This window comes from Platalea leucorodia (genome assembly GCF_965183815.1).
Source record: "Platalea leucorodia genome assembly, chromosome: 2".
Classification (NCBI taxonomy): domain Eukaryota; kingdom Metazoa; phylum Chordata; class Aves; order Pelecaniformes; family Threskiornithidae; genus Platalea; species Platalea leucorodia.
The window spans coordinates 93,044,076-93,188,254 of record NC_138824.1 but is presented as its reverse complement, the minus strand read 5'-3'; the positions used below and the strand labels follow the sequence as shown (position 1 = coordinate 93,188,254).

The window sequence follows — 144,179 nt, the reverse complement described above, 5'->3', positions numbered from 1 at the left end:
GGGGGGGGGGAAGGCACAAGACCCCCTCTCTTGCACATGCAGGCATTTCTGTGTCTAGTAAGGCAGCTCTGGAAACAACTTAGAAGAACAAAAGAATTCCAGATGTTAAAAATATCATTTAATTAAAGAAACATAAATCATACCAAAAAGTTTAAGTCGCTCTTAGTTAATACGTTTGCATTTATTTTAGAATATACTCTACATCTGAGTAAAAAAAGTTTTAAATAAACTCCAGTACATGTACAACCGTGGGAGCCGCCCTCCGTCCCGCGACGGAGGGATGCTCCTCAGCCCGCTGGGCTCCCTCCCGGGTAACACAACCAGTTTTAGGCCAGTTTCGTTACTCTGTTCATCGGCTTGCGGGGAGCCTCCGATCCGCCAGCCGCCCCAGCCACCTCGTACCCGCTGCGGTTCGGCCTCCCCGCCCGGGGAGGCACGGCGACCGCTCGCCCCAGGCCGTACGATAAAAAAAAAAAAAAAAAAAAAAAAAAAAAAAAAAAAGGAGGGGGGGGAAATAATTAATAAACTAGTATTGATTAATTTACATCTCTCTCTCGCTTGTGCGTTGGTAGAAATCCGGCTGCAGTCCTGGGAGCGCGCAGGGGAGGCGCAGCCCCCCGCCGCGGCGGGGGCAGGGCCGGGCCGCGCCGCTGCCGCCACCGGTGCCGCCGCCGGCGGCCGCCCCCTTCCCCCGCTCCCCGCCCCCGGCGCTCACTGCCCCCAGCTGCTGAAGCCGATCTCCTGCTTGTATCTGTTGGTGAGGACGTTGGCCTTGCGGGTGAGCTTGGAGAGGACCGAGTGGAGTCCGCTGAGGTGGTAGTGGAACTGCTTCTCCAGGTCCTCCTCCCCCTCGCCCTCCTCGGCGGGACCCCCCCCGCCGCCGCCGCCGCCGCCGCCGCCCAGCTTGTCCTTCTTGCGGGCCGCCGCCTCCTCGCCCGCCGCCGGCTGCACCACGCCCCACTCGATGTCGTTGCGGATGGACTTGAGCAGCATGTAGTGGCTGTACATGTCCCTGCGGGAGAAGTAGGCGCCGGGGTCGCCGGGCGGCACGGCGGTGTCCCGCTGCGGGCAGACGGCGCCGGCCGCGTCCAGCTCCTCCAGCAGCAGCGGCACGTCCCGCAGCAGGCTGGGCACCATCACCGTCTGGTCCATGTTGTTGACGGCGCCGATGAAGCGGTTCATGGCGTTGAAGAGGGAGTACTTCTGGCTGTACGAGTCGCAGATCTGCATCGTGGCGGGCGGGCGAGCTCAGCGGGGCGGCTCGGACCGCGGGGCTCCTCCGGCGGCGACCTCCTCCTCCTCCTCGCTAGCGGCACCGGCCGCCCTCCGCCGCCGCTGGGCTGAGTCCTGCTGGGAGGCGATGGCGGCAGGCGCCGGGTTAGGGGCTGCTCGCCCGCCCTCTCTCCCCGCCCGCCCTCCAGCCCGCCCTCCCGCCGCCGCCTTTATCCGCGGCCCCATCTCCTTTTTTAGGCTTCCCCTCCCCGTCCCTTCTCTTCGCCCTTCCGCCCCCCCCCCCACGCCGGCCCTCCCGGGGCAGCCGCCGGGGCTGGCTGCTGCCGCTCCCCTCCCTGCAAAAAGAGCCAAAACACAAAAAAAGCTCCCTCCGCCCCCCCCGCCCCCTCCCGGCCGCGGCGCTGGGGGGCGGGCGAGGGGCGGGCGAGCAGCCCCGCACCGCACCGCGCCGGTAAATTAAAATTCAAGCGTCCCCCGGCCGAGGCGACCGGGCGGCCGCGGGGCAGGCACCCACCGTCCTCCGGGGCCACTGACCGCCGCGCCTTCAGCCCGCCGCCGCCCGTGGCCGGGCTCCCATCCCCGCCGCCGTATTTATAGCGCCTATCTCAAACCGCGGTGCTCCCCAGTGCCACCCCCCCGCGCCGCCACGCCTGATAAAGGCGGCGGGCGGCGGCCGCGCCGCGCCGGCTCCGCCTCTCGCCCCGCACCGGGGGAGGGCACCGCGGCGGGGAGGGCGCCGGGACCGGCCGGGCCGGCGGCACAGCCCGCCCCGAGCGGGACCCGGCGGCGCGGGCTGGGCGCCGCCGGTGCAGACTGCGGGGCCCCGGGGCAGCCGGGCCCCCACCCGCCCGTCCCGCCCGGCGGCGGCACAGCCCCGCGCCCCCACCCGAGAGAGGGGACGGGCGGCTGCAGGGACACACACACACGGCCCCCCTCAGCCCTCCCGGGCGCCGCTAACGTCCTCCCGCCGCCCCGGGCAGGGACGGCGCCGTGATGGAGAACGGCTTCGACACCCGCTCCCCCCCGCAGCGCCGGGGCGAGCGGCCCCGAGGCGGCCGGCGCGGGCAGCCCCCGCCGCGGGGTGGGGGGGGGGAAGGCGGGGCTACGGCAGGCCGGGGCGGGGGACAGTGATTGACAGGGCAGCCGGCGGGGACACGCGGGCTCCGCGTGCGGGCCGCGTTCCCCCAGGCCGCTGATTGGCTGCCGGGCGCGCGGCGAGCGTGACGGCCGGCACCGCCCGCTCCGCGTGCCCCAGCGGCAATTAAGAGCGATCCCCCGGCGGGGAGGGCGCCGGGGCCGCCGAGCCCGCCGGCACTCGGCCAGGCCGGCGTCGCCGCCTCCCCGCTGCCCTCCCTCGCCTCGCCGTGCCAGCCCGAGGGCGCGGGGCGGGGGAATAAGCGGGCGCCTTTGTCTGGCGGCCGGGGCCGCGCGGGGCCGCCTGGCAGCGGCCGCGGGGCTGCCGGCATCACCCCACCGCCTCACTTCCGGGCCCAGCCAATCGGCGGGCCCTCCGGCGGGCCCCGCCTCCGCCGCCCCCTGCCAATCAGCGGGCCTCGGCAAGCAGCCAATGGGAAGCAGCCAGCCCCTCCCACGCAGCCCCGCCCGCCGGCTCGCGCGGCCCTGGTAACAGGCGCACTGGCTAGAGGAGCCGCCGTGGGTCACGTGGGGCGGAACGGCCGGGGGAGGGGGGGAGTGTTGAGCGCGCTGCTGTGGCAACGGATCAACCAATGGCAAGCGGCGGGGGCCCCGCCCGCGCTCCCCCAGCGCCCGCCCGCGGCGGCGGCCCCGCGGCCCGGCCTCCGCTCCCGGCCGTCCCCGGGCTCGGGGCCGCTGCCGCCCCGGGCCCCGGCTGCCCCGGGCTCCCAGCCGGGCCCCCGCCCGAGGGGAGGAGGCCGGTTCCCTGGGTGCCGGGTGGCAGAGCGACCGACTGCAAGGTGAGGTCGCAGCCGGGTAGCTTTGGCGAGCAGCACAGGCGCTGCGAGTACTTGTGGTTAAGCAGTAGCAGGAGATACGGGCTGGTGTAAAATTATGATCTGTTCGCGGATAATTCGCTACGGGGCGGGGGAAAAAAATAATCTCACCGGGCCAGAAAATTGGCCGCAACGTATACTTGCATCTTTGTATAGACACCGTGTGTCATTAATGCACCATTAGCAGTTTTGCTGCCTTTGATTGAAATACAGCGTGCGCTGAGCACTCAGTAAATTGCAAAAAGACATAAATCTCTAGGAACAAGAGAAAGTGGTTTATTGTCCAGCTTTCCTGTCCAAATCGAGAACATTAAACGTCTGAACAAATTAAAACTGAAGACTTTGCCCGTGTCTGGGGAGGAGAAAAAGTTGACAGAAATCACCCAGCTTGAAGCTGCGAACAGGGGACGTATGTGGTCGTAGCAAAAGCACCAGCTGAGGAACCGCCGCCTCTTCTGGCCGATGATACTGTACAAACGATGACCTGAGCAAAAAGTCATCTTCACCCCCGCCTGCCCTCTTTGTTTCCCAAAATGTATAGCCGCACGGTCTGCTTCCACCTTTGACTGTAAGCGTTACCTCAGTTCAGCGTAGTGTTAATACAGCGCTGCAGCCTGTGCAGGCATGTGTCTACCCCATTAGGCTGAGACAGATCATACTCAAGTCAAACTTCACAGCATAAGGCAATCGGCTTTTTTTTTTTTTTAACTTCCTTATGTTCTGATCGATTTTGATATGCAGTGTAAATGTCTCTGGTACGTATAATGTATATCATTAACACAAGCCTGAGTAGGTTTGATTGCTCTTGGGTTAGAACGAAATAAAGGAGCACGTATTTCTAGCTCCAGTGGTATGTAATTGCGATGGCTGTGTACACGAGAGAAAAAGAAATGGCACTTTTCCTTTTCCCCTCCCGTTAAGAAAAAATGATCCTGCTTGTGGCACAAACTTTTATATGCAAGCAGCATTTTTTTTTAAGTATTTCCTCTTTAGAATGATCTGATTATCATGGCCATGCAGCGTCTGGAAGGGAAATCGTCTAGAAACCCCTTATCTCGTGTCCTGAGCAATGAGGAAGCTTGCACATTCGCTGTCTGGCAGTCCAAGAAGGTGTAAACGCTTACCTTCGCCCAGCACAGGGTCCTGGATAAGGAAACCAAAGCAACAGCACACAAAGGTAGTCTTTATCAAGCACCTCAACTGGATGGAGCACCCCTGACGTACGAGCCCAGCAGCGCAGGGGTGAAAACGCCTTTCCGCTTGAATACATTTGGTACTGCTATTCAGGAAAGAAGGAGTCACATATAAGTTACTATATTAGCTAAAAACTTTTAACTTTCCCTGAAGTGAATGAGAGCTGGTGGTGTTCAGCCCTTTCTGGATGAGGGCCTTCTTTCTGTGGCTGGGTCCTGAAGAAGAACTATTGCTAACTATTTAGCTACTGTTACTGAGCTATTATTAGTATTAACTAGTTAACTTAGCTGTACATCAGCATTTAGCCACAGTAGCACTAAAGTTAGTGCTACAAAGGCTAGCTATAGGAACAATGCTGCTGATGGCCTGTCTCCGCCGGCGACATTAGCAGCTGCGCAGTATTTTTCAAGAAAAGACAGATGATTCCATCAACTTGCGTGGGTTTTTGTAACATTTGCAAGGCCTATCTCAATTCTCTCTTCAGTGGCAACAGGATAACAAACCGTCTTTGTTAACAGTTTTCCCAGGACGCATGCTGGCACGAAATAGGTGCCACTGGCACGTTGCAGACCAGAGATGGCTACACTTTGGTGGTTAGGAAGTTGTTCTGCTGCACAGTGTTTGCAAAATAAGATGAGAACTTGTGTGGGCGAAAAGTGATAAATATGTGCAAATATTTAGTGTTGCATTCTGCAGCCTGGGAACACCATTTGGGCTGGCCTTGTAAGAGCAACATCTCTTGGGAATTTCACGTACTCTCATAATTTGTTGTCGATGTGACATGGCAGATTATAGTTCAGCCTCGGAAACTGCGAGTCGTTTCCTTCTATTTCTATTTGACATACATTTTTGCTCAAACTTGTGAACTGCTCCCATCATTTTGGGTGGCAGTACAGATGCACGCATTTAACACTTCTCTCTCCTCCTTTCTCTTTCCGAAACTGAGTCCAGTTGTAACAAACTCTGAACCGAGGAAACCAGTCATTTCTCATCCAGAAGGAATGTATGTAAATTTATCGTCTTAACTGATGCCTCTCCATGAGTTTCATATAATCAGCCCTTGTAGCTTAACGGGCTAATGAACAGGGTAAGTAGAAATCTAATACGTTAAAGAAACGCAGACCAATTTGTCTGAGTCCTGCTGAGATCTGCGGTATAACTTTTGCAAAGATTTACTCAGCTTTCTTCTACCTTTCACTTAGCTGCCTTTTACTCCTGTTTCTGTTGGTCCTCCGCGAGCGGAGTCATGCTCCAGAGCAGACAGAAACCTCTGAGAAGGCGTGCTGAGGGGTCAGGAAGAGGACGATGGGAGAAGGGAGCAGCGATCGTAAATCCCCTTTCCCTCTGGCACACATGCAAATCTGAGCGAGACGGCATGCTGACGGAAGCGGCACAACAAGGGCTCCGCGGCGTCGCGGCTCGTCAGAGAGGAGCGGTGTTTCGTGTGCATGGTGGAATGCATGGGAGTCCGGCGGGAGCTCTGCTGGCAGCGGGGAGCAGTGCTGGGCAGGGAGGTGGCCGTCTCAGGCGGCTCCCGTGAAGCCCCTCCGAGTCGCCTGGCTCTGCAGGTTGCACCCGGGTCTTTCCAGGCCCACCGAGTCCTCGCTTCCTCAGAAGCATTCCTGGAAATCATCGCAAATTCAGCTTCAATTGGTTTGCCAGTCACTGTGTATTTTCAGGGCCTGGGATCCCTCCCAAGTGGTGCTCAGCTAGCACCAGGAGACAGCCTGAAACCCCCCATAAAGGATCCGACGGAATAAATGCTGCCACGGTGTTGTTCGCGCGGCCCGTGCGTAGCATCCTTCTCCCCTGCCTTTTGCCAGCCTCATCTGTTTCCCCTGGAAGCTGGTCAGAGCAGGCACGGTGGTGTGCAATGCCCAGGACAACGGCGGCCCTTTTCAAATGGCTCCTTAGCGCTGCCATAATAAGCCTGATAAATAAAACATGGCTTGCAGACACGGATTTACTGGAGAGGGCTAAGGGGGCTGTAGCTCCCTCATTAGTATCTCCCCAGTGCGGCATGTGTGCTCCTCATTATGTGGCACAGTGGCGGTTGTCTAGTCACCCACGATGAGGCTGCAGCCACTCCAAGGTTGTGCCAGGGATCCCAGGGTTTGTTTTTTTTTTTTTTTTTCTTCTGTGTTAATAATAGGAATTTATAAGAAAAAAAAAAGATCTTGAATATGAAGAGGATGAAGGGGGAAAGACTGCAGCACTGAGTCTGATTTTCTCTCCCTTGTGTATCTGTAAGTCAGCAGCAAACACAGAGAAATCCATATAGCTGCTCTAATATGGAATTGGCGTGAGTGGGATCAAGACCTCTGGACTGCACAAACTCTTATTTTGGGCAGCTTTGTTTCCTTTCAGTCTGAAATGCTGCTTGTAAACTCGGCCAAAGTACAAACTTCATCTTCTCCCTCCCATTTTTCTTCTTCTGTTTAAGGGAAAAGAATCAAATTGGCTGATTTCAAGTCCCTCAAAGCTGGGGACTCGGGAACTGGGGTTGATCTGAACAGGGATGGTGGAGGTTTGATCCAGCTTTTCTTTCCAGCCGTCATTTAAATCCCTCCCGACCTCCTGCATGCAAGCTGCAACTGCATCATCGTAGTAACCCTGTGACCGAGAGGCACGAGAGTCTCCTCTGAGACTGTAATCTCACTCTAAACAGCTCTCTAGTGGGTGCTCCTGAGTGGCGATACATCATGCAATTTTCTCCTTTAGAGGCTTGCGGTGTCATCTCCACCGTGATCCCTGCCCTGCCTGGCCAGTGCAGGTACGCCAGAGCCCGGGGCCGGCCTGGGAGCGGGTTCCCGGCGCAGCACCCCACGGCGGGGGCACGTGTGGGGTCACGGGCGGCATTAGCAAAATCTGTCCCTTCCTCTTTGCGACCCTGCCCATGCTCTGGCAGAAAAGACACCTGTTTAGGATGGCAGGAGACTTCACTGGCATTAGCAAAATAATCCTCAATAAACTCGTGACTTTCTGTAACGGTATTTAATATGCAGATAGCCAAACGAATGCCACCGTGATATATTTTTATGGACAAATATTATATATTAAGCCCTGATTTATACATTTGAGCGTAATACCTGGGGCTCTGAGGAGAGCCTTTAATCTCTGTCAGCAAGGCAGCACGCGTGCTAAAATGCTGAGTAAATCTGCACGGGAGCGGTGAACCGAGCGCAGCATATATCAGAGTTCTTCCGCCCGATAAAATTAAATACACAAGACCACCTTTCTGTGACATTAACGGTTTGATACGCAGGGGCTGACATCGGGAAATACCGATCCGCGCTTCCCGCTCCGACCGTACCCTGCAGCGTTCCTGCTGCTTCTGCTGTCCCCGTCCCCCGAGGCGGGCAGGGTGCCACCTCCGGCTCCCAGGAGAGGTTCCTGGGTGAAGGAAGGTCTCTGCCCGTGACTTGCCCCCGCTCCTCCCGTCGCCCTGCCCAACCTTGCCTTCCCTGTGACCGCCTGGGTGCAGCCCGGGGGGGTGCCAGCACCCTATTTCCCCTTCGTCAGCGCGTGTAGTAAGGTGAGCGTGGTCTCAGCAGGGGGTTCTGCATTTAATAATCTCACCAGCTCAACTGTTTTTATCTGAATCTCCCTTCTGAACTGATAAATCTAAATTGCACATTTTCTAAACCGCTTAGCTTAGGGGTAAATCTTGCAGGTATCCTCAAATGACTAGCTGGTGTCTTCTGCACCTGTCTAGCACCATCTACTGTAGCTTTTTTATACTGTTTTCCTTTCTCTTCCCATCTGCAGGCTTACGATTCCTGCAGGAGCTGCCTTCATCCCGAGGAGCTCGTGGAAGAACGGGAGCTCTACTTTTGTTTGAAAGGCCTGGGGCTGGCATGATGGTGAAACAAATACAATACACGTTCATTCTATAGATGAAATTTCCTCATTTTAAACCAGTGGCCTGATTTTCAGCGCCTAGGTTGCTGTTGATAAATTTTACACTCTTCTCAGTGCTCAGGAAGAGAAGAAGATGGAGCAGAACAAAGGTGGCCGACTTTCACCGAAGCTTTTCTTGCTAGCTGGTGGGGCAAGAATTAGGGACGTGGCAGGATGAGGGGCTGGAGCAGAGCTTTGTGTGGGGAGGAGAGGGCCTGCCTGGGAACAAATCTTCTGGTTGCTGCCAGAAGATGCCAAGGGGGACACATCAGCTTGGATTTCTACCATCTGATGGGGAGTTAGAGGGTAGGACTAGAAGCAGCTGGATTTTCCTGTGAAAGTCCTATCTCTTTTTGTTACATCCACTACTAAAAGGGAAGCGGCTCTGAAGGAATATCCTACTTTTCCCAGCTCTGCAGTTCAGATCTGACATGGAGGCGTTATGTGTCCTTATTTTATGCGCTTCTATTACAATGTGGTTTTGGCTGGAGGATGTTGTATGGTTAAAGATGACTATTACAACCAAAAATAGAACCAGAGCTTTCCAACTGTTATGACTGTTATGGATTTGTATGATTAATAGTTATTTGCTTTACAAAAAGCACCAAAAGCTGGAAGTCAAAATCAGAACAAAGTTGTTCTAAGGATTGCATATGGCTTTTTTTTTTTTTAATAAATCTGTTCATAATGAATATTTCTATAGGTGATAGATGAACATAAAAATACTGCCAGTCTGTTCCAGGGTTGTAAAACACAAAACAAGGTACATCATACATTTTTTTTTTGTTATTGAAACCCACATTATCTGTTTGAAACTAACTCGTTTCAATGGCCAGTAACGTATTTTTCCACAGTCCTTGTGAAAACTGGAAATGAGGCAGATTTGGCAGCTTAGCCTATGAAGTTCTGTGGCAAATCTGCAAACCAAAAGAGCACAGGGTTTTGTCCTGGCTTTGTTTCTTGATGAAGTCCTGAAAAGAGCTAAATTAAATCCATGCTCTAGCCATATGTGTAATTTTGTTCTACTGGAATAGCTTATAGCTGTCAGTGAATTTCTCCATGCTCCCAGCATTGTGTAAGGGATGATACAAGAGCCTTAAGATTACTCTCTCCAGTAGTACCATGCTTTTGCGAGCTTAAAATTATTACAACAGCATTTTTTCATTTACGTGGCTGGAGAGAATCTGTTTTTGCAGTAAATTTGTATTTCAAAGCAGATTTCTGTGTCCGTCATTATTGGTGGTTTACAAGATTTCTCTTCTGCCCCCCCCGCCCCCCCCATTTGGGGATGTGGGAGCAAATGAAATAAACCCATCATAAAAAATAATTTTGTCCAGGTGGAACATAAATCAGCCAAAAAAATATTATTCTACATGGCAAATAAAAAGCATATGCTGTATTATTTAAAGCACAGCCTCCATATTCACATACAAAATTAATGCTACAGTGGGAGGTAAAACTGATGGAGGCAGACAATGAAAATATTAGGAGTAAAACATGATGCCAGGAACAATTCAAGCAGAGCCACTTGCAGGGTCATGGTCATATTCCATTTCGAATGGGCATGGAAATACACTGTGGGTTATTCTTCTCCAGAGATGCACAGATAATAAGCACCTGCTCCCCGTGTCTACTCTTCCCTTTTAACTGTTGATTTATTGGATGTTTCTGAAAGCTGTGGTCAGGCTCGTGAGGGATATATAACGTGGTGCCTGCAGGAAGAAATGGGAGCGGGCAGACAAGCCGCAAGAATCCCCACCGCTACCGCGGAGTGAAGGGCTGAGCGGGGTGCAGAACAAAAGCCGGCTCCTCTGCAGCTTCCAAGCGAAAGGACGCTACTGAAAGGTAAATCAGCCGTCTCCCTGTACTCATTGTGCCCGGGTCGACACCTGGGAGAGTCAGTAAAAAATCCTAAACCACGTTCCTCGCCTCAAACTAGAGGAAATGGCGGGTTCAGAGGAGACACATACAGCGTTCAGCAGTCTAAGGCACCAAAAGGGATCTTTGCCATCACTAAGTATTTGACTTTCATGGCATCAAGGGAACTACTGGAATATGTATCTATATATCTATAAAACATATTATTGCATGTGTTTTAAGGTCATTTTCAGAACAGCATTAGGAATCCAACACATCCAACACCTTCTTACACATGTCAGAAGGTACGTACCACATACTACTACTCCATACTACACTGGAGACAGTACCACCAGCAAATTTTTTATACTTATCCTAGTTCTCCCACTGTCGGGGGGAGTTCACTCCATTCCTCCCCTAAACTGACAAACAGCCTCACTAAATGAGGGATGAACATAATCTTCAGATAATGTTGAAGCTGGGTCACCGCGAAGAGACTTGGAATTGATAAGATGTTTTTCTATGTAATTTAATAACAAAAATAATTGCACAGAGAGCTTGCCTGGTGTAAGTTACGCTCTTTCACCGTTCTCTGATATTTTCTTCTCTGCAGCAAGAGTGAAGCTTTGCAGCTACGAGGTCTTGAGATGTTCCAGTCATGGAGGTCCATGAGATTTAAACAACACTGCATGCCCATTTAGAAACAAAAGAAAGAAAATGCTGTTTAATTAAAAACGGGAATCTGGAAATGTAGGGCTATTGAGAATTATTCTGAACTGTACATTTTAAATACATGGCTAAGAAAAAGGTCCACTGTAGCAACTGGAGTCATGCATAGTTCAGTTCCCCTATGATGGTAAGCAGTTTATTAACCTAGAACTACAAAATCATTCAAAATAATATTTGGCAACGCTGAACTTCTGATACAAATCCCCCGATGTAAGGAAACCGAGAGGGCAGCCACACAGCCTTCCACTGAGCCCTGCTGTGTCTTTAAATACCAGCAGGAGAGGTGCACCAGGAGCCGGGATTGGAAAGATAAAAGAGCAGTGTGGGACCAAGAAACTCTTGCATTTTAGCCCTGGCTCTGACTCCCACTATGGTCCTGAACTGGTCACCTTGGGCGAGAGATTTGGGTGTTAAGCAGTCACAGCGAAGGCCAGGCTTTAGCAGAGCTCCCTGTGCTCGTTCCTGAGGCCCTTGGCGCTGACTGACGCACCCAAAAGAGCACCGAGGTGTTTGAAAATCAAGTCGTGATGGTGCACACTGGGGTCTTTTGAAATAGGATCCTTAAAGTCTGATCTTGCACATTCACCATGGAGTTGTGAGCATGCCCCGCTTACAGCTGTACTCGTGCCACCTCTCAGGCAAGGCTAGGACTGACTCCTTATTTATTCTCGACTGCAAGGGAACGCAACCTTGGCCACTGCATTTGCTTCAAGGACCTGTTGGGGCCTTCTTGCAGGGGCAGGACTTGCAGGACCCTTGGTTGGACTCAGCATGTCTATGTAATGGGGAGCAGGATGGCTGCATCGGTGCAGAGCTTCGCCCTTGACGTGATGGTGGGAGCCGCTGTGCTAGCAGGGCTTGACTGCTTTTGGGATGCGAGCTCATGTCTCCCCGTCGCGCTGCACTACATTGCGGAGGGGGGCCAGCTTGCCTGGGACTACATCGAGGACCTCTGCACCATGTTCCATCCCACGCTGTCGATGTGCCCTCTCTCCATTTGATATGTCATAGTTTTTCAAAATGAAGTTATGAAGAGTTTCAGGGAGTACACCTAACTGTGGGGCCTCTCGGTAGATTTTACAGCCCAACAGTTGTATTTCATTTTGCATAAAGCTCTATCTTCTCTCTTTCTCAGTGCCTCATGCAATCTATCCTTGACCATCATGAACCAAAGACCAGGTTTTTCACTTTTGCATGTACCAGACCTTAACCAAAGGTGTAGTCTGAATGACACAAAATTACTCACATGCACAGCGGGGCAGAAAAAATCATCTGTTCCCTCACAGGCTTCCTGACCTGGGTCCAGATTCATCAGCACTCGCACTGTAAATCTCCCAGAGATGAACCTGCCCCGTGTAACGTGATGGGAGGGCAACGCTGTCGTTCTCTGCTACCAGTGCTCGCAGCAGGTTGCTGCAGGCCTGGTAGCCAAAGCTCCTCGGGGGATTTCCAGGTGGGCTGCTGGGCCGATGGGTGCACAGGCAGAAAGAAAAATCAGGCAGACTGTATCGCTTGCCTGGTCATCAGAGCATTTTTGACTCCATGTGAATCTTTTTCTTTGACAGACCAGTCTCAAGGAAAACATGTTTCCCAGCCTGACCTGCACGCGTGCATCATGTCTGCTCTACCCTGTAACTGAAAAGGAGATTTGGGGCACAGGTCTGGCAGAAAGCACTGCCAAAGGTACAAAATTAACACACCTTCCCAAATGGGGGGAGGTAAATTTACTCTCTGATGTCTTTCAGCCCTAGTAATCTCAACCGTTCCAGTAATTTCAATTGGTATAAATAACACTGCAAATGTTCTCCAGCAGAAGTGTTATCTTTTAGCTGACGGCATCCCTTTAAGTGTTAAGATACTGTTGTGCTGAGTTTTTTGCTGTAGCCAAACGGGACTGGATTGAAATCAATAGCCCCATTTCACCCGTCACTTACTTAAGCTTGATTTGAACCCATGTTTGCAAAGCTGAAAGGCTTTTCTAGTCCATCGTTATTGTGCCTCCCATGGCCAGCCCACCTGTGAGAATTTCACATTCCTACATTTTAAAAAGAAATATGATGGACAATGAAAATAAATGTTTGTTTTGTTTTAATGTGTTTAACTCAACACTTCTTCTGGTATTAAGGCTGGGCTAAAATGAGACTGCTTGGAAAGGAGACACATCTGCTCAGAGCAGAGGCTTTCATAACTCATTCAGAGTTATTGGTCTTACCCACAATATTAGTGATAAAAATTGATTATCCATTCCCACTTGCTTCACGATCCATAGCTATTTTTTTCATTCATATTATAAGTTGTTTTATACAGAGTGAGACAGTGTTATTTAAATAGCCAAGGATGAGCATAATACATCTTACTTGCTAAAAGCCCACACCAGCAGAAAGCAGGATTTTTTTCATGTTAGTCCTGTCCCGTCCTGAAGGCAGAAATAATCTGGACTTGGCAGCTGTCACAGCTTCTTTCAGCTTTGAAGAGAAAATACCCTTTGGTTAGCATACGCGCACTGCCCGCTCAGGCTTACTGCTGCCTTTTTATCCCCAAGTGCCAAGTTTGGGGCTTGATAGGGCCCCATCGCTTGATGAACAGTTATGCTGAGCTTCCTAGGGGAAGGTCATTTTGGACTGTCACCAGCACCTCACAGAAGGCAGGGGAGAGGGGGAAGGACTGAATATTGCAAGGATGGAGAGGAAAATTAAAGGGAGGGACACAGCTCAAAGCTTCTGCAAAACTTTCTGAGTGAAGCTCTGTTTTGGAAGTCACGCTTCAGCAACACGGGTTCACCTGCTCCCAAGGAAGGGGACCGCACATAAGACATCTCCAAAGGGGTCACATCGTGATCATTAGCATCCAGAGCTTTATAGACTCTCTTGCAGCTGCAGAGAGGAGTAGCATTCCTGCTGTCAGCTCTCTGCGTTCCCAAGCGTTACAAGGGCAGAGCAGTTCGGATATCACCTTCAGATGAAACTGTAAGAGTTGCAATCTCCAACTTAAATTGATTCTTTGAGTCCAACAGTTAGATATGGTGTGGGAACAGAGGTTATCCCTAAAATGGGGTAAGCTATAGTGTTGCAGTTGTGAGGAGGAGTTTATTGACATGACCATAACCGTAACTCCCTTACGAAAAACAGAAAGGTAACATACTGGCCTGCCCAGAGATCAGTGGTTTTGACTTAGACCTAAAAGGTTTGGGTTATTTGAGCCCAAACAGGATACTGGACATTCCACCTTTCCCTCTGTAACTCCTTTTGTCATAAAGAGGTATTATCTGCACACAAGGAAAAGGGAGAACAGACTTGTAATAAAAATACCTCGCAGCTTAACTGCATAGGTGGTAGCTTCCCTCACAGAGTAAAACAGCCAATGCATAGACTGACATAAAATTGAAAGGAGAGGTGTTTCCCCTTGGGACTATTAAATGTAAATCTCTTTTTGTTCAATAAGGCAATGAGACAAGTTTTTCCACCCGGTTGCTGGGTAATCTCTTTTGGAGCGAGGACTGCTTGTCTTGCACAGGATCTAGAGCTCCTGAGGGCAACTGCAACGCAAACAACTAATGCCGGCAACAGCAATAAGAAAAATAGCCACCTATTCATCCATACTGGCCTTTAGAGTCTCCTCACCTATGGTGTTTTAAGAGCCGCATCCGATCTTTAAGGCGCGACCCCTGCGGTCGCAGGGTACCCCTGTGGTCTGAAGGCGGGAGGGAGGGCAGCCGAAAGGGCAGGGGGTGCCCAGCCCACCCTCCGCGGGATGCCCACGGGTGGGCTGCACCCACGGCCACCTCCTTTTGGGGGGTCGGGGGGGGCCGGGAGCAGCAGCCCGGGCTGCGCTGCCAAAACTGACGCTGTTTTGCCATCTAGTGCCGCGGGTCCAGATTGCAAGAGCCCATCGCCAGGCTCTCAAAGAAACCCAGTTTTATGGCTCCGCTAGAATTACAGGAACTTCGGCTTTTTTCTTTTTTTACATTAATTTGCATCAATATTTTATGTGCCGTAATGGCTGGATAACCCCAGCTCAAAGAAGCAGTATTTCGTGCTGTCGATAGCAATGGGAAGGAGATAAATCACTGGTGGCCACACGAGCTATCTGTGGCTTGCTGGGAAACCCTTCCCTCGCCGATCAGCTATTGCCTAAAAGTAGATATTTAGTGTCATTTGGATCTCCTGATTTAGGGCTGAAACTGTGAGGGAGCCGAAGCCATTAGCCGAGCGCCGCTGCCGCCGCTCGACTTGTTTGGCAAATGAGGTGCCTTCGGGTTGTGAGGGACGGGATTTACATGGGGAGGCTCGGGAGCGGAGCCAGGTAAATCGCTTTCAGTGGCAGTGAGTAATGGATCTGATCAATTTTGCAGGCCCTCCCTCTCCTCTGGTAATCGTCCATGAGTAGGTCACGATTTTCTCACGTTTATTCATTCTTCTGAATTATTTGGTGAATAATTTCAGTGAACGTAGGGCATCCTTAAAGAATGTGCAAGCAGTTTATTGGGGGAGCCCTGGAGTCAAAGGGATTTTAGGTGGTTGACTGGAAGCATGGAAACACTGTACGAAGCCTTTTGGTCAAGACACACAGGGGTTACTCACGTGTGTGAATTTGTGATTTACTTTCTGAAATCATTCTCCCCTGTTCATTTAGAGTGTGCTGTGTCTACAAACTTCGGGGCTGTGACATTTTTAAGACTATAACTAAATATGAAAAAATGCCTGCAATGCAGTCCAACCTCATTTCCTATAAAATACAAATTAATATTTGCTGAACCTTTTAGTTTTAGTTTTAATTTCGGCAAATTCTAGTCACCTCCAAAATGGAGAGTGCAGAGATAAGTGAGTTTGGCTGCCCCACAATCAGTTCCCAGCACGCAGAGCTAAAAAGCCTCATGCTTCATGAACTGAAGTTAACAGGGAGGTGGGGGGAAAGGGACAGATTTGGACTTTGAATACCACTCCCTGAGAAAAAAAATCTCTTTGTTGGTAACTGTTTTCCAGAGGAGCTTTAGAAATAATTTCTGGTTTTGTTATGTAAAACTTCTTTCTGCAGTTGGATCCACACATGCGTCTTCACAGGCACAAGAGTTTGTCATAGGGGGGAGTCAGCTCTGCTTGGGTAAAGAAGAAGAACATAAACCACGTGCCAAGCATGTTAAAAAGTAGATGATGACGGGGCAAAGCAAAAAGAAACTGAGTTGAGCTGGGGACTGAGAGGTAGTCAGAAGGAGTGAAGACAACGATAATAAACTAACGAGCTGTACTCAGAACGCCTCTGCTGCTGCTCCGGAAAACAGGGCAACAGCCGTACCACCATGAGGAAAACTTGGCGGCTTTCAAGTAAAGCCATACCACAGCCTGTAGGCTGGGTGAGCTATGAATAATACCAGGGTTTAATTTTACATGCTAGCACAGGCTATATTGTCATCTGCAATTCAAATCTTTACTTAGGAGGTTATTGGGTTTGCTGTCAAGAGAGAATAACAAAGAAGTGTTTGAAGACAAGATCCAGTGAGACCTCGTTTTCTACAGATTCATGGCTTAAGGCTGAGCACCTAAGAGGACTTTGTACTGCGTAATAGCAGTTATGCTCACACTGTACCCTTTCCCTCAGCTGGGAACATTAATAGGGTCTTTTCCATCCACCTTCCTGCTTTCATGCAACCGACAGGAAATTTCTGTCTTGGATATCTTTGGCCCTCTGTCACATTTCGTTAAACTGGCCAGTGAATTTAAAAACTGTTGAGCTTACCTGGACTAAAAATCAACCAATGGATTGAATTAGTCTTGCTTCCTTAGCAAACTCAAAGCTAATCATCACAGAGTTGGAGGGATGAAGACTTCAGCCTTCAAAATGGGACTGAATCCCAGCAGAAAGGATGACCTTTTTGAAGCCAGGCAAGCATTTTCATCATTATCAACAATAATGACTAATAAACTAGTAACAATAACAGCCGACCTTTTACGTAATAGCTTGCATCTCAAAGCGATTTTCAAGCTGCTTTTTTCCACTTCTAGAGTAATTTTCTCAAAATGCATTACATTTTTGCAGCGTTGCTGAAGTCCAGTCCCTCCTTGGATGGGACAAAGGCAATCACATGGACTGCAACACACTGCACACCAGTGGAGGGAGAGGAAATTTTAGACAAAAAGTCTTTCAGATAGATTCCTGCTCCAGCATAAAATGTCAGCGTTTCTTTCATATTAAAGCAAGGAAACCAGGACTTAAACGTTAGACGTCTTATTTAGTCTTTGCTTGGCTAGACTAGGCAAACTGTGAGCATTATTGTAGATAAGACACCCCAAAGCCAATCTCCCATCAATACAAGGAGCTGAGTTTGGATTGGAGTTGTGCTGTGAATGCATAAGCACAGCAGAGCTGATTTTACGAGATGTGCAGTGACGTGCGATTGCACAGATCCTAAAAGACACAGAGCACGCACCAGATAACGCCTCAGACCCAAACTTGTAAATGCCCCTCTTCCAAGGACTTGGGTACCAAAGATGTGTTCAAAGGCAAAGAAGCGGCCATCAAAAAGCCTTTTAAAGTATTGCTGCTGAGCTGCAATTCACTTTAACTTTTGGGGCAGGATGGATTATATTTGTTTGCATTCTTACGGAAACATTAGCTATGGAATTTCTGCATGTATGAGGATATATATACAAAGAGACAGAGAGAAAAAAATACTGAATGCTTTATATTTTACTCCTGGCAGATTCTAAAGTTGGTGGTATTTATATGTTGAGAGGAGGCTGAGCTCTCATTACGCACCTGCCATCAGCACACAGACATGAGTGCTTCCTCTGCAGTTCAGCGAACACACAGAAAGGGTACGGTAACACTTACTAATTGGTTTCCCTTTACAGTATTTCATTAAGGTATTATTATTGTTGTTGTTGCTATTGTTACTATTTTTCTCCCAGTGAGTGTGCACAGAGAATGACTAAATAATTTGGACAGACACAGCATGATTGGGAAAGAAAAGTGTTTCTAAGCACTTCATTTTCCCCCATCCCGTGCCCTCCAGCAAGAAGAATAAAATCCCCTGGTTTTCATGCAGAACCTTGTGCAGAAGACAGGCAGCAAATAATTAAGCCTTCCTTTCCAACAGCCCAGCTTAGGCCTTGTCTGCAAACATGCAGATAATGCCACTGCAGAAACCAGGCGTTAGCGGCTGCGTTAGCTTACCGGTACGCCAGCAAGTGTAGAAGAGGCCTGCACGCAGTCAGCGCTTGCTCACTGACCTGATCTGTGTCAGAGGGTCGATGCCAAGCACGGCTGAGGCCTGATGGATGGGCATAAACAGCAAAGTGTAGCGGGCTTGTATAGGGGTCAACGCCTGGATGAACTCTACAAGCATTAGAGGGAGAAAGGAGTGGCACGACTTTAGCTTTCCTTTGGTTGCTATGAAAGCAAGTTAATGACATAACCCATGTCCATCTCCCTGAGTTAGACACAAGGACAGCTAGGAGATGCTGGAGCAACCTCAGGTGCAGTAAGCCTACACCAGCTGCTGGCGTTACGCCAGCTGTGATGTGCTGAGCACGAAGCTGATGGAGCAATGTGCATGGGATGCTGACTAGCCAGCTCTCCATCCAAATATTCCCCTCTCATAAAGGAAACTTGGATGGCGTCTTTAAAGCTCCTTAGAGCTGCAGAAGCTCAGTTATTTTTTGGAAGGGCATCGGATAAAATAATGAATGTGGCTGGAGGTGGAGTTGAGATGATAGAAGGATATGCTAGACCCAAGTTTCCTTCTGTACTTTGTTGGTGCAAGCACCCCAGACAGCTAAACTGAGGTGTAGGACTTCAGAGAGACAAAGACAGATAAGGAAAGGGCTGAAGCACTTTTCAGAAGGGCTGAAACACTTTTCCATGTCAGTAACGCTGTGTCAGGAATGCTTTTCCAATTTTTTTTCCCCAAAATAACAACAATATGTGAAGTTGTATGAAGAATGTTTGACAGGAAATAATAATTGTGTGTAAAGCTACTTCTGGAAGTTCTATAAATGAGCTTTTCAAGCAACTTACAGGGGTGAGAGGTCAATTTTCATTGAATTTCAATGGGATTTGTGCATCTGTTGTTTCACAGTCTTGAACTAAATTCTAAAACTGTTGGTTTTCACAGCAGCAATATTTAACTGCATTCTTCATACTGTAGTACAAAACATCAAAGTCCTTTAACTACAAATCAATATAATGGACAAAAATTACCATTTGAAAATTGTAGGCTACTATATTCATTTAAAGAAACCATTCTTAATCTTGCTAATGCCTATTCAAATAAATCCAGCAACTACTTTAAGAGACATATAACGATCTAATGTACTCAGCCAGCTCTGTGTCTCCTTGAATAACTCAAGGGGAGAAAACAAAACAAAACTCCAGCCAATTGCCAGATGGGGATATGGCACAACTTAGTAAATTAAAGCAAGATGGGAGACAGATGGAGGTCCCTTCAGAAGTCAGATTTTGGTAGTTAGGAAGGACGGTGATAGTCAGGCTGTGATAAAATCCCAGCTACCAAATACCCAGAGCAGACTGGACCTAAAAAAGCCATGGGTATCCAGGAGTCACAGACTTATGTTAAAAGTCTATGAATAGTTTAGATTAGATAAATCCACAGCTCTCCTATGCCTGAGATGTGAGTTATTTACTTGGGAGGATTACTAGGGTACTTGGGCATGAGCATCGCTGGAGTACTCGGGATGCCATGAGGAGCAGCAGGGATTTAACAGCGCTGGTCTGAGCCCCTCAGTCGGCTGCCTCGGGGTGAAGAGCCCCCACTTGACTGCCTTTCAGGGCAGACACAGAGGCCCTTCTCACCGCCCATCCCGGGACTTCAGGCTGTTTTCTCTCCATTTCAACATCAGTGAGTGGAGTCATTGCAAAGCGCTTTCCCACACTCCCCCTTCCACGCTTTCCTTTTCAGCATCGTGGGAAATACTGTGTCCGCACTTTTCATGAATACTCCCTAAATGACTGAAAGTTCATGTTGGGAATATGTAGGGGGATTGATTACGCCATCCTTTACTTTGAGGGATTGTTGCTGATTGCAGTATTTCCTCTTTGGCTGTGTTTCTTTCCCTGCTCTCCCCTTTTGCTGGAGATACAGCAGATTAGGCTTTATCGTGTTCACATGGGAGGCTTCTGCTTTCTTCAAATTAATTGTTTCTCATCAAGCTGAACACACTGACAATTGGTGGCATGCTGGTTGCTATTTTGAATTGACATTATTCTTCTCCCAAACTTTCAACCTACTTCCAAAGGCACTCACAGTTACCTGCCAGGGTGCTACTCCCTGCCTTTTCCTTTTCTGTGGCAATACAGTAGTTTAGGAGCAATTTCTACTAGGATGCCTCAGAGCGAGGGGATGCACAGAGACCTAGGTGGCCTGGCACATCTTTCCAAACTGGTTCTCTGTCCTCGTGCCTCCTACGAAGCTCACTACAGGGTACAGCTACTCAAGCCTGTATTTCTGGGGTGGCACACCACCTCTCCTTTCTTTAGCTCTCCCTGTGGACATCTTGCTCTCTTTCAATGACTTTTTTTTCAGTTTAGCAGCTCTCCAAAAGCAGAGACACTTGATCATCATCTCAGCTTCACCAAGCATGTTAAGTCTGTGCTGCACATCAACAAATGTCACACTGTTTGATGGATTACAGTTTAAGAATAAAAATATGGCCATCCTAATGAAATAGACCCTTGTGAAGGTGGGAACCAGAGACCATGGAACATTTTACAGTCATTGCCATAGCTTGGCAAAGTCCTATTATTTATTTACAGCTGCATTTTGGCCTGTAGCATGAGCCTGATTGTAGTGGTTGAAGGGAAAGGAGGAGGAAATACTGAACAGCGATGCTGGTAAATGCTTCAGATCATTGCTCTCACCCTTTCTCTATGTCCAGTGCTCTAGCTGTCATTCTGTATCTGAGCAATGTAGTTTCTTTAGCAAGTGGTTTGAGTTGCGTCGCTGGGTGTGAACACACTGACCTGTTTCAACCTCCTTTGCAATTTCTAAATGTCCCTGTTTACCCCTTTTATTCTCAGCTTGTTCACTGTTGCTTATGATCAGCAGGCTTTACTGCCTTTGTGGTTGGTTTCTCCAGACATAATTAAATTGTCTGGGATTGACATCTGGCTCTGCTGAGGTTTGGGTTGTATCTTCTTGGCTGCCTCAATGTCTTCCTTGATTTGGGATTCTGATCACTGCCTGCCCCCGCATGGCACATCATCAATGGGTGCTTTCATTCCTGCAAGGCTCTCTTGCGCCTACAATAACGCTGTGAAGTGTTTCTGGCTCTCAAAGCCCTCCGGAAGGTTATTTCAAGACTCAGTCTCAGCTGTGGTGCCTGTTGCGCATGCTGGACCCTCCAGCAGGACTGCATCAAGTTACAATAATTTATAGGGTCCCCATCCCTTCGCAGGAGGGCCGTGAGCTTTCCAGGGCTGATGTCTTCCACCTTCACACCCAGCTGGAGCTCTGGTTTGGAGTGTCCCTTGGTCCTTTGGTGGCTGATAAAATCCTGCCAAAACAGCTGATTTGTGGAAGAATTGGGTCTCTTCCTGCTGTCTGTGGTCTTGCCTAAGGGTGAAAGCAAGACCTGGTAGCTCTCCTGCCCTCCTTCGTCTCCTCCACTGTTACAAAGTCTTCTCTGGTTTTGTGTGCTACAAGCTATGCTATCTGCGCTCTTCTTCTGCAATGCTTCTTTTAATCCCTTAATTTCAGGTTTGTGAAACATTGCAGGTGGTAACAAGAACAGGGCTTGTCTTTTCCATGACATACCTGTTTGTCCCTGGGTGACAGCCCTGTGTCTTTCATAAGGATACAGTTAGGCCCCTTGCTCCTGGGAAGGCTTTTTGCTAGTTATTGTTGTAGCTTTTGGTGACGTGCACCCTCTTGGTCTCGGGCCTAACAGCTCATGTACATGCAATCTCATGACCTGCTGCTTTTCTTTATCAAGTTCATTGACCTTAGTGGATTTAGTGACAGGTACCCAGTATAGAGATGTGACTTTCTGGAAAGTTTGACATTGCAAGCTTTAACCTTCATATTAAATTTCCTCAGTTTTCTGGTCCCATGCTTGCTTGTGTGGCTGTGGTTAGCTATGACCATCGCTATACGTTTTCAATAGTGAGAGCCTTAAAAGTTGGCAGATTGTCTTCTCGCTGCACTTGAACTCACTCTTATCTTTCCCATAAAGACCCTTCACCTCTCAGCTTTTCCCACTCTGAACTTTTTGTGATTGTTTCTGGTTGGAAGCTCTTCAAAGTATGCATCCAATCTGTCTTGTTATCACTCCTTGTAGAAAAGTTTTCCCCTTTCCCTTGGATTTTTTGTGCGCTTTTCCTCTGTCTGCTTTCCTCTGGCATTTCCAGCCACATACTCTTTGACACTTTCTGGACATCACGTTGCAGTTTTGTTTGTTCATTTCTGTTGTGGGCTCATTGCTTTGCCCAATGTGATCTTTGCACCCATGCAGAGGCTGCCATGTATCTTTGCTTTCTATAGCCTAATAAAGAGACATTCTGCACGCTTGTAGGGTGCTAAATGAAGATGTGTTGAGAGCTGATCAGTTTTGAGTTACAGAGTTTCTTTAATATGCCAGGTTAACATGGCTAATTACTTCTTTTAAGGCTGTTTTCAATATGTAGGATTTTTTTTCTTTCTGAGTTCTTATGCAGAACATCAATCTTTGGTAGATCATTTATGTAAATGTGTCATCTCTGAAGTCACATTCTTCCCTTCATACCATCACTCTCAGCCTTGCAGCTCCAACCACCACTAAAACCAATAAAGTGTCACTGTGTTCTTTCCCATTTTCCCACCTAGCTCAGTCCAAAAGGCAAGCCTTCACCTGAATTTTTTCCACAGTACCCTTCCATGTTCCCTATATTTAATCTTTTAAGCCTGGCAGCTGATCTGTAGTAAGATTCCTAAAGTAAACAAAGTAAACTTGTACAGCAAGCAGCCCTCCAAGGCCACCGTGCTCTAGTCTGGCTGTATTCTGGAGCCGCTTCCCAGCTCCGTGTTCAAGGCACTGCGAAAGTCAGGTGGAAACTTGGTGCCGTACAATAACCCGCTAGGAAATACGGTTGCTTCAGATTTGCTGCTGGGCTTAATGCTTCACTGGAGATTACCTCCGTGTGCACTGACTGAGCCTTGCACTACGCAGGCTCTTCCAACCTGCACTAAATGAGATGTCCTTTATCTGTGACAAAGTGGGAAATTGTATTATTAGCAAGATTAGTTGCTCTGATCTCAAGCAGGAGGGCAACCTATTAATTATACCCTTCCTTGATTCGGCAGTCTTCTCCCAAGGACCTGGGTTGTGTGAAAGTTCAGGTCCTGCAGCGAGAGCCCTTAAGGAGCCCTGGCTGCTCGGCACGACAGGCAGAGCTCTTCCTGGGAGAGGCTGGAGCTGCTCTGGGCTTCAGACTCTGGCAAACAATCTTGTTTAACAGGAGGAATATGTAAAACCCTGGTCTTGTGCCTGTGGTCATGACTATATAATGAGAAATCTTTTTTTTAAGCCTGTGGTTTTGGTGCTGAATTCTCCGGGTTGAGTCCCCCACGATGATCAGAGCGTCTAACTGTGTGTTTCAGCAGTACCTCGTTTACACCTGGGCTCATTAGTAAGAGTGAGATTTACAGAAACAACCACAGCCGGAGGGAGGGGACTCCTCTCTTCCTGCATTTACTTCCCTGGCTCCTAACTAAAAGGGCTCCTGGGATGAAGGGAGTGGACCCACAAATATTTGGCATCCAGCATAACTTGTTTTCCCCCAGTGGAGGTGGCAGATCAATCAGCAGAAACCAAATTGAGACCAGTTTCAGGTGACTGCCCTTTGTTTCCCATCGATTTCAGAGCTGCCTCCGTGACAGGCTAATGAGGGCTGCCGGGCGCTGCCGGGGACTGCCACCGCGCATCCTTCCCCGTGATTGAACTGCCACCGTATCACAAAGCAGCGAGAACCACTTTGATACGCTCAGGAGGTGAAATGGCAAGTACAACCGTGAAGCTTGAAAGGGAAGCGCCAGAAAGCAGAGTACAAGCTACTGCTTGTCATTTAGCAGAGACAAACGTAAGTGCAACCAAAACAACAGCGTTATCCGATTAGCAAGCACCTGCAACCCAACAGGAGCGGATCTGCAAAGGCAGGGGATCTGTCAGCTGTCGTTGCAACACCACTGCGAGTGCCACAATACATTAAGTGGGAATAAAGAACGGTGGTGTAATGGGTGTAATTCCAATAGTGCTGAAAGGGACACTGCCAGCGCTTGCAGACCTGAAATTAGATCTCCCAATCTCATGCGTGGGTGTGCGGGAGACACAATGTTATATTGCACTGAGGCTCTGCCTGATGGCTCCGCTGTGGCATCCAAGGATGCAACAGTCCTGCGCTCAGGCACAAAATTTGTGAAACTCAGCATCCCCTTTGCTCATGGTCCAGAACAAGCAGAGGACTGCTGCAACTGGGAATACCTCAAAGAAAGTGCCTGGTACGCCCATGCTTGGGACCACTCTGCTGACCTACCAAATACATCTCTGCTGCCCTGGAAAGCTACCTCTCAGAAACACGTATCAGCTTTAAAAGCACTCAGTCACTTTTAACTTGTCCTTCCCTTGCCACATACTCTCCCTTCCCATAAGGCAAAAATGTATTCAATTTCAGTCAGAGTACAAGATATACAGGTATATTATACGATGATGATGATGGTGGTGATGACGGTGATACATGGCATAATAGCTGTCTTGTACACACATACACAGATGTGAGTGCCGCCACACGCTTACTTTATACTTTACAGAAAATAGTATATGAAATGTCACCTAAGCATGGTTTATCTGATCATATTTCTTCCCTGAAGGATAAGTGGTAAAAATAAAGAACATATTGATAAATTGGAAAGTCCATATAGGGTTTTTCATGGCTAGGGATTCTTCTGCTCATTAACCCGCACAAAACAGAGAAGATATGGTTCACATGAAGGGCTGGTGTATCATGCCCATCTTCCACTTTAAAGATTTTACAGGCCACTTCATTAGGCTGCTACTAATATACTCAGTTTAGTCAATCAGCCCTTGGTTGTTGGGCTGTCTTGGGACCATGCCTTAGATGCAGAGATGTGCACCCTCACTAGTACCTTCACCAGGTGGCACAGACGTGCATCTTTCTCAAGGAATCAAAATGTTGAGAATGTTAATTGGGGGAGAAAAATGAAAAAGCTTGGTCTTTGAATGCAGTGTTGAAAATTGCACCATCAATACCAACATGGGGCTGGAACGGACTGCGAGGACTGAGAAACACAGCTCTTCTAGACCCCTGAAGCTGGGCCTGTGGGTTGTGTCCTCCACGGCACGGCTCAGGTTTAGTCAGCTAGACCAGACTAACTCCAGCATGGCAGAAAAGCCAGGCCCTTTGCTATTTGCCCCCATGACATTTTGGCAGACTCGCCGCAGAAGGGCTGAATTTCCAAACGTCTTTTGCATGCTGGGACCCCATAAAGCAGCCAGGTGAAGCTCTGCTCTCCACCAGCCTGTGTTTGCCGGGGACTCCCGGGGAGGACATGAGCCCTCCCTGGCCATTTATTGGCAGCTCCCTGGTGTGTCAGTGCCAGGGTGAGCTGCACAGCCTGGGGTGAGGTGGGAATATTGCACCCTGTGCCATGCACAGTGGCCCTTCAGCACAGCCGAGTAATGCGGCCTTGTCAGAAGATGAATGAGAACCTATAGATGGAAAGGCCTCTTTATTCACCTGCTATATCCATCATTCCCTTCCTCAGGCAGCGGGAAGGCACCTCATATAGTGTCTTTTTGCAATCCATGTCTTAAAAGCAACTTATTTTTTCCCCAGAGAGATGACAGTTTGCTGTGAATTTTTGGACACCTGTGCACACAGCATGCCTTCTTCAACCACAAGCAGAGGACCAGCGTGGCCTTGGAAGACTTATCCTACTTATAAAGAAAAGGGGCTCCAATTATTCTCAAATACAAGACACTGTTTGGCAAGAGAGATTTAGGGAGGCTGAGGAACAGTAACAGCCATAGCTTGTCCAGTCTGGGAATAAGCCAATGGCAAACGCAACAGCTCATTTGTGCCCAGCTAAAAATTGCCTCCTGACTATTGTAACTGTGCAGGGTGTCCAGTGTTTGAAACCCTCCCGGGATAGGCAGCTATGTGCAACCGCCTTCAACGCTACAGGCAAGTTGATTGCAGGCAGCAATGCAGCAAGAACATGGGCGATGATTTGGCCACTGGTTGGACAGGTTGAGCTTCAACTTTATGATGGCCTGTCACATTGCTGTGCCACTTCAGGCCAAGAGAAATAGTTCATGGCATTTCCAGCATTCATTTTTAACATAGCCGTTCTTTGAGCGTCCAGCCATAGGCTGTTTGTGGGGAAAGCAAGAGTTTGGCCATCAGGGACTGGCGACTGGAGCCCATGGCTTGGCCAGCAGCACTGCTGCTGCAGCCACTGCCGTGATCTGAACTGGTCGTTTGGTGCTTGTTTGGGCTGGAATTTCGGTGCCTTTGCAGAAACACAGTCTGACTCCAGAAAAGAGCTATTATTAATGATCTCCGTCATCCAAAGAGAGCTGCATTTGCCATTATTTTAACAAGCATCAGTTGATCCACTCGGAAATAATAAAAACAGCAGAGGAACAGTTCAGGTTCAGAAGTTACTATAATTTTGGTTTTCTGTTGATTTTTGCTTTTTTTTGAGGGAGGCTGCAATGCTGTAGCTGGAAGGAGCTGAGCTCCTTACTCTGGTGGCCCAGGGGCAGCCTGCATTTCTATGCATTTCCCACCCTACTGTCACTATGTCCCTTTCTAATAGGGACACTTAGGCACATCACATTCACCTCAAGACTCAAAGGAAGCTATTAAAAGACTCAGGATAAAATTTGAAAAAAGAGCAAAGCTGTCCATCTCCTTACTCTGTTAGCCTTTGCTCTTGAATCACTGCCGTGCACAGCCGTCCTTAGGAAGCCTGGCAAAGCTGTCCAGGTGGGGAGGCAGAGGGAAGAGGAGATGCTGGATGTGCTACCCTGTGGCGGTGGCAGCACCCTGGGAAGGACGGTGACTACCCCGCAGGCTGCCAGGGGCTGCCAGACCTGGCCCAGGGGCTGGTGCGGGGCAGCTCGCCGTCCAGGCTTTATGTTTGCTGTGCCTACCTGGGATAGGTTCCTTAAGTGCTATATTAATGGGAGTTTTGCAGGGCAGGTAATTTATAGGGAGGGTTTATGACCATCTCCCATTTCAGTAAGTGCATGTGTGTACTGGGCCACAGCTCCTACTGAACCAAAACATACTCACCTCGTAACTCCACCTGTTTTTGAGCTTGCAGCTGCCTTTATGTCTTAGAGTCTGACCTGTCCTAGCTGCAGATACTAGCAGCTAGTGTTTCTTGGCACTGTGGCTGTGATGGCATTAAAGGATACTTTCCTTTCCAAGTTTCAACCATTCCTTTCCTGGTATTGCAAGAAAATGAATGATGGAAAATACAGACTCCAGCATACCGTATGAATCCATAGGAGACCTAGCCCCAATCTTCCTCGGTTCTGTAGTAAGATCACACCAAGTCTTTATCCATTTCATTTGTTGAAAAAAGCAAGAATCAGCCAAAAAAAGGGCAACTCTCTAAATAGTGAAAACTGCAAATACAAATACATTAATTTAAAATACCCTTATATTACCAAAAAATGTAATCCTTTAGCCCAGATACTTTAAATGTGGCAGTTAAGGGATTACTAATTCATGTTTCAGAGCTAGTTACAGCCAGTTGAACTTCTGAAAACTTCTAAATTGGAAAAAAAATATTTTTTCCCCTTGTAAAACTTTCCCCAGATGTCTGCCAACCCTTCCAGCAAAAAAGGGGGAAAAAATATTAAACTGAGGGACCTGTTCTTTCCCTTTATACTAAAATCATGACACAGCATGGGGATCAGTCTCCCCAGGGGGACGGGTGCTCTACATGAGCATCCCCTTAATCCCCACTCTCCGCAGCCCCGGCAGCTTTGCCTGCAGGCCAGCAGCTGAGCAGTCCCGCTCCACCATCTCACGAAGAGCTGGTGCAAGAAGCAGCAAGGGGGCCGACCTAGGGATTGCAGCTCTGCTAAGGGTACCTCAGAGGATGGTTATGTGTCCACATGAAAAAAATATTTTCCCCCCATGTACTTTTTTTTTTGAAGTAAAGTAATTACATCAAAACAAATGTGTGCTCAAAGAAGCTTACAGCCGTGAAATTAGACATCCATAATCTATGAAATGCCAAAATCGAGATTGCCTAAAGCAACTGTAATGCAGCCCTGTGCTCATTGCACTGATCCCAATAGCCTCCACACTGCCTAATTCTGTTCTCCTTATTTTCTGCCCCAGTTTGTTCTTATCCTTATACCCACAGCCTTAGCTCCATGGCATGACTGTATTTCCTTGACATATGCAGTGAGATGGTGCTCTGATACTGCACTATTGCCTCCAGGCAGTACCACAATGCGAGTTAAGCAATCATTACATTTGCAACTCATCTGAGTGTTTTATCTGGCTGCACACAGCTTGGAGCAGCAGCGGAGACATGGCGACCACAGAAGCATTTGGTAGAGCTGGCTATGAAAGTCTGTGCTGGCTCCAGAGCCAGCTGCCATGCTTGCCTCCAGTGCTCACATGTTGCCCCTGGGCCTCTAGCACCATCTCCCAGCAGTCCTCGTCCTCGTCATGGGGTGGAAGGTCCCTGCTCCCCAGGAGAGCGCAGGGAGGGCTGGGAAGGAGGAGAGGCTGGAGGCATCTTTTTGCCTTGGAGTGGGAACGGGATCCCTAGCAAATAAGTGTGACATGGCAGGGGGAGAAGTGGGCAAGGAAGAACTTATCTGCAGCATGTAAATTTGCTGCTGGCCTCCTTAATTAGACCTCCCATTACCTACTGTCTTTCCACAGGGAAAGCCCTGGGGGCCAAGTTCCCCAGTGTCATCCTGGACCACTTCTTCCTAATTTGGCAGCCCAGCTTGGAGGGGAGGATTCAGCTCTTCACTTGAATCCTTGGGTTTGTAGATGTAATGGGGAAGCTTTTAAAGCCTGGCTGCAGGAAGCTGTGCCAGCAGCCCCCTGGTCAGCGGCAGCAGCCTGGCTTCCCACCAGACCCAGGCTGAGCAACGGCCATGTGGGATGCGCAAGTCGAAGGGGAGCATTGCCCCAGGGAGTGGCAAGGATCCTTCCAGAGCAGGGGAAGGGAAATTGTCGTTCATCTGTTCACTCTTTGAGTGCTTTCTTCTGATGGGGAGCACCTGCCTGTGCCATGCCTTACCGCCCTGAAGAGAACCAGGTGGCCGTGATGGCCATGGATGGGCTGTCAGAGCAGGACAGCCACTGAACTGAGAAGTCAATGCGATTTTTGCATCTGCATCAATGTATGTCTTGCTGAAAATGCCAACAATCAAATAGGAGCAATGGGGAAGGGATGCTGTCGCCTGGTGCTCATTCCCTGTGGTGCCAGCGGGTTAAGCAGTGAAGAGGAGACAGCAGGGACACACAACCCTCTGCCACTGAGCTGCTAAACACCTCTCAGACAGTAAAATCACCACGTCCAGACAACCACTCAGCCAAGTCATGTTCCACCCCATCAAGCTCTACGGACACATTCAGCAAAAGGTAGTAGCCAGCACTAGTGTGTCTCCATTGGCTTCATAAGCTTTGCACCCAGGGACAAATGAAGCACTGGTCTTTTTGTATGCTTTGCTTCCTCTGCTTAATGAGTAAGAAGTCAAGTCTATTTCACTAATCCAAACAAATTATTAATGGCCTTTCATTTTGAAGCAACCAGCTCCAATGTTCACCAGAGTAGGATTGCCTCCTGTTTGTGACTGTCCTGCCGTCTGCGTTGTCAAACAACGTCGTGTTAGAACAACATTCATCTGAGTGGATTATTATTGGGTTGACTACCCCTTGGGGTGTAATGAAAAGCATTCATTAATTCTCAGGGCAGGAGGGCTAATTACTTTTTTATAAAAAAAAGTGCTAATTGCCAATAACATTTTTATTGAATGGGTCTCATAGAGATTATTTTGATTGGCTTTTTGATTTCCCTTTCACATTGTAGCACTTAAAATGCATAGTCCAAACAAGGAGGGAGCATCTAGGTTATCCAGATAAGCATCGGGAGGAAACCCCACCATTGCAAAGACCAGTGGACTATGCCAGTCTATGCTCAGTTCAGTGCTTGAACTTGCTATGGTGCCAGCCAGCGTTTTCTGAGTCTCATACCTTCACGCTGCCTCATGCTTCCACGCAGCACGTGGAGACCTGTTTTCCGTGCTCTCCCAAGGCACAGCATTGATTTTGGCAGGCTGCCAGCGCTGGTGTGGCAGAGGGAGCGCACAGGGCTCAGGCTGGTTCCCCACAGGGCTGAATTTCACCTCGCCTGCAAGTACCAGGATTGCATGAAGGTAAACAGAGTAGCACACAGCAATAACCCACGGGCTCGATGTACCAGTTCCTATACCTGGGAGAAGGACTCATTCACTGACATTTAGGTCACAATGAAATCCAGGATGAAGAAAATTCTGGGCAATTTTTTGTTTGCTTTTAATTACAAATAACTACAGGGCTGAAGACACCAAATAGTCAACATATGCACTAACCAGTTCTTTTAAGCAAGCAATAAGTTACAAACGTAACATTAAAGGTAAATCCCACAGCAGCATAGTAAGCCCGTGGGAGCCAGAGTAGGAAACCACCAGTGTCAGACCGCTCCTGCAAAGCCTCAGGTAGCACTGTAGATTGATGTTGGCCATGAATTTCATTGCATGGGCACCGCAGTAGTTTCTAGCAGTCTGACACCTGCAGACTCCCACAAAAGGCTGCTCTTACCATCAGGAGGACATAAGAGGCGTCCTGGCAGGCAACAGTCCCCTCCGAACCGTACCACAGACCCCCCTGCTGCAGGCCTGAGCTACTGAGCCTGCTCAGCTTGGAGGTAGAGATTGCTGCACTGCCATGTTGGACATGCAATCAGGTTGACATACATCCCATTTCAAACCCTTTTGACTGAAAAAAGAGAAGTTCATATATTTTTTTCTTTTTTTTCTCCCCCTAGCCCACCCCAGCAGTTCTTCCACTGGGCATCAGCCTTCTCTCACAACATGTTTTCTGATTCTCTACTCAAGAAGATAAAGCACACAAACCATGGCTTCCACGCAATCCAGAAAGCTGTCCTTGCTTCCCCTCTGGAAATAACTGCAATTTAAAAAATATTAATATTTTTCACTTGGATGAATAATCTCAATTTTAAGAACAGATAGGGCTTTCAGAAATTACTTTTCACTTCTGAGTGCCCTGAGATGTTTTGAAAGGGCTGGATTCCCAACAAGTAGGTTGCTTGGCACTTTCTGAAACCTCCAGAGGGTTGCCCAAAATCTACTGCTTCTGAAAGTCTTGGCCAAGACACTGTGTTATATGACTATGGTGAATAAAAAATAGCATTCTGGTGACTTAGTAGTTGCATTGGGAATGTACATCACATTCGGAATCACACTGTTGTATAGCGCACCAGGGATGTTGTCTATGTGTGTGTGTATACACACCCCAGTTATCGATTACACGGAAGGACCGCAATCTAAAATAAGTACTTGGTGTCACCTATAGATAGCTTCAGAAGAGACCAAAAATAGCCACACTGCGGTTACCACAGAGCAGAACAGACTCCAGAGCTTGAAGAGCTGCTGCCTCAGCACGGCTTGCTTTTAATGAGCTCACATGTACCAAATATCTCTGGTCACGCCGGAAAAAATGAAACGTCCTTTGAATAAAATGTTTCCTGGCTGCAACAAGAACAGGTGCAATGACAAGCAAAAGGCAAAAGCAACAGCTTTTTTCTTCAAAATGAGGCCAAGCTGGTAAAAACAGCTTGCAGAAAGTTGACCAGATTTTACACATTTGGGGGGCAAAACACTTTTACTTACAAAAAAGCAGAAGTGTCAGTTGTATGTTGAATGATGAAGATTTCTATTTTTATTATACAGGTTCATACTAAAGCATCCCTAATTCAACCCTGGTAGAAGTCTAACATCCCAATCAACCCTGCCCCTCCAGTGGGATGCCAGGTATTTTATGCATGGGGCTTGGCTGGCAGCAAATTAATTTGCTAATCTTAAAATAATCTTAAACAGCAATGAGCCATTAAAGTCAAGGGGAAGATCCACAGAAGACAAAATCATTTTAGCTCCTGCATTGGGTCCTCCGAGCAGCAACACAGGCTGAAATCCCATAAGCAGTCCTGCAAAGCCAGTCTCCTCCACAGTGATGCTCGCCCAAGGATGGTGGCAGCCAGAAAGGCTCTCCAGCACAGCCGCCTGCTCCCAGAGCTGCAGTTTGAGGCTACTGTGAAAAATCACCTTCACAGCAACATATTATCCTTGAGGCAGTGCTTGGGGCTGTCCTCCTCAGCAGAAGCAAGCTCTGGGAGGCAGCTCAGGATGGGATGCATGTGCCCACTGAGGCCGCTGGTCCACCTTGCAGCCAAACCAAGCTAGCAGCTCACCAGGACCAAAATGAGGTGGTCTCAATGCCCCTTCTTCCTCCTCCCACAGTCCCGCTCCATCTCCCACTCTCCTCATCCCCCAGCCATGTCCCATTCTTCCCACGCCTCCTGGGACTCATCCAGTTGCCCCATCACCTGCTTTGACTCCCAAACCTGCCCACCCTTCTTTCGCCCAGCTTGGGTCTGGTGATGGCAGTGAATGCAATTTGTTCGGGGAGGGATCAGGCAGCCAGAGCCAGCCCAGCGCAGCAGGAGCCAGCCCCCTCTGCCGCTGATTCAGTTCATGCCAGAGGGTGGACCTCAGCCCCTGAGGCAAAGCCCCCCTGGTACCCCCTGGCAGCTTCACCTCCAGAGGGAAAATCCCGCACATCTGTGCCTGGCTGACATTAACCCATACTCAGCAGATCCAGCTTTTTTTCCTTTCCACCGCCTTGCTTCTCCCTCCAGGAGGGAGGAACAGAAGCGTGTGAATGCTGCGCCCAGGGCAGGGGATGCCACGGTGCCAGCTAGCGCAACCCTCCTCGCCGGAGCTGCTGCGTGGCCCTGGGCCCAGCCGGGGGGATTTCTCTGGGGAAGCCCTTGGCGGGTCCTTCACCAGCCTGATCCTCTCCACGGAAGCTGTCAAGAGCCCAATTAACACACCTACCCCGTACAGCAGGAGTGCAGCTGGGCTGAGGGAAACAATTGAGCATGCACTGGAGGGCTTTGCTGAATGGACTGAATTCACCGCTTATGCCTTAAAGCTGAGCACATGCTTTACTGAATGGGGATGGGCAAGCTGGAGCAGTTTGGGGGCCTGCTGACCTGTCACCCAACATCAGCATCTTCAAAAGAATCAGCTTTTGGCACAAACAACTCTTTCTTTCAGGGAAAAAAAGAGGAAAAAAAAAAAAGGAAAGAAAACTGAGAAGAGGCTGGTGCTTTTCCACTCCGGAAGGTCGCTGGTGGCTCCTGAGGGAGGAGGTGTCAGCCTTGCCCCCCTCCCTCCCCTCCATGGGGCAGGGGAGACCTGCCCGGGGATGAATAGGGGAGGGAAACTGGGGCAGCTTGTGGGCCAGTTCTTTCTGGTGTGGAAAAACATCCCCCCGCAAACTTCCTGGCCAGCGGGAGAAGGGCATGGCTCCAGCATTGTGTAGCCCCAGCAACGGAGCAAGTGGCTGCGACTGTTTTTAAGCCCTTGGAAGGGACTGCAAATGTGAGTGCTGCGACCCGTGCCGAGTGGCTTTGGCCCCAGCAAAGCACGTGCAAACTGCCCAGCATTTATGCAGGACCTGTATTGGCATTCTCCACATTTAAAGATGTCCCACTCCCTCGTGGTAGATGCTTTATTGAGGGCAGATTTAAATTTGTGGACCAGCTTCCTCTTCTCATATTTACAAATCTCTGTTTCAAATTAGTTTTGAGCCCCAAGGACAGGCTATGGTGGGGAAGAAGGGGGAAGGGGAGAGAGACAGATGACTGGCCTTTGTGAGTGCTTTAATTGCTCCAAAGTAAAGTCATTTGCTTGGTAGGGAAAAAAATCAGTAAAATGACTTCCACACTTCCATAGGACAAGTGCTACAAACTTCACTATGTGCTATTCATTTAGAGTGGCAGGAGAACATATCAGATGATACAGAAGACCTTGGGAAAACAGGTCTTTAGCTGGAAGTCAATGCGTCCCCAGCCATAACAGCATCCTGCCACAAAATACACTTCAGACTCCCCAACACCTTAATGCCCCTCTTGCACAAATATACTAAGCCTTTTTGTCCCCATTACCAACAACGTTTAACAGGGAAAATGTAAGTGATGAAGAAAATACGAGTTGCTCATGTTTTTCATGGAACAAAGCAAGCTTGTGGAAGTGCGTTATAGCATGCCCAGCTCTCAGCACAGCCAGAGCTTTGGCTCCTGGGCACCACAGGCACACAACCTGCCGAAGACCGCATACCGTGGGGTTGTGCATTTTAGAGCCGAGCTGAAAAATGCAAATTGTGACAGAAGCCAAATGTGAAGCTCTGAGCTGTAATCAAATACAGAAGCAGAGACTGAGCAGCAAATCACAGCTTTTCATTTTGGCAGTGGATCAAATCTATAAAAACCATTACCTGTGTTTCAAGAGCAACACGGAATACTGATTTCCCATCCCCCTGGCAAAGCAACGAGGGTCCCACCCCTCCCTGCTCTGGAAGTGCTCTCTGAATAAAGCCAAAGATGCCACTGGGTGTTTTAAGACATGCTGCCTCAGCATACACCAACAGGTTTTTTGCCCGCGCGGCTGCAAGCCCTTTTAGTGGTGGGTGAGAGCGCACCGACCGCGCCAGCACCGCTCAGGGGCTCATCGGGAGCCGCTGCTGGAGGCACCACGCCGGCAGCGCTCCCCAGGCAGAGGGTCGCAGTAACAGGGTGGCTGGCACTGATGGATGGACAGACAGAGGGAGGATGGGCTGAGACTCCAGCAGCTGTATGGGCTGTGCAGACACAGGTGCTGCGCAGCTCCTCCACAGCCGGAAGGCTACAGGGCTTCCCTCCTCAAGTCGTCTTCGCCGTCTGCATTGCCAATGTAAGGGCTTCGTTCAAAACTTCCAGGTTTAAACTTTCATGGACTTTCCATCAGATCTTCAACACCTCACATATTCAACTGAGAAAGAGATAAGTGCCTACCTTTCCACGAACGCAGCAAAGACGGCCATTACCTACCCGCCTCAACCCCAAATCCTTCTTCTCCCCGCCCTCACCAAACTCAGAACTGCTTCGTGCCAAAAGCATGCGCAGTGCTGAGGACGGGATAATTAAATGCTGCAGATTGGATCAGTCACAAGAAGAAAAATTGCAAAGCAGAGGGTATGCATTTGTCACATGGTGAAACCAGCTGTGGAAGGTTTTTCTAGGAATTTTGAAACAATTCCAGCTCATTCTCTTTTTTCCAGGGTAGTAACATTTTTTCTGTCACAAGCAAGTTAGTTGTTAAAATATGCATAAAGACATGTCACTCCAAGCTGTGCTCTTGTGTTTCATGTTCACTTCCCCCCTCAAAAGAGTTTTGTTATGACTAAAGAATGAAAAGGAAGCAGCTAGAAATCTGTAATGGTTCCATTTATTAATACGTATATCACAAATACTCACAATATCAATGCATTCTCGTTGGCATGCTAGACAGAGGCATTATTAAAAAAGTCCTATTTTTTTTTAAAAAGGTTTTAAACTTTTGCTTTCCCCCAAAAATATTTCATATGCCTGGATTTTTTTTTTGTGATTTTTTTTTTTTGTGTGTGTGTGTGTTTTTATTTCGATTTGATTCAACAGTGTATTTGGTGGCTGCAACCTCAATGCAAAAAGAAAGAAAAAGAAAGAACAGGAAAAAAGTATGAAGGCCGCAGTACAGCACAGTTCAATTAGTTCGTAACTACCTAATAAAAACAAAGGAAGCAAAATTCCTGCCTTCACAGTAAGCAACAACACAGCTTAATAACAGTATTACACAGGATCAGGTTCAGAGGCAAAATGCACTAGACAAAGCCTACCGGGATACGCACTAGGCATACAACACTGAGTAAGAATCAAAGATGTAGAAGAACATCAGGAATAACGGTTCCCTTCAAGCACAACATTTTAACATCATTTTCAAGTATCTTTATGTTATGTTACTGATTCCTTTGTTTTTGGGGAAGGGGGGCAGGTGCAGGGAAGGGGGAAAGGATGAAAACCTTAGTAAAGCAATAAACAAAACAAGAAATTAAGATAAACCCAAAAGAATATATATTTCATATACCGGTTTATATGAACGTGTGCAACACTTATTAACCATGGTGAAAGGCTAATTATGCCCTCCAGTCACTACATGCACAGCCCGATCAATGCTGTTAATGAATTACCTTTGTTAACTTACGATGCAACTACTGTGTATCCAAGAACATACATACGGTGCCGTCCTACGCCGAGCCGCGGGGACGGGGTCGGGGTCCGGAGGCCGAGGGGACCCGGCTGCTGCCGGTGGCACCGCGGTACTTCACAGAATGGTACACTACGCATGGGACAGAGTTCGGGAGGTGGGGTGCGAGTGCGCGCGCGCACGTGCTTGCTTGTGGGGGGATGGGTGTGCGTGCGTGCGTGCGTGCGAGAGACAGTGTGTGCTATAACATTCGTTTCAGTCTTTCTCCAATTCTGCAGCTCCTGATCTTGAGACAGGCTCTGGACTTCGCCCTCCTGAAAGACTGGGTTGGGGAGGATAAAAGAAAAGAAGTGGGTTGCTTTGGTAGCTAACAGAGTTCTTGATGGATATTTTGCCCTCCCTTTTCAAGAAGAAAGCCAAATGACAAAACATTCAATAGTATGTTTTCCCTTTTTTTTTTTCTCAACCAGACAGAACATTGGGATGAAAATCCCAAAGCAAAAAATCCCATGGGAAGACTTAATTCTCGATGAACATGCTGAGCATCTAAAACTTGCCTGCTATCTTCAGCAGAAGCAGCACAGCGTGACAATATACTGGAGCGTATATAGCCTACCGCATAGAAAGCGGGGAAAGCTCACCTTGTTACACCATCTCATACTGGTTAGCAGTAATAAACCGGGACAGACAGCACGCCAGCAGCATCCCGATCAACTGTTCCGGACAAGAACAGAAGTAGAATAGAAGGTAAGTTAAATTAAACGAATGCAGAGAAAAGGAGAGGCCATGGTACGCAAAGATTTCATGTTCTGGAGTTATTATGCACAACATATTTATGCCCTGTTTTAAGGACCACTCTAATCAGAAAAACAGCATTAAAATCTCCCATCTTTCTTCATTGGATCTTCCTCTTGATTGTTATTGGAGCGTATTTATTTGATAGCACACCTTTTTACTACTGTTAAAACCCGCTGTCATTGCCTGGCCACGTCAGACATGGATGGGTAAACTGGCGGGGGTATCAGTACACCACCGGCTGCGGTTCACTCGCAAGCTCCGCCTGGGTCCCTCGCCACCCCCCGCCACCACCCAGGGCTGGCGGCCCCCTTAACTCCGTTAACAGCGTGCTGGGGAAAAGCTTCCTAATGCCCCAGAGTGGTTATGCTTTCCTTACAAATGATGCAGCACCAGAGGAATGAGCGTTATAAATCTGGAAATAAATAACAAAAAAGTCTTTCACTATTCCCTTGGCTGTCACTCAGATTATTGAAAACAGATCCCTGGCTTCCACTCATCAATAAGCACTCAGTCATTTCAGCGTTTTGCCTATTGCAGTTCGTTAGCGTTTCCTGCATATGCCAACAGCGTTAATATACTATAAATAATTCAGCCTCGCTTTTCTCATTTGGATTGGTCAATTAATTAATTCATGAGCATATCCAGATTGTTACAGCTCATCCCTGGCTATGGGGGTGAGGCAAGAGGGCTGTCTCTGCAGACGGACCAGCCTTCCCTGGACCTGGCTCCACGCAAGGGCTGTTGCAGGTGCTCCAGTTGGCTTACCCGTGCCTGTGGGCCACCTCCTCTGCCCGTCTCCTGCTGCTGCGGGCAGAGCGCATCCCAAGGGAGAGATGCTCAAGGAGGGGGATCACAACCTTTTGGCAGCAGCGGAGCTCCCTCAGACCCCGCAGAGCGTGCGTAGATAACGCCTGGCTGGCTGCTCGTCCAAACTGGCTCCTTCTATTTCACGCTTGGGATTGCGCATCCTTTCCCCTAGACCATCAGTGCTCTCTGTTAATGCAATCACTATCAAAAGATACATCTTGTCTACCAGCCAATTGCTTGATTTGCACTGGCATCAGCCCAGAGCAAGACCAAGCCAAGGTACCTCAAATCCAGATAAATTGTTTTCTGCCCCTAAGATGTCACGTTTCTGGTCAGGACACACTTAATTTGCCAGAAATTTGCCGCTACCACTCCCTCTCCTGTTTCAGTGTCCACCAGGACTGCTCTGGGCATCTCAAAAGGGCTTGAAGTCATCTTTAAAAGCAGTGGGAGTCCCTGCTGTCCCCCACATGCGACCCCTGATTTTGGCACCAAATACCAAGGATGACACTGCCTTGGTTATAACTAGATGTGGGACACAGATAACACCTCCTGACCAACCTCCAATAAAAACCTAAGCTACTAGGTTTTGGGGGCTGCATTTTCACAGTTGCCAAAAGAGATGTGGGTGCTGAAAACCCTCCTCAGGTTTTGAAAACCTCACTTGATAGCAAAAAGACATTTTAGCCATCTGGTTGCCTTTTCTACTAAACTTCTCTAGACTGTTGTTCCAGCAGGAAACTTATTTGGCAGCTGGAGTGCTCACGCACTCGCCCAGGAGTTCACGGACCGGCGACTATGAGGATGCCATCATAGTCTGTCTGGGCTTTGCATTTCCATGCTTAAATATTCCAGTCACCAAGAGGATGATTTTATCAATTTGGCCATTTGGGAAGTGTTGCTGAAAACCCACCACATTCTGCGGCTTTACTAGAGAGTCTTTAACACTCCCACTGCATACTCGTGTGATGTTTCTTTAGCTCAGTTCAGTTTTGGAGAATGGAGAGTTTCTCATAGCACGTCCCTGGTATGTATTTCTCTGTGCTCTGACAGGCAGAACAGAGTAAGTGCCTCTGGGTGGCCCTGTCCCACCTGCTTCGCTATCCCTTTTCCATGTTTGTGGTACCTATCAGCCTTCTCTCACCTTCCTCAGTTGGTCTCAGAGGTTACTTCTCTGCCTTACTGCATTTTTCATTAAGACGAACTTCACAGCATATTTCATCTTATTTATTTTCACTGAGCAAATTCCATCCCAGACCCCAATCAGTTCCTCCCTCAGCCTACAGTGACCAACAACGTACATACATTCACGTTTACTCTTTTTTTTTTTTTGAAATGCCTGTGCCACGAGGTACCTATTATTTCCCATCACGAGCACCTATTATGGCCATCATTGTTCCGGGCCACAATCTGCTGCTTGTATCAGGTTTACGCTGGGAAAGATGCTGCAGCCTGTACAAATGGGAAGCCATGGGCTTTTCCTTCCCCCTTCAGCAGTAGCAGACCTCCCCAGCTACCTTTAATTAGGGATTCTTCTGTTTTACGCAAGCTGTAACTCTAATAATCAGCGTGTCTAAGCTTTGTAGCATTTGCAGGCATGTGACAATGTTTTGATTTTCTCAAGTCACTCATAAGATGAACATCAGGTTACACACGAATGTATCTTTCTGATCTTTGGCCCACTTACTAATTCTTGGCTCTGACTATATGTTGGTTTATGCATTTAACTGGTTACAGTACCATAATATTAAACTTCTGTATTTAAAAAATAATATCATGCATATTGAGCCATTGCATACACATTTTATACAGCATTTCTAGCTATTACCAGGACATAGCAGAGCTATAATAAATATCTTAGAAGTACTTTGAACACATATAAAACCACGTATTTTCCAAGGTGTGTAGACTTCCACGTTTAACCACAAGAGTACTGTCTCTCCTGTAGCCAAGAACAGGCGATAGGCGATACCGTATAAAGTTGCTGAATTTTCCTCATGGTGCTCTTTCATTACAGTCATAACTACAGTCCTCTGCATTTAAATCAGGTTAGAGGCTCCCAGTCTGTGAACCACAAATGAGCGCTCTCCACGCCCCCCCTTGCTCCCTGCATTTGCTTGATCACTGAGCAACCTCTGCTCTTCCGACGGGAGGAAGCCCCTTATCCTATTGTGCAGCAGGTCCCCGCAGCTCCTTTGAAAAACCAGAGGAATCGGCATAAAAGGATCCCTGCAAAGAAACTAGCTGCTAGAAGTTGCATTCATTTCCCTTCTCTCCCATTGTCTCTCAAGTGCCCCATCTCAACTTTTATCCACTTATTAATTTATTTTTTTTAATAGTCCCAGTTTTTTGAGACTTGGTTCTGCATTTGTATTCTCTCTCACTTTTCCCCTTTCTTCTCTTTTTTTCTAAGATTATCTTGGTCCTCTGAACTATTACACAGAAAAGTGAGAGTTTGTCTTGGTACCTCTGGTCTTGCTGCAGCAAACTTGAAAATGCTGACAAATTATTTGACTTAGAACACTGGAAAACCCATATCCCTCGGGTGTGTGTCTTCTTTACTACCATCCTGTTGGCCAAAGCTCATTCCAGAGAGCAGAATGCAGTGCATATGTTATTCATCTCTCCATGGTTTCTAGCAGCCATCTCGTGCGTATCTCAGATCTGACCACTGAAATCCATCCACAGCAACTTCCTAGCAATCTTATCTCCCATCACAAACATGATAACTGGCTTTTTAATATAGCTATTTTGCAGGAGTTAACCTTGACTGGAAGCTGTCCTGTGTGACATATTTATTACATCTTATTATACTGAAGAGTAACTGAAGTGCAATTTGAATTTCCATTTTACTTTAGGTCTTGGTATCTTCACCATTTCTCATTCTTTGAGAGAATTTCTGTAAATAGAAATGTGTTGAACTAACTGGGAATTCATTAGTGGATCAGGTAAGTTAAAACCGGATTTTTTTATTCATCAGGAATAATTGTTTAGTTGAATGATTTACTTTGCCATATTCTCAACATGCAGATCTTCAAGCGTCCAGATTCCCTGCCTCTGTTTTAGAAGACAGCAAATTTTCCATGTCACAAATCACTTACCTAAGTCAGCCTCCTGTGCCGTGGTTTGCCTCTGGCACAGGTCCTATCTCCATGCTGAATCCACAGTGATTAGTATTTAGAAGCAACAAAATCAGTCTTATACTAGATTTCAAATCACATATTGGATCCCAATACGGATCCCACTCCCTAACCCTGGTAAAAGGGGTGACTGAAGTGTAATCCTGTGCTAGGGCTAAGTCTCAGCCTCCCTGTACTCAGACAGGAGCTGCAGCAGACAAGGTGGATGATGTCTGCACCAGAACTGCATCCACAGTCAGGCAGAGCTACTCACATTAACCTTAACAGTGAAGAGGACAGGTGGATGCTGCACTGTAGAGAGGGACTGTAGCCGCATGAGAACATATCTTCAAATGATGGGAACCGTGCATGCTCGGGAACTGTTTTTGAGCACATGGAGAGCACCTGGCTTCCAGTCCTTCAGTACAAAAGGAATAATTTGGCCTTAATGCTGCACTGAGACTCCCCTACTCAGGGACTCTACTGCAACCACAATCTATAAGCCCTCGCCAAACCCTGCCTCTTGTGCCCCTTAAGCCAATGCCTGTGCTCTAGTTTTATCTAGGCAAAACTCTTCATCATCTATGCTGCTTGCATAATTTTATTCTCTGTTGGGCACAACACAGCAAGCATTTTTCTGCTCTGAAGAGCACCTGCTAAACTGAAATTATTCCAGCTGGAAGTCAGCATTGGCATCTGATTCCAAAAACAATCAAATTTTATTTTATTATTATTATTTCAAACCCAAGGAGCAGTGCAGACAATGTCAGCAACACAGCAGTTTTTTTAAAACTCTGACTCTGATTGGGAGGTCTGTGCCAGGCCTGTAAGATGTGCAATGCCGTTACATCAACTTTCCCTATTTCTGGGAATCAGCACATTCCCCATGCTAGTCAACACCTACCAAATCATGTGAAGGAAAGGCCCTTGAGCATGCTTTACTGTAGAAGAGCAACATGATCTAATTTGTCTTTTATTTAGATTAAACTTATTCTCAGTAGGAACAGCGAAACCTCGCCTACAGCTGGAGCACTGCCTGGCATTACTGCCAGCCACGGTTAACCTGAAATCAATTTGTAAACACAGTCCCTAATTGGGTCCGGCAAAACAGATTAGGCAGTAAATGATAACTGGCCGCCTTCTATTCTTCACACCCCAGGAGAGATGCATTTTTCTCCCCTGCATCCCCTCTCTTCTCCTTTTTACACATTCGCAAACACCCGGAGCAGCTGAGTATCCACTCGGAGCGCCAGAGCCTTGTGCTCACGCAGGGGAGCGACATCCCCAGCTGGCAGCAGGGCGCACGCTGCCACCAGGCAGCGCGAGCTGCCAACGCCACATCAAAACATACTTTGGTTTTCACTTGGAGCCGCAGCGGCAAAGTGCCTTCCCCCCCCGTGCTGCCTGCAGCCTCTCACGCTAGTCTCGCCTCGCGCCAAAGGGCTCCCCTTGCAGGGACCACGCTGCCCGCGCTGCTCGCCCGCCTTCCTGTGTCGAGCTCACGAACAACTGATGACCTAGAGTAAACATCCCGGCATGCGCCAAAATACTAACAGTTCCAGCTGCACTCTTCCTACAGTCTCCCTCCCAGCTGTAAACAACTTTCGGGCAAGATATGATGATGCTTTGCCTATCATACATACGATACACCGATTAAAGGCTTTCAGGTAGCATTGGTCCTGACTGAGGCATTTGCCCCAGCATATGAACTGTAAAATTCTACTCATCCCATTTTTCTTTTGGATAGTTTTATATGAAGCATTTTAAGAGATGCTTTATAGCCTTCTGGCTGTCTAGAAACCAAACTGAAATAAGAGCTCAGAGTCCTATAGCAGTAATCAAGTCATAATCAAGGTTGGAGAAGAGTATCAAGACAACCGTGACCATTCAACAAGAACTAGAATAGCCTATTAAGAAAAAAACCGAAAACCTCCTCCTGCTCCATGCACGAAGAGCTTCAGACTGGTGGTTTCACCGCTTCTGGATCCTGAAGACCTGACACCCACGCACACGCTCTGGGCGGCTGGTGGTATGATGAACCAACAATTACGCCCACATGAAACAGGCTGACAGGCCAAATCATGGGCTTCTCACATCTAACACCTAGGCTAGAAGGCACCAGGTTTCAAGATATGCCCAAGGCAGGGCAGTCAGCTGCTCTGGGCCCAAACAGTTTTACGGCTCCCTCGGGTTGTGCGCACATTGACCGAGAGGAGGCGGTGGCCGTTTTCCACACGGCTTGGGGGCAGTTACTCTGAAGAACCTGGAGGCCATTGTAACTGCTGAGCAAATTAAGCCCAGAGAGATGTGACTAAAACACCGTGCAGCCGAGAACGAGCTGACCACATGGGGCAGCAGGGGCAAGAGGGCAGCCACAGCCCTCCCATTAATTCACTTGCCCATCACTGGCAACAGCACTGGCAAATCACTTGTTTCCGGTGCAGCACAGCGTAAACCTACAGCTGGCTAACTGAATTCATGAGTTTTAAGAAGTCATCAAATAATTTTTCCTATCACCTCATTTTTTCTAACTACTAGATAAACATAAGTCATTCAACAGATAGATATATTCATATTTTCAGTGTCACCTCAGGACCCAGATTTTTAATATTTTGTGAATGAAGCAAATGAAAGTTGCATGATCATTTTAGAATATGACATTTGCAGTTGTACTATTGTACACTCCGCAGAGAGAAGGCAGAGTGCCTCTCAGGTGGAAGTGGTTCAGGCATCATACATGTTGCTGTGCGTTTTTGCTGAACCATTCTGCAAGCACTTTTGCATTGCCCGTGTCTCCCTCTCTCTCATTTTTGCATGTTTCCAGGAAAGTCCCTGCCATCACACATGAAGTGACTAGTATAAAGAAGCATCTTGTTGAAAGATGCGGGTGTTTTCCTGCCCCTTCTTCATCAGAAGATTCTGACCAGACCTTTAGTTTCCCCAACTCCTGTCTAGGTAAAGGCAGTTTGAATACCAAGGAGCAGCAAACACCTTCTTAGCTCTCCTCTTGTCCCTCCCATGCCAAATCCCTTATGGTGCAGGCAAGGAGTTGGTTTAATAATCTGATTTTGGCAGATCTCTATTCAGTGCTAAAAGGAAAAAAAAAAATTTGGTCACCAAAACCAGGTGCCCCCTCCAGGTCCAGGATGGGGAGGCCTGAAGGTACACTCTTATTTGAATTCGAGACTCCTTTAAGAAAAAGTAAGAGTGCTTAGAACATAGAAGCCTATCCAAACAATGGATAAGCTATTTGTCTTCTTAGCTGTTTATGCTCCATTTAAGCCAATGTTTTATTGGGTTAACCTCTATTTGACCCAGTGGAGGGACAAGTTGTTTTCCTTGAGCTAGTCATTAGCTCAACCATAACTGATATTCCCAAGGAGAAACTTCATTTAAGTTGAAAAAAAGAAAATCAATGAACAGATGACCTCAGGACTAATGAGCATGCTGAGTTCAGTCCCTTTCCATAATCCTTCCTTCCTTGAAGTCTGGGTAGAGAAAAAGAGAGAGGGGAAAAAAAGGAGGGGAAAGGAAGTGTTTATGCACTTACCTGTGAGAATGCAATCCCAAAAGCCACTCCAGCTATGATCCCCATATTTGTCTCCATAAAACTGGTCACCAAGTCATAACAGCCCTGGAAAACAAACATCATAATTCCTTGTATCAACCTTCCCTGCCACAAATGCATACACACAAATTTCTCATTTAAAATGGACTTGGGCTAGACAATATTTTTGCTGTCATTTCCAACAATGTCACCTTTTTATTTAACCGCAATTCTGAGTGAATGATGGGAAGTGGTGGCAAAACCAGTTCTTTTTAGAAACAAATGTATTTCAGTACTTTTAAAAGCTAAATGTGATGTTGCACTCATTTTTATAGGTCTTATTAAAGAAAGACAGTTCGCAATGTTTTAAAAAACATTAATATAGCTTTGACCTGAAACCAAACCAGTAACAATATAAGGTAATGTTATAATACAATACACGTGTCAAAAATGAATAAATGATGCTGATCTCCTAATACTCCAGATATTTAATACAAGCATGCTTCAGGTGTCCAGTGAGGCATTTCTGCTTGCCTTCGCCTGTCAAAGGACACCAGGCAAGGTACTGAGTAGTATATAACTCTAAACCATATAACAAAGTTATCAAGGGTTTTGTATGAAGTTTCTTGGTTCATTTGCTCTCGGACATAAAATTTCCTGTCCTGCTCCCCAAACCCCATTTTCTCTCTCTAGCTCAGACCCTGACTCCATCAGCTGACTCGCTTCCTCGTGCCTCAATTCACAGCCCACCCCCGGGCCAGAAGATTCATACACATTTCTGCCCTTCTCTTGGATAGGCTTTTTTGAGATGTCCCCCTCAGTATGATAATTTTTGCCAAGTTTCTCCCCTCACCTACTCTACCCCTCAAAAAAGCATTTGAAATTAGCTTTCCTAGTTTGTGGTGTCTAAATGCATCTAAACAAGTGACGTAAAACTTGAAGAAAAAAAGGATAACGTCTATTTTCTTTCATTACTAACCTATCTGCCCACACAATCGAAAGCCACCCCTTGGCCCCTTCTGCCATACTTCCTCAAATGACCAACACCACTCTCAGTCTAAAGCCAGTCCCAAGGCATTTTATTTAATGTTATAACTTTATCCACTTTATCAAAAGTTGGAAAAAACAGAAGTAACACCGAGTTCCCTTTTCCAGTTTGGACTCCTGTCCCTTAAGAGAGAATTATCTCTGCGTTCAACCTCCATCCACACCCCCCTCACTTCTGCAAACACTTTAGGAACTCTTTACATGACTTCAGAGCATTAGATGCTTGTAAAAAACAACAGCTAGAAGGAAAGGATGATGTCCTCTATTAGAGACAGGCCGTTCATGAACTAAATTGTATCATTTCTTTAACCTCTTTTATAATATCAGAAGACATTTTATTTAATCCTGAGAGTAATGAAGTGGTAAACCTAATAGTAGCTGAGGACCAGCATAGCTGTAATTCAGTTCTGAAATGTTTGAGTGTACATATTAATCCCTAATTATGTCTTACAACAGTGTACAATATGTCAGATTCAAGCTTGCTTATTTAACACATCAAGTAACTATAGTTGTGTGTGTCTTACATGTTATGAAATGAGATTAGATTTCTCAAGCAGTGCTTTTATTCCATCTGACATGGCTTAATGTTCTCCCAGCTCTTCTGAAATCTGCTCTGTTCAACAGCCTTCAAGAGATGCAACATCTAACAGCAATGGTAATTTGAGGGAGACAGAAGATCTCGTTAAAAAACATGAAAGGGAGATAGTTTTGATCACTCTCCTCATTTGAAGACTGTGTTTTCCCAAATCACAATCATCTGTTTCCTGAAGTGCATTGCATAAATACGGCTTAATTGCTCAGTCCTTACTGTGCACAGAGCGAGAGTGCAAGAAGCACCCAAGAGTTGCATGTACAGTACAGAAGTATGGGAAGCACTGTGTGTGCACATCTGGGTGCTCATTCAGAAGACAGAAGTGACAATTTAGCAAGTATCCGATCATTCTTCAGTCCATGCATCTGTTCCTTTATTAAGATTTTAGAGAGAAATAGTTCTTGAGATTCGTTGGTAATGAGCGCTGAAGATTAAAAGCACTATGTGAACATTAATTAGCTAATCTTAATGACAGCTTTTAAAGTTAGGTATTAGTTCCATCTGAGATGAAGAAACAGAGAGAGAAGCTAAATGATTTACCCAAGGTCACTAAGCAAGTTAGTGGCAGAATTGGCAAGAAAATCCAGGAATGTTGTCTTTTAGTCCTGCAATTATATAATTAGTTTAATTCTCTTTGGATAATTCATCATCAGTCCTCACAAACTGCTAGTAATTTGATTAGCTCATCAAGAACTTGTCTTACTGATAGTTTTGCAAGACCCACCAAAAAGGTGTAGTCCAAATATACTTATCTATAGGAACGGTAGCAAGGGTCTTCCACAACACAGACAATACGTTTTTTCCTTTTTCTCCAACACACAGAGAGCAAAGTGTCTATTTCCAAGGTAAGCAAGGGGCTGGGGTCAGAGGCAATGACGTTTGCTTCCTATCTGAAGTGAAAGCATAGGGACACACAATATTTCCTCCTGCTTGCTTTTTGTTCTCACTCCCCTTTCAGAAACATTCCACCTTGCTCAAACATTTGGGACAACTCGGAGATCTCACAACTGCTAAACAGAAATTTTTACATCCTTTGATTACAAACGGCTATCTCAGAAAATGGGACACAATTTTTCAGATGTCACAGGACATTCGAACTTCCCCTAGGTAATCAAATCAAGTAACTAAAAGTCAATTGCTTCCTGAAGAATTCCTCTTTTGTCAGGCAAGTTGTGCATTTGCAGGAGAGACACTTAGGAGCAAGCATGGCTGGAAGTGAGTTACTAGCCCTGGACTAGCACAAGCTCATTCATCCCTCAGCTGCTTCCTACAATTTTGCAGGCATCCCTTGCTAAGAGGAACTCGCAAATGGACAGGGATTTCTCTGTGTAGGCAGAGCAAGCCCAGCACTTTGGGGAAACATCAGACTGGTGCTGGGAATGCAAATGGCACCCACTCAGTTATACAGCCAGGAAAGGTTCAGAGTTTATGGTCATCCCAAACTGGAAAGGTGGGACTTGCTGGTGGAGTACCAGTCACACCAGAAAGCTTTCCTGCTGGGAACGTGGGCAGAAGCAGGGTCTCAGGATGGACTGCCCAGGAGGCACTCTGCTTGCCGGGAATGCTGGCCATACTGCAAATCCCCTAGATCCACCCCATCCTGCCTCTCACCTTCTTTCCACTTCTACAAAAATGGAAAGTTACTACAAGTTCACAAAGTGCAACTGAATGGAGCGGCTCATCCTTCATACTCATGCAACCCAGCAAGATTGCTTTGCTGGTGGCCACTGTGAGTTTCATAACAGATGGATGTCACTGATGTCCCACATATGCCTGCAACAAGTGGCTCTCATTAAACTATTACAGAAAAGAAAGGCTTAGTGGAAAATCACCCTCTAGTATCCTTTTTTTTAATACATGCTAGAAAATGTTGTCCACTTGACTGGTTTTCAAAGATGTTTCAGGCCATGCTCAGCCACCACTCCAACCTTCTTATTCACAGGTGACTGAGGTGAAAAAGACAGAAACAGAAGACAGAAAGGTATTTCCATATTTCCCCTGTTATCTACTCAGGACTTCTATTTATTTTTTTAAATTCAACTCTGAAAACAAAAACAGAAAAGAAAATAATCCTTAAGTCTGACTAAGCTATGCTGCAACTTACAATTTGGCCACAATATCCCTTTTACCGACAGTCTGTTGCCTCTCTTGCAAATCTCAAGTGAGAAAGAAAGAATTGATGATGCACTAGCATTTAAAGCAATAACTTGGGTTGTATTTCTGCAGTGCAGTGTCTGCTACATATGCTGCATTCTTTTCTCTTCATTCCTCCCTTCCTTTGTGTTTTCTGTATTTTTATTCTCCAATTATTCCTTTTCTTCCTGTTTTCCCAACCTGCTTTCCCAACCCTGTTCTGTTTTCCCAACCTGCTCCTTTAGGTGAGCCCAGGGGAGGGGTCACTTTGGCCACACTACGCTTGCAGCAGCACATGTTCAAAGATCTTCTTAAGAGTCACTGTAAATGTACCAGCCAACCACAACACTTGTCCATCACCCATGTTTTCTCTGTTTGCGATGACAGTTAGGCTCCGGCACTGAAATTACTCTTTGAACATAAGCAAGAGTAAAACCTGTCCTTCCCTCCACCTAGCTACGTCTTTGTCCTCAACAAAACCCCACCCCATTCAGCAGGACCAAGAAGAGAAGTAGAGAAGACCGACCTAACCCTCAAGTGGAGTCGAGCGCACATGCCACTTGCAGTCCTGTGCCCAGCCAGCACTGCCTCTGCGTGCAGTGCCGTACCTCAACCTCTGCTGCGAGGAAGGGGAACAAAATCCCTCCTCCTCGGAAACGTCACTGCACCTGGTCATTTGAGAAAGGCCAGCTTAAAGAATTTGAAAGCAAGCAGGGGGCAAAGCCCATCCTTACCATCACTCCAGCCCAATACACACATTATCAACCAACCATTTGAAACAAAATGCGATTGTAAGCAGCCATACGCTTCACTGGTGTACTGGATAGTTTTGTAACAACTGCCTCCGGCACAACGTTACTGGTACCTTCTGGTTTACTTTAGTGGCAGCCACGGTCATGTTGCGCAGATCCTGAGTATTACAGTCACTGGAGTTCATGCAACAGCTTGTAGGGATGCCGTGTTTGAAGAAGTAAGGGCTGGTGCTCCAGTTGGTGTAGCTCTGAATGCCACAGCAGCTCAGCTACGAGGAATACGAGGCAGATTTAAAACAAACAAACAAACCAGAATTAAAAATAGTACAGAATCATCACTGCCCACTTAATAAGCTTATAATCAACATAGAGACAGGTTGTCTCCAGTTTTGAAAAGTAGATTCCACCCCCCGCCCCATCTATCACAAAAGTATCAGGAATGTCATTTACAGAAGATGGGAGCAGACAACCTACTAAAAAAAGGTACTTTATGAGCAGAGCTATTATTTGTAACATTTGACAAAGGTCCAGCCATAAAGCCATCTTTTTTAGTTGAAGGTCTGTTGGGGTTTTTTTTATTTGTTTGTTTCCTTTGCTTATTTATTTATTTGATTAAAGATGATCATGGAAATTCAAGACAGAGCCTCACAATGTGGTCAAAAAAAATGGCCTTAAAAACCCCAAAGCATTACATACAATTGCATATAACACATACAGGGTCAAACTAGTACAAATTGCTAAGGTGAGGCAAGCCTCGCCAACTCACCAAAATAATTTCTAGGAAAATTCACTGAGCCATGAATAGAAGGAGACCATATGTTCATGAAATGAAATGAACATTTTGCTCTGACAGAAACACTGAATAATTACTCAAAACTATTTAGTTTAGCCAACTCCAAGGAATCAGAAGTTCAAAATACAGGTTAACATTAGGCAAACAAACAATTTGATGGCAGAATATACACAGTTTAGAGCAGTACAGTAATCTGCCAACCCGGAGAAGCCAAGTTAAAGGCACAGTTTCAAACACGCTGAGGGGTCCAACTTTATAGCTGTAATTTCTAAAGAAGATATAGAAGTCATCGATACAATTACACTAAAATTTCAGCTCTTCAGGAAGTTACAATCATCTGAAAAGCAAATTGGCTCATAGAATGTATTGTGAGCTGAAGGGATAGCTTCTTGCTATGGTACAGTTTCCAGTAGGAATTTAAATGTGAATTTTATCGCTCTGTGTTGTAGTTGGTGGACTTGGTCCCTTATGGTTGGCATCTCCAACTAGTTTGGCCATGCTGTGGCATTTGGTCATGCCCTGTGCCCTGCTGGAAGGCAAGGAAACCTCCCATTGCCTTGCTACTGCACCCTGTGGGTGAGAATGGCTCTTCTAGTGAGCACCTAATCCATTTCTCCAGCATGGCCAGGGAACAGCTTTCACTGACAACCTCAGCAGCACATTTGTCCACCTCCTTTTCCTCTGGAGAAAATACACCCTGTTTCTTCCCTTAACTCACTAGGTCTCCTTTGCCAGCCTCTCATTGTATTTGTGAAGAGAACTGCTGCAGTTTATGAGTGATACAGGACACTAGATTATAAAATCCTGTGTCCTCCAGCTCAAATTTCATAATCCTATTGACAGATTCCCTTAAGAACACCTCGTTCTCAAGGGATAAAACTGGCTCCTAAACGTAATTCAAGATTTGGGACCAACAACAAGCAAATGGGACAGGCCCTGTCTTTATTACATAGCTTGTTCATTAAAACTTAGGCATCTTGGACATCTGATCTTTAGGTCATCTTTGCCAGCCTCTAATTTTGCTTGCAATATAGAGCTTGCAGTTTGAGCCATCCACACTTTATGTTCTGTGATCAAATCTGAATGTATGCTTTGTCTCTCTTTATTTATTAATCTTTAATATCCAATTTTAGACTTACACTTTCCTGTACGTTATCCACTGCATGGCTCCGCTCATCGTTCTTGTTGTAATTCTGGATTGCTTCAGTATATGTCCTAAGGAAAGTATCCTTGATCTATGAGGGCGAGGAAAAAAACAGCCCACATAAGCAACGAAAAGTGTAACATCTGAAGAAGTTTTCGCGGGAAGCAAATGCATTTCCAAACCTAACAAGGCACTCAAACTAGCCCTTCCCACTCGTTTTTAAGTGTTTTTTCAGAGCTGGCAGATCTCCTTCTTAACTGTCAGGAGTCACTCATGCCATTTTTCAAGTGGGGTCTATTGGACATAGAAAGAAAACTACCCCATCAAACTGCTACATTTAAAAAAACAGAAAATGACTTAACCTATAAGAAAGATACTCTTTGATGCTTTTTCCCCAAACACTTTGTTCCAGCACTAAGTCTGAAGGTTGCGTGCTTCTCTCTGCTCATGGATGCCTAGTGGGAGCCAAAGCTTGGGCAAACTCCTTGGTGACAGAAACCAGTGACATGAAAAGAAGACACGAATCCCCTGACCAGGTGGCAGCCCTCGTCCCCAGCACCAAAGGTGTTTGGGTAAGGAAGAAGAGGTCTCTCAGCTGGAGAAGGTCAGGCACATCACCGGGAAAGGCACTTTGACTGGGTGGTAAAGGGGCTGGGTAGCAGATGATTTGGGCAACCCACATGGCCTTCACAAGAGACTGCTGCTCCCAAAAGTGAGCAGCAACCTGCCGCTGAGGCTGCCACAGGTTAGGCAAGATGAAATGGCAATCCTCAGCAGATGGACAGGTATTTCAGGATCAAATTAAAAACTAGCCACCACTTGCAAGGGTAGACACCAGAAAAGCCTATAGCAAGGGAAATCTCATATCAAAAGAGGAGACTAGAAAGCCAGTTAATACAAAGAGAAGAGACAAGGAGGGTCTCTAGAGTTGTTCTGGTTCAGCACTAATGGCACGTAGGTCCATGGACTTAAAGCCAGAGATAGACCTGATTACAGTGGATAAAGCAGAAGTGCTACTACAAATCTAGACCATCATGATTTTTTAAAGCTTCTTCCTGTCCCAGTTTCCTACCTCACTCTATTTCTAATCTCTCTTTATTCTCAGGATAGAAACAAAATCCCATCCCACTCCCTTCCCCCCCCCCAAAAGAAAAAGATTTACAAAACATCGAGTTTGGTCTGATGCAGAAGTGCTCTTTGCCTTATATAAACAAGCACTTGCCTGGCTGAAGAAGCTATGTTTAAGAAAACCATTTAATCTATTTTGCAGCCCTCAGCATATGTAAAAGAGTAAAGAAGATCTTACATGATGGACACACAAAACCCGATAACTCCAGTGTAAATTATCAGGCAGCTGAGGCCAAGAGCTTTGGCTAAATCCCTTCATTTGGAATCGCATCAGTTTTTAAGAGCTGTACATGTTATTGTTGCACATCAGCCGCATCCCTGGAGATGCACATGGAGCCGCCGAGCTCAGCGACCGACATATTCTCCACGCTCCAGAGAACTTCTCAGCAGCTCCTGCCCCGGGAGGCGCTGCCATATGCGAACTCAGCACATTTCCACCTACCTCGTGGCGAAACACAAACCCTGAAATGCCAGCCACTAGCTCAGCCAGGAACACCAGGGACAAGAACATGGCATACTGAAAAGGAAGGAGGCAAAAGAAGTCAGAACGTGACAGGCTTTTGTCTCAGCACAGATTCTGCCTAGTTACCACATAAAATTTAACTTTCCGCTCTAGACACCCTTTAAAGACATTAATAAACCAAAGGTTTTTTGGAGGCGATACATAGGTTATTGCCTGAATATGTGTCTATACAACTCACAAATGATATGTATTGTCTAATTACTGGCTTTTCCAACATTTCTCTTCCCACATTTCTTACTGTTCTCATATAAATTAAAACACACTCACACACTCACATGCTAGAGATGGATCCAGGTCACTCAGGTTTTGATCTTGCAATAAGGAATACAAACAGACCCTTTTTGTTTGCATGGCACTCTGCTAAAGTAAATAGGCTTCTCCGGGTGTTTTGGTTCCTGTTTATCCATCTCACTGCTAGACTGGGATTTGCTGCCTGATTCCTGAAGTTTCTCCAATGAATGAACTGAACCACTGACTTCGATGGACATATTCTCACAGTAATACTAGACGGATGCTTCAAACACTTTGCTAGGCCAAGGCCCATGTTTGGCTTTAGCAGCAGCATTTGGATCTGGAGCAAAATAAACCTTGAAACCAGTGCTTTCAGTGTAGACATTCACAAACTATTAAAAATACATCTAAGCAGAAATAAAGAAGGTAAAGAAAAAAATGCAAAGTGGGATGGTAAAATTTGAAATTGGGGCTTAATCTTCTGGAGGGAAAATTACCTTTTTTCTCCATGTGCTAAATCACAGTTAATTAAAAAAGGAAACATTTTAAATTAAATTCAGTTCTAGCAGGTTTTAGTGGAAAGAGGGAAATTTATTTTTAATGGAAGATTGTTGGGGAACGGAGGACAACAGTGAAGGGAGAAGTAGAAAAATCATTCTCTACAGTCAATGCAGCTGCCAAATCACTGCCTGTATTCTGTTCAGGAGACAAAGAAAGTTTTGAAATATTTCTTAGGTGTACAATGAAAATAAAACCATGTGCTTGGAACAGCGCATGCCACTGTAAGTGGCATACATTTAGAAAAGTTACATGACTTATGGAGCAACTAGCAGAGTCTGAATTCCTGTGGATTTAGATCTTCTTTCACCTTTATCCCTCTCCCATCTGGACTACAGTAACTCCGACAAGTCTCTACACGCGCCCTGACAGCACATCACCAGCAAGAGACAGCAGCGGTGTGCCTATGACAGTGTTAGGTACATGCCAACTGGCCACCAGCATATACTTGCTGACCGATCTGCAGCTGCCACCTCTCCCCTACTGTGCCATCAATTGAGGAAATTAACTCTCTTTAAGATGTCCTTTTTTTAAATCCAGTTCAAACTGGAGAAGAATCGTCCCATCTCCTTAGAAAATCCGCCCCAAAATATTGTAGCAGGAGATGCATTGCACTGCCAAGCCCTTTTCCACTGTCTCAGTGCATCACAAGTGCTATTTCCACCCTTCAAATCATTACACATGTAGGATTTTGCTCCTCAATATTCTTAAAAACACAGTTTATCATATAGGCTTTGCATTTTAAGGCGGGCTGGAAAACTCAGAACAGAGAAACTTATAGGGAAAGAGGCTAAACTGGACTGAGAGACAGCTGCTGTACCTCTGCTTAGTGTACCTCGAGTCCATGCTGCTTTTGAGATGAGGACAAACATACCATACAGAGCTTTGTTTTCTGGGGTTGACTTCTTTTATTCTAGTGAATGTTAGGAGAAAAAGAAAGGCTGGTATGCTTTTAGAAGGTACCAACTATTTTTTCCATAGATTTCACATCAGAGTATTAAAATGACCCCTTTAAAATATATGTCAAATGAATTTCACATTTATGATGCTTTGGACATTTTTAAGATTGTAAATACACCTATCTATCTGGCTCACAGAAAAACAGAACAATTGTAGAATTACTCACAGAATAATTAATCAGCAGCATTTCACCCTGCTCCCAACCACACATGGGCCTGTACACTGTGCGGTAGCAAAATTCATTCATACTCAATCAACAACTGGTTTTGGCAAAGATTTTTTTCCCCTTCTTTGTCCAAAAGACACACGTGTTGAACATTAAGATCAAGAAAATCTAGCTTATGCGCCTAAAAAACCACGTTAACATCTGGTGAAGCTTGGCAGGGGGTGGGAGGGAATCCCAATACATCAACAAAACCTCTTCCCTTCTTGCTTAAGGCACTTTGGCATGCTTACCAGTTTCAGCATCCATGGGCTGCCACGACAAGTGGCAAAGCAGCCAAAAAGCCCAAAGACAATGATTGTGGTACCCGTCCCGATGAGCACATAGGGGGCATTGGTGGAGTTCTCAGCAATGAGAGAGATGTACGTGCCAAGGGTGAGCTTGCCCCAGACGCCAACTGCGAGAAGGATAACACCTGTGATCTGCAAAGCAAGAGGAAAAAGCCATCAGGAGCTACCAGGGAAGGCATCCAAATTCAATACACAGTGATCCTGAAGAGATTCATTGGTGCTGTTGCCTTGGCAGAAGGAAGCCTCAAGACTTTTACTAACTCCAGAGGGATGGACAGAGAAAATTAATTTCCAGCATCTGGAGATGTTACATTAAGACTGCCACTGGAGGACAAACATCTAGGACTAATCACCACAAAGCTGATGATTGCCAAGGGAGGATGGAGTGTACCGCCTGCAGGAACAGGCTCTCTGCTCCTACAGCAGGCTGAGAGGTGGCCAACTCCATCACTCTTACCAAAAGCCAACAACAACTGCCGCCACCTCACACCTTGTGAGTTTTGCCACAAAAACTGCCTGAACCACAAAAACTGCCTGCACCACAAAAACCTGCTGCTTGACGTCCTGCCCTTCTTAATGCCAAAGTTTCAGGAAAACAAGCACCCCTTGCAGTGCATTACTCTGGCAAGTGAGCCTTCTCCCACTCCCCAGGCTATACAGCAAGCGAGCCCCTGGCTGCATGGAAGCTTCCCGCCCTGACACGGGGTGGGAGGACACCAGTGGGCCCTGGGAGCACCCAGCCTCTTGCCTGAGATGTGCAAGCAGAGGCCACCATGCCGCAGGGCAGCTGGGGCACGCAGGCTCCCAGCACCAGCAGGGATGTAGGGGAAGCCCATGGTGTGCCGCACACCAACATCGAGCAGGGGCCACAACAGTGATGAAGCCTGCACCATCTGCTGATCATCACCTGATGCTGACATGCCTGCTTCAAGACCGTACACAGGTATCTCATTCCTGCAGCGCAGCCAAAGGCGGGACACCAAGGGCCAGTCCTGAGTGCCAGCTCTGCAAACGCTTCCTGAATTCCCCCAAAACTTCTTACTAGTTCCTCCAGGCCACTGCTAAGGGGCAGGAGCAGAAGAAATGTCCTGACAGTATTCTTTTGTTCGCTTTCCAAGTTTTCTCTTGTGAACATCTTTATACTGCTGTGAAATCTTGAAATTCAACACTATTACACCAGGGTTGCCCTGGTGGGGAGGGGATGCTTGTTCACAGTTATGTTGCCCCTAAAAAATCCCAGCTGAGCTACACTGTAATATCTTTCAGGTACTTTTCATACAGGCTGATGTGAATTAATTCAGGAAAAGCTTTCCTGAAGGAGAAAAGGAAAGCAGCTTTTTGGCTTTTTTACTTAGGCTGGCTCATAAAGGACCATGCAGGGTGCACCCCTGTCACTGCCTTCCCACTGTACCCTTTCCATCGTCCTCCTGCTCAGCACTAGCAGGCAAAGGAGCCCGTCCTCTGCCCGACCTGTCTGCGGCAGTGGCAGCAAGCGCTGTTCTGGTGCAGCATTTCTCCCTCTCCAGAGACGGAACTGTGTTCAGCAGAGCTGCTGAATAATCAGAGCCACCTAAGGAAAACACCAGGAGGAGGGAGGGTACAAAATAGATGCTCTGAAGAAAGACACAGGGGGAGGGATGCAGGGGAAGAAAAGAAACCACAAAGAGAGAGAAAAAACAGAGGAGACCAGACAGACAAAAGCAAATTAACATGTCCTCAGAGACACGTTATATACCTGTCTATACCAGAGAGAAAATAATCTCACCTGGCAATTCTGACACTTCCTAGCTCATCCCCTTCCTTCCCTGACACCTCCCAGAGCTGTAGGGAAGACATGTCCCCATCTCGCTCCCACTCAGAGCACACCAGAGTGCAGCACTGCCAGGGAAACCCATCCCATCCCTCTGTCTCCCTAAGCCTTCCCTGCTCCCCCTGACCAGCTGTGGCACGTGTCAGCATTTCTGTCGCACCTTCGGGACAGGATTAGCAGAGATTTCTGCTCTCCTGCCCAGGGTGGCGATAGGAATAAATCCAGGTCCTGTTCATCTTTCAGTGCAACTGTGTGAAAAGTGCTGATTCCTTGCTCTTGTACCCCATCAACTAACAGCAGAATGTCCAAAAAAATCACCAAGTACCTTACCCACCTACAGGCATCAAACACCTCTGCTGAGTCTGGTCCCATCCACACACAACACTGTCTTCACCTCTCTCCCTCTTCTCCCTAACAAAAGCTTTTCCAGAGGGTGCAGATTAATCAGCAAAGTCCGAAAGAGACTTTGTGAGGGACTCGGAAATCTGCAGAACAACTTTTGGTTTCTCGCTTCTGGTTCGACAAAGGGCTGGTTTCTGTGTCTGAGCTGCTGAAAGTTTTACCACTGTCCCCAGGGAGACGTAAAAGCAGCCTTCGCTGCCAAAACAAACAAGCAGCTTCACATTTGAAAGGGAACTCAAGCCTTGTAATAAAAAGCATTTTTAGTCAGCTATTTGAAACAATTACTAACCCTTTACTATGCATTTTAAGAGCTTGGTTTCCCCCTGTCTCAGGGGGACCTATCCAATTTATGGTACACACAGACTTTGGGAAGAAAGGAGCAAAGCATCTCGGTGGCTCATTCCCCTTCTGTTTCTTAATAGAGGTCTGATTTACACGGGTCTAAGGAAATCCTGCAGTTTGTGGGGAGGTCTAAACCCCCAGCAAGCCTGGCACTGTGCAGAGGGGATGGGACGTCTCCACAAAGACACGCTGCAGATGCGCCCTGGGTTGCAGCAGTGCCGGCTGGAATTTTGCTCGTGAAGAGGAAAAACCAGAAGACTTCTCTGCAAACCTTTTCATGACCTTTATTTAACAGAGCACGAGCACTGGTATGACTAATGCCCACCTCTACACAAAGGCAAACCTTGTTTTCTTATTTTCCAGATACATTTTTTATCCCTATCTCTCTGCTCCATCACACAATCAAAGGAACAATCAATGTACTGGCCTCTTGTTTGGTTTGGGTTTTAGGTTTGTTTTCTTTAAAAGCAAGAGGGACAAGGGCAGACAGAAGACCAGGATAGCACTGGCCTGAAAACAAGGCAGCAGGAATACACACTGCTCCTGTCACTCACCATCACTACACACATCTTCTCCTACTCTACCTCTCACCCCAACAGGCCCTGTATGGTTATACCTGATTAACAAAGCTACTCCTTCATTTGACTTGCAACCACCACACCAGCCTAATTCTGTGTCCAGCGTGACCTGTGAGTCAGGCCCAATAGGTGGTGCGGGTCCATTCGCATCTGAAAGGTCTAAAAGGAAACTCAGAGTACCTCCCGCAATGCACAGTCTCTCCCGAGTCTTCCCCACTCCCTTCCCACTGTAACGTTTGCCTTCAGACCATGATCATGTAGGTCAGTGGCAGAATGGAAAATGATTAGGAAATCATGAAGACAAACAGTGGCAGATAGATACATGGATATGATCAATACATCTTTTCCTGGAGATGTACAAAATATTTCAGATATCCTGGCAGGCAGAAGAGAGCAACCACAAGCCTTTCGAGTTTTAGAGCTCCCCTGAGCCAAGATTCACCAGCCAGAGCAGCTTTATTTATAAACACCTGCAACAGCTGGCACACACGGAGCAAGAGAGCAGCAGTCCTGCTCCACCAGTGGACTTCTACAGCAAAACCTGGCCTTCGCAGGGCCCCTCCAAGAATTAAGATTTGTCCTGGCAATGGCATGACAACTACAGCTTGTGCTAAAAGGGGGGCATGATCCCACCCCAGCTCCTCAGCAGATGCAGAAGAAACAAACTGGCATCTGCAGAGCCTACGATGCCCCAAATGAGACATCTGGAGTGGTACAGAGAAACAAGCATTAGCAAAGGCAAAAAAAAATAAGGTATGCTTCTAAAAAGCGACTACAGGACAGATCCTGCCCAAACGTAAGGAGCTGTGGGAGAACCATTGGTAGCTGCTCTTTGGAGGGCTGGGACCCCATTCCCCCCACAGCCCCTGAGGGGCAGAAGGGTCAGAGCAGCCTCTCTGAGCCTCAGCCCCATTTTACACACCACCAGCTGTGACAAGCACCATGCGATGAAGGCAGCCCTGCCTTTTGCCACCTCCCTCAAGCACCTCTGGCTTCATGGATTGTTGGTGGGGTTTTTTTATGGTTTCTAGCTCAGAGTCTGACTATGCACAGAGACAGCTGATCGGAGGAAGGATGCACAGGGAAGGGCTGCCTAAATAGCTCAGCCATTTTCAATATTTACCAGCCATTGAGGGGGGTCCTATGGGCACACTGCTGCCCTTGGGGCAGGATTAATGAAGCCCATGGAACAACTTCCAGGGCTGGGCTGGCACTGCCTGGGCTTGCAGCTGCGTTGGGGAGCTTCACTCACTTGCTGTCATTGCTGGGACCCCGATGTGGAGACTCTGCCCTCCTAAAGCAGATCTCCGACCACCCACTTCATCACAGCGCTGGGTCCCACAGATGACAGGGAGCCCGAGGCAGAGCCACCTGCACTGCATACAACCAGAGCCAGGCAGGTGAAATGCACTCTCAGTGCTTATGGATGTAAAACTCACAGTGTGGACGGAAAAACAGAAGCTGTGATTATTACGTGATGAGGTTATCCAGCTTTTTGTTCTGTCCTGTCCTCTGGTGTGGTTAAAGGAAAGCAAAAAAGAAAAAAACCCCAAAATATCAGGTTTCAAGGACTGTCACAAACATACCCAATGCTTTGATTCAGAAAAGAGCTCTGAAGTTTTCCTTGAACTTTATACATGGTTTATATATGGTTTATATATGGTTTAAGCAGTAATAGCCCACACCTGGATAAAACAGTCAAAGCATGCATCCATCCCCAAACAGACAACATCATTAGAGAGAGAGATTCGTGCCAGCAGCCAGGGCAGGCCTAGCTTATTCGTGCTCAGGGCCACTTCCTACTGCCATAACAAGCCCCAGAAACTCGGAGAGGTTTCATATCCACGTTGCTGCACTGACCTTTCAAGACCAGCAACCTTGAATCACTATTTCTTTTTGGGACCAGAAAAGGAAAAAAAACCCTCACACTGCAACTTCTGGTTCTTTTCTGTTCTCCACCCTTCAACATTATTAGAAAGCTATTTCATCCTGGATTTCATCAAAGGTAGATCAAGTCTTCCTTACAAAAATTCACTGCAGTGGAAGCCCTTAGACTCATGTTTCTTCAGCCAGGAAACCCGAGATGTAGCATTCAATAAAACACTATTAGGCCTGTCCTTCATTTAGGTCAAACATTTTAAAGGTTAAAAAAATACAACGTAGGAGATATCCAAGAAGGGCAAGGATTGTAAAGACTACACACAACGAGAAATCCCATTGTTGAGTGCTAGCAGGTCTCACATTTCATTGCGTCTGAACTCAGGCTCAGCAAACACACCCCAGAAACCCTCGACCGACGAGATGGCAGGAAATGAAGCAGGTAGGCCAGCTGGTCATTTTCTAAGAAAACTCCACTGAAATCAAGATGTTCCTGTGGAGTGTTTTAGTCTAGATGAATTGGCATGTTCTGGCTTAAAAAAAAAAAAAAATCTGGGAAAAAAAAAACCAACCAGCTCTACCCCTTGCTCTGGCCACATGCATCATGCTCAAACCTCACTGGCCTCCCAAGAACCGTTATGCTCCCCTGCTCCTTCCCAGCTAATATCTCTGTGTATCTCACATTTACTCTGTGTATCACACATTTACTCTCGCATCTGAATGATGGGGATTGTCAGCAGGACAGCAAGACTGCACATGGATCACCAAAGCATCTCTCCTTGCCTTGTCCTGCCTCTTCCCAAGCACGGTATCACAGACACATCCCACCAGTCACTGATTTCAGTCAAAGGCAGGGTTTCTAGCTCTTTTGCCTTCCTTCAGCATTAGTACAGATGTTTCCAATGTTATCTGCGGTATTGCCCCCAGTTCTGGAGCTGATTGGTTGTGGTGAAAAAGTTAACAGGCTACAGGCAGGCAGAAATACGACTGAACTGAATGTTCGGTCTAACTTCACTTGTCCAATAAACCATCTGCTTTTAAGAGACACACAGACAAAGATACGGCCAACAGCATTAATACAAGGGTATGTGGTGCAGCTTTATAGGAGGCAGGGAGAGTGATATTCTGATAACGCCAGGCGTTGCGGAAATCAGAACTAATGCTAAACACACACAGTTTCTCAATAAAGGGCAACAGAAAAATGTCTAAGAATTACTTCTTTTAATAGTGACGGGACAAAGATTAAACTACCAACCCCCTCCTTCTGGGTAACAGCAACGAACTATGTAAATAAGAGGAGAGGATTCAGAGAATAACTTTTGAAAGTGCGCTATCTTTAATTCTGTCAGAATTAGGCAGGAAAACACTACATACTCCTTAAACTGAATGCATGCTACATCCTAATTGAGTCTGTTGTCTTCATACCCCAGATCTCACAGAGCATTGGCACCATGGTATAAAGGAAGCTGCTGCCTTAAATTGAGATAGGAGACATGAAAGCTACTACATCTTGCATCCACAGAGATTCAAGAGGCCCAAACGCAGAGGAACTAATTTATATGCAGGGCTTCCATATGGAATATTTAAAGTTTATCATTTACAGAGGTGAAGATAAATGTGCAGCAGTAATTGCTAGTTTATTTGTCTACATAATTCATGTCCTCCTGTTCATTACAGATGTCAGCTACTTTGATTCCTAAGCTCTGGCAAAATGAAACTTGCAACCCAATCCTGATTGATACGGAGCACACAGCAATCCCTACTGTTTCCAAAAGCAGCAGGAAGAGCTCAGCATTTCCCTGGACCAGTTCTTTATCCACAGAACTGAGATGCAGGAAGGCAGCTTCATTAATCAGGATCTCATTGTAGGTATCATTTTTCTATTTCATTTCATATTTGCAACCTTGATAAATTAATGTAAAATGTGTGCAACTGGAAAAAAGATCCAAAGCGGCAGCAAAGAGTCAGATGCAAGGAAAATACCCATGTTGCTGATATTTTCAGCTCCTCGATTCCAATACTTCCTTTTCCAAACACCAGCCTCCCTGAATTTTGGTAGAGGTATGCTGTCTCTGCACAGCTCTACTGCAATCTTCTCCTCAAGCAGGCTAGAGAAAGTCTGTACATAAAATAATAGATGAAGCCAGGGGAAGGCAGACAAGAACTAAGGCAATCCATCTTGGCTGAAGCTGAAACGTCTAGCAATAGGTTTAGCAGGCTGTGAGGAAATGAGAGAGGACTAAGGCACACAGCTAATTAGATCTACCAGACATTTCCCCAAAGGAGGGAAACTTTTTCACGAAGAAAACGGTCGACCTTGACAGCATCCAGAACAAATCCTGCATTAAAAGCATGTCCAGAGAGGCTTAAAAATAACTGGCCTACCTCTGAAAATTTTATAACTTTCCCAAAATAGGCAAGGGATCACATTCAAAATGTTCTTGCTTTACAGCCTGCCAAGCAATGGGAGTGGTTGGCTTTGAATCTTCTCCTGCCTCAGCCTCTGGGCTCTCATCAGGCAGGCAGGTGACTAAACCAAACATAAATCTTCCTCTGAGCTTCAGTGGCAGCTCTTCACAGGCAGGAGCAAAGCAATAAGAAAAGATAGGATGCACCATGGAGATGCATGTAAGCCAGCAACACAGATGAATTCTCTGTTCTCACATCTGGTGATCTTGACCACACCTACAAAACCAACTTGTGTTACCTTTTGCACAGGATCGACCTCTGCTGGAGCTAATAAGAAATGAAGATGCCATGAGCTGTATCTTTGGAAGAAGTCAACTCTTTCATGTCCTTACCTCCCCTTTGGAAAAAATAAAAAATTATGCCCATTGACAGAGAAAAGTTAAACACAATACCATCACCAAAGGTGTAGTCACCAATGATGCTGCCTAGTATTTCCACTAAAAATGAAGGTGCTTAAAAAAAAAAAAAAAGGAAATTCTGATGATAGACAGAAACAAATGTTTCTGGTAAAACTTCCTTGTCTGTTTTTAAAATCTGCTATAATTATACTCTACTCAATGAAGACTCTACTCAAGAAAAAGTTGCAAGCCAATTAATAACCATTTCCGGACCATTTGCAAACTGAGAGACAGTCTGTAAAGGTCACTGTGTTAGAAGAAAACACCTTCAAGGGCCATTCAGGTACATAACTGCTCTGGTGCCTTCCAGTCCCTGACTTCACCATTTCTTAATACATCCCCCAGTACCTGATGTGACAATTTCTGTCTCCCTGCTTTTCTAACTCAGGCTTGTCCCTCCTCTTCCTCTCCTTTCCCGCCAGTTTCCCATCTAAATAATCCCTTCCTAAGAAAATCAAGGCAAAAGGATTTAAAGAAAAAATGCCATTAGATTAATTTGTTGGATTATTACATTCCTCTCTGAGATCCATTGCCTGTCTCACCTGGGTAGGGCTTCCACTCTTTGGGCTCAGGCTTGTCTCTTCCTATTGCACATGCAGGATGTTCAGCACAACGGGTCTTGCTTCGTGCCTTCGCCCCAGCAACCCATTTGAGTTATGATACCTGCTGCTCAGCATCCATCTAGTACTAGCTGTTGTCACAAAATTGATTATTCACCACAGCTCTTGCTGTTTCAATCCAAAAATGCGATTCCTATGTATTAAAACTACTGGCCCACGCCCTCCCTGCAGAAACCGTCATCAGGGATACCAGCACGTGCAAACTACAGCAACGGGGATGCTGCCTCTGCTCTCATGTTGCCAGCAGGCCAGAGCTGAGTATCTAGTGCACCCAGGTCAGGGGCAGCCACCAGATTTGCCCTGAAATACAGCGGAGGAGATTTTGATTACGGACACTGATGTCAAGCTTAACAATCTGTTCTCGCACAGCTACTTTGTGTATGTGGACTACTATCTATTTCCTTTTCAAAAATATTTTTAAGGTTCAGTGCTTTTCCTTGCTGGGACACTATTATAAGTACATGAATAGTCATCCTGAGTGAGCTGCCAGCAGATTAATGTCCTCAGAGGTCAAATTGTAGTGCTGGTAAAAAAAATTATGAAAAGAAAGTAAAATACTGACTCTCAGATAGATGCTGAAGTGAATACTAAGTTATCATGGAGTTGACCTGGCTACTCACCACCGACTCCGCAGACAACAGAGTGTGTACTTATCCCTAACTTTAACAGTGCCTCTATCAGCTACAAGGAAGTAGAGTTAAATGACCTCTGATAGGAAATGCAAATTGTATGTACAACCCAGCTGTTTCCCAACTCCCCCCCCCATCCATACACTAACCATACACCAAGGTTTAACAACACTTTCCATGCAGGCTAGGGCAGAAATGACAACCAGGGCCACCTCACTTATTCTGTAGGGAAAACAGGTTAAAAATCACAGAGGGGTGATTGCAACCTTCTCCTTGCAACCAGGAGAAGCAGCCAATGCTCGTTTAATGAACAGCAGGGAAGAAAACATCAGAGTAATTTTGTTTGCTGCAGGATGAAGAATTGGATATGGCCCAAGAAGTCCTAAAAGCACTAACAAAGAGTGCAGGGGTAGGGGACACACAACACAAGAGCTTGAAAACACTCTTGCAGCATGGCTCAAAACTAATCATTTCTTGCTACTACAGTAGCAAACACGTATTCTTATAGAATTTTCGTATAAGGAAATAACTAATTACGTTCCACTTGTTGGAAGATTCAGGAAGAATAATGAGATTTGGGACCTCATCTGCATACTAAGACCATACACATAACGAATGGTTACAATAAACAGTCATATTCTTATGGTGAAAACTCAGCTTTATTACACCTTGCACTTAGAGAAAAATACTTGGAAATATTAGTAAAATTAAGTTCTTAATCATGAGGCTTATGCTTATTTTTATGTAAGACACTTCATTAAATGAAAGAAAATATTCTGTTTTACAGTTTAGTCACCAGTGGCTCTATTAACTGATGTATCTTTTAAGTTGGCTGCAGACAAAAATGTGGTCATCTCTGGATAAAAATAAAATGCAAAAATACATTTCTGCTGGGAATTTTCAGACCTAATTTCTTGAAATGTAGCTTTAAATATGCATGACTGAACGTCTAAGGAAAAAGAACTTATAGTTTGGAAACATCAAAAGCGGCATTCCACTCTGCAAGCTAAAGCGCGTAATTAGAGAAAGGAGGTGCCTTCAGCACCCATCGTTAGCTGGTGGAGCACGGCTTAGAGCCCTGCGGCCATTCGCGCTTCCCGAATACTGATTCATCGCGTGTGCCATGGCTCCTATGCATGTCAATCGCGGTCACTCGTGAAAAAGTGGCACAGTGGTCTGTGGCCACCAGAACAAAAACCAGGCTGGTGGGGGGCAAGCCTGCTTTGGACTGAGCTTGTTGGGGCACAGGCTGTTTCTGGAGAGCAGCTGGATGGCTTCAGCTTCGACATGCTCTGCACCAGAGCCTCTGCAGAGCTGCAGCCTGCATCAGGCAGGGCCACGCACCTCAGGTGGGTGGCTAGCCACAGGTCACCTGTTTGTCCAAGCTGTGATGGAAGCAGGACCGGGCCTCACGTCCCCTCACCTTCACCTCCTCTGTTGAGCTATGGTTAGAGACGGCAAGCAGCCATAGCCTCCCTTGTCACAAATCGGGCTCACAGAGCTCAGTTTTCAAGGACCAGCAGCTGAGCAAAGGCTAAGGCACAAAGCCAGGACTGAGAACGCTGCTCAAGCTTGACATTGCACCGATGGGTGTTTCACATTCCCTGTCTCCATCCCCTTCCACGAGGTACACGATGACAGCAGAGGCCAGCCACGGAGACCTGATGCAGCAGTGAGGCAGCATCTTTGCAGCATGCATCTGGTCAACACACCTCCAGGACGCTCTGCAAATGCTGCACTTGCACTGCTGAAACCTCATCTGCAGCTAAGCTGCTCTTTCCTCCATTTTTCTTCTGAATATCCTTCCTCTGTCGTGTATTTGCTCTGAAGTGGGTCTAGTCTGTCTGGTATTTGGCTAGAGATCTACTCTTGCTACCAAAGTCTGGATATGAGTTATCGGTGAATGTCATCCAAACTCACAGCATTCAAGGAGTGTTCACCACACTGCAACTGAATTTCCGCACAGCAAAAAGCTAACGGACAGGAAAGCAGAGGTGGTGTTCCTGTACATGACAAAAGGAAAAGCAAACCTTCTGGCACTCAGATTAAACCTAATTAAAACCAGTCTTAATGGTCCAGGCAGCCTTTGGGATGGGAGGAGTTGATGAGAGGCAATTAAGTCACTGTCTAGATTTGACAGCGGGCAGAGCGCACACAGAGCAATCGCGCCCTGGCATCCTAGGTATGGATGAAAACAGAAAGGAGAGCATCCCACCTCACCAATCACCCCAAGTTAGTGTCTGTTTTACCAGAGAAGACTTTTGTTTACATCTGCTGCTCTCAAAGATGACAGTGCCCACCTCTCTTTCTACTCCTCTTGGGCAAGGCAGCAACTGGTGGACGAGAACATTGCCATGGAGCTTGAGAGTCACTGTCAGGACTGACGTCCAGCAAACTACCATTCTAGACTACAGGACGACTCTCTTCCACAGGAGCCACATGACGGGAGAGTTGTGTCCCTCTTCAAGCTCTGTCTTTCTGCTATTTATTGATGGACTTCAAGAGATGGAGCAATTGCCTGTGGTGGCATCTCAGTCTCAGCACTGGATTTCCATGCTCTCTCTTCTGATCCCAGGTGAAGAACAGGAACCCACCCCTTTGAAGATTTCAGTAGTCAAACAAAGCAGCCCTGTAACAGCTTGTCCTTTGAGTCAATTGTTTCGTCCACCGATGACCTCAGAGTCGCTAGCACAGCTCTCGTCCAACACCAGCCTGGAGAGCGGAGCCCAGCATCAGCTGCAGCCTGGCACTGCCCTGCTGAACTGCTGTTCTCGACACCGGGGCCATGCTCTGCCTAGGAGCTGATGGGGCTGCACAGGCAGCGCTGCCCTGCCCTGCCCATGAGCACAAGGGATGGCACTGGTGGTGCAGCACCGCAAGTCAACAACTTGTCAAGGTGGCTGCAGACCAACCCATACCCTTTCATATGATTTAAACCTCCACATTTGCTTGGCTAAACAAACCGGCAGGTCCTCCTCAAAGTTATGAGTCTTCTTTCACATCTGAAACTTGTGGCCCCCATGTGGCCTTTTTTTTCTGTTTACTTGCTTGTTTAACAAATATTTAGGACGTGCTAGGCTTACTTTCTTCCAGATGTCCATCCCTTTTAGAGATATCCTTCCCTCCTTGCCGAACTTCCGTGCTTTTGAAAATGTCAAAATCTATTTTTGAGTGATTAACATGGTATTGAAAATTGCCAAGTCTTCAACAAGTACAACTTTAAACACGTGTATACCCAGTTCAGTATCAATGAGAAAGCACACTTCTAACCAAAGAAACAGAGGTTGTTTTGAATGTCTAGTACTATATATAGCAGAATAGAAGGAACTAACTGATCATCAGCAAACTGATATAGCCAGAGAATATTTACCTGTGGGACCTGAAAGTTTTTGCAAGCTTAAGTGCAGCAGCTGTCCCTCACATTCACACTTTCAAATCCCTGCAGTAGCAATACACAAAGATGACAGAAATGTGGTTTACACAGCATAATATAGTTTGACCTCAAACTTTAAAACAGTTCTCCAATTTTACTGAGATATAAGACTTCAAAAGATAAAAATGCAAGATAATCAAGACTAGATGTTTTGAAACAGGAATATCCCCTATTTAAATCCTTTATTGTTTCTTCAATGCTATTGTTGATTGCTTGCCTTCTAATAAATCCATGCAAAATCTAAACTTCTATAATCCCTATGTGCAGAAAGTAAAGGAAGAAAATGAAACACCCTGAAAAACAGCCTCTAGTGCTATCCATGGCCATCAGACTAGCACTATGTTCAAAGCCCATGCTGGCACAAGAATGACCTAGACTTCAGTGGAAAGACTCTCTTGTACCTCAGGACTGACATGGGTAGGGAAGACTTTGGGAGACTCTCTGACGAAGGAGTTTTGGTAGTTTCAGTGGATCAGTCAGCACAGGAATTCCTCCCTGCACCTGTAACAGTCTTCAGACATGTAGCAACAAACTACAGTGTCATACCACACCATCTTAAACCCAAGCGAATCATCAAAACTTCTTCATCTCTCAACAGGAATAAAACAAAAACCAGAACATGCAGTGAGCATACAGTGACCATGTGGTGCAGTTCATCCAGCTCTGGAGAGGAAGAAGATATAATGTGCGCATCCTGAGTCAAACGTACAGAAAAAAAACGTACCCTTTTGCACTAGCACACGCATTGGATGACAGCAGACACCATAAAAGTTGTCAGAATAGATAGAGTCAGCAAAGACTCTGCAAAACAGCTCTGAAGGGGAGTTGCTGCAATGCAGTTTAGGAGAGGAAGCTCCTCCAGGGAATTATTGCACCTATCTAACACATGCAGCATGTGGAAAAAGAATTCTCCATTGTGCCATCACCAGCATTGTGCCCAGAGGGCAAAGGTAGCAACCAGGCCTGTTGGGCGCACAAAAACTCTTGGGCAGATGCAGAACAGTACCAGTCTAATTCCATCCTTAACTAGGCACTAGTCTGTCACTGTCCATATGGCTATTATATTTCTGTAATTATGACTTCGCTGATCTTACACAGCTTCCTTCTGAATATAATGAGAGGCAGTAATGACATCCACAGCAGCACAAGATCCAGAGTGATTTCTCACTTTGCTGGCTGTGGGAACCGAAGGAAAAGCAGAGCTATCTGTTTATCTGCTGATCTTACGAAGTGAAGATTTAGCAGTAAGAAAACTTGAAAAGAATTTAAAAGTGATTTACAAGCTTATTAGTCACTGCACACAACAGCAATGGTGTGAAACTCTCTCAGAACCACTTCGTCTTCAAGCATCTACGCTCCTATTAACCTTCCGAAATAGCAGAATATGGCATTGAAATGTGCGATAATAGATAGGCGATGAAATTCAATAGTACCAAATTCAAGGTCGTGCTGCTGGGACCAATGCCAGAAGTCTGAAGCTCCTAAATTTTCCAATAACAGTGGAGGAAAAGGATTTCTGAACGCCAGCTGACCACGGTGTTTATGAGGAACGAGTCATGGCACACACATAGAGAAAAAGGCACGTCCAACCCAATGCTGCATTTCCAAAGGCAAGGTATTTCCAGAAGAGGCTGTGCATGGGCTGCCACTGCACAAGGCACCGCTGAGCCCCATCTGCAATGCCATGACGCAATCTGCAATGGGCGTAAGTCTGGTTATCCCCATTCAAGAAAGGTGAGGTGATGCTGCAACAGGTACAAAGAAAGACTCCCAGGATGACGAGGCAATGGTGAGTCTCTCTAGCAGGAGGTGAGACACGTGGCTTTCAAAGCCTCGCATGAAGTGGGATAAAGAGGGGTAAGGGGATATGAACCTGCCTGTAAGGGGATTACATACCAAGGACAAGAGAGAGCTATTTAAGCCAAAGGACAGCTACGCCGGGAACAAAGCAAGCACATGCTGGCCACGAATGCATTTAGGGTGGAAATGAGAGTAATGAGGTTAGGAGCAGCCTCCTCCTCTCGGAAGAGCGAGGTGGGAGGGAAGGAGGCGAAGCCAGCACACGACCGCTGCCTGTGAAAGATGACAGCTGGGCAGCTTTCATCCCTTCACCCGTGGGAGGGGGGCTGCTGGGCAGCGGCACAAGTGGAGAGCAGGAGGGCCCCACTAAAATCCCTAATGGGCTGGAGCCTGTGAAGAGGAAGCGGGGGGCCAGGAGCCCTCCTAGCCTCCCCCCGTCCAGTGCCAGGCTGCCTCTGCCAAGAAGGTTGCCAGCTGCAGTGCTCTTTTGAGTTCAATCCATACAAAAATCAGCTTGGGAACACGTGTAATGATCTGATAAGGGCTTTGTTTAAAGTTTAAAAAGGATTTTATTATTGCAGCCAAACCCCTAATGTACCGATCCCATTTTATAGAAAATCACCGGTTATTTACATTCTCCTAATCATACTCAGAATGAGCTGACAGCCGCCATTCCAACTGCTTTTTTCCCAGAAAGAACACATTTCTTTCATAATTGAAACTTCTGGTTCTTTCCTTTTCTCCTTTCGCATGAGCTATGTTTTCCCCTCCAGCTCTTTCAGGCACTGTGCTGCAGTGCACTTCTCCGGTGGATCCAGGTCTGCTTTTGGCAGGCAGCGTGCTTATGGTGGATCCTCACTATGTTGCTGTATAGCTCACATGGGCCATCAGGCAACAGCAAGCGTTGTTCTCGTTTCAGCGTACCCAAGTCACTCCTTGAAAACCAATGATGTGCTCTGTAACCATTGGGTATTTGCTCTCACCCACACCTTGGCTACTGTCCCTCCTCATAAACACAGGTAGCAATGCAGCCAAGGAAGCGAAAAAGTAACAAAACAAGGCTAAGGAGGGCAAAAGTATGGTTTGTTCCACTCTAAAATAACCCAATTTTGGCCCAGTCAAGGTCCAGCACTCTGGCTCTCCATCTACACAACGGTTTTTCATACTGCTGTTTTTCATTTGCGTGTGGCTCTGTTTTTCATGTGCCGCTCCTACTAAAGAAGCCAAAGTCAAAGCCAGAAGTTGCTTTTAATACTCAAATGCTTTTTTAGAGAGAGGAAGGAAATATCTGCCCCAAATCCCAACAGGAAGGCATTCCCATGGACCGTGGTGTGCAGATGCTCTGTGCACTCTCCTGCACTGCTGGCAGATGGATTTAATAACCACGGTTCTTCTCTCAAGTCCTATCTTCCTAACAGCTAAAAGGAGGAGGAAGAAGGCTGATGAAATTCAAATTTGTCAGTTCCTCCAGAGCCCACACAGTAAACAGACACCATGTGCAGCCGGTTCATAACTTTTAAAAGTTTTGTTAAGTGTGTAAGTGTGCCTTTTTAGAATGCACAATCCTTAAAATCAGCAACTGCCTACAGATAAATCAGACACACACAGCCCCAAAACAATTATGTGGATGTCAGGGGCCTTCTGGGCGAGACCAGCTGCCAGCTAGAGTGACCATCAACTCCCGTCTTTGCAGGTTTATCAGGGATACAATGTCTTTACCCGCAAGCGAATCGGATATTCAAGGAGGTGATGCTCGGCTGTGCGTGTGAGGCTATGCGATCAGAATATCCTTATCCTCAGCGGAAAAAAGACGACTGCTCCACAAGCCAGACTGGTAGAAAGGGGCAACTGACAACAAGGCAACTTTGAAGGACTGCAGAAGAGAAGCTACAATTCCCTAGCATGCTCCTAGCATTTAGCACAAGACTTCAGTGAACTGGCCTCATGCTACTACGCTAGTACTAGTGTACTACAGTACACCATGTTATTAATCGAAAAATATTTCCAAGAATCAAAATTCAGAATGATCACCCCCCACAGCCAACACACCATAGTTTATAAATATTATTTCAAAATAGTTTATGACCTGCAGGCATTCACCAGAAGTCCCTAGATTACATTAAAAGAAACAACTGAATTGTGTTTTATATTTCTATACATATACACATACTGTTGCTTAAAGAATTGAGATGTAGGAGTCTTGTGTTTGTAGGTATTGCACATCTGTATGGGTCTGAAAATAAAGGCACATCCCTCACATATAAGTTGTTTTTTGCTACACATTAGAATCGCTTAATGAAAATACTGACACTTTTGAGTGTGTGTATATGACTGTGTGTGTTCTCACACATCTAGCCTTGCACTCAGACTGCTAAATTGCAGCTGAAACAAAACCAAAAGAAGTCAGCTAGAGCAGGAGCAAAATCTTAAAAATTTCAACCCAGACGTTTGAAGTTGTGTGGTGTTATTAAAAAAAAGACAGTAGAAAATATCAGATAATCATAATACCAAGTGACACTACCAGATTGCTGATAACACACATGTAACTGTACTGCTTGTACTTTAATGCTCTTTTGAGACACAAACTAGCCTGCAACTCTATTTTCCATCAGCACGGTCAGGCCACTAGAAAAGCTTTTTAACTGTAGGTCTCCCACCACTTAAACTCAGCTTATGTTCTGGTGTGGATCCAGAAGCTGTGGGACACATGCAGGATTCCCTCATCCCACCCTGGAGCTCTGCCACAGCTCCTTTGGGAGCACAGGGACTAATGCTCTCATCATTCGTAGCTGAGCTGCTGCGAGTCCCTTCAGAAGAGCCTCAGGAGGCAACGGCTGCTGCTTTCATCTGTGGACCGCTCATCCCTGCTGACGTACCTCCGTCTGGCCTGTAAAATGTCCTTTGTCAACACCAGTGAAATACCTAAAAACTTCTGAGCAGGAATGCTCCTGCTATTTGAGATGCAGTGGAAGATTTGCAGAAGGTGGCTCACTTGCTCCTCTCTCCTTCAAGTTTTGTTTTCTTGAAACTACAGTGATGTCCCAAATGACAGATAGACCAAATTATACCAAACTTTGCATATCTTATTGCCATGAAAGATGATTCACTTTTAAATACTTTAAGACTTCTTTATTCCTATTCATCTCATCAGCTCTAATCAGGTTTTGATATACCATTAACATACTTCCTAACCAAATCCACAATCAAAGCAAGTAAATGAAGCAAGTGGATTGTTTAAATGAAAGGAGAGGGGGACTTTATTGTGATCCCTAGCTCTAGCACACACAGTTTCAGACATACTCGAACTTGCAAAGCCTTGCTGAGCCGCTCAGAGCAGCCACTGGGAAGGCGGAGGTGAGCAGCCATCCCACTGGCTCTTGGTGCGGCTCTTCAGTTTCCCCCCCCCACCAGATAAATTCCCCACAGTAAGAGAAAGAGATGAGGTTTGTTCTGCGTGGCAGCTCTTCTGAGTTTCCTTTAAAGCGCCTGTAACTAAGAAAACTGGCAAAAGCCTCTCTGTGCATTCAGTGCCAGTGCACTTTCAGCTTCACTGGAAATAGGGCTAATAAAAAAAGCCCATGTTTACATACAGCAGAGGAGAAATATGTTGAGGAAGCAATTTCATTTTCAAGCTTGAATGGAAGTACTGCAATTAATGGAAAGTAAAAAGATAAATATAAAAAGTAGGCATTAAAAAACCTGTTATATGTTTTAGAAAAGCAATTAAAGGAAATTCAGTGTAGAGTGCCTGTTGAAAAGATTAAAGAAAACCATCGCCTCTTTCTCAAGAAGAATTACAGTTTGAAGGGAGGTTTCATGCTAGTATAATGATAGTTTATTTACAGATATTCAATATTTATCTTACAAGCATTCATATTAGCAGGAAGGCAAGCTAATGTTAGCATCATTATACACATCATTCTGTTTTATTTCATTTGACTGGTTGTTGTAAAATTCATGTTTGCGCTGTTGCCAGTCAGTCTTGTTCAAGCCTCATCTGTGATCTTTAAAGGCTCCAATTTGGGGAGCCACCTACTAACGAGAGAAAATAGAAGGCATTAAAAGGCTGAGCATGAGCCATACAAATTCCTAGTTGATTACTCTCACATGCATTTACCAAGCTTTCCTGTTTTACTTCACCAGCTCTTACTACACACTGCCAGCAGCTGTCACTAAGACCATGCTGTGACTGGCTCCAGGCAGGGATGTAGCTCCCAAATTTCCCACCCTATCTGCCTGTAGCTGATGCTCACTGTTAATCCAGGATGACACACTGGCGACATGGTGGCTTACCAAATGGGCAACATTAAGCTTCAGGTATCAGAGCCTGGCAGCCCAGGAATGAAATAGTAGCTGTATCAGCAAGGAAGGCAACAGCAAATAAAGTTGCTACACTCACCCACATATACTGAAAAAAAAAATAAAACCATTGACACAAAACATTATGGGAGAAGACCAGACATACCTTTTCCATCTCATGTTGCCAACCACATTGTTAACACACATTACGGTGCTTTCAATTCCAAACTCCAGGCGTATATAAAAGGAGCACATCCTCCTACTTAATTAACATATAAAAATATAAAGACCTGCATTTTAATATGGATTACATTAACGGGTGGACCTCGTGGCTTCCAAGCATGCCAGGCTGTTGGGGAGCTCTCCTGCCTGATCATTGCTGAGGACAAAGCTAGGGAATCGTGTGCTTTCCTAGGATTCACAGGGAGAAAATGGACAACAAAGGCTGCTTCCAGCTGTGACAGCCCTGACAAACAGCTCCACTACGTTCTGCTTCTTCAAAAACACGTTATTCCCATCTAAGTGTTACCAACAGGGAGTGCTCCAAGGTCAACCTCTGGACAAGAAGACACAGCCCAACAAGTAAGAGGAACTTCTCTGAGAGAGTCTACATCATCATTGACTTCCTCAGTCTATAAGTCTCTCTTGGACTTCAAGACTCTGCCTACAGGTGTAGGAGATCAGTGTAACAAAACTCAGTGTAAGCCTTCATGGAAGCAGAAGGTGATTTTATTCTATGAAACTCCAGAACTAAGTTTACTTACTGACACTCTCACATTCAAATACTCATAAGCACCAAGACGCATGTGTCTGGCCAGGATCACCTGCGTGCACACACCACAGAGGTCAGGAGATGCTGGCTGTCTAGTCCTCACAACATCTCCTGGGTTCTTCTCAACAGGACATAAAAAACTGATTTGGGGCTTACCTTCCATACCATTTAGGAGTGCACATTGTTCAGAAAATTCTGCCTCATTATTTTGTTTTACTCCTCTCAGAAGTCTTAGACAAAAATTCCTGAATTTTACAGTTATTTTGTTTTCTTTATTTGGGCATCTTATGGCTCCAGTCTTGTTCTTCATCTTATCCTGTCTTTAGGTCAGGTTTTTCTTCCTCTTCTTGCCATTTGGTTCCTTGATTGAACTCATACAAAGGGTGCTCCATAGCAAAACATGCTGTTCTTTAATCCTCATTCTGCTGTTTCTTATGGAGGTTTCACACACAGACATTTCTGTTCATGCTTCACTTACATTGATCTTGGTACTTCAGTTACAAGTTCCTACACTGCAAAGGCTTGACGCACTTTGCAGTCCATTTTGCTGCACTAGAGCTGCAGAGATGCTTTCATTATCAGTAGAAAGCACCCCAAAACATTCCACATCAAGAAACATGAAAATCTAGAATTAACAAGAATGAATCTTTCTTGTTTGTGCCAAAAGGGCCAGACTTTCAAAAAGATATTTCAGATACACTGTGAATTAAGCACAGAAGGGCTGAACCTCACTGACCTGTAGGTTACTCAAACACCATGCATGACATGAATGAAATACCAAATGAATGCCTTGTCAATTCAAAAAAAAAGTACCATTCTGTAATATAGCAAGAAAGAAAACCAATCTGACTTACACAGTTCTTTGCACAATGCAAATCACTTACAATGAACCCCTTCTACCATTACACCATCCCAATAAACCAGGCAACAAGATTTGTCCCTCAAGCCGCCAGGTTCCCAGACTCCAGGTTCCCAGTTTATATCTAACTAGAGAAATTACAGGACAAAAAACCAAACAAACAACCATTTCCATGCCCTAGACATTGGAAGGGGACTTGACACATCTCTTCCAAGAGCAGTGTGGTATTGTTTAGTAGCCAGCAACAGAAGATGGATGTTTGGGAGCTCTGGATGCTCTCTCTGGCTTGGGGAGAGGAGCACACTTTGGTTAGAAGTAAAACAACCCAGACTTACTTAACCATTAAGATGTGTGCCCTTCATAAATGCAAAAAACTATGGCTGGATGGTAAGGCACAAATGGATAAATGAGTGTTCAGATAAGAACACATCACAAGAATACTTCACATTGGATAAATGATGCCACTGTGAGCTGAAGCTGCCTACAAAACTAAGCTTAGGCAAGTGCACGCCCCAAAAGATGCCTCCCCTTTAGTCAGAGAATTAGTTTCTCTGACTGAGTGCAAGGATCACAGCTCTGTGAAACTGGAGAGGACTGACTCACGTGAGCCAGAACAGCCAGGCAGCACTCTATACTGGTGACATTACTGCACACAGGGCAGCACTGGGAAGGTTGACACGGCTAACATGGGCATCCCCTTGGCCCTCACTGGGAAAAACTTATCAGCACATCCTAGACAAGGCTGAAAACAAACCTGAAGGAAGCCTGGTAAGTTTGGGATAGTTATATTTGGTCTGCTCTTGCTACCTGCTCACTAGGTACACCATACACATAATAAAAGAGTGTTAAGTTCTCAAAAGTTATTTTTCCTTTCACTGAAATGGCCCATGTAGATTGGAAAGTCACAACATGAGAATGCTCCCACAATACAAGTACCTTGCCCCCATTATACATAAATATTATTGCCAGCACAATTCAAGGCCTGGCTCTACAGTACTTAACGCTTGGGAGAAGTTTCACCTTAGCTATTTTGTGCTACAGTTGACGGCACAGCAGAACACCCTGTTACTGAGAGAGCAAGAGCAGAAAGAAGATAAATAAGGAAGGAATACAGGAAAATATAAATAGAGAAAAAAGCATAAATGAGTGTAAGCAAAGCAAATCTTCAAAATCAAATGTGTTCTCCTGAAGAAAATTAGCTTAAGTTTGTTATCTGTCAGTAGCAGTTTTGGTATATATAACTTTACCCACCAATGAAAAATAAACAAACCTGTTTTAAGGCAGCTCTGCCATCTTTCTCTCATCCTCTTTTATCTTTGGCTGCTATTTTGCTCCATCTCCGTGTTTTATACTCCTCATAGGTGCCTGGGCATCTCCTTCGAGGCATACCTGCCAGGCACTTGGGCTCTACAGCCCAGAGGTGGGTTTGCTCTCTTCTAAATGCCAGCACAACACAAAGGGAAGCCAACAAAAATCATGGGGAAACTGCCAAATGTTTCAATGCCTCTAGGTCTCCTCCCTCCATGGAGGGGCATTCAAAAGCCACTTGTGATCTGCTGGGTACGGAAAGGTAGAACAGAATGGCTCTTTTCCACTACACTCTATTACTTACTTTCTTAGATCATATAAAGAATATTTAAAAGTATCCTTCAAAGAAAAGCAATGCTTAAACTAGAATGCAAAAATGTCCTTTCTACATACTTTGCCTTCTTCCCCCAACAGGACTGCTCAAACACAGCCAAATTCCCCTTTGTGCTAACCTGACAAAGTAAGCTGAACTTACTTTGATCAAATTTGCTGATAAATGCAGATCTGTAAGGGCTTCTGAAACACATTTACACATGTGTTGAAGATGTGTTGAAGAAAACATTTTCTTATTCAAATGGATATTTTAATGTCAACACAAGTAAATACTCCCCTGCTGCATCATTACAGGAATGGCACTGCTTAAGAAAGCAAATATAAGGAGAACGTAAAACCTATTAGAAAATGTTGATATAATTTTCACTGTCCAAGATGATAAAGTGGCAACAGAAATGGAAAACCAAGCCCTGCCTATCGAAAAAAAAATTCTTTCAGCATTTACGATCAGGCATACCACTGGGTATGAGCCGTTGCCTCCTCCTTTTGGAAAGGCCGGCACCTGGCAGCAAGCCATCAGCAAGGTATTATCTTCACTGTTATTTCTCAAACTCATAATGTCCCATTAAAATGCAACAATATTATGAAAATGTTCCTTTTCAAAACTTAAAACCAGCATTAATTTTCAAATCAAGATCACCAGTGTACATCTTTAGCAGCATTGCCTGCATTACTGCTGCTAAATGAAGCAAAAAAATTGTTTTATTAATTTAAACAGATGTGCATTTTTAACACAAAAATATTTTTTTCTAGCTTGCCTCACTTGCTTTATCAAATGAAGGCACAGAGGTAAGTAGGAAGTAGGATAAAGCCATGCAGCATGGCTTACTGAAGCCTAGTTATCGCAAATTAACCCAAGTAACTCTGAAAAGCTGACTCACTTTTTATACAACAGAAATACCACTGGAACCATCTGAGTTCCCTTCAGTAAACCTGCTGACAGAGCACCATGTGGAAAACACAAAAAAAGCTGTACAGAAACAGTCCAATGATTAAGGAGCTGGCAACACAGGGGACGCTGCAATAGCCTTTGCCGACAGAAGTTATTAGAGAAATTCTGCAAGCATTGGAGCTGACTTATTTTTATGAGCATCACAAAAAACTAGGAATATCCTAAGGAAAGTTTCTTGGTGATGAAACTGGCCAACGCTATCACACAGAGGAATACTGTCACACAGAGGACACTGGAGGAAACGGTGGTGTTTCACACCAAACCAGAAGGAACACAATTAACTGTGTAATGTCCTCAGCATAAGAATACAGATCTCTGCGTATGCTAGTCTCGGTCATCAGGAATTACAGATGAAAGACCCGTACCAGCTGCGCAGAAGGTAAGTGTTAGCTACCAATGCAATGCAGGTGTGAAAAATGCTTGTGCAAATCATGTATTTCCAGTAGGGACCTGGAAATACGGGTGCTACAGAGCAAAGCACTGATGAAATCTCCTCTGGAGTAGAGTATGATTCTGGCTGTCCATATTCAGATACAACATAATGAGAGCGTGGAAGATCTAGAGAAGAAATGCTCAGCTCTTCCACCTCTGAGCAGCCTACTGCATGAGGAAAGAACAGAAGAATGCGGCTTGCTCTGCTGAACCCAGCAATACCTGAGAATAAGTCCAACCGTCTTTGAGCTCAGCTGGCTTCCCTTGTTTACTCCCATGGAACCGCACGGGTACAAAACCACAACTGTGTTGTCTCGGGACAAAAATTACGTGTTTAACCCCTCATACCAATGAGTTTCTGAATAGCCTTTCAACAGGGCTTTTGGAGGCAACAGCCAGTTAGCTCTGAGACAGAGTTTGGTCAGTAGGCGCAGGCATCAGACGATGTAGCTACCAGTGGTAGTAGGGAGCCAGGTTCTTTCCTCCAGGAGGTGCTTTCCATCCCGCATTTCTACAGTTCTAGAAACATCTACGTACTACAAAATCCATATTCATGTTAGGTCTTTTTCAGTGTTAAAACATACCAATAATCAGTCTTTTAACCTGGCTGACTGCCCCCAAATCCCGGCTCTCTGCAAGAGACTTCTGCTCTGCCTGACCTGCACTCAGCACAAAGAACCTGAGCCCTGAAGTGGACTAAAGCTTGAAGAGGTCCATACTGCCCAGGAGACCTGGTAACCCTGCATTTAAGATGCACAGCAGTGAATGCCCACAATGGTGTTTGGACCCCAAGTCTAACCCATGCATTTCCTGGCAGCAAAACCTAGAAAGGGAACAAAAGTGGCATGAGAAAGCAAGCTCTTATCTTTTTTCTTTAAAATCTTCATCAGAAGACTGAAGCTTCTCAAACTGCAGTGTGTGACTCCACGTCAGGGTCAGTGGTGCCTGTAGGGAGCCTCCACAAACACCGTGACTGCTGCAGAAACCACAGTTTCCCAAGCTACCTAGTGGGTTCCTCCTCTTCCTCCAGCAGCAGCACGAGTCACACTCACAGCATTGCAAGTGTAGGGTCTAAGGGTAATTTCCAGTCAAGCTCTTAACTCTTTTTGCAAGCACACATGACCTGTGTGACTATGTGGATCACGCATAAAACTGGCTAAACAGACAGTTTAAATTAGAGCTGGCCGGAAAAAAAAGCGTAGGTGTTTTTGCGGGGAAGACCTCATTCTGGTTTACAGGTTTTATATTCCAACGTGACAATGCCTGCTAAACTTTCAACCCCCTGCTCTGAAGCACCAAGCACATGGCTCTCTCTAAACCCATCCAGCATTACTTGAACAGATTTTTCAGATCTCACTTTTCCTTTTTTAACGTGTAAGCAAGCACCCACACCCACAAAATAATGCCTGCCTGACTCTGCAGAAACACTGAAATAAAGGCTCAGGAGTCTCCATCCACAGAGGCACTTGGTAGACTACAGGTCGCTCATTTTAACAGATTTTAGGTATCTAAATGCTAAGCCAGAGCTGTGAGCTCCCATGTCCTCTATTTCCTTCATCGATCTCTCAGTCCAAAAACCCAGTGTTGACACTTCCATGTCAACACTACTAAACCATGAAGATTGCACCCAAGAATGGGCACCACAGGGCAGAGGATAAAATACAGAGGCAGCCACTTTCGTAAGTACTACAAATCAGATTACCAGAGGCTGTAAGAAGCCCAGCATGTAAATAGGGAAATTTTCAAAAGCACCAAGATATTCAGAAGGGATAATGCAGCAGAAAATAGGCACCCAATTTCCAAAGACTGTTTTTCATCATACAGAGGTCCAGCAACCAGACCATCTGAAAACCCCAGGACCCATGTGCACCTTTAGGTACCTAAACATCTTTAGAAACCTGACTCTACATAAACATCACCTTTTCTGAACCACTCTCGTGCCTGCATTAATCTGTCCCTTCTCTCACATCCCTTGACGTGTTCATTTTTTTCATTTAATCCATCTTAGAATAACATACCAAAATATTCAGTATTTTAACTCCCTACCCTTAGCATTTTAATACAGACAAAACATATTTACAGTGGATTTTTGATATAGATGTGTAACTAGAAACACCAGCAGAGATGGTTCTTGTAAGGAAAAGGTCATATTAAATGTACTCTGCAAAGAACATAAAATCAGTGACATTTTGACCATCAGGCCTTGAGGAATGATCTGTACTTCCCGCTCATAGCACGTTCACTGGTGCTGGGCTGATGCTGAGCAGATGGCTGCAGAGCAGTTTTTGCTGGCGCTGAGCCATCACATTGTTTTTTCTTGCTTGTGAAGATTGGGTTATTTATTTATTTATTTATTTATTACCTGGCCTTAGACACTTGTGATCAGGGCATGATGGAAATGCAAACACATGGACAATAAGATGATGTTGCAGTTGTGAAGGGCTATTCATGACCAAACTTTGATTTTCTACTGCCAATTTTCCATTTACCACCTCTTGCCTAATAAAGCCTTCCCTATTGTCTCTCCAGCTTACAACTGCTAATGAAATGCTTGAGTGTTTCTATGGGAGCTGATATTAATGTGTTTTTCCTGTAGTTTTCTTTCTTTACAAATAGTGCTGAGGATGTCAGCAGAGCTCCTGCAACCATTTTTGTTAAGCACAAAGGTTAGGATCTCAAACTCATTGGCATAAAGATGAGAGAGTCTTTAATTAAAAATCCGTAACAGTGAAAGGGATTAAATACAGATGCAGCATTATTAGATGCTAATTTTCATACAATTGTTCAGAAGATGCATTTTAGTAACTAATAAGATGCCCATTTTTCCTTTCTAAATCAGTTCCTCTAAAAATGGTAACTTTTTAATCTTAAACTCTTTCCTATCATTGAGCTTCTCACAGATGCTCTTGTTTTGACATTACTTTTGAGAAAAAGCAAAAGAACCAAATACACGTGAAGTGAAGTAGAAGTAAAACCCATTTGACTCCAAACTAAGATCCACACAAATTATGCTGCACAGAATCAATAATCATTCTGCTTTTTGCATGCATATTTAAACAGACCTAATCCCATACATAAAGGTGGCAGGTTTAACAATTACAAGATAATTGTCAGGCAGACTTTAGATCAGCCAGATGTCCAGAAATATACTGTTAATCTCAACTGTAGTTTTACCTCCAAAATTATGCTCAATTCTATCTTCTGCCCCCCATGCCTCATTTTTAAATCCTTCCATTATTCACTCCATAGCTTTTTATTATCCTCCCCTTAACTCGGTGTGATCAGTTAAGTTCCAGTAGATGAACACATTCTCCATATGAATAGGAAATCCAACATAGCCACATCGCTGCCTGGTATTTACATGTAAAGTGGTAAATCTTATAAGAAGAAAATTAAAACGACATCAATTTATACTTTGCATTAAGTGGATCAGACACCTTCCCTCTCCCTTCCCCCTCTTCCTCCCACCCCCCGCAGCTTAAATGACGACAGCAGCACTTAATCTTTTTTGCTGAAGGATGTTAACAGCACTGGGTTATGTGTACTGCTTCTCTAAGTTTCTCAGTTATTAAATACTTGTTCTGCTTGGTTGCTTTCAGGCTTAGAGTCAAGTTAAAAATAAATGTATACAATGCAATTATTAATACTGAGTTCTGAACAAACTTTAAGCATTTAAGAGGTAGCGAGAGAGTGCAGTTAATGTTTGAGCAGAAGTTCTGATGAAATTTGTTTCCTTTATTTCAATTTAGAGGTGAAAGACAAAAAATGCAACATTTCTAACGACTGACTGGCATCACATAGCAGTGCAATGAAAACTCAGGAATACTCTACGTAATTGACCTGCTTCTAAAAATACTTTGAGCAAAACTAAACACGAAGCCACTCCCTTCACCCCATACAAACTCACAACTAAACCTCATAAGTTTTGCTCAAATGGTTTTCTCCTACAAAACCCCAGATGAGTATATTCAAGTGGCTTAAGCTCCTGCCTCGGTTCTGGACCCTGCTCTGAAAAACAAGAGGGTGTTTCCTATCCCTCATTCCCAGGCCAGCTCCCAAGGGGATTGTGTTTTTTCCACAAGCACCTCCGGGTGGCACGGGGGAAGTGGGAGAAAACATTCCCCACCAAAAATTGCCCATCCTGCTGGCAGCGCTGCGGGTAGCCCCTCAGTCTGCTTTCTCCACTCTCTGCCTCTTCCTTCTCCTCTCCCTCCTGCCTCCTGGGAAGAAGAAAGCAAGACAAAACCAGCACATTTTCTAATGCACAAGCCTAGTTTCTTGACAGTCTGTGTCTCATTTGACAACGAGGAGGCAGGCAGAAATGGGGCAGCAGGAGAGAGGTTCCAACTGTACTGGGCAACACCTCCAAGGGAGTGCACCTACTGCTCCAGCACATCTCGTCATCTCCAACACCAATGGCCACCAGGAGGACAGCAAAACAAAGCACAGAGCTGCCCAGGGCAGCAGAGAGATGAGACCCAGGCGAGGGCCAAAATGACCGGAGCCACCAAGCTGGACACTGCAGGGCCGCAGATTGGGCTGCTCCTGCTGGAAGGAGTTGCCTTCTTCAGGTCATGCATGGTCCCCAGGCCAAACAGCTCTGACCAAGGCCTCGCATCGTGGAAACTGGGGACTTAAATCAGGCTTTGGTGGGGAGCACACAATAGACCTCGCAGGTATGGAGCTACACTAGGTGACCGAAGGTAAGAAACTGAGGTTGCAGCCTTGCTTGGGTCCCAGAGGGCACTGTGTAACATGGCAAGGCTTCCGTGACACCACCACTCAGCCGAGTGTTGCTCATGCAGCTCCCACACCACCAACTGCATGGGCAGACGAGGCCGAAGAAGCCAAGGAAAAGCAGCATGTCAAAGAGTAAAGCCAGAGGAAGGGTAAACCTCCGGCCACAGAGGATTACTCCTCCCACCCTCCACCCTCCTCTCCCCCTAAGCAAACCAAACCAAAACAAAATCAGGGCAGTGAGAGCTGAGAAAACAGCCAAAGCCGTGTAGGAGTGCCTGGGCATTTCTGCTAAAAGTCAAGATGTAAATTCTGCCTCCCCATCCCAGAGGCCCCAGCTACCCACACATACTGGCTTCCCTCAGGTGAAGGTGGCAGAACCCGAATGCGGGGCTCAGCCTCCCACCACCCAGAGCACAAGGCCCTGGCATGGTGAGGATGTGGCGCCCAGCCTGGGCAGAGACGATGGGAAGGAGCCCTGGTCCCCTGTTGGGCTGAGCAGGAAGGGCAGAAGAAAGGCCCCTCCATGGGGTTTTAACAGCGAGGACACAATGTGTAGGAAGAGGAGCATTAAGGCTGTTCTTCCATCGGCCAGGGTACAAGAGACAGCAGCCTCTGTCCTCTCACTTTTGGGGGAAAGAGGGAGATGGGAGCAAGCAATGAATGATGAAGGCACAGCATACATGTGGTGTGGGTCACAATCATGTCTCTGATACCATGCAATCCTCCACCTCACACCAACCACTGGTACCTGCTGGCTCCCTGGAAGAGAAAGCAATATGATTTGTACTCTGTTGAATAAATTCCTCATTTCCTTTTCCAGCTATCTCAAGTGACAGTCATTCCTCTTATCGCAGCAAAGCACATTAGCAGAATGAACATTACCCAAGGCAACTGTGTTAATTTTTTTTGGAGGAGGAGGAGCTCGCATCAGAGTAGCTATCAGGAGGGACACGGCCAAGAAGGTATAAAATAGCTCCAGGGATGGCCAAAAGGAACCTGATGACTAAGGGAGCGCCCTCCAGAAGGCTTTGGGTTATTCTGTGAAACGCGGCCCATGGCAGGAGGAAAGCAAAGAGCATACAGCTTTAAATGAAGAAGGCAGGTCAGTATATGTTGAAGTGACACATACATGGGCAGTCAGCTGTGCTGCTAATCAATCATTATCCCTCACCCTCTTACAGATGCTGCTTTATATCAAATGCCTTCTATAAGCCCTTTACATTGTGTCAAAGCATGGAGAAAGATGGAAATGACAGGAATCTGTACCTCACAACACACTGGTATCACTGGTATCACTCCAAGGTGAGATTCAGGCTGAGTCTGTCAGCTGCAAGCTCTGATTTTCCAGCAAACATACAGGTTTCACACCACAGTTCCCATGGCTGTGAGTCACCAACAAATCTTCCATTTAGCAGGAATGCTTAATACAGCATAGACTTGATAAAAGAAAGATGCGTGAAATTCAGTTCTTATAGGATCAAAATACATCTTTTCAGACAATGCGTAGTAAGTATGTTCATGGCAAGACTGGCATTCGCACCAGAAACATGCCAATGCAATGTGGTGTTCCTGGACGGATTTTTGTAGCTACGATCATGTTTTGTTTTTCTTCTTCAGAGAAGTGGAGTAATTCAAGCCTTCCCCACAACTCCTCTGTCATACCTGAGCTGAATTTTCTGAAAGCTACACCTATGCAGCAGTTCTTCAGCTTAGGTAACTTAAGAAAGATGTCCTTTTCATACTCCTCCTCCTCCGCAAGGGAAAGCCCACACCATTGCTCCAGCAGGTCACCACAGGCTGACCACAGCCACCACTGTCCATGCAGCATTGTCATCCTACATTTGTTTCCTGACACATGATTAGTAACTTAAATGTTTTTCTGGAGGCCTTTCCCTCTCTGTGTTCTCTTATACTCCGCTTCCTCCCACTGGCATCCACGTGTCCTGACTATATCACTGGAAAAGGATCCACCATCATCATGACAGTAAAGTAAATTTTGTCTTCTGGCTTACTATCCCTTGTCCATTTGTGGACTGCATTTTCTGCAGCTCCCATATACCCAACCTCACCAAGACCATGGGCTGCTGGCAGGTGGGGGCACTGCATCAGCACCACCATGCTGGCAGCCAGTTCCACTTGGAAATAACTTTGCCAACAAGGAACAGAGGAAATAGAGACTGACAAGACAAAAAATGAAGAGCGATAAAGTAAGACAGCAAATGAAGGGACGGAAGGAAATGAAACAGCAAACACCACCACAATGTTTCTATGGATATTTTACAGCCCATCTGTGAAGCTCTATACGCTTTACTAGTGCACCTCTTTTGTAAGAAGAGATGTAAAGAAAATCAATCACTGGTATGCAAATGCTTATTGCTGTAACTAAAACTGGTTAATATCCTTGTTACGCCTTTAACCTGTCCCTGTTCTACTGTGAACCAACCCTCCCCTCCAAAACAATATGGTCAGCTATTTAACAAAGAAAAGTCAAGCAGGTGAGACCACAAGTACGTAAGACAGCCCTCTGCCAAAAAAAATACACAAACCCTGTTGCCCTCTAAGGACAGCACCAGTGACCTGGTTTATGGCCTTAAATGCCTCGGAGATTACAGATAAAGTTGATAATCCACCTATAAGATGGCTGAGTGACCATTTTGTCCTCAGACATTTGCATATGATGTAGGACATCATCCTGTGGTGGTTTGACATTGTCTAAGCAGAGGCCAAATCCCCTCCTATGTTCCAAACACCAATCGATAACTTAATATAACCATTTGGCTCTTAAATTTAGGTCCAAATTTCTAGCAGCCAGTGCTAGATGCACAGCAACCTGCAACCTGCAAGCTAGTCTTGCTGAAGAAGACTTTCCCACGGCAGCCTTATCACGAGCACAGGCAGCTCCTCCTCCAGAGGCTGCTCCAGCCCCGGGGCACAGAAAACAGCCCAGGAGTCTGTGCAAGCCCTGGTAAGCCCGTGCCCAACCCACAGGTCGGGCGCATCCCACGGCAGGGACGGTGTCCCCCTCCATTTGGGCTGGCTGGGAGATGGGGCAGGCAGACCTCAGAAGGCAGCATGCCGGGAGGCCCTGGCTGCTTGCCGGGTAGAGGGGCCTTGCTCTGCCCCATCCATTTGGCTCTCAGACCCTGCTGTCACAGGAGGCTGCACAGAGCCACGAGGCAATTAAAGTAACAGCATTTCGTCTGGGCATGTTCAAAGTGCTGTGCAAATAGAGGGATTAATTAATCCCCACAACAGCAGTGCAAGGTAAGCACCGCTCTCCAGATGGAGAAAAGTACGACAGAGGCAGTGCGGAAAAGCCAAGAATAAAATGCAGGTCTGTGTGACTTGTCAGACTTGATTTCAGTCCCTTGGGCCACATAGGAAAACATTTGCCTTTAAAGGGGGAGTGATTTATGATGATCTGGGTCTCAACCTTGACCTATTTTAACAATTATAACTGGACAGGGAAAAAAATCTCTCCCAAATGTTAAATGAAGCTTTTATAAGCTTCAAAATCTTCTATTCCAGTGCAGAGCATTTTCTGCACAAAAGGAAGCAACTGCAAACCCCTCCTGGCTCTGTGGTGGCAGGTTCCCAAGCTCATTTTCCCCAGAGTGATGCTAAAGGCAAGCAGTGCTGGGACGTTCTTACAAATAGGTTGTGCTACCAGCTCTCAAGTCATATGCTGTGTACGACAGCAAGCAGAAAGCTGTCCTGTCACTATTTAGACCCAATTGCTAAATTGCAGTAAATGTAGCTAAAATACAGGAAATCAGTACTTTCCTACAGAAGTGACCGATGTAACTACTCCAAGGGCGCTACACGATACTGAAGTTCCACGAAACAACCCCTCTACTAAGGTGTGGGCTACACTGCAGAAGAATTTGGAGCCATTGCGCTACATGAAACCCAGCATTTCAGCATATCAAGTTTATTTCCCATGCACACAAAAGCCATCTGAAAGGAAGGAGAGCAGAGACTGCTCTTTGCCACACGGGGGAGATGGTAGTTGATACGAAGAGGACACCATCCTCCATGGCAGTAGGTAGACCAAGACTCCTCCGGGTTCACTGAAAACCCAAGATTTATGCACTTGCTCTTTCCCCACAAAAGGATTGAGCAGACTTTCATATGATGATCATATATTCACTGGTGACCAGGCAATTATTGCTATGTAGGTTAAGATTAAGTCATCTTGAACACAAAAGATTGCAGAGTGCAGTTTTATTACTTGGGATATCTTGCGGCAGTTCACAGGCTCATATTGTCCTTCCTGCTGCCTCTGCCACCAACCAAGAGCTTCATCTTGATTCCTCATTCAAAACATCTGAGCATTTAAACATCTAATCAAGTCTAGCTGTCTTTCACAGTGGGAAAGCACATATGGTAAATATTTTACCCAATAAGCTATAATGGACTTGGGTATAATTCAGACTACTAAACATCCTTGTAAAATGCAGGTTTTAATCTTTAGCAGCTTCTTTTTCTGCGACATGAGATAGCACACTGACGCTATGAACAAGGATGATACATCTCTGTAACAGTCTAGCTAGAAAAAGGCTCTGCAGATATTATCACCAAAGTCCCTGTGTAAAATACTTTCAAAATAACGGATTATACTCACAGTCTTACTAATGACAGGACAAAGCAGGAAGGGAAGTACTAATTTGGGCACCTTCCTATGGTGTGATTTCTGTTAAAACTTTCCAAAGCAAACCACAAAGGATGGGAATGATAAGCTCAAGGTATCCTGATGTTCTTTTCTTTTTCTGCTCTGACACCTTTCTCTGGAGCTCTTCGTCCTTTTGGTCACAGCCTGGCTCCATTACCCAGAGCAAGAGCGACAGCATGCAGCTGCCCTTCAAGATAAGATGCTTGGTCCAGAGGCACCATATCTCCTACTGTGCTGGAGCATTTTTGTTTTCCCCATAACACCCTCTGTGATCCCATCTGTCCTGCATGGCTGGAGCAGGTTATGGCTCACAGGGCTGGGACTTCGCCTGTTGAGGAGAAGGCAGAAGGCTGTGGCAAGAGTTTATCAGTGTCAGTTCATGCAGAGCTCAAGCCCTTATTTCAGTGGCGACCGATCCCACGGCTAGTGTGCTTGCAGTATGTTGCTTGAGCCCTGCCGCTGATTGCCATCTGCACCCTTGTAACCAGCTCTGCTAGGAACAACTGCCTGTATCCATGTCCGCTTTCCAAAGCACCTTGGTGAAACCCACTTCCACCTGGATGGTAGCTTCCCAACAGGTTTCTTCTGCCATAAGACATCTAACAGTCTCCTGTGCTGTGAAGTCCAAAGGAGGCTTTAGCATTGTCAGCCAGTTACCAAGGAGCACATTCAGGGCCGCCTAAAGTCCACCACAGTCCCTCTGCTTTGCGTTTCCCATGAGCGGGACCAAGGCTCCACAGGTATTTCAGTAGGACATACATCGGCATTGGGGCTCCAGTGGAATTCAGGCTGCCACAAAACTGTCCCATCTGCTGAACATGGCCAGTCTTTCCTGACATCTCTTCTACGCAGAGTTAAGCCCTGCAATGCTGACGGACATAAACACATCAACACTTGCCTCAGGTTTTCTTGGGCAGCAGCCAGCAGGGCTATTTGAAGAGCCATCCCTGTTCCAGCTCTGTCCTGCCTCCAGGTCATCTAGCAACAGACATTGAGAACTGGAATATGCGGCCATCTACTCTGCCAGAAGAGTCACGGAGCTGTATAGATGGCAACTGTGCCTGAGAAGTAAAGCTGGGCAATCTCTTAGACAAAATCCAATATGGAGGTGGCACTGGAACAAGCAAACAAAAAAAGCAAGGAAGAGAATAAAAAGAAGATACTCATAGCCATTGGCTCATTTGATTGCCAGAGAAACATGGGACAAGCTGCTGATAATGCTGTGCCACTGACATGTAAGAACTGGCAAGATGGCACAGAGTGCAAAACCAGGATTCACGGTGGAGAAGCCCCTTCTTGAATACAGCGCTTCTCACTGCACAGCTGAGAAGCTGTGGGGACTATGCTTCCCAGTATTAGCTGGCTGGTTTCTTATCTTGGGACTGGAGATTGGGGAGGAAAAGAAACATGGATTTTCAAGCACTCTGCCTAAAATTGGAACAGGAGGGCAATCTGCAATATGCTGCACAATATCAATCACCACCACTTTATATCCCTACTGAGCTCTCACTACTCTTACTCAGCAAGAAGGCAGAAACGGGTATAAAACAAACCATTACAAAGCAAGCTGCCCTTCCTATTAACAACACTTTATCCGTCTATTCCTGCTACTGGTCTTCACAGAGAAACCACGTTATTTGTTAGTGACGCGGCACCTGAGCATCAGGGGGAGCTTCACTGACACCTCGTCGGCAGCTACGCGCAAAGCTCAAGCCCCTGTGCTGGAACCGCAGCGAGCTCATATGCTGCTGCACCTGCCACACACATATGTGCATCTGCTGCCCATTTTGCTTGTTTTATCCTCATTTCTGTCTCTACTTAGCACTTAAGAAGGGGAGGAAAGGAAAGGAACAGAAAGGACTCAATCATTTCTAGTAAAAGCCAAAAAAAATTCTCTTTCTAGCAGAGGATGACAGCACAATTTTATTTTGAGGCTTGGCCATTTTCTCAGAGCTAACCAGCAAACTCTAGCTTATTTGGAGAATTAACTGTTAGAGCAAGAAAATACCGAAGAGACAGCCAAAAGCTTTCACTTCTTCTACAGCATTGCTATTATCAAGCTTATGCTCTCTAATCATCAAAGCAGTTCTTTTAGTGAAATTTTCACTGGCAACATTTTAAATCAAGATGCACCATGTAACTCAAGCTTACCATTGAATTTCTAATGTGATACATATTAACACAACTTATCAAAGGGTCTGGCCTGCTCAAATCCCATCCTTGTAGGAGTGTTCCCACCCAGGGGGGAAGACCACACCAAAATACAATGCCAAAAGTCAAGTTAGTTTCTTTTCCAGCAAAGCTATTGAAGCTTTAAAATCTAATGTCTGAGCTACCCTCTTGGCAAGATTTTAAGCCAATTGCATTACTTGGTGCTGCCACCAGATGTCAGAGAGCAATAGAGAAAAATTAGTTGTAGCTGTCCTAAGTGAAAAAGCTGGTATTATAAAGGGGAGGTAACAAAGTCAGCTCAACCATACCATCTCCATGTCAGTGAAGTCCACAAGATTCTAACCCTATTTACTGCAACATGTCTTATCACACCATAATATCTTATATGCAGTGAGTCTTCTTTCACTCAAACACCCCCAGCTTTTGAGAGTGCCATCAGGGGAAGGAAGGGGGGAAAAAAAAGCAAGCTTGGTTTTCTGAAGCTGGAAATTCAAAAGAAAAACCCTAAGGTAATGCAGCAGCGTTATGTAGGTCTTAAAGGCACATAGCTCAGAAATACCCAACTTCTAACATTAAGATCAGCCCTGCTTTGTGCGTATGTAACAATATTATTACATATACTCTTATCTTCTCTCCTTTAATTATCACGCTGTTGGCAGCAAATTTTACACACTTTATTCAGATCTCCACCCTCTCCAAATCCCCTGTCAGTGATGAGTAAAATACAGAAGGATGCATTAGAGACTCTACAGCAGCTACATTCTTCCTGCCAAATTTAAAGAGTCCCTTGAAATCACTCTGTAGCAGAGTATGAATTGGAATATACGGTGGGGGAGGAGAGCATACAAGGTGATTTCAGCATGAGTTTGAAACCGTGGATTGTACACAGGTGGTTTGGATGGTGAGATACAAATGTTAAAAAAAGCCACCCTTACACTCCACTGCCCTGCACCCTCCATATGTCACCTTTCTGGAAACGCATCAGACAGCTTTTCAAATCTACTACAACTATTTTTTGTGTCCTTTCAATATAATGGATACAAGGCTTGGAGGATGCCAAAACCTTTTAGATGATGTAGAATACTTACACTTTCTTGTGAAGAGAGTAAGAATGTTAAAAATTGGTATCTTGGATCCTTTCCAAGGTAAGATGGAAGTGCTACAAGTCCCATGGGAAAGGAAAAATTCCCACTTCTCTTGCAGTGCAAATCTTGTTCAGGAGCAGTCCAAGAATGTGACTAAAGTTATGGCTGTTTAAATTGCACCTTTGACTGGCTTCAAGCAGAGAAATTTGGAGGTCCAGAGGAGACAGGGCTGAGAGTGCACATCAGGTGAGGAGAGAGAAGCCTGGCAAAGCAGCCAGTAGCATACGGCAAATTAATTATTTTTCTAGAAATTCCACATGTATGATTTTATACATTGCATTAGATTAGTATACACACACACCTGCATCCAAGTATGAAAAATCTAAGGAGCTGTGTTTTGAAGGGGTAATTTGCCAGCCCTTAGGATGGAGTTACTGTGCAACTCCTCACGAAGCCCATCCCCAGACCTGAGCGATACGTGAGAGGACCAGCAGCTGGAAACACAGCTGATGCCCTGGAAACCTGCAAGCAGATGGAAACTGGAACGATGGATGTCAGCAGGGGAACAGCGTGGGTAGCACTTTGTTCCGGATGCTTCGTGCTGAACGTAGGAGATTATCGGTTACGTGAGCAGCAGATATATGGGCAACAGCTCCAGCTACAGTGGATGCTCTGCTTCCCATCCTAATCCCTCTACCAGGCAATGAGGGCAGCAGACACAATGCTTTCCTCTGCTATCTAGAACACAGCATGGTATGGAGTACAAGGTAAACAGAGCGTCAACAAATTGGTTTGTGCCAGCCTCGGCATAAAACACTCAGTATGTGAGGCACATGGTACAGCCTAATGAAAATTGCTTCGGAGGGTTTGAATACCAAATGTCTCAGCGAGGAGATGGCCCCATCCTTCTGTTTAGCCATAACACTAGGGAATTCCCATGACACTGAAGAGCCGTTCTGCTTGTTGTGGTGTATCTGGCTGTTGCATGCTATAAATACAGCCACTAAGGCGGTACATTAGTTCCACAGTATGTCAGGCAGCAGACACTCCTGGTATCATACATTGCAAGCCATACTTCCTCCTAGAAATTCCTGATATAGTCCTTAGGGTTACAGCAACCTGGGTGTGAAGCAGGTGCTTAGGATTACAGTGTTGTTATCTGATACCAAATGCTTTTTAGAGCTATCTTTCATACAAATTTATTCTATAAGCAGCATTTGCAAAATCTCCCAAAATTTACTTCCACCCTTTTTTATTTATGAAACAGTGAATAATTCATGAAAGAGGACAGACAAAGGAAAGAGAGGGGGACAAAAAAGGTGCTCAGGATTATAACATTTGTATGTATTTGAAGAAAAAACATTTGACTTTGAAAGATAAGACTGCAAAGTTATCTGACAGTGTCAGCTTTAAAGCCTTACGATGTCATTTCATGCTTCCAAATGCACATCAGCAACCACAGGAGAGATTAATGGTTCAAAGCCACACCACAGACATCCAGGCACAGACCCGCTGAGCTCACTGTGTGCTTTTTCATATAAATGGCCTTACCCTTGCATAAGAGAGCAGGAGGCTGTACGAAGCGCACAGGCATTAGATGAGACTCCATGCAGACCAGTAGCTTGAATTAAAGGCAAAGCCTGGAGAGCTGTGCTCTAAGGGCTGATCACAGCTGCAAAAAAGGGCCGTCAGGGCACAACCCAAATTCTGCGATAAGCAAACCTGAACACTTTATATGATACATTGAAAAAAACCACCCTGAAGAAAGCCCCAAAAGGTTGTTAGTACTCAGTATACTTCCAGACGCTGTTTGTCCAGCTCTCTAACTAAATGCCAGGCATCCCTGCAACTGTGGACACCAAAAGGAGTTCATGTTTCAAGCTCCTACTACTGTCGGCATTTGAGTTTGATAGAATCAGGTCAGTCAGTCTTGCTCAGTCTGATATGATGCAGACTTCTGGATCCTATCCTGCTCACCAAGAAGATGTGAGACCTCATTCTCCTTTCCCAGAGTCATGTTGTTAAGAACTGCCAGAGAAGTGCTAGTGCTGTAGGATGACATGCCAGCAAGAAAAAAAAAAAAGACCCTGAAGTACGGTGAACATTTTCAGAGAGGGGAGGGGAGGTTAGGCCAGTTCTTGGCCTCTGCATTGCAAATGAAAAAAACACCTCCTAGCTTTCTTCAAGATAAACACAACAGTTGGGGTCATGAAACAATTTGCCAAGACTGAGAGGGCGTGATTTAAGACATCTTGTTCAACACTATATCCAAACTTTTGCCTTCCAGTTTCAAAGAAGAGCTATTCTTCTACTCTTAAAACAAGCAATACATGAGCGGATATGTATAAAAATCAGTATTCACATCTTTGACATATAGATGAAAGTATTATCAGCAGCTGTATCATAAATTAAAGAAATACATTAAAAAAATACGGAAACACTACAATGAATCTCATACAGGATACATTCATTCATCTGGGTAAAGAAATCTTCATGAGTACATTGTAGTTTTAAAATTAAACCTATCCTTTCCCAATTGATGGTGTTTTCCATGCCTTTCTTTTGCTTTTTAAGACTGAAAGCTTTCGATGCAGGAACAAAGTGGAAGACAGATTTAATACTAAGAATTTTCAATGAAGCCACCAACTTGCACCATCTTGAGTCCTACCCTGAAGCACATTTCCTACTACCACAGAAAAAAAAACATGGAAATGGATAACTTGCCAGATGAGGCACATACCAAACCATTTAAGTTAACTGACCTATTAAAAGTCAGAACAAATCCTGATGTACTGGCTTATTGTGTTGTTAATAAAAATAAAGTGAACAAGATGTGGTATCCTCCTCCCCTAGCTTTAGGTCATGCAAAAGCAACATTTGGCAGCGTACACTGTCATAATCTCTTCTCCATGAGACACGCACAGGTAAATGGTGCAAGTCGGGGGGGAGGGGTACATAATTTTGCCCGTTCATCAGTAGTGAAAATAATCTTAGCTAAAAATGACCGAGGATCTTGCCACATTAAGTAAAGAAAATGCCTTCGGTGAAAACGGAGCTTCCAACCTCATAAAAGTTCCTGAAGCAGAGCGGACTAACATAGTAAGGAGACGGGTTAAAGGGATGCACTGAGACTGTCTCCAGAAAGGGATCTGCACATGTTCCAATCAGTGAGGTCTTTTAATTAGATGAAAGCTTACTATAAATTGAAGGGGTTGCACAGAAATGTCAATAAGGCCTCTTAATGCTTTAACACATCTCCTACAATTTACTCGGGGAAAGCAAAGACCAATCTACTGTTGAATTACAAAAATAAAACCACAAATCAGTCTGAAATCCAGGTTAAGGAAGCCAGTTGGTTTTGGCATTGGGAAGATACTTACAGTCATTAAAGCAAAAAACCCATAGCTCTGCACTTTTACCGCTTCAGACAGTCTGAATCCCTGCGACAGAAGCAAGCGGCTGCTGATTGCCACCAGCTAATTATAGAGCCGGTCTCACGATGGGGCTGCTGACGGGGCGGTGTGAAAGCAGGCAGCTCCATGACACATTCACCAGCAGCACTCCAAAAATGACCCACTCCCTCCCGCCTCCATTTCACAGCTACCATTTAATTGCCGACTGCCACGCAAGGAGAGACATGGTAAGGAGCCGTCTGCCCTCCCAGAGTGGTGGCCCATTTCTGCTCCTCCAGCCTCACGTCTCGGTGGTCACGCTTGGCCAACAGCAGGTAGCACATGCAACACCTGGTCCTTCTGGATGTAAGAAAACTCAAGGCAAGAACCTACGGAGGGGGAAAAGGATATTTATTTCAACTCCCTACAGATCTGGGGGATCTTTCAGAGAAAGTGGAGCCAGAGCTCTCAGAGCTGGCAGGGCACTTGCTGCCTGCAGTGGTCCCTGCCTGCAGTTTCCATAGGAAGGCAGGTGACCGGCGAGCAGCACAACTACCAGGTTGCACCCACTTCCCTGGGGTGCTGGCCATGAAACAATAACTGCTGCCCATTTGTTCTTCAACCTGCAATGTTTCACAAGAATGAAAAGCAAAATAAAGCAGGGGAGATCACTTTTAAAATGTTTTGCTTGACCTGGAGAAAGCAACAGCTTGCTACAGACCTCCTGCTGGCCTACCCTCGGTCAAAACAACCAAAAGGACTGCTGCACGTATTTCCATCTCAGAGTTGTTTACAGAGTTTTGTCCTTCCCTCAGGCACTTTCCTTCCCATGATTAGCAGCGATGTGTGAAGATACTTTGGTATCAATACCCTTTCCCTGGAAGTGTTCCAGTCTACCAGCCCCAAATGACTTCTGTGAAGTGCAGCATTAGCCCCAGCCACTGCATTTCTCATCCCGTACAGGTCCCTCAGGTTTCTTCCAACACAGTCAGAAGCAGGCGATGAGGCACACATGGTTTGCAGCAATAGGCAGGTAGTTTTTCAGTTGGACTCTGTCAGTGCATCACTGTAAGACTCATATATAACAAGACGACTGTTTTCCCTATACTTCTGATAATCATGCAATCAAAATGATGCCACACAACCTTAAACATTAAAGACTGCACAAGTCAAGTCTAAGGAGATACTTAACATAAAATCAGTGCTAAGCAGATGGGGAAACAGAGATGGAGAAGGAATGAAAAATAAAGCCAGCAAGATAGTGTACCCAGCCATATCACATCTTAGTTACTTTTCAGTCTGCAAGCTGCCTCTCTTGGAATCAATTCCAGTTACACCTAAACTAAATCTGATCAAAGTTGCTGTAATTACTTATATCCTTAAAGTATCAACTCATCAGTAAGAATGAAACAGATTCAGCTCATCAAATGCTTCTCATTATTACCGTCTTTCACAGCAGGAGCCTGCATCTTCCATCACTGCAGACATCTGCTATTATCATCAGAAACCCAAAGACAAAGTGGCATGAAGACTTTTTCTGGATTATTTCAGTTTGAGCATTTGTCAGTGCCATGCACACTATCTCCATTCTCCCCAGCTGTCGCATCAAAGATGCACATAAAGAAGTGCAAAAGTACTATGAAAGGTACCTACTGTAAAATCCACACGTTGGCAAGGGATTTGGGGATATGTATAGTACTCGAACCTACATTTGCCTTCAGTCTATGAAATATATTAGCTTTCAAGTCTATGGGGCCATTTAACATGGGGGCTTTCAATGCCAACGTTCCTGAATGCCAGCATCTAGTTGCATGTTCTTGAACATTTGAAGCCAGGAATGTGGCCATACCAATATTTGCTACTTACCAGCTTCCAAAATCCTTATGTTTATGACTGATTTATGTTTCCCTGCATGATTTTTATCTGAAATTAAGATTTTCAGGTGAGGAACCTGCACTTACACCAACATTGTTTTGGACAATCATTCACTGTTGCAACTTGACTATAGTCAAACTGAAGAGAAAGCTAGTATATTAGCATCCCATGAGTTTTCACTTCTGCAGGAAAGCTCCAGATCCCTCTGTATAAAAATATTTTTATAGTTTTTTCTACCCGTATAGCCACACCTCTTTGGATGCTGCATCCACAGATGTTCCTATAAGCAATCAAGGAAACACAGTCTTGATGAAACCAGCAATGAATGGAAGACCCATACAAGTGTCATTAATGGGTCACTGTAAAAGCAAAAAGAGATGTGAAGTAGGTTTCCTCCTTTTTTTCCTTGTTCTTGGTTCTGTTTCACACTGACATTAGTGTAGGAGAGGAGGAAGTAGAGGACATGATTATTAAAATTTGCAGTGCACAAGTCTGGAGGGAACGCAATTATAGCGGAGGACAAGATTATACAAAATTATTTCATCATTTGAAGACATGCTTTGAAATTCAACATGGCTAGGAGTACAGTTAGTACACATACCCAGAAACAACCAACTGTACAAATAGAGGTTGGGGAAAACTATTCAGAAAACAGCTCTTCAGAGAAAGATTTGGGGTGGAGGAGACCATAAGGTGAACGTGATTCAGTGAAGTCATACTGTTATGAAAACTGAACATGCTGGGATGTATAAACAGGAGCACACATCACCTACAATACAGGTCATCCTTCTGCTCTGCTCACCTTCATAAGGCCCCGGATGAAGTACTATCATGTCCTGCACCGAGTACTTTAAATAAAATATGGGGACCAAAGGAAGAGAGCTCAAAGAACAAGAAAGATATCTAGAAAACATGACTTGTGAGGAGAGGTTAACGAAAATTGTGTTGTTTTCATCTAGAGAGGAGAATTCTATGGCCAGGGTGATAATGGACTTCTGTGTACATAGAAACATGCTACAAAAGTCAATAGAATGATCTGTTCTCCATAACCACGGCAGATAAGGAATAATGGGCTCAAATTGGAGCAGGAATGACTCAGATCAAACATTATAAAAACGACATGCAATGATAACAAAGCACAGGAACAGATTTTATGCAGAGTTCTTCAAACACAGGGTAGATTAATACCAGTGATGCACGACTGAAGTATTACTGATCATACCCAGGAGCAGGGAGAAGAACTTGATAACCTCCTAGCATTCCCCCTCCAACCCATTTTTCCTAGTTTTCCATGAATCTCAGCTTTACAACTGTAAGCACTAAGAGCTACAACAATGTTATAACCATAGGAGCTACAACAAACCCCAGTGAAGTTTACATGCATCAAGTACCTCATTAACACCGAAAATTAAGTCACAAATGGCCTGTGCTACCTGGTCAACGTGATGGCAGGGAAGTGCCTTTTCCTAAGGACAGGGTTCAACTGACCTAAGTTTAGCAGAACAAGAGACATTTCAGCCACATATCACTCTCATCCCCCAGCAGAGTCAACGGAGAGAAACGCCTGTGGTCAGTGCCTACTTTGGGACGAAGCAGGCTGTGTCAGGGGCGTACTGTGTGCCGGCCGGGCAGGCAGCCTCGAGGCTAGCTCAGGGCTTGGCTGGAATAACACAGTAAGATTTGTACGTGTGCACCATAACATTTACCTGTGTACACTGCACCTCACCCAGAAACCCATGCTTACACGTCCAGCTGTTTCCTGATCAATGCAGCTGGCCACAAAGAGAAGATGCTCTATAGCACCAGCACATGAGGTCTCAGATGGATTTTAGGCTTCTCTTCCTAAAAGATTTTGGCTACATCCTTTACTACATAAGGGAGAACAGCATCCCAATGTGCTTCGGGGTTCTCACTGATGTTAGTCCGTATGGGATGTCAGTGTATTTTTAGAGTAACACTTCTTTGAAAATTGTATCATTAGCCCTGGCTCTAGAGCCATTTTTTTTTTTTCCAAAACACAACTTAGGATGCTACCGGACAGGAACAGTTCATGTTATATCCTCACTGAAATGTCAGGCCTAAGTTCTTGCAAGTAATAAAAGCATAACCTTTCAGATTACGTTTCAGGTTTGGCGTCTGTCTGTTTTCACTGGATTTTCTCCTGGTGGGGCATGGCCTCTCTGGAAAACATTACAAAGCCAGGGCAGCGCCGTCCCACAGCTCATGGGCCTTTTGCATGGTACAGGAGATCAGCAGGTTTTTTCTTACACCACAGCCTTCGTTCCAGACCCCTTGGGGCCAGGAGGGCGAGGAAGGCACACATAGTTCCCCTACTGTGGAGCACAGAGATAATTGCTTCTAACTAGAGAACTATAAATATTTGGAAGTCAGCATCCATTATTATTATTCTGGAAATTTCATACGGCAATAGAAGATGGGTTGATTCTGGCAAAATTTCTTCATAACAAAAGAACATTATCAGGCAAGCACAGAGAGACTTTCCTGTTTTTCAGTGTAATAACACCAACAGATATATTACAGCAGGGTTTCTACAGCCAGGCAGACAGCTCAGCTAGCTCTAAAGGGGAAGAAAGGCAAACTTTTAAATGTGAACATCCCAAATGAAGACCATTCAGGTATCCCCTCTCCTCCCATAGATGAGCCTGTGGAAAAGATTTCTGCCAAAAATGGCACAGAACATCAACTGAAAAATAACCGTGAATTCATATTCAGCTGTGTCTTTCAGATGCCAATACCAGTTATGTGACTTCTCTTCCCTGAAATGGCTTTGGGAGAAAGGACTACAGAAAGGAGAAAAAAGAGAAAAGAAGAAAAAAAGAAGAATTGTACTGGAATTGACTTTGGGAACAAATGCTATGTCAGCTGGAAGAAACCCATACTGGGGTTGAAACAGCACTTTGCTATATTCAACTGTACAGATTTGTGTGACTGGAGATGGCTGCGCTCAAGGACATTGCCATAATAATTGGGAACATGCTGACATCTGCATTAGGGGCTCAGTCTAGTCAGAAGTTGAAGTATTAGAAAGAGGCAGTGAGATCACCCTTAAGGGTCTTGAAAACTTGCAGTCAGGAGAGCGTTTTGGGGAAGGTTGACTATTTAATTCCAAGATGTCTTCCTAAGCCTGCTGAAAATGTTGCAGAACAGAGAGTTGATCCTTTACTCAAACACTTGTCTCAGAGCAATCCCAAGCTACATTTCACTTAATTAAAATGTAGTTAATTCACAGACTTTGCTTAGCCAGTACCACAGACTACATCTGTTGGCCTATTGCTGGGACTCACAAGCAGGGTGATTGCTTTACCTGTTTATCAATTTTGCACATGCCTAGCTGTGGTTGAAAGATTAGTTTTGAAATAGCAAAATTCCTATATGAGAGAAAACCAGAAGGCCTAACAAATAACAATTTGAGTCACACGCTCTTCTTGCTATTAATTTGCATGGTGTTGGGAGAAGCAGAAGAGGAAGACACATAACAGAGACGATGAACAGATTTGCAAGAAATTGCTCATCAACCCAAACCCCGATATGCAGAGGGGCCAACAAGAATTTAATTTCAAATGAAAATTTCAAATGAAAAACATCCAGTCACCAGCACATAAAATTACAAGAAGTGACATTTCCAGTTGCAGACTTTGTTCACATAAATCCACAGTATTCCTCTTCCCCTCTGTATGCAGTGCGTACATGAATGGGAATTGCTGATGAAGAAGTTCATTTGCTGTCAAGGTTGAAGGTGATCATGTTCCTCTGAATTACATAAGAAAATTCCACTGACACAGTGACTGTCATGACAAGAACAAATCCGTAATGCACAGAAACAACAGTGCTTTGGGACTTCAACAGATCACCCTACTCTGTTCAGAGGATGCTGTGACCTCTCTCTCTGATACTTGGTTCCAAATGAATCAGGGACCAAACAGGCCCATCTACTGTTTCTACCTTGCCTCGCTTGCTGTGATGTGGCTTCCTTTAAGTCTGCTTCCCTGCAGCCATCACTGATGAAGGAAAAGAGGCAACAGGATTTCACTTTGTGTCAGTCTATGGTGATGCAAAGGACTAATGAAAGTTATTGGGTAGGAGTTGGTGAGAATATTGCATCACTGTTCTAGCTTTGTATATAAGATCCATATCCCAGCTAGGATACAATAAATAACTAGTTTTCTGACTGTAACAGCATTTATTTTTCTCTTTCCGGCCACCTTTGTTCTGAAATTAGGAACCACTTTTATTCATTCACAGCCCGGAAGACAAGGGTTTTCTCTGCCATCATGTGTTTGTTTAGCATGGGTCCAGGATACATTATTCGCTGAATTTGGTTGAACTTTCTTTTGGTTACCAGGCCTTTATCCAAAATGCTCTTCAAGAAGAAGAAATTTCTTTCTGCCTAATATCAGCAGCAACATAACCAGGACCCTGGAGCACCCACCATATCAAAAGCTGGTGAAACTCAGGAAGAAATCAAGATCTTTACTTCCAGTACATATCAAAAGGATCAGGGAAGGGGGACTGAGAAAACAGTTTTCTTTAGGAATATATCCAGAAGTTTTTACTGACCTTGACTCAACCTGTGATTGTGTAAATCTAGAATCAGATCTTCATCTTCCAGGACGGGCAGGCAGACAACGAGAACCTCAGAAGAAATTAATAGTACAGTACAAGAAATGGGCATTTTCGTTCATGTCATGGCTCTCCCTGGGATACCAAGGTAGGAACAGCTTTGTCCTGTTCCTAATGTGGCTCACACAAATGGTCAGGCACTTGCCCTGGCCAATGTCCAGCAACCTCCTCCTGATCTTCATTTTCCTCACTTGAAAGAGTTCGGCACCATATGAGTTTAAGTGCAGAGAGGGTTTGTAGGTAGCCATGCAGATGACCCTGAAGCAATCAAAACCAGCCATGGATCTTGCCTCAGCAAACTGCATTTGCTCTTGCAACATTACATTTTCTTTGCTGTCTCATTGGGGACTGATTTGACCTGACATATGACCTGCAGTCCTCACCAAAATTGCCTTTTCTCTGTTCTGCATTTTCCTTGTAGGGTGACTCTTTGATCTGGCCTTTACACAGGAGTCTTCAAGGGCAGAGGGCAAAAGGGCGCTGCAGAAAGGATGGAGGAGAGAAAAATCACACCAGCATGTGGACAGCAGCACAGACTGGAGCTAACACCGAAACAGTCAGACCTTTCTCTCAGTGGTGGGGGTGACTTGCACGGCAGAAGGTGAAAGTTGGTGCCGTTGAACTTTACATTAATCACAGGCTGCTGGGAGACGAGCAGCAGTTGCCTGGCCCCTGTCAGTGTGGTGCACAAGGATGTCACTCAAGGGCGGCTGGTCCCTCCTGCGATGGCGGTACGCTGCATCAGCAGTCCTGAAAATGGTACCATCACGTAACAGACTTGGAAACTGCTGCAGTTAAAGCAGGAAAGGATGACAGCATGTAAACCAGCACCCTTCACTTTCCAGAAAATGACAGAACAAAACCAGAAGACTTTTAACAAGAAGGTACTCAAGAATTCAGGAGCAAAATTACCTCATAGTGTTAAAACATCTTTCCTTCTCCCCAAAGGCTGCCACTATCTCAAGCAGCAGAGCAAGTGAGGACACTTTGTCTACACATTAGCTCACCACCAAGGATGCACCACTGCATCGTTTTAGGAAAAACATACTGTATTAGCAAGTCAAGTCTCAAACATGCAGCCTTTTAGATTAAGAGCGAAACTAGCTCTTTCAATTTAAAACAACAGCAGTTTGGGAGCTTCCCATTCATGAGTTCCCAAGGGCATGAGCCATTCCCTAAAAAGCCGAACTAGCTATTGCTTCAGAAGCAGCTCTGCACAGGCCATACTCCCACAATATACTTCGCATTTCTCTGCCTACACAAATACCCCCGCACAGCCAGGAAGAGGGCAGGCACCAGATGCTCTCAATGCAGCTTTCTGTTTCCTAATGCTGCATTTCACAGCCAAAAATAAAATAGCCTAAAACAACCCACAGGTTTATAGGTACTGCACATCCTCTTTCTTTCATCGTCTAAAGCCAAGCTCTGTGCTGCAGAAACAGCTACACCTTGAAAGAGAAAGGTTCACCGAGGTAAAGTAGCGCAAAGGAAAATTAAAGAGGGCAAAGGCTCTCATAAGGAAAGCATTCTGGCACGTCTCTTCCTCAGTGGCTTGGCCCCCTGAGCAGAATACAAATGAAGAGCATCACTGACAAGCCAGTATAACATCTCCGTCCCCTTTACAAGTCATCCATTTGGCTCACAGCACAGAGACAGTGCAGGCATTGTCAGAAATACACTGGTCACAAACAGAATAAGAGGGAGGCCCACAGACAAACATCACCCTATTGAGACTGAATACAGCCTTAAAAATATACTAACAGATACAGCCATTAGCATGCCTGCACAAAATGGAATATGGGCAAAGCACTCAAAAGTGCTTGTTCATTCCTTATCCTCCATTTTAAGCTATAACGTCACCCTGTAATTAACTGAAATAACCTCTATTCTGTTCAACTTCTCTACTGATGAGAAGCTCACAAGAAGCATGCATCGTCAGGAAAGGTTTAAAAATACACCAAAATTTTACAGCAACAGCAAGAGAAATAAAGCACTTTTACTTTCTCTGTGTGCTTTTTTTTTTTTAACCTTGCGAGTGCTGATCAGCAAGGATGTCACAAGTTTGGCTATACAAGCTACTTTGTAAAAATTAAGCAGGAATAGACTTTTCCAATGCTTCAGTTCTAAGACAAAAGGCCCATGCCATTGCTGGGAAAGATTTGGGCATTTCATTCTTAAACAAAGGTACATTGTCAACTTGAGAAATGCCTAGCTCTAAACCAGATTGAGGACAGAAAGTCTACCATCAAGGCAAAAGAATTAACACAGCAGAATTTCCATAAGAAATAAAAAGTTGAGGATGTCATATATTTTATTGGCTGATCCTCCTTGCAGAAAGGCATGGGTGGGAACTAACTGTGGGCTAATAAGGGAGCCTACTTTTCAAACAGCATATTATTTACAAAGTTTTTTCCCCACCTCTGTTACTCTGTGAACATCTGATTCACTGGGCCTTTTGTGTTTTTTCTTTAATTAAAAATTTCAAGCTATTCACCACATCTGATTAATGAACGCTGCATATTTTATTCTTGTTTTCTGTGCAGATGGGTTGCACACACAAGCGTGAGCATTGTGGCCTATGAAGCATAAAAAACAAATTTAGATTTAAAAAGTAAGAAAAAAACCTCCACTGTAACACAATTTTAGAAGCTTGGGAGAAAAACATAGTCTGAGTTCTGAGGAAGCTCAGGCTGTCAGAATGCCAGGAAAATGTCCAAGAGTCACGTATGAAGTTGCGAAAGATAAATATATTGGGATAACCAAATAATTACAGGCAGGAATTGTTTTTGTAAAGAAAATGATGGGCTGCAGAGGAACAGTAAACTACTCTAAAGCCCAATTCATGTTCTTTAGGTGCCACATTTATACAGACTGTAATGAGAAAGGTATGCTTAATTAAGCTTTTTATTTAAAGAAAGCGCTGATAAAACATGAAAAAGAAAACCCCACATCTGTGGTACGCATTCCCCCTTCTCTTAGCTTTGTTTGCTCAAAAATCAAACATAGAGAAGATTAATTTGTTGGTTGGAACATAAAACCAATTAAATAAATAAACAGCTTGTCACTCTGGCTTCAGAATGAATCTAGTGGAAAATTTTTTTCCTAGGAAACCTATTTTGGGAAAGTAATAAACCACTGGGAAGGGCAAAGGCTAGAGAAAAGGCTAGAGGTGTTAAAAAAAAACACCTGGAGACACTGCACTATTTCTGACGTTACTGAGGATTTTTGTTTGGTTGCTTCATCATTGCAGGTGTCAAATAGTAATGTTGATTCTCAAAGATAGTGCTTTTCACACAGAGCAACCAAAGCTGAACAATCTGTTGCTGAGAAACTGCACAGGGGTGAAAGGAATTGCCCTAACCAGCCATGCATCAGTGGCGGAGTGGGGACCACCACCCACACATCCTACAGTCCAGTGCAAGGGCTTGGCCCACTGCAGGCTGCTCATGGCCAGCGTCTCATAGCCAGGGCTTGCTCACCAGCAGCGCTGCTGGGAAGGGATGAAGGAGCCTTGCGTCCTACTTTAAGCAGCCTGGGTGCCCAGGGAAACAGAGGAAGATCTCTCCCTCCTCCTGTCATGTGCTGAAACGGGGATGGCAAGGGTGGGGAAGTGGCAAGCAGGGATTAAATATACCTCACAGGTTTTTGAGTGCTGCCCCCATCATCCAAAAGTGGGGGGGGGAGCCCAGGAGCCCTAGGGAAGGAGCCTGCAGAAGCTGTACACTACAGCCCCCAGCTACATGAGGAGCCCACAGTCCCCAGGTTTCAGACCATCTCACCCCACCTCCAGCTGAGCAACCATGCTGCACAACAGCGGTCAAAGCTCCCAGGACTGGGTGTGAAATTAGTTTCAGCACAGACAAACACAGCCCTATGGCGATTTCCAGTACCCTGGCCCTTAAGACCCAAGATGCTGGGGGTGTGGGCACAGCCTCCTGCAGAGGTGTGCAGCAGGACCAGGTCAGGGGACAGACCCTATCCCAGCCACCAGCAGAGCTGCCTGCAGCAGAGACAGGCAGAGGGGTCTCTCCCTCCCATCTGTTCCCATCCAGCGGTCCATTGTCTATGGTGCTTTTCTTCAAAAAGAACTTTTTCCTATATTATTTTTCTCCTGATCTGTACAACTACAGAAATCCAGTGGATTCCTCCGCAAAGATACTGACCAACTGAGTTGTGCTTAGGCTTGAAGGAAGCAAACCACTCATGAAGGGTCCCCCTATGCCTCACTTCAGTTCAAGCTGCACCATTACAAATCACCCCTGTGAAAAGGTGAGAAGCAGCTCTCTTCTGCTGCCAGCTGAGACACCAAAGTGGAGAAAACTGCTATACACAGCATAGAAAATGTTTCCTTTGGCAGCAGTTAAGAAAATGCTATTCATCCTCTATACAGCCTGCATGCTCCTGCATAATAAAGAGAGCAATTGAACAGTCTTTTAAGCAGTTTACTGGGTCACATTTCTCCTGGACTAAGGCCAGTGCTCCCATTATTCCCCAGTGCTGGGTGCACATTGCACAAATCCTTTACTGGTCTCAATCTTTATTTCTTACTGATGCTGACAGTGCCTGAAAACAGAAATATAAACCCTGAAATTATTTGCAATGTAAAACATGGTTCCAAAGGTTGTTTAGGGCAAATTAATAAACCTGCTATTCTTGCTTCTTAGGTGGCCAAATGGCCCTGAGAAGTGGAGCCTGTGCGCTTCACCATCAACTGGCATGGGTTTGTCCCCAGTCAAAACAGCACACACTGTTCCTCAGATGCTTGGATGAGAACGAGAAGCAAAGTAAAATACAGTGCAGGGTACGATAATGTGAGAACTTGATTATGCAAGCCATTAAAGTTAATGGCAGTAGTCATACGAGGACAAATTATGCCAGGGAGTATGGTTTTGCAGAAAAGTGCACTGAGGATAAATTGTACTTTCCAGCTAGATATTTGTGCAGCTTTCTAAGGCAGTCAATCCTCCCCCTGCCACAATCAAGGAACCACATTTTCCAAAAAGCATGTGATGCAAGATGCTGTGGGCAAGAGCCCGTGCAGCGGCACTGCCATCCTCTCGACAAATGAGCTCAATGCCTTGAGACAATCATCTACTGCATTTAGCAGTTCTCCGGAGAACCGGCAAAACACAGCAACATCAGCAGTTGTACAATCAGTGTCCGACGCTCTCTAGGTCAACAGGAATTGCTAGGAAGCAATACATCTTTTGCAAAAGGAAGCAATTTCTTAGAGAAGAGAGTGACAGAAAATCTCCCCAAGCACATGCTGCTCCCTCAAAAAAAAAGAAAAAAAAAAAGGAAAGAAAAGCAGAGGCACAAAGGAGAGGGAGATAGAGAGGGAGCTGGAGATAATGACAAAGGGATATGCAGTTTTTGGAGAACACTGTTTGCTGGCCTGGCTGTGATAATCAGCCCTCCCCCGGGCAGCAGCGCTGCAGCTCTCCCGCTCCTGGCACAGCAACCAGCACAGGACGCTGCCGCAGAGCCAGCCCCATCCAGCAGCACTGCCCGACGTTACCTGCCACAGCCTCTTCCCCCTCGTTCAAGGAGGAAAGCGGAGGTACGGGAAGGATGCTGGATAGCTAAACAGACTGGGAAAGAGGTAAAACACCTTGCATTCCTAAATTAGCCTTTTCCATATCTCAGTACGTGAGAACTACACAAAGGACATTGAATTAAAAAGAAAAAAACAACAGAACAAACCAAACAACAATTTTTTCCTTCTCCTTAGCTGTACTATTGGGTTTGCCACCTGTTTAACTGATAGGTCTTCTAGAAAAGTTATTTTCTCTGTTTTTCTTTAATGATTCAAAAATTACTTTAAAAATAATTTACTATTTTAGTGCTTCAGGTATTAGTATTTAAGCAAAGCTCATCACAAGCCACATTTCAAGAAGTATTTCCATAAACTGAGAGTAACAAAGCTCTAGAGAATGGACTGTGCACAGAAAGAAGAAAGGAGCTGTGCACATTAGGAATCAGCAGCAGTCGTGCATCTGGACGAGGGCAGGAGGGAAAAAAAAAGCTATAAAACCCAACCTCTGATTCAGCCACGGAAAATCAGCCTTCCCCTGCACAGTATCGCAGCGGGCTCACTCTGGACATCTTGGGGCTAAGAGGTGCTTCCCAGAGAAGGTGCAACACATCTCATTCAAGAATGGTTTGCATGGCTGACCCACTTGCAGGGTACTTGGCTTAGTGACTTTGCAAGGCAAACTGGCTTTCCCAGCCCAAGTCTGAGCATGTGAGACCTCAGCTTGGCCGGGTCGGTGAGCTGTCCCTTCATGAGCAGAAGGCATGTGTGGAAGATGAAGACTCTACAGGTCACAAAATAAACAGGCACAGAGGTACATTTGCAAAGTCTGGCCAAGAGTTTCACTCCACGCTCCCATTAGACTAATGGGCACAAGCGCAAGGAGATATTCTTTATGCTGCCCAGGTTTAGGCAGCTTTGAATAATTCTGCCCAGAAGGTCCATCTGGGGCAATTTTAAATCATTTCAGATCTAAAAACAAGAAGGGAAAAGTGAGGGGAAAAAAAGCAGAAAAAGAAAAGGGGAAAAAAGCCTTTGAATCTCTCCTATTAATAGCATTAAAGAGCCCCAATAGCTTAATTTCAGGCCCAAGACCTAATTTACCATGTAGTAATAGCACTGTCACTGTACTTAGCAGAAAGAGCCATTTCGTCTTGTACCGGTGAAATGTGCCCTTCAAGGCGTTACTGAAAAGCCTGCAGGAAAGCCTCACTTTCTTGTTTTGAAGAAACTTTCATCAGTGGATCCTTTTATTGATGTAGCTAAGCACAAGCTTAGCAAAATTACATGCACTCTTTTGCTGATGCTCTTGTAAGGGCCGTAAAACAGCAGTGCACATACTTGCCTAACACCTAACACCTCACCTACTACCAAAAAGGCAAATGAGCAGGGCTTCGCTTCTGCAAGAGGCCACGAGCCGGCAAGAACAGCGGAGCAAGGTCCTGCCTACAGCAGTGCTGACACCTTTGGACGGCACCGAGCCCCCCAGCTCCCACTGGGACGGCCAGCTGAAGGGGAGGTTCTCCTCAGCATCCTTCTGCCTCTCAGCTTGGGCAGCTTCAGAAGGAAAAGGCCTCCCTTCTTGTCCCTTACATGAGCAAGGAGCGATGGCAGCACCTTGAGCCAGAGCTCCCTCCCCAAAGTACCCCGAAGCTGGGATAACTCAGCTCCGAAGTGGCACCCTCCCAAAGAAATTTAAAAACAGATGTTTGTCCAGGCAAGAGGCGGCATGGCAGGTGTTTCATGGATTTTCTCATTGCTCTGAGCTACATTTTCGAGTCTCCCATAAGCCTCCCCTGCTGGGATCCCCACCAAAAACTTGGCTGTGAAGAGGCTGCAGCTGCGCGGGACTGCACTGATGTCTGGCAAAACCTCCAACTCCAGGGCAAGGATGCAAAAACCAGAAAGAAATGTAGACGCTGCATTATAAACCCTTGCAATAGGCCATCTCTCTGCTTCGCACAGCAGCAGTTCAGTTCTCTAGTGCTCCTACAGCCATGCCAGACCGTGCTGACACTCTATTTCTGCCTGTCCAACCCAACAGCATTTCAGCAGTACAATGGTTGTTCCCAGAAGAAAACCCGAGCCAGCTCAACAATTCTGACAAATCTCCCACAAAAAAAGTAATTTTAACCACACTGGGTATGCTACAGGCAACATTTGTATTTGAGCAAGTTTAAACGAGCAGAGTTCAGTTTCCAGTACATGTAGATCAAGCTGTGGTAAAAATTTAAGCTTGTGACACTTGTAGGAAGGAAGGCTGGGCTGATAAGTGGTGACTCAGACAAGCTGGCACTGAGGAGCAAGCTGACAGAACATTTAATTAACAAATTAACTTTCTACTGTCTTAAATAAGCATTACGGTCTTGCAAACATCCAAGAATATAGCATTCAATTTCTACCTAGAAGGCTACGCCTGATGTTTTTCCAAGCCTCACTTCCCAGTTTCTATTAAAAACAAGTTTACCTACTGCATCATCAGATGTTCTGCTGACAACAACATTTTGCTCTGTACACTTCTTTGTAGCCGCAGGACATATTAGCCAATTCCTCTGAGTCACTTCTAGCAGCGTCTCTCTATCAGTAGCACCGATTTGTGCGAGTGCCTGTTTGCTGGGCTGTCCTCCAAGCAAACCAGCTTTTCTGACTGAATCTCCTGGTCCCTTTCCAAGCAAATAAGAGTCAGGAGGCTTGCAGAAAGTCTTCTTCCCATTGGGAGAGGCACTCAGTAACAAAATCTTGGAGACCTTTTTCAGAACTGACTTGGAAAAAGGAAAGGAAAATGGACAGTAATAAGAGAGATCCATCTATCTCATCTTTGTGACTTTAAAAAATCTTAGCCTTCCAAATCTGGGGGGAAAAAGTTAACCAGTGCCAATACTGACTGTTGAAGGCCATTTCCAGAAAACGTACCACTTTTTGAAAAGAAGTGGCTAAAGCTACAAAAAGGCATCTTCATGTGCTAACCCGATCCACTAAGATACTGGATCCTGTTCTGCTTTTTGGTCACTCTTTTCCCCCCTCCTGCACACAGCCCTTGCTTCCTGTGTTGGAAAAAAGATTTACCATTAGCAAATTTTAAGAGCTTTTAAAACAAATCTGTCTCGTATTTCCCAAGCTAAGCCATTTGCAAGTTCAGGTGGACCCAAGCACCCATCTTCCTTTGGAGCATCTGCTCTTACAACGGCCGGTCCTCAGACACAATGGCCCCAACTTCTCCAGGAGGCAGAATAAATTATTTAGATAAAATAATGAATGTCAACCACTTAACCGGCAGCTGGGTGCAACTCCTCTAAACAGCATTCAGACAGGTCCCTCGGGCCGGGACCCATCTGTAACCCTTGCAAAAGCAAGCCACCTATCCACACTTATGGCAGGAATGGGTAATAGACATTTAATTGTAACTAACAGTTTGCTGAAGGAAATGCAGCAGTAGCAAGGCCAGAACACAAAGGAAAGAGATGCTTCCCCTCTCTCCTGGGACAGGGAGCAAGAAGCAGAGATCTCCAGTGATTTGAAAGAGCAAGCGGCGGCCAGCCAAAGCGCCTCGGGGAGTCCTAGCGCAATGGGGAAAAGATTCCTTGGCCAGGAAAAGCAATCTGGGGACGAACTTCCCACCAGACAACACTAATCCCAAAAGTCCTGACAGACATGCAGTAGGGAAAGTAGGAAGAAATCCTGTCTCTCCTCTGTTTTCCTCAGGGCACTCTTTCCATCCTCCACGTCTCAGCACCCCGTGAACGCTTCCTCCCTGGAGCAATGTGTTTGCTTACCGCATTACCATCAGCAGGAAAATCTGGGTTGTTTATTGTCCCTCTCAGGGAGGGCGATCCTGTATTAGGAAGATTAAGGTCAGCCTGTAAGCGTGTGACACGATAATCTCCCGCAAGCGCCAAAGGGGCTGTGACAGAGACGCGGCACACATCTCTCCTCGGCTCCCCACCCGCAGATGGCCCCCGCGCCAGCCAGCCCCTGCGCTGCTCCCGCATGCTCGGGTTGCTCCTTGGGTGCTGCTGGCCAGGGCGTACCCTGCTATTCGTCTGCCATTAACAACATGGTGATGCCGAAGGTTGCAACCTCCACCTGGAGTCCTGCAGCTCAGCTGCTCGCCCTGCCGCGCTGGACCATGCAGCACAAGCCCACAGGGTCTGCATGACCTCCATGGGCTGCCGGACGTGTCAACTGTCTAACCCCACCACCTTCCCCACTGGTACGAACTAGAGACACAATATTGTGGTCAAAATATACCAGCATCACTTTGGTACCCCCTCTGTCTTCCCAACACCATGAAACATGTTCCCCTGTACCTTCTGAACAGCTTGTAAGCCAAGTGTCTTTTATTTTTAAATATTAAACAAATTACACTGGGAAAGTCATGAGTGATTCCAGTGAAGTGGGGGGAAAAAAAATCGTTATTTTCTTAGAACAACAGCTGTTATTTCCCTCCTTGAAGGAATAAACAACCCCTCTGTACATTTTGGGAGAGCAGGATAGGGAGTTTTTAAAACTACTATTTATCTCACGAAACTAAAGGCGTAATTTAATTTCACACTGAATAAGATAACTAAACATGAACCATAGTTTAAAGTACAGCAGCATCAACAGAAAAAAAAAAAAAAAAACAAAACAACAAACCCCAAGCCTCCCAAACTTATTTCTTGCCCATAATATCACTTTACTGCTGACTTGGGAGAGAAATATTAAGCTATTCTTAACAAGCCTGGTCAGAATCATTTTCTTCAACAGCAAACCAGCATTCAAGTTTCTGGATGCTCAACCACTGCAGCTCACAGCATTTCTAGTATTTTGCAAGCAAAGCCACAGACTTCCACTTGCACGCTGTCCCGACGGGAGGCCTTACGCTGCAGGAACTGCCCGACGTGCAAACCAGGCACACCACAGGCAGGCAATACCGTGGCCAGCTACCTGCTATACAAATCCCCTTGACGCTTGTGGTTGCTTTATTTCTTCGCTAACTGATGGTCCCCACCCTACTTAGATCAACCTCTTCATCATCCCTTCTCCCGCTGCCTCCATTTGCAGGGGAGGCTCCAGCCCGTAGCTCTCGTGCACCCAGGGGACTGCAGCACTGATTTTTAGCAAGCATTATCACTCTTGCTCTCGTTTCATGGGTGAGCAACAGCTTTGAATGCTTGTCTTCCCTTCAAACACTTAATTGCTTGATGCATTGAGAAACTACCTTTTAGAATTATTACGCAGCTCTGTATCAGTAGACCTCCATCTCCCAGCATCAAAACCCGTCATGCACAATCAAGCCAAAAGGAATCTTTTATCGTAGCATCAGAAGGAAAGGAGTAAGTTCCCTATGGATTAAGAAAACTGCTCTTACACAAGTGAGCTCAGAATGGTTGGTACTTTTTGTCTCATCCTTTCTTCTTTAGTGCCAAAAGCATTTTTTCCAGACCTGCCTGATACTTATTTTCCACCAGCACCTCAGGTGAGGAAATCACTATGTTCATTCTCAAAAGCCTAGCCTTACCACAGGTCTTGTACCTGAAATAGAAAAGGAAGAAAATAGACCGCATTGTGGTTTTGAAATCAGTGCAAATGTGGTTAATATTTAAATAAGAAAGCCCTATTAAGTAAATATTTACGTAAAGAAATCCAACCTGTTCTGATTCTCCTTTTCAAATTCCCTTTCCTATTTCCCCCCTAAGCTAGCAAAGCCAGATAGAAAGATCAGTCCATGTGATGGAGCACAACAGTTGGCCTTCAGTGTACAAAAGCAGCCCCTCCACCCCCAAACCCTTCCTGTTTCCGAAGGTTGCGGTAGGACGCTGGGTGTACCCAGTATCTGCTTAGCACCAATCTCAAGGTCAAAGTTTCTTTTAAGATCCACTTCCTCCAGAAAACAATGAGTTTGCTCTACCAAAGGTAACTCAAAGTCCAAGCATCTTCGCTACACACAAAAATATAGGGATGTCAAGTGAGAAAGGGAACGGAGCCCCCTTGGAGAGAATCACAGTGACTGCTGAAATATTAATGAAGCTCTTTATTTGAGAGAGTCTAAAAAGGACTTTGAATAATGCATTGCAAGCAACGGTACATCAGCAGTGGCTTTTTTATGCGAGAGGCAGCTGGCATTTTAAAAATAGACAACTTTCAACTTGATGGGGGTAGCTTACCAGCGGAGGAAATTATCCACAAATGCACCATCATTTAAGGGAACAAAGCAGATAAACAAGCAGAGCACAAAGAAAGTTTATTAGTACAAATGTTCTGAAACAGTCCTCTGCTGTCAGCACAGGCTCGTCCATCATAAGCGCAACTTCACTATTATTGGGTGTCTCAACATATTCTGTCCCTTACCGTCACCAGAAAAGTCTCTTTAAGCTGCTCTGCAACGGGCACGGTCTGGCAAAGATCTAATGATTTGCTCCTGTAAACAAAAGAGGTGCTCTGTCCCCCCAGACAGCTCATGAATTTCTGAACTTTATCTTTAAAAATAGGATTGATTATTAGTGATATTGGCTTTCCAATTCAGTAGAAGAAAACGAAGTGGGAGAAAATGGCATTGTAATAGGAATGGAGTGGAAAGTAAGACCCTTGGAGCCTGCCCAGCTGTACAGCTAACTAGACATGTGGGGGCCTCTGGCTTTAGGATTACTCTAAAGGCCCCACTCCCACAGCAGGACCACGTTTAGCAGCAGCGTATTAAGCAGCCGCATGCAGTGCAGCTAGTGAACTCCTTGGCACGTTTGGGGTTTCAGTGTTTACACTTACTAATGGCAACATGACCGACAGACAAAGATGTTGCTGTAGCTGGCTTTGTGACAAGTCCCCCAGAAGGTGACATTAAGTCCTTGCAGCCAGAGATGTTTTCTAAGTATCTTCGATATGCGCTCCCTTTCCTATGCGGCCAGGACATAAAATGCAGTTTTAAAATACTCAAGCATATCCAAAGGTGTAGGGCTTGATTCAAGGCACAGGTGCCTTCCTACCTGGCTCTGCCTGCACATTTACATGGCTAATGGCCAACACCATTGGCACCTTTCTTTTTCGGTGGAAGCACTGTGAATCTCGATGCCACCAAGACCCATGACATTATGAAGCTATTTGAGAAAGGGGCTGACCGGAGTTTTGCAGCACTGGAGGTTTCCCTCTTCTATGCCAACACAGTCCCCTCTGAGACCCACTGATCCCACAGACTAGCCTGCTCCCATCCCATTTCCCTCCTGGCACACCTCCAAAGAGCAGAGTCAGCAGGGCAGCAGCTCCTCACCCCCAGGGATGGGGAACTGAAGGGAGAGGAGAGAAGGGCATGAAACAACCCCACAGTGAAGGCTACATACCAAGTCCTACAGTGTTTTAGAGTTACTTGGTATCACGTACACACAGAACGGCAGTACTCCCATAGCACCGATATATTGCCCATCATTGCATGTATATAGGCACGCTGCTACTGAGGCAGGCAACCTTAGGAAAACTGAAATGTCCCAGAAAGCAAGTGCACAGGGCAATAAAACAGCATGCCCTGCCAGCCCCATCTCCTCTTCCATCTGCCTGATTTATTCTATCTAGCCACTGATTTATTTTACTGGCCATCATGTTACTGGTTGGTTGCCTCAAGCATCAGTTTCCCTTTGCCCTTCTCTTCTCCATTAACTTTTACCTTCCTCCTCCATATGTCCCCCTCCTCTCTTTCCGTTAACTCACCCTTTCTGCTTTTACATCTTTGCCTGCACAACCAAATTGAAGTCAGTCGTTGGCGTCCACATTTCACACGGCTAGAAACAGGCAGCTGACAGCCGACAGCTGACAGCTGATGCCATCTGAAGGAAGAAAAGCCCAAAAGAAAGAAAGGACAAACCCCTGCCCCAAAGGCATTACATGATATCATGGCCTTAGAGAAACTCCCAAAATGGCATTAGTGGTTGAGGGACAGGGACCCCCAATGCAGCCAGTCTCCTTGCTCCCACCCCACATCGAGGGGTAAGCAGAGGGCTGCTGCCCCACCACAGCCACCGGGCACCCCAAGCCCGCAGCATCGCTGCCTGCCGCTGGAGGATAATGCACGAGCACAACACGACGCGGCCCTGGGCTTGACTTGTTTGCTCTCAAAACGAGCTTAGCCTTGCCTGGGCACGTGGGGAGACATTTGGTCACCGCTAACACTGCAGGCAGCCTGCCTGCAACACTACCTCTGAGGCATACCTGCGCAGTGCTGCCGATATTCACGCAAGTGACAGTTCCTCTATTCACAGAGAGCCCATACTGTCCCGGAGGGTTAGTTGCGAATGAGATGACAAGAAAGCTTCTTGGGCTTGCAGCCCAGTTTGCACTCCCGACACCTCTGTGCGTGCTGGTGCCTTGTCCGATGCCATTCCCTCCTGCATCAGCACGCACTGCACCAAAGTTTATGCTTTCGCACTCCCCTTCACACTTTTATTTTCCATTTTTTCACCTTTCCTCACTCTTCTGCCTCCCTTTTTTTAATGCAACACAGCTTTTTTTCTTTTTTCCCCTGCATGCTGCTGAATGCAGGGAATAAAAAAAAAAAAAAAGACCAACACATCTCAAGGGCAGAGCAGGGACCCAAGTGAGAAGGCGAGCAATGCTGCCCAGGGTGCAGCTGTCGAGGAGGGCAGGGCAGGCGGCCGTACTGGGCTTGCATGGTAAATAACCGTGGCCTCATTGCGAAAGTATTACAAATCCAAGATACAGCTGGCACAGGACAGATTTAGCAGGGTTGCGCTATTCAGCATTGGCATAACTCCCTCTTGCCCCGTGGCCAGACCCCCTACCACCGCAGCGCAGTTGCCCCCTCCCCGTGTTAGCAGCTCCCAAGAGGCAGATCCCCCCCCAACACGTCACTCTCCAAAAATGCTGAACAAGGGTAAAATCACAGGGAAAACAGCCTGCAGCGAGCGCTCAGACCCCCAGACTGTACCACAGCCTAAAAGCTCCAGCAGCATTTGGACTCCTGATGAGCTGAGTAGAGTTTCAGTTTGAGGGAGCCTGCAGAGGGGAATGCACGTTCATCTAAACCAAACCAAAATCAGATATTAAACCTTTAAACTGAGTGGGGAAAAAAAAATAATAAAAAGAGAGAGAGATTATTTCACCAGGCGTTTTTAAATGAAAGGCAATGGGGAAGTGCAAAAGCATACAGTGTTTAGGATGATGCATTCCCTGTGAACCAGGTCATAAAATCGCTGCAGCCTCAAGCCAGGGACAGCATAGGAGCTGGAAAAATACGTAGGGGAAAAAACAAAGAGAAATCTGAATAAATCATCCCATTAAAAAAGACATGGGAAAATAGGGAACCAGAACAAATGTACATACTTATACACAAGACGGTGGAAGTCTAAAACACACAATGCACACTAAGGTGGGGGGGACCGAAGTGTCTGGTTTTAAATGAGAATGTCAACACACTAGCCACATCAGGAACCTGGTGAAAGGGAGGTAGAAATGGAGACTCTTTAAAAACAAGCTACTTATTACCTAGGAAAGAGAAACTGGATCATATCGGTGGGGAAATAGCATTGCCTTAGCAATGTGATGAGCGAAGGTAGCGGTGGCCATCACAAAAGCCAAAGAAATCCACTGCCCTTCTCCAAAAGAAAGATCCCAAAGCATGGGAGCCTCTCTGAAAGGAAATTAAAGAGAACAAGCAGACATAAAGGTTTTTTAGGGTTTTAAGTTTTAATTTTTTTTAGGGATCCCATTTGAGGGATGTGGGAAGATTGCTTAAACATATCCAGCTGGAAGTACAGGGCAAATAGTACCTGCCAGGGGAGGCATCAGAAAGACCCAAGGCAAGATGCTGCCATGAAGGAGCACTCTGATGAACCTTTGTGGCTACCTTTACATCAAAAGACAAATGCTGCAGGTCCATCCCTCCTGCCCCACTGACACCAGGACTGTGTCCCGGGCAAGCTTCAGGGCAGCTGTCTGGGAAGGGACCAGCCGATGGGACAGAGAGAACCTGCTGGTTATCCAAAGAAAAGGATTAGGAATGGGATAAATGTTTTGCTGCTTCATTCTACCAGAGTGAATTTTGAACTTCAGGATCACTTCCAGGATGTTCAATATTATTGCTGTTGTTATTATTACTTAGGTTAGATACACGTACGAACACCATTTTATCATTAGGTGTTTCAGAGAAAACTGCTCACCATTTGTCTTTCTATTCCTGAAGCTGGGAGCCTCGGAGGTGCAACCCAGGTGTGCTGTAGAAACACTGGCAGGTATGTCAGGAGCAAAGACATATAAAACTTCAGTAGTATATTTGTGAGTAACTATGGTACTTCATAAAGAGAGTTTCAAAACAAATGATGGTTGAGTTTTTCTTCAAATATCTTTCTATGTCATCAGAGATCACGTTACCTAAATTCTTCCCATTTTTCTAGATGAATCATCTTTCACAAATTGTTTGCTGGAATACAAAGCATAGTAAAATCTTCTGTCTTTACAGGCATCCTCACTTCCTCTGCCCAATTTGAAATATGCATCAGTAATGTGAAAATCCACAATGTATTCGTACAACAGGAACCAAGGGCAAACATCTACACTTTACAGTCATCCTGCGGTTTTCTTGCCAGTTTCAAAGTCAGGTAAAAAGTTCATCCTTCATTGTAACAGACCTCACCAGTGAGCTGGAGAAAAGGCCAGCAATGGGTAGTGTTACAACACAGATGTTCTCCTTCCTAAGCAGGTAATGAACTGTCTTTTCCTCTAGCAGTGCTTGCCAAGCCCACACAAAAGGAACCTGCCAATTTCTATCTATCTGCAAGGCTGACCTATGAGGTCAAAGTATTATTATAAAGATCTTTTTGCCTGTCAACTTGTGATATACACAGAGATCTTTGAAAAGGAAAAGAAAGGTACTACATTTAAACTCTGGTGTGAAGTTTTGGGAGGAAGGTGGTAGTTAAATTCGGAATCTGTGTAAGCTATACAGCCTTTACCATCATTTCTTAGGTAATTTCTCATGTCCGTCAAGAAGAGATTTTATATATAGCAGCCAGTGTATGAGCAGCAACCAAACTAGTATACAGCACAACAGGGAAGCACCTTCCTTGCCATCCAGCTCCTGATCTCCCCACCAGAACAAGGAGGGAAAGACCACGCTCCTGACTGCTATGGGGAGACCTGACCTGGACCAAATTCATTTGTTAGTGGCTTTCCGCCCCCTCCTTCCTCACCAGGCTGATGACAAATTAATGAGCTATTTCTCAAGAGCAGAGCTTAAGGAGGGAAGCGCAAGGGAGAGTTAGCATTAAATACTTTGATCCCTTCAGCAGCTTAGGCACAAAAGCAGGTCCTCCCTCCTTTGCCATTCTCCAGAAGGTATGCCACGGCACTCCATCTCAGAGCTAACAGAGAACAGGAGAGCCAGAAAGGACTCCGCCGTCACCTCCGTCAAGGGTAAGTGCAGTTGACCATTTTGCACAGCCATGTATTCTGTGGCTCCTGGAGCAAGTGGGGATAAATTAATCTCTTTTTCCCGTGAAACACCAACAATGTATTTCTAGTCCTGTCTCCACAAATGAGACCATTGGTGAAAAAGCAGGGCATGGGATTGGGGCAACCACTTAAGTTCACTGCCCTGAAAATATTCTGGAGCAGTTCTAGCTCCCACAGGACAGGCAAATTCATCTGAGTTCTTAACCTGCCCAATTCATAAGGGAAGATAAATTCTCAGTAAGAACTCTGTAGCAATTCATCCATACTGTGTCAAACACTAGTTGAGGGATTCTGAACAAATCGGGGGAAAAAAAAACCCCACAAAAGTTTTTAAAATCCTCTGATTTATTAGATAAATTATAGAATAATTTGCTCCTGGGGAGAAAAAAAAAAATCTATATCTGTATCTATGAATATCTCTATCTACGAATAACCCATCTCCCCAAACAGCTGAATATCACTTCACCACACCACAAAAGCACTCCAAACTGTCTATGAGGTGCCTTCACGGAAACCAGAAGTTCAAACACTGTGGAGAGTTTAGATTAGGGACATCTAGGGCACATCTCCAGTGCACAATGCAGCACCGTGGAGCAGCTGTACAACCAAAACCAATGAAGTCAAATCTGTGCATCCCTGGTCTGCAGCCAGTGAGCTCTCCTGAGAAGCAGGGAAGAACCCACCTTTAATCATGACCGCATTACTGCCATGACCCAGGTATCGCTGAGCAATACCACACTGTGCTAGGAAGGCAGGTCTAGCTGAGACATAGCTCCACTGTCTTTACAAATAATTGGGCTTTGCAGTCCTGATTCCTTTCAAGTTTGGACCTTCCTTATATTTGAGCTGGTTTCTGCCAAACCAGGAGCCTAGCACAGAATTACTTTCAGAAGGCTGTACCCAGAAATAGGACTTTGCAGATGTATCGCACAAAGGCCATGCAGTTGTCTTGCATATGCCCAGGATGGAAATGCTCCTAAGGCAGATGATGGAGGCTACTTTTCTTCAGACAGAACAGGCCTTGAAATGACCTTCCAGCTTCAGGCCAGCGAGGTGGAACTGAAAGGATATGGAAAAGACTGTTAAACACAGTCAGTTTTGTGACAGCATTGCCCAGGGGACTCACATCATACCAAAAAAGGGCTTTTAGTCCACCATGAAGAGAGCCCCTCTGACTTTCTGGTGCTGAACACATGCAGAAGAGTCGCTAGCACAAGCAGGCAGGTTTGGGAAGAAAGCTGACAGAATGACAGATCTTTGTGGTGGAATCCTGTGACCACCTGGAAGAGAAATTTCTGAAATATCTCAGCCCTTCCTTGGAAACTCAGCAGAAGGCAATATTGTCACTAAAGTCCTGAAAGCTATTCATTTCTATAAGCTGAAGTGACCGCTTCAAAGAAAATGACCTTCTACGGAAGAAAAGGAATTCACAAACACAGAATGGCATAAAGAAGGCTTTAATTGCCTTTGAGATTACTTTAATACCAAATGAGGCAAAAGGTGCTTTAAATGGAGGGAAGTCTTGTGTTAATTTGGCAAGAGGCTCCAGATGCACCACTTGTATCTCTCTATTTCTTGAATGACCAAAAAAGATTTTAAGTGAGCCCATGCAGGATTTGGCTTTACTCTAGACTCAAGCAAGCGTGTGTACGTGGGGCAGGGGGAGAGGAGGAGTTTTCACGGCCTTACTTGGTTTCCTCTTCTCTCTTTCCAGGGCAATTCAGAGGCAGTCCTCATGGATCTTTTCATAACACATTGCGAACCTTTTCTGCTTATGCTCAAAAAAGACAGACATCAAGACAGCAGGAACTACTGTCATCACAGTGATGTAGTGCTAGGAAAGCGCAGCTTTCATAAGCCAAGCTGTGAGACAAATGCTTCCAGTCCAGGCTGAAGAGAATGTCTTCTGCTTGCTCAGCTGCCCAAGCATAAGGTCTTAGCCTGACAGGATCACCGTAGGTCATCTTCCACATCATTCTCTGGGCACTTGTAATGTGTTTTATCTACTATGGGTTATTATCCCACTGTTGAGAAAAGAAGTCAGAACATTACATCATCCCATGGTTGACATGAGCTCTAGTTACCTTACATGAAGCAAGGACTGCTTAGCCTCTGTCCATCCAGGGGGAAGGAAAAGGATTTAAGTTCAGAATTGTGGCAGGGGGGGAACTGAATGAAATGTTATCTTCTAAACTGTATTTGCATGGGAAGCTTCTAGGACAACAACAACAACAACAAAAGAAAAAACCCACAAAACAAAGATTTTCCCATGTCTGTCAGGGAATTTTTCAGTAAGAAGTTTCTCCCATTTTCATTCATGTGAAAAAGAAGATTTCCCTGCCTCCCAGATATGTGGTTTCTTAGCGTCAAGAAGAGAGTTACCAATACATACTGTAAGAGCCCACTGAAAGGCCTGATCTACCAAATCACAGTCACACGGCCACGTCTAGGATCTCCTGGCCTTTGCCTGCTGGCGCCTTGACAAACATCCAACATAATACAGTACACAAAGCAAGCTGTAATTTCAGTTGTTGTGGCTAAGCCTTAGCCACCTTAGCAGAATCAGATTTATCTCCACAGATTGTGTTTAAGATCACAGCTTTCTTCATCCACACTTTTTCCCTGCCCCCTTAGAGATGTGCCTACTGCTACAGATGAAAACCAAGCCAGAGCATGAAGGGTGCTGCCAGCCCAGCATTAAGAAGAGACGGCCCCAGAACAGGAGCTCTGCAAGGCAGCTGCTTTCTGACACATTGTCCTCTCCTCTTCGGTCTTTTGCCCATCATGGTACCTAAGCACTTTAGTGCAGGAGGAAAGCTAGTGGAGGAAAAACTGGTCTGAAATGTCTACGACTAATTCTGTTTTTCCCCCTTCAGTTTTGCATGTTACTACATTTTAAGGCCATCCTGTGGTAGAGCATACATGGAAGAAAGATTACATAATGGAACTGGCTGCTCTCTTCTGTATACTTTCTCACACAGTACTTTGATTACAGGATAAGCCAAAAAAAGGAGAAAACCAGCAAGCACAGCGATTTTATCCAAGAAGGGGTATAATTTCAATATTATTGATATAGCCCAACATGAACCACATACGTTAATTTTCAAGTATGCCAAGACTTGGAATAAAGAATACCGAAAATCAGATTTCCACAATTCCCGTGCCAGTTGTGCTCCTTCCTGGGAAACATTCATGATGCAATCCAAAACACATATGTAGATAACACTGGCTCCTAGTTCTATGATCCTTCTTGTCCTAACTAGCACAGGCCATCTGTTATTGCTTAGCAGGCAGCCCCACTAGATACTAGATTGGTACTACTTACATGAAAAGGATGAAATAAACTGCCAACAAAAATGGCATTGAGAAGTCTTTCCTAAGCAACTCGTAATTTACCATTTGAAAAGTGTAATTTAAACTGCATCAAATAAGGTGATAAAAGATACCAAAGCATGAACTAAGCCACAGGCCAGTCTCTGACACTCCATGATGCCACTTACAGAGAACGAGAAGTGGGAAACAGAAATCATGCTGTAGCTTACCTGAAAATTCTCTTTTTTAGGTAGCAAGGTCCAGGAATGCCAGATAAATTAATGACCTTTTGCTGAGTCCCTTCCGAGCCCTTCCTGTCTTGTTCACCAGACCATACAAGAGGATAAGAACAAAACAGTGACTGCTCTAAACTATTCTGCTCTGCTCTCAGCCTGACCAGCTGAGTAACAGGCATTACAAGAGACCTTAGGATAAAACTGCATAGGGACCATCAGAAGAAAACCAGCCTGCCATTCACCCAAACCCACTCAGCTTCAAGATGCATATCAAGATGAACAGTCACTTCTTCCCATGAGCTGTCCCCGCCTACACCCACCAAACAACAAAATACACCTTGATCTTCGGCTAGTGAAAAACCTTAATTTAACTCTGAAACAAAGCCAAGGGCAGCCAGCATTAACTTCTTCCAGAAGGGCCTCACTGGTGTGTGGAAGAAATCACAGACCTACAGTATGGACTACAGAATAGGCTCTCAGCGTTAACAAACTCCCTTCTTCTTGAAGAAAGCCCCAAACTAAATGCTTCCTCTGAGCAGTAAGTTACCTGAAAGCCTTATCCTCACAACCTCTTCTAGCCTTAAAGGGCAGCTTGGGAAGCCCACTCTGTCCTTCCCACCACAAGTCAGCCTCAGCCCCAGTAGGTGCTAGTGCACTTTTCCTGCACTAAAGCAGACTCCTGAGAGCTGCCATCCCCACGCGGGCTGTACTTCGTAGCTGTCCGATTAAAATTTAGCAAAGAAAACTGCTAATAAGACTTCACAGCTGTCATAGCATCCACTGCACGAGTAAATTAGAAAGAAATCCTTCTTTAGCTAAGACAGTCCAATTCCTAGGAGCACTTGACAATCTCACTCAGAAAATCTGGCAGAATTCACAAATCACAAAATTGTGCATACTGGTCTTTAACCTCAGCTCCATGTTAGCAAAATCTTTCTTTGTATCTTCATGTCCGCAGCAGGGTAAAAGTAAGTAAACTAGCTTGTTCTGAAGGTGAACATTTAAACTTGATCCGGCTTGCCACCCATGGTACATGCCATGGAGATAACAGATCACTGACACTTAGCACGAAGAGGATGAGGACATTCTTAAGCAGGCACACCGAGTTTCCTTCCTTTGCGGTAGTGTGTCCACATGCTTGCTCCCCAGTCAAATGACCTTTCAAAATAGAGGTGGATGTCCATCGTCCATCTACAGAAATGTGCACTTATTTCCTTGAAGGAAAACTATCCCCCCTATGCTCTGCATGAGGGGAAATTCTTTTTTTTTCCCCACAAAGGGCTTGCCTGATCTATGAAGTCAGGAAAGTTGCCTGGGTCGCTCCCAGATGTGGACGCCCACTCACCTGAGGGCCTGCTGTCAGGCACCGGCAGCTCTGCTCCCTCTTCCAAGATATTGGGCAACCTGAAATGCTTTTTCCAGTGCATTGCGTATGCAACTTCAGAATAAAGAAACATCACGGTCTACCAGTTTCATAGTTCATACAGCCAGCTGCTCCATCCAACAATCTCTTTCCACAAGCAGTATTCGTTAAGACTTCTCAGAAATATTCCCATGCTCTACAAGCTACCTTAACAGCAGGTGAAATGCAATTTTTATTTCAGCTTGCTATTCCTGCAATTGAAATAAGATGTCAAAGTGAGTGCTACCATGTAATAATTATTACAGTCAGGGACTTAAAATAACTGATTCATAGCTGTGCCAAATTTGACCAAACTGTTCCTTAGACATATTGCTTGACTTGCATCAGTGTCTCTGTCTATAAAATGGGCATGCCAGCTATTATTTTTTAAGGACTTCCACTGGTAAATAAATCCGAAGATTTAGTTTTCCCATAAGTAATTACACAATGCTTTTTAAGAACAACAGTATTTGAACGACAGAGAAGACATAATACGTAACTGTCAATGTGGTAAAAATCCCCGCCTTATCAACACACAGGGAGCAGTCAGGCTCCATTTTTTTCTGAATTTAATCCAAACAACGTGCACTGTGCCATGCCCTCTGATGCCGGCCATAATACTCAGCATTTATTCATCCACCAGCTGACTCACGTGTGATCTCGCAGTACACTATCTCATCAACACAGCTACAGATCGAGTCTTTTGCTCTCGTGTTCTTTAGTTTAGGCTTTGTTTTTACAGAAGCTGCAAAATTTTAAAAGCAATTCTACCTCTTTTGGGGTCCATCTGAGCTTCAGTGGAACCACCGCGCTGGAGGAGCGCACATCTTGTGAAATGACATTGTGCTGCAAAATCAAAGGGCAACCAAAGCAAGCCTAGAGACATGAGGCAGAACTTAACAAGTCTTCTGTCTTGACAGAGGAAGGGAAAAAAGGTTTATCCTGCTGAAATATCCAGCACAAGAATGAGTGGTAAACCCTCCCAATCCCAACTCTTTGGGAATTCTGTGGGATCCAAGCCAGAATAACCTTCTGTTTCACCGAACCTGAATATTAAGCATGGGTGAGTTTCAAAAACAATCAGCTGACTGCATAAGACAGTCTGCTCATAGATGGTTCCCACTGATTTTAAGCAGAGCAAGATGACTTTGCAAGGTATTTTGTATGTTTCATACGGACAAAGCTCAGTCCACCCACACGTACTCATCAACCTCAGCTGATTTAATTCTTCGTAAAATGTCTTTTTATATCATATCCTTTTGCTGACCAGTATTGCACTAACATATGATATAAAGCAAATATGCTTTCAGCAGGCAAATGTTGCTGCCATGCAAACACGGGCTTGGGTGCACAACTGGTCGGCTGGTGAATGGTGCTAGAAGAAAAACTGGTTAATTCTCTGTTTCTCACTGATGAGGTGGCTCTTATTTTTATAGCATTAATAGCTTGATTGATTGCCTAAGAGCAAAGACTTGGCATGAAATTCTTCTCGATATTCTTCAGATTTAGAGGCCTGCCATCTCATGTATTTTACATATTCGATGGTGCTGGAAAAAATAGGAAGTCATTTTGGTCTAATACCTGGCATGAAACTGCAAAGCTAAGCACTTCATGAAATTAGAAGAATAAATCAGCTAAGTGGTTGTGGCTTGGTTACATTCTTGATCATTTGAGGATTGCACTGCTTTAGGAAACAGCCCGTCTCCTTGCTTTAATACTGGATATTCTTCAGGGTACAGGGATTAATCCTGTCTGCTCCGGTGGCAATCTGGTCAGTGAGCAAGTGGGGAGGGAACACTTTAAATCTGATACTTCTGTTAAAAAATAGCTATGGTGCAGTATGCTCAGGTTTCCGTACGACAGGGACCGGGTTTGTTTTGTGTTAAAGAGCACACATTTCTCTGCATAAGTATTACATGTGTATCATGCCAGCTCACAGAAACTGAGGCAACTTTTCCATATCATTTTGAACAATTTCACTAGCTGAAAATGCTCTCTCCCACAGATGTACCTATTTTAAGTACAACCACCTTTCCCGTCAGAAAGCAACTAGCTGTTGCTTACAAAACAGAAAACTCCTGGAAGTGGGAGGTTTTATTTTTGTTACTAATTTCAGTAGAAAATAACGCAATTGCTGGATGAAATACTCCATTTATTGCCACACTGGCTGGTCCAGTACATCTCCTGCAGCTTGTAATTTCGCAGGCCAGCAAGCACTGCAGGACAGCCCACCCCACACCTGCCTGCCCCAGGGCAGACCCCGGCAGTGCTCTCACCCCGGCCGGGCGGCTGCTGGCTGACCCCCGGCTGCGGCAGGGACCATCTCGGATGGGGCAAGGACCAATGGTCCCATCTTGCGTGCCTCTCTGGTGAGCATGCTGGTAAACACAGCTGAGGGTGGGTGAGCTCAGCGCTGCGCAGGGGGATGGAGGGCACTGAGCTGCCCTTTCCATGCTGGGAGGATGCTCAGCGAAAGCATCACTTTGAAGTAGGGAGACCAAAGGGGAAAGATTTAAAAAGGAGTATTTTTCCATAAGAAAGTATTTGCCTACAAGGCCACGGGCAAAGACAACAGTTGCACCATCCTGCCAGCAAGAGTTCTGCACAAACACTGTGAAAGCTGCACAAAGATCCTGCACATACTTGGTAAATACAGCAAGGCCTTGCCGCCTCCTAGAAAGGCTGTATGTGACCCTGGTCTTACCTGCCATGACAAAAATAAACTCGTAATGCCATCGCCATGAGCTACTTTTTTTTTCTTTTTGAAAGGTGTGACCTCTGTTAGTAAATCCTGATCCAATCCCTTTGAATCATCCCCTGTTTTATGAGAACAGGCAGCAAGGAATACACTGGGGCTTGGCTTGTATGGTCCAGGAAATAATACTGAAATACTCCTGACAGCCAGCTCCCCAACATTTTGAGGTCCTGGTTCTTCATGAGTTTTTAAATTGCACTCGCATGCGAAAAAAAACCCTGAAGTCTGCAGGTTATGCGTAGATGGTCTGTAAGCTGTTCTGGGACAGGAGAGATGAATTTAAGCCTCTAGGTCATTTGACCTGCATAATTTAACTCAGCAGTTTTTCCTGAAGTATACTGGAAAGAGAAACTCAGTCCCAGGTAACACACAAGCTGATCTCAACATTAGCTAGCAACTGCAAAGTGGGTCTGCTTCAACTGACTCAACTATGCAGCTGTACAAAAAAGCAGCTCTGCTGAAACCTAGACATAGTATCAATGACCTGAAAACGGAAAGGAAGTGAAAAAAAAAAATCTCAAAACATGCAATAATATCAGCTGCTGGTTTCCCATAAGACATTATTTTATAGGTAAATTGAATTGCGCTCTGTCTGCAATCAGCGCACGCTGCAGAGCAGTAGGTCCTACATCCAGCACAGGGCAGCTGCACCAGTAAAAATGATCCCAGTGATGAGACGCAGCCATCAGGGAGAGCGTCGAGGTACTGAGGATAACCTATCTGTGTTTCTGTTTCCTCTTTTTGTTTTCAAAGGGGAACAGAAGAGACATGCACTTAATTATGTTACCATTCCAAGCCTAATTAGAGCCACTTAGATGTTAAGTACTATTGAAGAAAACCGCATACAGGAGGATTGAGTTTCCATCTTCTGTTACGACCTGCCTGGAAAGTGCCCTCTCTTATATCTTAACCTATTCTTGCAAGAATAAAAACAACTTTCCTGACAGATTTCTGGTGTTTTGATTGTCTTCTGATGCAGGGTTGGCGACAGCAAGTTGTAATGAAAATGCTTTGGCCAGGAGTCTGTTAGGGAACACAACAGAAATCATGGGATCTTCTCCCCTCCCCTTCACCATAGGAAATTTGCAGCAATCTTCCATCTCAAACAGCTTTTGGAATTGATCTGCACAGGTTTCCATAAACTATATACGATGTCCTTCACATTTTCTTTGGTGAGGTCAGAGCAGAGCATTTGGACAGCCCCAGGTAAGGTGCACACAGTCATGCACTTTTGTGTTATCTTCTAACATGGACAAAAATCCCAATCCAGGCGTACATCCTTGCAGGCTGCATGGGCCTGCAGACCCCAGGTTCCCCATCTCTGCTATTGACTTTCAACTCTGGTTGAGCACGACTTTGAAGCCAATGCACTTTATAGATCTTCAAAAAGGCAAGCCTTGGTTCTGCCTAACTGGACTAGTTCAACACATGCCATGACACAACCCATGATGCCATAAACTGGCCTAAGTTTCAAGTCCATCTACAAAAAAGAATATCGATATTACCTGGCATATTCAGGAAATTCTTGTTTCTTTGAAAACTTCATTTTTTTTAGGATTTCCCAAATCACTGATGGTTTTCATCCCTGAGACGACTACCTCCATCAAAAATCTCAGGTTTTGATATAACTCCCATTTATTTTTATAAACATACAAAGCTGAGCACTTTTTCATCTTCAATTGCCAAAAATGCTGAAAGAAATTTTCTAAACACTTCAAAGTTGTTGCCAGACGGAGACCAACCCGTCGGAAATTCTGTCCAAATGATAAATGTTTTTAAACTTACCGAAGGATTAACTCAGCACAGTCTATGTTTTTAAATTTACCGAAGGATTAATCAGCACAGTCTAGCTGAAACCTCAGTTGCAGAGAATGTATTTACGTCCTTTCAATAAGAATAATTTCTAGTGTGCTAGGGGTGAGTAGTAAACCTACTTTGCTGGAGAAGTTCAGCACAATGTTCTGTTCCCATGCACTATATTCTCTGAAGCGGTACCTGTAACCTGGTCAGGAACAAGATCCTGAAGAACTTGTTAGCTTCATCGATAGCTTCAATCCTGTAGCATCAGCAGGTCTGAGCTGCTCGTTTCTATTCAAAGGCATTAAGGCACTGAGTGGTTATAAGGGTCACACAGCAGGGGCTTCCTTCACTTCCCAGTTGTAGGGAAATGTAAGTGCTCCTCTTCCTATGATGTTTACAGGGTTTCACCCTCTCCTTTTCTCTCCTTTCCTCCTTCTCTGCTGCACCACATAGGCACGCCAACCTTTTCCTTAGGTCTGCTCCCAAGATCCACAGGCTTTTACAGATTAAGTCCATCACCTCATTATTCCACCATCACATTCTCCTAGCAAATACTCTCAAAAACCCCTGCCTGAATATAAAAAAAAGAACATTTCAACCTCATCCATCCAAATCCACATGCAGCCCAATCCAAACTCAACCTTTTCTCAAGGCTCACAGCAAATAACTCCCAGGAAGAAACGATGACAAGACACAATGTCAGCAGCCTTCTGCCCAGCCTGGGCTGCTCTGCAGAATCCTCCTGCCTTGCGATGCATCCAGCCTGGCCTCCGGGAGGGGGTCACCGCTGGCACCGCACAGTGACCAGACACCACCTGAACTCAGCACAGCAATTCAGGGAGATAGGGAAAGCGAGAAACGGAGAGGGAAGGGGGGAGGGCTGCTCTTTTTTTTTTTCTTTTCAGGATTTTAGCACTGTCCCCAGAACCATATAGATGAAAAAAGAACATCTGGAAAACATCTTGCAAAACGCTACATGGAAATTACAGTAAAATTAATATTAACAGCATCACTTCCATTCTTTTATTACGGCTCCTAAAAATCCTGTGGCCTACTCCCAGAGCTCAAGGAGCCAGCTCAGCTATGAAATAATGATAATCCAGTAAGACACGAGCGTGCCATGCTTCAGAGTCCCTTTAGTACAAGAGAAATTTAAATGCTTCCCTCTCATAACCCAGAACTGTTAGAAAGACAGAACATATAAACCATCTGCCCACCACGGTGAAAGAGAGCTAAGATGGAAAGAGGCCTGCTTTACTGATGTGAAGGATCTATTCTCTGAGAGATGCTTAAATGGTAATTAATAGTGATGAGCCTAAAGAAATAACATTATGCAAATAAAAACGGCCTTACAGTAACTGTCATCTGCTCCCTATAGTCGCCTCTGGAGTCTTGTATTTCATTCTAAAGATTCAGTCACCTAGGTTTGCAAGACACTGAGGTCAACAGGATTTTCACCCGCAAATTTGGTGGATGCAGAACAGACTCAGTACTGCGGTAAAGCTAGCATCTCTGTAACAAGTATCATTGGACTTAAAAAGCACGTGAAAGATTGAAGGAGATGTTTCTGCAAGCTCACATGCACAAAGAGCCTTTCTAGATATTCATCTATTAATTCATTGGCACATAAATTTGTAGGACAGTTGCAACAACCGAAGAAGCGATGATAAAAATCCAGAGACGGAGACAACTAATGGTACCAGGTAACCTAATTTACCTCCCTGACAGCACGGGGAATTGATAAATAGTCACATAATCAGAGATAAAATCAGATTCTTGGATCCATTTTAAATTCCCTTGGTTTACCTACGATAATTGCCTCCATTTCCTTGACGAGCAAGGCTGGTATGAACTGGATGCTTCCAGCATCCAAGAAAAAGGACTCTACTGCATTCTCGATGGAAAAGGGATAACAAGGCCTCCCCTGCACCCTTCCCTAGAATTTGTATTTACACTGTTTAGGCCACACAGCAGGTTGCTTAGAGCAGGAGTGAATGCTAAACAGCCAAAGCACTCACTACACATATAGCAGTACTCCACCACGCCCCTATCCCATCGCCTGGGAAAGAGCAAGGACTTCTGCCACTGCTTGTTTATGAATGCACCTATGGCTTCCCAGATAGAACTGAAACACTTCAAGTCACCCACTATCCCTCTTCACCAGTCCAAACTGACCTGTTAATGTGAAAAAGTTACCATCTCCAAACTAGAGAACTGTCCCCATACAAACTCCAAGGTCAAGGTGTAGCAGGCATCTCATCGAGGCGTAAGCATAGTTACACTAACAGCAAGAAAAGGAGGAGCATTTAACCAACAGCAAAGTCAATTACTCCCTTAAATGAGATGTACAATGCTAATTTGTACCATACACACACAATTTTCAGAACGTGAATGGGCATCAGCAATGCAAAAACTCCACCGACTTGCCAACTCCTCTGCTCCAAAATATGCAAGCTGACTACAATAAAAAAATCATCTCCCTGCCAAGGAGAAGAACAGCGTGCGATCCTTGCGATGGCTGAAGGCACAACCGATGCCACACGGCAGCTTTCCCACCACACCGTCCCACCCACGGGTGACCCGGGGGACAGGCGGGGACTGCCCCCCCCCTCCTCCCAGCACACCTGCGAGAAACAGCCCAGCACTCGCCGGGGAGCGCAACTGGAAGTCAGGGCTTTATCTTCTCTGTTTACTCACACTTACTGCAGCTGTCATGCTGGCATGGCTCTCCTCCATTAGGATTGTCATTAAGGGGGTTGTATAACACAGCCGTGATAAAAACAAAAAAAGCCCACCAAGACCCCTGCAAAAGGCAGCCCAGTTGGGTAAGTACCCCAAAACGGAATTCAGAAAGCTGACTCTGGACCTATGTTTTTAAACACCATCTACCTTCTTTTTTTGTTTGTTTTTATTCAGTTAGTTATTTATTTGGCCAACAGAATTCACCTTGGGCTATGCTCACAAGAAAACACCATTATCTTTAATCTTTCATGTATGTCATTATGAGAACAGAATGGGAAACAACTGACTTAAGGAGGCAACCGCATGAGGTTTGTGCCTAAGCAATGGAGCACTTCAAATCCATCATGACGGGGATATTGTGCATTTTTGAGAGTGTAATTTTTCTGGATTTCAGGTAAAACATAAGTACAAACAATAACATTTCTTTGCAAAACTATAGCAATGATGACTTTGCAGTCAATGGAACCACCAAAAGACAGAGCAATCTAAGCCACGCGGGAAAGCTAAAACATTTCTCAAAATATTTCCTTTAAAACTGTCTTCTAACAGATATTAACAAAACTTAAAAGAAAAAACATAAGCATGGTAAGTAAGAGATATTAAAAAGACCAGACACATGCAGAAACCAATGCAGAAGCACTGGAAAGAAGTTCTGGGGAGAAAAACAGTAATTTCAGCAACCCAGCTGGACATTCATAGTGAAGATGACTAATGCCACTAGTAACTCAAAGGGACACACAAATTTAATCCCATATTATAATGCATGGCTCGAACGGCTGCATTTGAAGATGGGTCAGCAGTTCAGCCATAAATTTGTGTTACAGAGCAGGCCATCGCGCTTGCTCTTTGTCTCGGGCATTTCCCAGAAAACAGCTTTGCGAGCTCCTGAAACATGGGTGAATGCCACCTCCACCACACCGCTGAGCCGTGAGGACCAGGAGCTGCCTGCCTTGACACCGCAGCTGCTCCCAGCCCCCCCGGCCCCGACCTCCTTTTCGGGGAAGCCCGAGAGAAGAGGGAGATGGGGGGGCCGCTTCTCCAAAGGAGACACGGGCTCTCTCCACGCCCCCCGTGCCAGAGAGGGCCTGAGCCCCTTGTCCTTCACAGAGCCATCTTCTGACCACCCTCCACGCCAGTGACACCCCATTCCCGTGGCCACCAGAGGAAGTGGCTAAAAGAAGACGAATGATATGGAAACACGCCATTTCAAGCTGTTTTCAAATCACAGCGCCAGCTGTGGCCTCGCAGCCAAGCGACATTTACCTGTCCCACCACACTCCAGTCCACAGCTCTCCTGCCACCTGCTAACTCCAAGGGGTCGTACCAGGATGCACAGGTCCATTTTCCAAGCGATAAAAACTTGGAAAACTAAACTACTGCTACTGCAAATAGGTATCTTAGTTCTGATTTTATCACATAGCAAAAGACAAGTCAAGTTCTAAGAACCTAATTTAGTATCCAAAACATCGATCTTGGTCAGAAGATGCTCTTCAGATCAGTGACTCACCTTGGAAAAATATCTGAATGGAAACTCTACTTATATGCTTTTATTACATTAATTAACAGCAAGCAACCCCCATACCAGCAGGACAGCACACACAAAGCACTCATTTGAGTGCTAAGTGTCTCACAGGGCCTGAAATCAAAAGCTAATCACTTTGCTACGGTGCCTGTTTGGGGCAACAACAAGCTTTGCATGGAAGATGAAACCCATTTTCTGCAGCCCTATAACTTTAAGGACCAGTGCATGAACGCTTAAAGCTCCATCTCAAAACACATCAAGGTGGGCTGTTAATTTGATAGCAAAATATATTTCAAAGCCTACAATGAAATATTAAGTATACATACATTTTAAGACATAAGATCGCTTAAGAACTAGATAAATATAAGGTACCGAGGGGTGCTTAAAGGTTTCATTCCCCTATAAAAAATTCACTTTGAATTCTAATCCAAAATTCATCTTCCCTTAAAAACAAGACAAGTTATACCTCGGATTTCTATGCAAGCAATTTTTCATACCCAAAAGGAAAAAAATAAAAATAGCTAACAGCCAAGCAGTGCTTTTACTGCCTTTTTTTAATCTACTAGTTCCAAACCAGATGCATGCAGTACAGAATTCTGATTAGGAAAAAAATGGCTGTTGAATTTTTATTGCTATGTCCCTTAAGGACCAAAAGCGGTAACCCTAGGCATTTAATGTGTACTATGAATAACAATGCATATGAGCACATAAAAAGCTTGTTATCTCTGTTTATGGAATTTTTTTTTACCATGTTGATACATTTACGGAAAGAAGTTGGGAAGTACAGTGAGGGGGAGGAGAGGAAGCTATCAAAATAACAAATACCATTAAGTAAAACCTATTTGGAAAGGAACAAGCTACGCAGTACGAAATTTGAATGAACCGTGTCTCTTCATTACTGCCCTGCAGCTCCCATGTAGTCAGTGGAGCTTCATTTAATGCTTGTACTAAAAGGCTTCATCTACATACATCTCACCCATTGATACAAATGCAATTCATATTTAACCCTGACAAATAATCACTGATGATAGCAACATTCTGTGTCCACAGATTTTCTTCTTTTATAAACAATGTAAACACAGAGAAGTCCTTCTGGATGTTTCAAAACAGCTCACTGGATTCAGAGAAGCATCTTCTCTCCCTGTCCCCTCACATCACAACCCGTAACCACCTGGCCAGATACCTGAAGGGTTTCCACCACACACCTCCCTGTCACAGGACCACTCTGCTCCGTGTGTTATACTGCAACTCCATCCCCATAGCTAGAAAAAAACTGTACAAACTGCAGTTAAGCAACGCAGGGCTTTCTCCTTCAGAAATCAGCTTACAACCTCTCAAAAAACCGTGGGTAAGCCATCAGAATAAAATTCTACAAACCAGCCATTTGTGGCACTGGCATGTTTTCCTTCTGGTATTTAGATAAGGCCAAGAAATAAATTTTTAAAATAGTTCCTCCTATTGAATCCTTCCCGTATTTTCAGCTCTGAGAATTCACAGGGACCGAATTTGAGTTACGCTGATTCTGGAGCCAGCAGCTTGTGAGAGTACAAAAAGCACCCCAGAAAATAATGGAGGGGGGTTGAGACAACTCTGCGCATCCCTCAGCTCTCAAACTTGCCTGTAAAAAGAAAATGAGGATATGGCCAGAGCACACCATGTTTCTGCTCCACTCATGGCAATAGGTGCAGCCCTGCTCCCATTTATACTAAAAGGGTTGATTCAAAGCCCAGAAAGGGGCCAAAAACGTGAATTAGTTGTTGTTCTATGTTAAAAGGAAAAACAGCTGACGAAGACTTCGGCTCTGCTGTCAACTACTCCGGACCTTTACCAAGCCCTTTGTTGCCTTCTCCCATTGAGATCTGCCCAGGTTTCCCTAGGCTGGTGCCTTGGGAAACCAGATGCAACAGCAAGCATGACAGAAAAGAAATTTGTTCTCTTTTGCTCACGGTTGCAGGATTCTGTTTCCGACCATTTATTTTCTTCCTCCTTTTCCAGGCTCAAGGAAGAGGACAAACAGACAAGCACCCTGACGGCTGTCAGGTGTTAAGTAACTGGAAAAGCCACGTCAGTGGGCCATGCCCTTGGAGGAGACTGGGACACACAGGAGCCTGACAGACAGTTCAGAGGAAAAGAATTTGCACTAGAGCATCCCACCAGCACAGATGCATTGCCGTAGCCCAAACCAGAGCTCAGCTGTGTTATTTACCCTACGAGGTCCCAGCTGTCAACCTGGCCTGGCATCACGACAGCCTACAGTAGCACAAATGCCCTCAGCCAGCTGCTTGGCTCAATGTACAATTCTCTCTTTTTTAATGAGATTAGCGTTCATGAAATGTGCTAGCTCGCCGGGCATGCCGATTTAAGTCCTCTGTTTATTCAGGCTACAGCAGATGTAGCGGTCACTTTTAAAAAGATGACCATGAAAAGATGAATAGAAAAACGATCTGAATCTGGTATCTGAAAAGATACCATGAATTCACCAGAGCTCCTGCAGTTGCTCATTAATCACAGGAAGAAGAGGGGTTTCTTGTAGATCCATTGAGAACAGACCACTGGAAAGGATGAATCTTTAAATTGTGGCAAGGGTATAAACTTAGCAACCTACCTCCTTGAGAGTAGTGTGAAGGATCTATTTGCCAACAAAAAAACAACAGATGATTCCGGATGCCTACCCATTTCAGTCATCAGACACATCTGCTGTGGTTACCACCAAAATTGTTAAAAAAGAAGGGGGGGGTACGTTAAATGCTGGGGGGGGGGGGCAATAATGCAGAGGTATTGCCATAGGTATGGATTAGCAAAATGACTTCTGGTCATTTTAATAAAAAAAAAAAGCCTATGAAGTTAAAGTTGAAACACAAAAAGTCATATCTTCACTATAAAGATGTAAAACAGAATTGCCATGAACAAGCAATTCTTCGTTTAGAATGCGTTTTTAAGCAGAATGATGAAAATTTGAGTTACTCCGTTTCACAGACACTTTTCACAGCATAAAGCTATTAAAACGCTCACACACAATCAGTTTCCCTTGCTAGGAAGTGACACATTCGCTTCAGTGTATTGTATCAATGATGTGCAGATTACGGTCCCTAACAGTACACAGTGGGGCCATTATCGTATGTTGTCACCATGTACCATTTAAAAGGTCTTTAATCTGCAGATTGCCGCCACAATACGCCGCTCATGCCAGGGATCTGCTGAGTAACAGGCCGGGACGCTGCGAAAACCCTCCAGCCTCCGGGGTCGCCTGAAAAAACCCGGCTGCCCGTCAGTCAATCACTGCAACTCAATTAATGTATCTGGGTCATAAAAATGGTTTACGGGAGCCTCAGCCGGGTTACGAAACGCAGCGCGGCGGACATACCGGGCGGCGGGGGAGGTCAGCCCCGCTGCGCCCAGGTAGGAGCCGGGCCGGGCACCGGGGGCGGGGGGGAGCTCGGGGAGGGGGCAGGGGGGCGGGACGGGGGGCGGCAGGCAGCGGGGAGAGGGGCGGCCCCGCAGCACCCCCCCACCCCGGTGCAGCCGGCCAGGGAGGCGGCGGGGAAGGGGGCGGCCACCGCGGCGGCCGGGGGGACCCCTGCAACTTTCCCCCGGCGGGGCTCGGGGGGATTGGCTCGCCGCAAGAAGAGGCAAAAAAAAAAAAAAAAAAAATATATCTATATGCGTGTGTGCATACATATCTATATGTGTGTATATGTTTGTATATGCACATATACGTTCCGGCATCAATAGAGCTACATCCCCGCATCGCTGACATCCCGGCGGGGCCCCCGCAGCCCGCAGCCCGCCGACCGCCGTCACCGGCCCCGCCGCCCGCCGCCCGCCCCGGGCAGGTGGGGGCCACGGCCGCTGCGGGGGTGCCGGGCCCTGCCCGGCGGTCGGTCGGTGTCCGCGCCGCGCCGCGCCGCACTCACCCAGAAGACGAAGGAGTAGATGATGAGGAGGGTTTTCAGACACGTTATCACGGGTTTGGTCTCCATTCTCCTCGATGCCATAATACTGAGATCCCGGCTGCAGGCTGGGCGCGGGAGGAGGAGGAGGAGGAGGAGGAGGAGGAGGGAGGGAGGGAGGGAGGGAGGAGGGAGGGAGGCGGGGGGGCGGAGGGAGGTGAGCTCAGCGCTGGGCTCGCCCCGCCGCGCCGCTCGCCCCGGCCCGGCTCACCGCGCCGCCGCCGCCGCCGCCGCCCCCGCCGGAGGGAGCGCGCCCCGCCGCCAGGGGGCGCCGCCGAGCGGCGCGGGGGCTCTGCGGGGCGCGGGGGGGCGGCCCGCTGCTGCGGGCTCCGCTCGGCGCCGCGTCACTCGCCGAAACGTCCCCTGCCGGCACCGGGCTCTGCCCCCGGGGTGAAATTTACTGGAGCATCTCGGGGGGGGAGGGCCTGGTTTTGAAAGACGAAGCGAAAGACCCCCCCCGGCAGCCCCCTTTCCCTGTGAAGATGCTCACAGGCGGTACCCGGGCTGCGCGGTTGCCGGGGGGGCGGGGCTGGGAAGTGGGAGCTGGAGAGGGAATTGCCCGTATGGGAGAAAATGTATTTCAGTGTCACGATGAAAATTCGTGTTGGTACTCGAGCTGTAAGGGTCTGGAGACCGTAGCAAGCGCAAGTCGGACAGGTTTAACAGTGCTGTGGCTACAGCCATGTACCTGAGAGCGTGAGCTCTGCGGCGGATCCGTTTGAGGGACCAGGGCTCCTCCAGCTCCGCATCTCTGACACATCTCTCTTTGGCAGCTCTAGCGCACGTGATTGTGTTGAGACGGTGGGATTTATGAATGTTACCTTATAAGAGCAGGTCATGAAGCTGGGATGCTGTTGGAGCCAGGTCCCTAACCTTGGCTTCATAGAGTCATAGAATTATAGAATCATAGAATCGTTAAGGTTGGAAAAGACCCTTAAGATCATCGAGTCCAACCGTTAACCTAGCACTGCCAAGTCCACCACTAAACCATGTCCCTAAGCACCATGTCCACCCTTCTTTTAAATACCTCCAGGGATGGCGACTCAACCACTTCCCTGGGCAGCCTGTTCCAGTGCCTGACTACTCTTTCGGTGAAGAAGTTTTGCCTGATATCCAACCTAAACTTCCCCTGGCGCAGCCTGAGGCTGTTTCCTCTTGTCCTATCCCTTGTTACTTGGGAGAAGAGACCGACCCCCACCTCGCTACAACCTCCTTTCAGGTAGTTGTAGAGAGCGATAAGGTCTCCCCTCAGCCTCCTCTTCTCCAGGCTAAACAACCCCAGCTCCCTCAGCCGCTCCTCATAAGACTTGTGCTCTACACCCTTCACCAGCCTCATTGCCCTTCTCTGGACACGCTCCAGCACCTCCATGTCCTTATTGGAGTGAGGGGACCAAAACTGAACACAGTACTCGAGATGCGGCCTCACCAGTGCCGAGTACAGGGGCACTATCACCTCCCTGGTCCTGCTGGCCATACTCTTCCTGATACAAGCCAGGAGGCCATTGGCCCTCTTGGCCACCTGAGCACACTGCTGGCTCATGTTCAGCCGGCTGTCGACCAACACCCCCAGGTCCTTTTCCGCCAGGCAGTTCTCCAGCCACTCCTCCCCAAACCTGTACAACTTCCTCCCAACTTCACCTCAGCCTCGAATCTGAACTCTACCCTAAAACTAATCTGGACATTGAACCCCAGCCTAAACTGATCAGAAACCTTGTACCCTTGTCTTTGAGACCCTGAGCTTCAGCTGGAACAGACCTGGCTCGTGTCTGCCAGGCCAGGATGGGCCTCAAGTTGCAACACACCCTGGAGAGAGAGCACAGCCCTGGAGGGACCCCACTTCTCGTTATTGTCACTGCAGCTACCAGCCCACCACAAAATCCAGCAAGGGATGGACAGCAGAGAAACAATCATACCAGTCTAGGAAAGGGAACAGATCCTGCAGAGCCCGGGCAGCAGAGCAGGGATGTGGGTCTCGCTGGCCTCCCCCGGCTGGGGACAACAGAGGCTTGTGGCGTGGCTGCCTTCAAGAAAAGCATGGCCAGAATAAGTGTGCACATGTACCTCGGTAGCCTGAACTGCTGCACCAAGACCATGGAAGGCATGGAGGGAATGCTTTCAGGTTTTCCTTTCTGTGGTTCACGTTTTGGAGGAGGTATGTGTGCATGGGAGTGACACCGGAGCACAGTGTATCCCTCCCAAATGGTGCGCCTGCACACCCCCAAAGCAGTGCTCCAAACTATACCTTTTACTGCATTAAAATCAAAAACAAGGTCAATGCTAAGCAGCGTATCTCCTCAAGCTACAAAAACAATGTAGTTTGTGCAGCTGAGACATATCAAAGTGATGAATCAGACTTCACCATTCAAGGGACAGTGTTTAAAAACAGAGAGAAAAAATGGTCCCTGAGCAAGTGCTTTTGTAATATGCAGAAGTTTTGCCATGAAGACTGCTGCAAGATTTTGCTGGGTTTGACTTACGACTTTAAAAGTTGGTTATTTTAATGGATAGCCTACTGCTTCTCAAAAAAACGAAGGCATTTAAAGGATGCTTGGAGGGGGAGTATTCTGCAGGAGATACTGGGTTTTGAAGCATTCACTACTTTTGTGGAAAATTTAGATGACAGGTGCATAAATCTTTATTGACTTGGCCATTAAAATGTAAATAAGTGCAGTAACTGCAAAAAAATATATTGACACTAACAACAGTTATAAATATTCCCTGTACAAAAGTTACAGTAAGATTTTTGACAGAAAATAGCTAAGCAAGAGCAGGAGAAACTTATCTTCCTGCCCCTCACACATGGGCTGTAGAAAAGATAAATGCTGCTGTCACAGGCCAGGGGACAGTAACCATTTATTTCAGCAGCTATGGTTGTACCTCCCTTCCCCTCCAGGTGTTTTTAAGAAAGTGTGAAACAAAATATAATATCATCCAGAATTTAAGTATCCAGCCAACAAAACCCATGGCTATATTGGTAGACACTGATTCTCACAGACTCACATTTTTTGCCAATAGCATGTGATTTTAGGTCACTCCATCTTGTAGTGCCTAATTTGAGATACAGCCCCTGAGTCTTCTCACAAAGATGTGTTGGGGATTTAAACTCCATAAAAGCCTACAGAACCCCCCTTTACAATGTTGCTAAAACTCGGAGGGTTTTCCACCAGGGAACCAGAGAGAAAACAGAGGTGCAAGAAGAGAAGTCCACATCAGGAAATTCGGTTCCTTCCTCCACAAGTGTCAGTGCCTAGAGGGGATGATGTCCTGAGAACTGAGAAACAGAGACTCCACGTTATCTCCCGCTGAACCTACAGTCTCCTGCTGAGACCGTATTTGGAGGAACACTGAATTGCTTTTTGACATATAGTGAAGCAGCATATACTTCATTGGATGTAGATGAAAATTTTGGATTAAAAATGAGAATGTCTGAACGGAGACAGGCATAAATCTGCCTGGTTACAGCAAATACCATTAAAATATGACCAGAGCACCAAGCCATCAAACATTTTAGGCTTAAATGGAAACACCAAACAATTGCTAGCCTTCATGTGTGCACTGGAAACACGTTTACCTTTTAAAATTATTTTATCATATTTTTGCAGATTTGGGAGTGCAGATTTTCAAGCACATTTCTTGAACAAAATCAAAGCAAGTCTTTCTAAAGCAAAATGCATTTTCAGTTCTGTAATCCATGTTTGCAAAGTTTGGAGCATAATTGCTCTTCACATCTCCCTGCAGAGAGAACATTCTTGCAGTTATTCAAAACAGGACATTTTTGCCTAGCTGTGTCATTTGAAAAATATTTCTTTAAAACACTAGCAGTTTGCAGGGGATTCTTCTGACAATCGGCGCCTCTGAGCTCTTTTTTCTTCATAATGCACAGGGAATATCCTCTTTCTTAATAAGTCCATCTGCAGTACATCGGTCTAGAAGGAGCTCCTTCATCCCACAACAGGAGAGCGTCACGTTGTAGAAAGTGAAAACGAGGACTCCATCCTTACCTGAAGCTGTCATTTGTTATTTGATGGTTAAACAGAAACTTTCTGGGGAAAGTGGTGGAAAGATGTAAACAGCCATTGGACCAACTGTGATAAGGCTTCGCACCCTTCTGCAGTTATAGGAGGTGTAATAAAATGTGGTGCTTACTTCTCTTTATGCCCACTCTGGCCTTCCCCAGATTCCCTGTGGAGCTGTTGAAGGTAAAGGCTGCAACTTCTGCCATCCTTTACTGAGAATTCAGGTTTATAATCCACACTTGCTTCAGCCTTCCCAGAGAGCAGAGGTTTGGGTTTTTTTCCTCTTTTGCTCATTCCTTCTCTCTCCATGTTGCCTGCCAGTGGCTGTCCTCGGCTAGCAGTACCCACAGCCTGGGTCAGTCCATTGCACAGTAAAGACAAATCTTTTAGGCAAAAGGCAGAAATCAGAGGGAAAAATAAAAGCCTGATAATTTTGCTGCGCTCCTGTGTCTTGAGGAAGTTCAGGCGGCTCCGTACAGGTCCCACCGACACCTCTGTGTTGCAATTTGGCTCTAAGATAGCAGAGCTCTTGCATGGCAGCCAGTTCGTTACATGGCTGGCAGCTGCACGCTTTTGGCAGATGCATCAATGGGACCAACTGGCAGGCCCAAGCCCCAAAACATGTCTTCTAAGGAAGCCTCAGGCTTCATACATCCCCAGGGAAGCCATGGGGGTTTCACAGCCAATCTCGGAGAATGATTTGTCAGAAGAGACCCTGTAAATAGGCAAATGTAGTGCTGATGAAGTCAACTGAGGTATGCCCGTTTATAACAACCGATGAAGAAGATCCAGTCTCCTGCAGCACAGACATAAGGCAGCAAATACAGACATCAGCTTTAGCAGTTTAACAACAAGTATGAGTTAGGATGAAACACACATTCAGCACCAATTCAGGAAAAGGGGCTTGTGGGATGGCTCTGCAGTCTTGAGAACATAGTGCCACCTCAAACTGATGAGCGAGCAGTACGTTGTTTACAGAGGAAGAAGTAGTAATAGTAAGAAACTTACACCTTTCAAGAAAGTCATAGGATGCTTTACAGGAATGCACATCATGCTTTATGAATTATGCTCAGTAAATTAAGACTTTTGGCTTATGTTAGGCCAAAAAGAGATGTCAAGGGCATAAGAATTAAAAGAAGTACTTTTAGGAGAGAAAAGTGGTAAAAGAAGTGAACTTTATACCTCTAACAACTGAAACTAACCAGTTACAAGATCAACACTGGTACAGAGATTAACAAAACGGATGTAAAGGTTATACTTTCATCTTCCTGAAAGCCAGATAGCAACTAGATATACCCACTTGCCATGTTTGTTTTAGTGCTGTTTTATGATAATTATTAGATGATAAAGAAAGGGCTCTGCTGTGCTGTGATCTTCCTTTGCCCCTGGATTGTTCCTTGCTATGGGGACAATGAAATCCTTCATTTTTTACAGCTTTATTTCCGAAGCTTGAACAGCTTTGTCCCAAAAGACAACCACCTGTGTGGAGGCAGAAGGGAGTGTGTGGTGGAGGGATGTCCTTTATCCCGTTTCCCTTCGGAGCAGGCATGTAATATCTGGCTTTTATCAGTAATGTCAAAACGAATATGCTTTTCATAACTTTTCCTATTTCTCAGGAAATACTTTGATTTAAAAGGGAAGTTTCTAGTTGTTTTGTAGGCAGGCATTTCTGATGGTTTATGGTGACTTTCCTGATTACTCTAAAGCTATGCAAAGTGTCCTCTCTGAAGGGAGTGGAACAGAAATACATTTGTGACTAAGTATAACTAACTACCATAACGGGATAAATTAAGATCACCAGCATTAACAGAGAAAGGGTAGAGGACTTGGAAAAGAGAAGAGGTCAGAAAGCAGAAAAATACACAAAAAGCATATCTATATTATTTCAGGAGAAGCATTTTTACATCTCCAGATGATATGAGTTTTGATACATAGCAAGAAAAATGGAGCCATACAATTTTATAATCTTAATCTTTAGCAATAAAGTGACAATTAACGCTGCACATTTGCCAAGTCCCTCAGATTGGTTTGTCACACTTTGTGGTTTCTCTTTTTAAAATTGTCTTCTTTCTTTGTAGTTCTGAAAACCAGCACCAGATTCTGTCCTGGTGTCCCTGGAATACCTGGACATTTTCTTAAGGTCAGTAGGTAATTTACAATTAACTTGGGAGGAATTAGATCATTTCTTCTTCTGGAGAGATCAATGTGAGGGGTTACGAAGCATCTGTGAGGGTCCTCTTGTCCATGATTTTCTGTTATTTAGCTTCTGTCAAGAAGCGTGGTGGAGCTGCACCTTAAAATGTGAGCATCACAGTGTTTGATACCGTTTCCATTTTCTTCCTTTTCCTTTCTTGAATGTGCCATGATTTGTTTTCACTTGATTTCTCCTAAGTCTGCCCTGAAGCAAGTGCAGGCAAAACTGGGGATCCTGGCCTATTCTCCAGCACCGGCGGAAGTTACCTCTTGTCATCGCAGGTTTGTAAGCGTTCAGATATGAAGTAGGGGCAAGCAAGCAAATTCCAGCTTTTCTGTTATGCAGGTGCAGCTATCTGCGTATCTGACAGATGCAGACTCCTGACTGACATGTCTGCTTATTGTGCAGTATTTTCAGGGACTCCTGAATGTCCTCGGCTTATGGATAGAGGGATTGGGAAACCTCAGGTGTGAGACAGCTGATGGACTATGGACAACATGGATGCTGCCAAGGGAGGTCAGGATGTGGAACTTCCACTGCAATGGAAAGTGGTATTACATTACTGTGACACAACAGCACAAGACAAGGCAAAGCACTGTCATAAGAAGGTCACGTTGGGGACCTCCTAATTCTGTCATTAACTTCAGGGTACAACTGGCAGGACCTGATTGCCAGTGGGAGGTAAAAGAAGATACCCTGGGAGATGCAGAGGAATCACTACTTTATACAGTACAGAGGAGGACAGGGAACAGTGTGAAGAGAGTCACAGGGGCCACGGTCAGCCCAAGAGCTCTTCAATAAATAGCCATGCTCAAGGTGGCAAAATGAGACCATGCACACCGTGAAAGGAACTTCGAGGTACCCTGCATGAATTTTGAGCCAATATGTTTTCTCTTGATGTGGTGCCTAGGTTTCCTTCTCCTCCTCTAAACAATAGCTCTTCGTCATGCCTTCAGAAAACAAGAGGATTGATTTTTAAAGTAGCTATTTATTTTACAACAGCATACTAGTGATAAAAAGAGAAAAAAATTACAACAATTTAATAGTCAGCATGTTCTGGTGAATAAAATTAAGCTGTATAAAGCAATAACATTTAAAAACCAATTCATTACAAATAAAGTAGAATGACAACAAATCTTAAAACAACCAAAGAAACAAGACTGATACTTAGAGCATATCTTGTGCCGGCCTCCATGCCAGTCTAGGCAGAGGTCTTGATTTTTAAGGACAGCCTGTTGCATGTTGCATACAGGTATCTGTTACATGAGCACGCAAAAGCCCTAGCTCCAGCGTAGGGGCCCCACTGTTGTTTCGGGAGCAGGCTCCTTCCTTGTGGTGCTGGGGAATGGAGCACATGCGAACTGCTCACTCAGACACTGCTTGTTTCTTGGATGAGCTGAGAGAGTTGGACAAGAGCAACTCTTCTTCCCTTGTGGAGGATTTTTTGCTTTTGCTCAGGTTCCTTCAGTGAGTAGCCTCATTTCCTCCACAACCATACGGCAATTTCCTAAGCCATTGTGCAAGGAGCTCTGTTCCTCTAAACGGAGGAGCAGCAAACAGTCGGGGACTCAATCCGTGTCAGTCTTACCAGCCATAACAAGTGCTGCCTGTCAGGCCTCCAGCACACCCTCCTACCCTTCCTCAGGTCTTTACTGTTTGGGCTCAGGGCCAGCTTAGATAATGGGTGCAGGCATCACGTCTTGAATTAGAGAGGTGTTTGAGAAAGCGCTGTGTGAAGCCTTGGTGGGCAAGGCTGCCCTTCTCTCAGGAGGTGCTTTTAAGCTGGGCACTCTACCCATGCTCTCTGCCCGAGCTACGCTGCAGGTACGTTGCAGCTGTGTCCATGCCCATGCCTGTGCTCCAAGCTGGCCACCCACCCTAGATGGGCCCAGGTCAAGGAATGCAAGAAGCATACACAGCTTGTTCGCAAAGACTCCCTGGCATTGGAAACAAAGCACCATATGCTCAAGCAGCAGGAGCAAAAGGACAAGCTCAAGGCAAAAGGAGCTGAGACCAGAAGGGCAAGGAGGTGCACAGGAAAGGCACCAGGGCATCTTGCTTCACGCTCCCTCACTCCTCCTTATGGGGCACTGGTGGATAATGTATGGCTACCTCCTCTCCCTGCAGCTCCCGGGGGTGCCTCTTCCACTTCACTTTCTGATATCTTGCCCCCGAGGTGGCTACTACTTATAGGCATCTTCCCCTCTCTCCCATCGCTTTTGGCCACCATCACACCGCCTGTCTTTGCCTTACAGTCTCTCCTAGGCCCTTGCTGTGTTAGCTGCCTGCTCAGCCCACTGTGCAGGTGAAACCTGTAGCAGTATCAGCAACGAGCATTGGGGCAAGGAGATCAGGTCCTGTACATGTGCCATTGCCCCCAGCACAGAGCACAGCAGGCAAGTCCTGGTGCCACTGTCACTGACACATAAGGCACAAAGGTTGCCCGCAGCGCTGGCCCTTCACACTGGGTC

General features: G+C 45.7%; 2 protein-coding genes across 4 annotated transcripts in view; both read right to left on the bottom strand.

Moving 5' to 3' along the window:
- Positions 1-1,850, bottom strand: part of MID1IP1 (MID1 interacting protein 1) — a 2,409-nt gene extending 559 nt beyond the window's left edge. Inside the window, exons 1-2 of one of the 3 annotated variants that reach the window (XM_082305156.1) lie at positions 1,768-1,850; positions 1-1,347 (exon numbers count right to left, since the gene is read on the bottom strand). The exon at positions 1-1,347 is cut by the window's left edge and continues 559 nt beyond it. In XM_082305156.1, coding sequence (XP_082161282.1) covers positions 712-1,230 — 519 coding nt within the window. In that variant the 5' untranslated portion in view covers positions 1,231-1,347; positions 1,768-1,850 and the 3' untranslated portion in view covers positions 1-711. Of the gene's footprint in view, positions 1,351-1,747 lie in introns of all 3 variants that reach the window. The other 2 variants (XM_082305155.1, XM_082305154.1) reach the window with 2 other exon arrangements.
- A 33,681-nt stretch (positions 1,851-35,531) lies between these two features.
- Positions 35,532-135,543, bottom strand: TSPAN7 (tetraspanin 7; the record flags this gene model as incomplete). Its single annotated transcript, XM_082337911.1, has 8 exons — positions 35,532-36,599; positions 36,919-36,991; positions 44,552-44,635; positions 49,186-49,341; positions 51,005-51,100; positions 52,580-52,654; positions 54,866-55,054; positions 135,463-135,543. The coding sequence occupies 7 exons, from the start codon at positions 135,541-135,543 to the stop codon at positions 36,923-36,925; spliced, it is 750 nt and encodes a 249-aa protein (XP_082194037.1). The 3' UTR covers positions 35,532-36,599; positions 36,919-36,922.
- Between the last annotated feature and the right edge of the window lie 8,636 nt (positions 135,544-144,179).